The sequence below is a fragment of the Pyrgilauda ruficollis genome, unplaced genomic scaffold (genome assembly GCF_017590135.1).
Source record: "Pyrgilauda ruficollis isolate IOZ18807 unplaced genomic scaffold, ASM1759013v1 scaffold153, whole genome shotgun sequence".
NCBI lineage: Eukaryota > Metazoa > Chordata > Aves > Passeriformes > Passeridae > Pyrgilauda > Pyrgilauda ruficollis.
Window position 1 is genome coordinate 853,159 of NW_024513988.1, and position 109,515 is coordinate 962,673.

Here is a 109,515-nt window from a genome sequence, read left to right on the forward strand (position 1 = left end):
TGTGGTGAGGTTGCTCCATTCCCACTTCCTTGCCGTGAGCCACCTTGAGGACCGGTGTGTGCCAGCTGCTGTGGCTCCTCCTGGAGTGTGGGAAACGGATCTGTAGAGAGCTCTAGGTCAAGAAAAGAGTGTTGTCTACAAACTGGACAATACTCTTTTCTTAACCTAGAGATGGGGCAACTGAGAAGTTGAAAGTTTAAAAACTTTTATTCTATTTTTAGTCTTATGAGAAAGGTGAGACAATACAGATGTTGTAATTCACGCTATCACAATTAGAAGCCAACTATTTTCTAATTACAATACGCTTATAAGTGTTTATATCAGTTTTTTACTACACCATGCTGTATATATCTTAAAACTAATCATCTAAAACTACTCCTCGTATAAGTCTTATTACAATACATCTTTTATAGTTCTGTTTCTCTAAAGTAGCTAGTCTTGTAAAACCATCTTTTGGAACCTTTTTAAACTCCATTTCTCTCTCAACAATATCTGTCCTACTCCATGGCATTTCTAAGTCGGCATTTCTTATCTCAAAGTTTACACACAAATACATACAGTGTAAGCCTTCTATGAAGCCCTGGAAGCTCTCTACCAATGCAGCCCGTGTTCCAGCGGGGGTCAGTGTGCAGCAGCAGCCTGCCCTGCCCGCCGTGCTCCCGCAGACAGTCGGTGTTCCAGCCCGGCGGTGGAAGGATGGCGCTCCCCGACAATGCTCCCTTTGTCACCAGAAGCTTCTGTCCTGGGAGCTTGTTTATTGTTCCAGGCTCTTCAGAAAGGCCAGGGTGGAATCCTTACAGATTTCACTTCACAGTAAGGTTCCAGAGCTGCCCTTCAGGAGTGAGCGGTGCTCTGCAGCAGCCTCTCCGGGCTGGGGCAGGTGCTGTGGTCGCTGTGGCTTCAGCGTGGCCAGATGGAACCACTGAATCCCACAGAACCTATCAATGCAGTGCGACCCCAACGTAGGGAATAACGTGCTCTGACTCCATGATTCAGAAGGCTGAACAATTGCTTTATTAAGCTATACTATATTACACTAATACTATACTAAACTACATACTGAAGAGATGCTATACTAAAGAAAAACCTGAGACTGTCTCCAGACAGTCACCACACACGTGGATCCAATTGGCCAATCAATGCAAACAACCCTCAGCAGAATCCAATTAACAAATCACTCTTGGTAAACAATCTCCATAACACATTCCACATGTGCAAAACAACAGGAGCAGCAAGTAGAGATAAGAATTGTTTTCTCCTTCTCTGAGCTTCTCACTGCCTTTCCCTAGGAGAAGTCCTTGGGAACTTTTGTCTGCTGCTCTCTGTGAGGAGAGCTGTGGCCACACTGCGCCGTCCTCTCTTGTAATTCCTGTGTGGATGGGAAATGGGACTAACAGAGTGAGTTTGTGAGTAACCTGCTGTGCATCCTAAGGGAGAGCGTCTGTCCTCTGCCGCCCGTGGAGCTCAGCCCCAAGCAATGCTCGTGCTCTGAGCTGCACACGGCAGAACCTGTTGGTCGGTACTAAGGGAGATTCCCTGTGCCAGCTCTGGAATCAGCCTTCAGATCTGTCCAGCTTGTCAAACAGCCCTTTGCAATCTGATATTGTGTGAATAGCTGTTCCTGTTCTTCAATTTGAGATTACCAGAGAAGAGTTTTCCCATTTTTATAGGTCCCTTTCATTACTGAAAACCTTTTGCACTGGCCTTTGTATCCTCAGGCACTGAAGTAGAGCAGATTTGATAATGCCATGATAATTGTAGCAATTTCTGTAACAGAAGCTGTTGATTTTCCCTTCCATGAGGATCTCTGTGCGACAGTGAACCATATGCTGAACTTTAATTTTTCTCGACATTTGTCAATGGAATGGAGCAACATTTTAAGGGTTACTCTTTATAATGTACTCCTTTCATCAACTTCACCACTGTAGTGAATACAGGCATTGTTGATTTTTAAGTGGGGGAAAAACAGAAGTGTAACTGTTCTAAATAACTGGAATATTTTTCTGAATTTTTATGGTAATTATTAATTGCTATGCTTTTTCAGAAACAGACAACAATTGGGCTCAACAGATCTTGATGACAATGGCAATAAATTTTACGTACATATACATTTAAACTGTGTTGACATACACTTAATCTTTAAAGCTTTATTGTTATGGGAAGACATTTGAAATCTAAAGAATAAAATTTGGTATATAAGACAGAACCTTCTGATGTGCTTGAGGTGTAAGAGAGGCATTTGAAATGCAGAGTTCTATGTTAACTATTTGAAAAAGTGAGATCTAAATTCATTTGAAAATAAGAAATTGGATGGTATTGTTCTACAAAAATCCCTCTTTATTTCCTAGTCAGTTTTCAATGACAAGTCACTGTCTATTTTGGTGTTTAAAATTTGAATAATAATTGGAACACTGAACAATTCTGGGTTTTAGAACAGCTTATGTCCCAGCTTTGGTGTCCTTCCCGGTTTTTTTTAAGTTATGAAATTAAAACTTTTTCCTGTGGTTTTTTTCAAGAACACATACCATTTCCCAGACACTTAACCAAGCATTGAACTCTTGTAGATAAAACAGCAGCACCCCTATAGAATAGAATAGTACCCCTATAGAATAGAACATTTTCTATTGATATGCCTCTTGTGGTTTTACTTTGTAAGGTCTTAAATCCAATTATATCTCCTTCATTCATGCTCAGAATATCTGAAAATTACAGGTGCTGTCACTTCCCCATCCTGGTTGGCTGCCCAGATTCCAGGTTCATTATGGGAAAAGCTTTTTGCATTTTACATGCAGGTGTGCATCATTGCTCCCTTTGTGAGCTTCAGGTTTCCATTTTGCCTTCTCTCCCTCCATGATCAGACAAGACCTGAACATGGGTCTTTATCCTCTATCATCTTTATCCCTGAGCAAACACTTAATTGACATGAGGAAGTTAATCAAGATATGCCTGAAATTGTGGCTGTTGAATTTAAATACTCTGTTTCTGCTTTACGCTTCTAATTAAACCCTACAGGTCTTACATGAGACTCAGAAATTCTTGAAAACTGAAGTTTTTAAGTTCTTCAAAGCATAATCACTCTCTTGATCCTTTTGTAGCTGGTAGGAGTATATCTAGCTGAGTTGAAAATAAATGAAAATTGATTTTTATTTTGCTGTTCCTTGGTATAAAAGTCCTTTATAACAGTTGAAAAGAATCTGACACAACCATGGACTTTTGTTAGGACTAGGACTTTTGTTAAAAATACATTGGTCTCAAACGATTTTGTGAATAAATTATGTTAATTGTGTCTTTGTAATTGGCATTCTCTTGTGCATCCTGTGTTTGGATTTATGGAGGTTAATTGGGGGAATGTGCTGTGGAAGGGTAAACCAGATACAGGGAGTTGTACTTTTATCCTGAAGTCTTTCCGCCATGGTCTGAGGAATTCCCCAGCCACGACCATCCTGGCTGCAGAGGCTGCACTGTTTCAAGTGACTAAATAAAATTATAAACAAACTATTATACTGTAAATAATTATGTATATATTAATAATTACATAAAAGTGTAACTGTGCTTTAGGAAAGCATTTTATAATAATGTTATTTTAAGAAATAACAAAAGATGGCATTTCTCAGATTCTGTCTGACCAGCCAGTATCTTCTGCCTGCCCCTGTCAAAACTGGGCTGTGGTCACTGGCACAAAACATGAAGGCAAAGGCAGAAATCCAGGGTAGGCTGTTGGTCCCCTGATGATAAAATACAAGAATAAAACCTTACAAACGTCTCAACGAGCAGCCTCAGTGCATTGGCTGTGGCTCTGCTCCCTGCAAGAGGCTTTTTGACACATCATTCTCCAAGGTAAGGTGCAATGTTCTGATTGGTGCACCTCCTACTCCAAAATATTTGTGGGTTTGAATTCTCTCAAGATTAGGTGAACCACAGCAGAATGATTGACTGCATCACTTTATTTCAACAACTGTTCAAAAATAAATAATGTTTAAAAATTAAAATGAATTCAGTATTTATTGATTTGCAGTTATATTTTGGCAATGCATCAAAAATTCTAGCATCAAATTGCTACAAAAGCAGGGAATAATAAAACAGTGCATTGGCTTTGCATTATATATTATTTTATTGGGTTCTTATTGGCACCTGTGAATCAGGACTACTTTTTTTTAAACATCTTCTGTTCTTTCCCCAACAAGTAAATCTCTATTAGTCACTTCCTATTGTTCAGGAAACGAGATGAACTTTTCATTTTTGTAGGCTGGCACTTTGCTGCAGCTTGAATAGGTTTCTTTCTCTGTGCCCAGAGACTTAAGCCTTCCTTATCTGAAAAAAACTTCACAAAAACTTCCATGTTTAGAGCTCCCTTTACCCAATACCGTGCTGCTCAGGCAATGAAACATGGAGAAATGTTTGTCTGCCACAAGTCTGTGGTACCTAGTTGCCTGTAGTAATTTTTCACAGCTTCAAATGCAGTGCATTGTCTATTTATTTATTATTTATTATAATGAACAAACTTGCAGTGCCCTACCTGTAAGTGTGACAAATGAGGGTCAAAGAAGGCCCTGAGCTTCAGTGGATAGCAAACATCCTGCATTTCCACCTGCTAGCACAGAATTTGATGTAGAACAGGCTAAAGTTCAATAATCTCATGACTCAAATTGACTTTTTGAATCACTTGTAACACTGTATTACTTATACTTCTGAGTCTGAGTACCATGGACATCAGTTTGTCTTTGGCTGTTCCTACGGAAATCAAGCCAAAAAAAAAGAATTAAGTTGTTCTAATACACTTCTATTGAGTAAAAGAATATCAAAATACTTGATTCTTGGTAGAAAATTATACTTTATATACAGTAGAAAATTTCAGTTTGTCTTTGGCTGTTCCTATGGAAATCAAGCCAAAAAAAAGAATTATTTTAAGTTGTTCTAATACACTTCTATTGAGTAAAAGAATATCAAAATACTTGATTCTTAGTAGAAAATTATACTTTACATACAGTAGAAAATTATGTTGGATCTCTCAGCAGTTTGCTGCAGGCAGTAGGAAAAAACCACTTATTACTCTGAAAATGAATTTATGTTTTCATTTCATGGCAATGAGAAATGCCAGCTGCTATAATGAACAGCTCATAGAAGACATCACAAGAAAACTTCAACCACATGTGCTCTTCAAGCCGTGTGTCCCACAGGAACAGCCAAGGACAGCGTTCAGGTGTTCAGCCATGGTCATGTGCAAGGCCTGTGCTCAGTTAACCCACAGAAACAAATCTGACCAGTCTGGGCCTTGAAATGACACAGTAAAAAAAGGAGAATTGTTGAAGAGAGACATGAAGCTCCTGGAGTGGGTCCAGCTGAGGGCAGTGAGGATGACTGGGGGACTGGAGAATCTGTTGCAAGGAAAAGCAGAGGCAGCTGGTCCTGTTCAGGCTGGGGAAGAGGACAGAGAGGGGATCTCATCCACGGGTATAAATGTAGCCATGATATTTTATGAAAAATCCTTTGCTAGGATTTTTCTCCTGAGGAGCTGAGGAGCCTCAGGAGAGAAACGTAAACAATAAATGTGTGCTGCTGTGGAATGCACCAGGTGCATCTGTGATCGGTGCATGTTGGTTGTTTCCAATTAATGGCCAATCACAGATGCAGCTGGCTCAGGAGTCAGGAGTCTGTTATTCATTCCGTGCTTGTTCTTTCTAGCCTTCTGATGAATCCTTTTCTCTCTATTCTTTTAGTATAGTTTTAATGTATCATTTTAATATAATATATATCATAATATAATAAACCAGCCTTCTGAAACATGAAGTCAAGATTCTTGTCTCTCCACTCATCCTGGGAGCACCTCACAAAGCATTCACCACATATAAATATCCACAGCCAAGAGCACAGAGCCACGCTCTTCTCAGTGGTTCCAAGCAATGGGACAGGAATGGGCAGAAGCTGATCCACAGCAGGTTCCACCTGAACCCGAGGAAGAGCTTCCACTGTGCTGTGACCACACACTGAACAGCTTGCCCAGAGAGGCTGTGGAGTCTCCCTCACTGAGATATTCCAGACCCATCTGGCCACAATCCTGTGCCATTGCTCTGAGATGGCCCTGCTTGGGCACAGAGGCTGGACCAGGTGTCCACTGTGTGTCCTTCCAGCCGGCCCCTGGGATTTTGGGAAATCCAGCATTTTGTGCTCTGTCACCAGGGACATGTCCTGCTGCCAGGAGCGCAGGTGGTGCTGCCAGTGCTGCAGGAGGTGTCAGGGCTGCTCTCTGTGTGGCAGAGCACAGTTCCCCATGCAGGACCAGTGGTGCTCTCACAGCAGGCCCCTGTCCTGTAGCACCAGTTCTGTGCAGCATTTCCACCCTTCCCACAGCAGCCACTTTCCTATGGATACTGCCAGTCTTATCTGGAGTACTGTGTCCAGTTCTGGGCTCCTCAGTACAATACAGTCGTGGATTTACCAGAGAGGGTCCAGTGGCAGGTCACAAAGACAGTGAGGGGTCTGGAGCGTCTCTGCTAAAAAGGAGAAACTGCAGGCACTGAACTTGTTCAGTCTGGAGAACAGCAGAGGGGATATCATCAATGCACATAAACATCTCAAAGACAGTGCCAAGAGGATGGTGACCTCTTTTCGGTCATGCCCAGGGACCGGGTGAAGAGCACTGGCTTAAACTAAAACACCAGAAGTTCCACCTCGGCATGAGGAAGAGCTCCTTCCCACTGAACGTGGCAGCGCACTGGAGCAGACATCCCAAAGCCACCCGAGCGCGTTCCTGTGCTACCTGCTCCGGGTGGCCTCGGCAGGGGGATCGGACCGGGCGGTCTCCAGAGGTCTCCTCTACCCCTGGCGATCACTCCGGGGAGCGCAGCGGCGCCGGGGCCGTGCCGGGGCGGTCGCGGTCCGTTCTGCCCAGCGCGGGCACCGCCCGGGCCGTGGGCGCGGCTCCGCCCCGCGGGCTCCGAGCGCCGCGGGCGCGCCCGGCGCGGCAGATGCGCGGAGCCGGCGCTCGCCATGGCCACGGTGCGGGAGAAGGCGGCGGCTCTGAGCCTCAGCGCCGTCTGCAGCCCCGCCGCCAAGCCGCCGGGTACGGCCGGGCACCGGCACCGGGGGCCGCGGGGAGCGGGACGGGGGACTGGGAATGGGAGCGGGAGGAGCGGGTTGCCCGCAGCCCGGGATCGGCTGGACGGATGAGACGGTTCTGCCGCTGTGGGATGCGGGTTCCCGCCGGCGGCAGCTGCGCTCGGCGCCTTTCCCGGCTCCGGGAGTTTAAAACTTGGCCGCGCTCCGGCGCCGGGAGCCGCTTCCGCAGGGATCCCGTCCCGGCTGCGCGCCCGCTCCTCCGGCAGCAGCGGCGGCTTCGGGCCGGGCGGCAGCGCCGGGGATCCGCGGGGCCCTGCCCTTCCCTACCTTACCCTGCCCTGCCCGGCCCGGCCCGGTCCGGCCCGGCGGGTGCCAGGGAGGCTCGGGCAGCTCCGGGGCCCCAGCGCGGCTTAGGAGCAGGTGCCTCGCTAGCGCAGCGTAAGCGGTGAAAGGGCGCTCGCTGGGAACTGGCTTTGCCCTTTTTGCTTCCCTACCTTGAGCGCCCTAACTTTGTGAAAACTTGTCTTAATGCTACACTTCATACCGCTTCCCTCAGAAAACATCCGAAGGCTGTGTGTGTGTAAGGAAGCGCTGATAAGGCTGTGAGTAGTAGCTAAAGCATTGCAGGCTATACGTGTTTGTGTTTATTCTAGCGACAGAAGGCAGCGTTGCTGTATGTTTGGTGATGTCGGGTTTGGGGTTCTTTCTTCCCAAAGAGCATAGCTGGCTATTGGAATGTAGGGCAGGAAGTGAATTCTGTGTTCGTTGTGTTTGTTCTGCCTTCCTGAAGGTGTCATCTGGTTCAAGTGCCAGCAGTTGTGTACCTGGTCCGTCTTGTTCTTTTAAAGCTTTGGAAGCTGGAGGTTCTGGGAGATTTCTACCTTGGCTGGTTCCATGCTGTGTATTAAAAAGCTGCTTTGCGTTACTTTCCGTGAATCTTTTCAGAAAGAAAAGATGCTGTCTTTCTGAACTGTTGGTGTGTTCAAATGGTGTTGTGTTCTTTGCTTTCCCTCCCTCTTCCCAGTCTTTACTGCCCCTCTACCTTTCCTTTTCCCCTTGTTCATTTGCCAATTCCTGGGCTTTCTTACAGCTGGGGATCAGCTGAAAACTGATTGGTGATTTGGTGCCCCAAATTGGAATACAGCTCTCTAACTAAAGCCTCTTCAGACTAAACAGAGCAGAGAAAACCACCTCCTGCATCTCTGTGGAAAACGTTCATGGTAATATGTTCCAGAAGGAGTTGCATGTTGTTGTTTTTTTCAAACACTGCATCGCACTGTTAATTCATTTGGTTTGAGGTCTGTCACAATCCCAGCTGGCTTTCTGTAGGATTGCTGCCAACTCCTCCTTCCATATTTTGTCCTCAGCTTTTGATTTCTCTCTTCTTCCTCTGCTTTAACTCTTAGTAGATTATTCATCTGACTTACTGAAAAACATGCTCTAATTCTAGCTTCCCTGATGGCTGCAGCTCTCCCCAGTTGGGTGCCACCTGCTTAAAAACAAACTTCGTGTGTTTTTGAGTCCTTGTGGAGGCTGAGTGTAGCCTCAGGTCAAGCTGTTGGCTGCTGGCATTTTGTTCTAATCAGACTGGTAAATGAGTAATAGTTCAGTGGTTTCACTGGGGGAGGGAAGGCAGACTGGCTCACGGAAGTGGCGTTGGGTGACAGAGCTGAGGTCTCCGCTGGAGCCGTGGTGGCCAAGGGCTGTCTGCGGGGATCAGTGTGGAGTGAGTGGCACCTCCAGAGAATCCATGGATTCTTAGTGGTGTGCTAAGCACGGATGTTAGGTAGCTTGTGTGTATGTACAGTCCTGTAGCAAGCAGGGTCCTGAGGTGTCTCTTCATCCCTGCTTCCCTCTTCCCTGCCTGATGGTGTTAGTGGAGGAACCGGGGTGTTACGAGTGCACGCAGCTGGTCTGTGGTTGTGGGACCTGTGTGCTTAGCAGTGGCTCTGCAAGGGTAACCACTGGGTGACCGAGGGACACACGAAAGGACAAAGGGAGAGGCTGAAAAAACAGGAACTCCTGCTTGCAGAGCTTTAGGCTGGTGTAGCGAGGGGAACCACCAAAGAGAGAGAGGGAGACGGTGGTGCTGAGCAGGCAGACTTGCCGAGGAAGTAACACAGTGTTAATGCCTGAGCAACCCGAGCCAAAGTGGAAGTCTCAAAGATTTTTAAATCCTTAGGAGGCTGATGAAAGCTAGAAGCCAGAAAGGGGGCTGTTCTCTGTGGCTGCAGCATGAATTCAGGCTTTGTCTGTGTTCTCAGGCTTCAGCCTGGCGCAGAAGCCGTTTGGAGCGACCTTCGTCTGGGGCAGCATTATCAGCGCTCTGCAAACGCAAGTGGAAGTGAAGAAGCGCCGCCAGAACCTCAAGAGTTACCACGACTGCTTCATTGGCTCAGATGCAGTGGATGTTGTCTTTTCCCACCTTCTGCAGAACAAGTACTTTGGGGACGTGGATATTCCCCGGGCGAAGGTGGTGCGGGTGTGCCAGGCGCTGATGGATTGCAAAGTGTTTGAGGCTGTCTCAACGAGGGTCTTCGGCAAAGACAAACGCTCCGTGTTTGAGGACAGCAGCAGCAGCCTCTACAGATTCACAAACGCCTCGAACCAGCCAGAGCTTGAGAAAGATTACCAGCAGTCTATCCCACAGAGGTTAGTACGTGGAGGTGAAGAGAAATTTTTTGCAAGAGGAAAATATTTTGTGTCCTGGGGGAGAGAAAAGAAGACTTGTGCATTTACGGGGTAAAAATAGACACTGCGTAGATGTTTGTGAAGATGTGGGTGGAAGACAGGTAGGAAAGAGCAATTTGAAGAGAGTAAACCACACAGCCTACATGGTTGCTTGTTTTCTCTGTCTGTTATCACCTTGCCTTGGGGGAGGGAGGTGAGAGGGTAGAAATTAAGTGCATTTACATGCTGATCTAAATCAATATAACCAGCTGGAATTCAGGTGCATCAAACAGGCTAATGCAACAGGGCAATCTTAGTCACTGCACACCCAGCTCTGGCATAAACCAGTAACCCATGCACCTTCTAAGAAAAAAATGTTTTCCCCTTTCGCCTTCTTTGCTTTGCTACACTTCCAGCTTAGCTCTTTTTTTAGGTGTTTCTTTATGCATGTATGACTTGTCCCCAGCAGCTGTTCTGCTGTTATGCTATTGCACTCCATCCTAGGACCAGAGGGAAGCGCAATGGTGAGGTTTTGTTTCCCTGCCCTTTTAGGAGTGGGCACAGAAAACTCTGGTGCTAACTTACCCCACACAAAGCAGAACGTGCAGATGCCACTTTGCCAAATAACTTTCCTTCAATGGTTTTTGCTCAGTGATCATCTCTTCACCTACTTTGACATATTCTTACAAGAAACCACATGGATGAATTTAATGCAGTAGTTTTAGCAATGTGCACTTTTGAAAATCGTAAATAGTATTGACCCAAAATTCCTTATTTGATTGACATGTTCATGTGAGTAGCAAATGTGAATTTGAGTGCATCAACCCTGATGAAAAAAGTAGAGGAACAGAGGTTAAAAATATTTCCTTTGTCCTGCTTCTCCCCTCTTTCCCACTAGCTCTAGTTCTGTCCTGAAGCATACCAAGACTTTCTTTAAAAAGATAATTCACGAGAAATTAAAACCACTTTAATTATATGTGGTACTTAAAAATATTTCCATCACAAGAGCTGTTACAGTAAGACTTAGAATATATTGAACAAACAGTCATTAAACAGGATTATTCCTGTTTTATTAGTGTAGAATGAAGGTGATTTTCTTCTGGACAGGGCACAGATCCATTGGGTTACATTTCTTCATTTAGTGAAAGGAACAGCTCTATCAATACATGCATATTCATGTCAAAGATAGTGGACATCAAAAAGATTTTACAGTGCCCTAAAACAAAGAAACTGTGGGAATTGAAATCATACAGCTGTGCTTGGAGGAACAGTAATTTTGTGGCTGGAGTGGTTCTGTTACATGCAAATAATTTTTGAAGGTATGATACATTCTGCTGAGTGACTTGGACAGAGGAAGTGTCAGGCAGGGGAGATGAGGAGGATTATGTAAATATCTATACAGGAGAGAATTTTTGATCTTGGCACAGTTACCCACATCTGCATGTTGCATGATATATTTGGTTATCCATATATATGGTTATAGATATATATCTATAAAAACTGTTTTAATCTCAGATATGAGAACAGCACGTTGCTCTACTCTACCCCATTCAAACCAGAAAGCTTGGAGGATCTTTGGGAAAACCTCAGTCTAAAGCCTGCGAGCAGCCCTCAAGTAAACATCTCGGACAGCTTGTCCCGTCGAGGTAAGCCAAGTCATGTCACAGCCACTTGTCTGTGGGAGAAGGAAGGTACATCTGCAGGACTGGGAAGACTTATGTCCCTCAGGCTGGAGAGGGAGGCAAACTGACACTCACCGTATTTTGGTTTGAGCACCAGGTCATGAAAAGGCAAATTATATTTGTTGCAGACTTGCCTTTTGCCTTTTTATTTCATCAGACAGCAGGCATTATCTCTTGATCGAAATAAATCAGCATTGACCTTTGTGGAGAAGAATATCCAATGTAAAGAGCTTGATTTGAGTTAGAAATATTCATAATACTCAGTTACCTGCACTACTTGTGTGCTTGTTTTAGTCAGGGCAAATAGTCTGCTGTTAGCTGGAAGTGAATTGTGTATCTGCACATCCAGCACTCCTTCAGTATTGTGTGAAACTATTCCGGACAATTCAGGGCTTGTCTTTCAGACCAAACGATGATTTAATGTGTTTTTTTCCTTTGGGTAAAAGTGCTAATGCATCCTAGAAACTGGGGTTTCATCATAGGGAAATATTCAAGGGAGCTGTGATAAGGAGAGTGTCACTGTTGCACTTTTTTTTTTCATCCCTTATCTAGAACGAAGATTGTTTGCAAATTAGAGCACAAAGAGTGTAAGGCACTTCAGACTTATCCGAAAAGCAGTTCTCTCACACTTGTAGCTAACTAAACAAATGGGTAATTCTTGCCTTTTTGTGGTGATAAAAGGCACTTCAAGCTGTTAAGAGCTACATGCTTTGCTACTGCAAGTGTCTACTTTGGTAAAATCAATCTGTTAGGTTAGGCCTGATGGGAGGAAGGGGAGTTATCTTCCTTGTGATCAGTTTTTGCACATGCTGAGTCTCCATGTGTGCTTTGTGTATCCACCCTGCCCAGTTATTAATGAAGTGTGGCGAGAACAAACAATTGCTCGCCTGCTGCAGCTGGTCGACCTCCCTCTCCTGGAGTCTCTGCTGGAGCACCAGGAGATCAGACCTCAGCTGCCAGAGCCCAGGAAAGCAGCTGGATATGTCATCACCAGCAACTACCTGGACAGAGAGATCCTCAAGGCTTTCAGTGACTCGCAGTAAGTGATCATTGCTGTCCTCTGCAGCTCTGAAATACTTGCTGCTTTCAGGGGAGTGTAAAGCACAGTTGGTCTTTGGGGGGATGTGGCAAATGTAGCAGTCTCAATCCTGCAGAAAGTCCTGAGGCTGCAAGAGCAGGCATTTTTTTGTCTGTTGGACTTGACTGGAATAACTGGTAAATAACAATTGCTTAGTGAGAACGTCTGCTGAACACTGGGATGGTTTTTGAATGCAATGACAGTAGTTGATGGTATTCAGAGGGGAAATTCTTTGCTGCATTGAGGGAAGAATAGAGGGTTTGTAATCATGAAAGTTTTTCCTGGAGACATTGCTTGTGAGGAACTGGTTTAGTTCCTCCTACTGTATTAAAAGAGCTAAGAATGTTGAGCTTGAAACTGTGCATAGAGTTGAAAACATTCTCAGAAAAACTTGTACCAGTCTGAATCAGATCAAGGTTCATGTTTCTGTTTATCTAGTGATAATTGTGTCCTTATCTAACAGTAGAGGACATGATTGACTTTGGGTTTTACTGCTTGGGACTGTTTACTTGTGGGTTACTAATTTTTCATCTTGATTAAATACATAACAAAGAGGCTTATGACTGTGATCTGCCCGAGTGTGTCAGGTGAAGTGTCTTGTGTGTGTGAATTTCTAGTGGGTTTTAGTGCCCACACACGCAGTTTTCACTGTGATGAAGGAACCAGTCTGCCTGCCCTCTGTGGAAAGCATTGCAGCCAGCTCTGCAGGGCACCCACAATTCAAGGTACAAACCCAAACCCCTCTGTCTTCCAGGACAGACGAGTGGCTCTCGGCAGCAATTGATTGCTTGGAATATCTTCCTGATCATATGGTGGTGGATATTAGCAGGAACCTGCCTGATCAGCCAGACAAAGCAGATTCCTGGAAACTGCTGCTGTTTGAAAACATTGGGAGATACTACAGCCAAAAAAAGGAGCCACTCTTAAGCCATGCATCTGAAATTCTTTTAGGAATTGCAGAACTATTAGGTAAGTCAAATAGAGCTGTGTTCCAATGCTTATGTGAGATATGTACTAAGAAACTGAGTGCTTACCTCAGGAGCCGAAATTAAAAGCTGATTTCTACAAGTGGTGTTTTGGTTTTGTTTGTTTGGGGGTTTTATGTATGATTGTTTTGTGGGTGGTTTTCTCATTTCTAGTCATAAAGACTGTTCTTTGGCATTTTGGTTCTTACTGTATGCAGTTCTGTAATCATTGTTCAGGTCTGTGTAGAATGGCTATGAAATCAGAGTGCTGTAATTTCACGGTACTAGTTGGTATTCATGGAAGTCAGATATCCATGGGAAATGAAATATAAATATAGCCTAATACTAAATATTTAGGCTGTAAGAGCTAAACTGAAAGCTGTGTGGATGCTTGGTACCCCACTGACAACTTTTACTATTTTCTTCTTTACTAATTTCTTAAATTTTGCTTGGACAGCATTTTAGAAAGCTTTTGATGTTTCAGTTCTCATAATTTTATCCCAGATCTCCGTATTTTTCACAAATTCTCTGCCTTGATTATTCTCCGTGTTCCATGTTAGCTGGAATACTTTGCATTTATATCTCATTCTTCCTCTCTACATGATAAAGGATATTAGTACAACCTACTTCATTTAAACAATTCACAACTCTAAAATGGCTATTCTGCATAGTAAGGCAAATTAAAACTTAGCAAAGTTCTACAAAGTAATTTGCAATTAATTTATCAAACTCGCCTATGCATCTAGCACATATTCCTCAGTTTTTGTGAGGTCTTTATTACCACAAGCAGAGGTAATATTTTTTTTAATGGAACCATTTTCCTTTTTCAGTATTTCTCACCCCCTTTAAGATGGCTGAACTGTAATTGAACTTAATTACAAGAGAGCTTTAATGCCAGGCTGAAGGGCTGTGTGTGGGATGTTGCCAGAGGCTCTGCAAGCAGCTCTCCTCAGCCTGGGAGGAGTTTTTGGGAAAATGGATTGCCGTGTTTGGCCTGTTCTGTTTAGAGAGACGGGCATCTCTTCAGTGGCTAATTCAGGTGTTTTGTGGTAGCGTTTATTTAAATGAACATGGCAATGGATCCCTTTCTCTCTCCTCAGTGAATGGGAAGATGGAGCAATCTTTAGAAGCTGTTCAGCTCTATTTGAAGCTCCTAGACAGCCAAGTCAGGGAGGAGTTCAGGAGACTGCTGTACTTCATGGCTGTTGCAGCACATCATTCTGAGCTCAAGCTACAGAAGGAGGTAAATCTGCATTCTCAGTAGTTGTTTTACTCTTCCTGAAATCCAGAGGTCCCAGGTACTGGTCAGAAAAGTTTAAATTTGTGACTACAGGAAAAGCAATGTCTCAGAAGAACAAAGGTGATTCCCTTCTCCTCTTCTGGTGATTATTTCCCTTTGTTCCTTAGAGTGACAACAGGATGGTTGTGAAAAGGACGTTCTCTAAAGCTATTATCAACAATAAAAACCTATCCAGAGGGAAAACTGACCTCCTGATCTTGTTCCTTGTGGACAACCAGAGAGATGTGTTAAAGGTAAGAGCTAGAAAATGCACAGGTTTTGTTTATCTGGTCTGCTCACGGAGAACTGCCTTCTCTAAGCTGCTGTTGCATCTTTGTCCTCTCTTTCTGTTCCAGATCCCAGGGGCACTGCACAAGATGGTCAGCGATAAACTGCTGGCCCTGCAGAAAGGCCAGGATCCCAGCAAGATATCAGGTAACTCTTCCCACTGAGCTTTGTAATCTTGTCATGCCCCCAGATGAGAAATGCAGTGATGCAAAAAAAGTTTGTACCAATGACTGATGTGATCTAAAGGAGGGTGGGTCCCTGGAATCTCGAGGGCAGGTGGAGTGTGGTGATAATCCTCTCCATGTCTCACCTTTCCTTTCAGGTTATACCTTTTGCCAAAAGCTGGATGAGAGAGAGTACCGCTCCAACACAGAGAAGACCACAAAGGATGAGCTGTTATCTCTATTGAAAGCTATTGATGAAGATTCAAAGCTCTCTGACAAAGAGAGAAAGAGGCTGCTAGATCAGTTTCACAGTAGTAATCCAAGCATTTTCATGCAGTATTTTGGAGACAGAGTTACTAATATGTGTAAATATTGATTACTTTGTATACCCCAGCAGTGAAAACACTAATATATTTGTAAATCTTTTATATTCATGTATCTGCCTAATAAAGTTATTTTGTGGAAATGGATACAATTTATGCAATTATTACCAAAGCCAACAGTACCTGAGTTTCACCTTTATTTATAGTTTAGCTTTTCTCATTCTTGATTGCTATAGGACCAAAATAATACTTCCTTTCCCTCCCCAAAAGCCAAGTACTCCCTCTATTCAAGTATCAAAGTCACTGAGATAGAAGACACCATGAATGAAAATTCTCTGCCACCTTTTGCCCCAGCGCTGAATTTTATGCTTTTTTATTTCCTAATTTCCCTTGGATTGTGTGACTATCACATAACATTGACTTTGACTTTGACAGCTGTGTGCTGGGGAGAGCTGAAAAACGTGTTCTGCTTGATACTGCACAGCTTTTCCTCAGGCTTGCCAGCTAACTAACCCGTGTGTGTGACAGATTACTGTGCTGTTTTAAGCTCAAATGGCACCAGATTGAGGAATTGGCTCTCCTGGGCTGGCAAAGTCAGTCTGGATTTTTAAGTCAGTCTGGCTTTGGTTGCCACAGGATGTACTGTTTGTGGCTGGTTATCTTCATCCCTGCAGGGTTTTGCTCTGTCTGTAACTCTTGCTGATGGCATCAGCTGTAATTAGAAAAGTGCTGGAGCGAATGAAGGGCCTTTGGCTTTTCTTGTGGCATTTCTTATTCATGGCTGGTCTACAGTGGAAATACCAAGATTTGCAACTCAGGAACTGCAGTCATATATCTTTATATATATAACATGATCAGACATCTAATTTTGACTCTTGCGGAGTTATCTTTGGAATCATATCACCAAAACTTCATTACAGCTGCTGTTGAAAAAGAAATACCAACCAAATTTTGTTCCATTTAAATTGTTGAGCTCTGTTATTTTATTTAGGAGCAAAAACTAATTTAATTATGACAACAAAGTAGTAATAACTGTTACAGTCACATGTGGTGAGCTGTTCTTAAAAAACACCATCTTGTTGTCAGACTCTCATGTCTCTAATGAGACTAATTAATGCTTCAATGATTACTGGTGTCTGCTGCCAGGGGCCAGAGTCTTTCTCTGAAATGGAGCTGAAGGACTTGGTGTGCAACAGGACAATGTTTTACTGTGTCCTGATGGGGGATGGAAGGCAAAAATGTAAAAAGCTTCTAGTTGATTAGAAAGGCCTTCTAAAAATAATCAGTTCCTGAGAACTAGCAGGGAAGCCTTTATAGTAGTTATAGTTCTTAGTTTTAACTGAAAGGTTTTTATTATGAACGCACTTCTTCAGAAAAATTGGCTTTGCTCGTGCTTTAAAATGTGGGAGTGGAAATCCCAAGTTAGTGGTGGTGTTGGATTGGTTTGCTCTTCAGCAGAAGTATTTTCCCTTTCTACCTCCTGCCTGCTGTAACATCTCGGTTATGAGATTCCTGTCTGGGACAGGAGCTGCTGCCTGCGGGCATGGCCTGCTGCAGAGTGCCAGAGCCCTGCCCTGGGAGCCACCGGGCTGGCCCTGGTGCCAGCTTTGGTCGGGCTGCGGAAAGGCAGCCCGGGCACTCAGAGGTGGGCGCAAGGCACGGTCAGCACGCTCCTTCCTCTTTTTGGGGTGATTTAGGGAATCTGAGTACCTCCGATTCCCCTTTGGAGGAACTGGCGGTCACTCTGTGACCTGTACGAGGTGCCTAAGGACAGCAAGGACGATCCAGGACTGCGTTCCCCGGTTGCTGGGGCGGTTGATCTGTGTGATGGGGCAGACCCCGGCCTATCCATCTCCCCATGGATGTCCGGCCGCGGGCTGCGGGGCGCTCTGCTTGGGCTCGGGGCCCGCTCCTCGCTGCCCAGCGCCGCTGGTGCCCCCGGTGCCGGGACAGCGGCCCCTCAGCCGCTCCGCCGCGGGGCGAGCCCGGGGCCGGCGGGGCCCTCGCTCCGCCCAGTGCCCACTCTGCGTGTGCTCCAGGGCAGCACAGTGAGGTTTATTTAGTGCCCACTCTGTGTGTGCCCCAGGGCAGCACAGTCAGGTTTATTTAGTGCCCACCCTGTGTGTGCTCCAGGGCAGCACAGTCAGGTTTATTTCGTGCCCACCCTGCGTGTGCTCCAGTGAGGTTTGTTTTGTGCAGGTGTTCATCACACGGTTTGAGGACCTGCAATGAAGCTGTGGAGAATGTTTTGTTTAGATTTTAATTTTGTTGCATTTTCCTCTTGCGTTTCTGTTCTCATTAAAAATAAATGCAGGGAAAGTGCCAAGAAGTAGACTTTGCTCTGTTAAGAGTCAGAATTGTTTCTGTGAAAGGAGGGATGACGGTCATGCTTCTGGAAGAGGTATTGTCAAGCTTATTTACCCAGTGGAAAGAGGATATGTTCTAGATGTGTTCTGGCAATAATAGCAGTAATCCATCAGAAAAGAGCAGACCATTGCAAACTAAACAACTAAACCAACAAGTGTGCCTGTTTACATCATCTGCTGAACAGTCATTTGGTAGAATGGCCCAGGAGTTCTAATACCTGTCCTCCATAGCTGAATTTTTCTGAAACAAATGGTAATTAAATGAAACTTGAGCTGGGTTTGAGACTGTAGCTCTTGAGCTGCCATTTTATGGGAGGCAACACTTTAAGGTGTAATCTGTGTGGTAGGAATGGTGGCCTGCTGGGCAAAGCTGGGGCTAGGAATCATCAGACTGATGATCTTGTCCCTGTCATATATCTTCTGTGAGTCCTCAAGCAACTCAAACCTCACTTTCCCTTCTGTAAGTGAGGTTTTTTATATTTCTCTGCTTTTCTCAGGGTAGTGAGGATAAAGTGCAGTGAGAGATTGCAAGGCACTAGGAAGTGTTGTGTGCATTTAAGACAAAAGTGGGGCTTGGTTGAGTCTTCTTTGTGGTTCAGATTTGACTTCAGGAGGATGCTTTGTGGAAGAGAATGGATGGGAAGAACAACCATCTAGTCTGGAATGAGTGTGGAAGTCTTTATGATAATGCTTTTATCCTGGCCAAATTCAACAACAGGTTTCTTCTCTCTCTCTCTTTAACCAGTCCTATTTTATATTTTATATTGCAATGGTTGCTCTGCAACCATTCTTCCATGGTTCTCTGTGAACAGCCCCTTTATTAACAGAGCTCCTCATCCTCCATCCAGAGGTGGAGAGAGTCTAACAGTACCTGTACTGATGCCTGTGTGCCACGGGTGTTGTCCTGTGTTATTCATCCCGAGCTTCTCATGCTGCTTTCTCTTCTAAAATAGAAATGACACAGTGCTGTGGGCAAGTGTTGCGTGCTGTTGTCTCTCATGCATCGAGCAAGATGATGATCCTGAGTCATTGCTGTAGAGCAAAGCTGTTCCTTACATGCCCTGAGCTTTCCAGCTGTCCTGAGGAATCACATTGTGGGATCAATTTAAGCACTGGTGGAGCTGTAGTTATTACAGCTGTTGTAGGAAAATAAATCTCAGAGGTGCATTTTATATTTCTGCAATGTTGCTTGCTTCTGCTGCATGCTCTTCAGTGTGGTTTTTGATGCTGTATTTTCTCTCAGTGGCTGTGAGGTGCCTCTGCAGAGTGTCTCTCTTGCTGGGAACTTGGTTTATTTCAAAATGTGAAGGTGGGGATGGTGGGTCACTAGGGGGAAGAGGAAGTTGTTGTTTTTCCAGGAGCTTTCTTTTATTTTGAAAGCAGACTCTTCCGGACTCCCACTTCACAGAACATCTAAGTTATTTAATTTAGAGACATCATATGCTCTCAAAGAGATTTCTGTGAAATTAAAGCCTGAGCAGCAGCTTCCTGTGTGATAGATTTCAGTGGTGGATGTAGAAATTATATTCTTGATAGGGAAATCTGAGAATGAAATAAGTGAAGATAAGGAACTGAGTGAGACTTGGTTTTCTACTGGTAATTTTGTCAGTGTAACTTTGGGTACCCTGCAGGTGTCTGCAATGTGATATAAATATCCTTTAATATGTAATGTCTAATAAACCAGGATTTTAATTACTATAGCTGTTCTTTACTGTCTTAATTTAAAAACATAAACAACTGTGATATTTTATGAATAAATCAGGATTCTTGAATGCAATGAAAATATGGGAATATAATTTTATATTAATTTCTTTCTAGTTCTTTTGCTGCTTCTTAATGCTTTTGGATGGCTCAGAGGGAAGTTTTTAAGTTGTGAGCAGTTGGGGCAGACCATAGTTCAGGGATATGTTATGTTCAGGAAGATTTATTGCTGTGTAGTAAGGAAATGTTGTCTCATAATATTTTGTAAAACATGTTTGTGACATTGTTCTGAAGGTGTTTTTCATCCTTCTCTTAAAAGCAGTGCTAGGAAAGAAAACAGTATCTTTTTCTCTCATCTGCATCATTATGGCAAGGGAACAGTTTGAGATTTTTGAGAACTGACTAGGACTGCAGATTAAATAAATGGTAGCTGTGTTGAAAGCATCCCGTTTTGTGGAAGATGGGAAGTGAGTCACTGAGTCCAGGTCCCCTGCCATTATGGAGATGACATCATATAACTCCTCATAAGAATTCTTTCATTCTTAATTTTTTTCTTAATCAAGAAGACTCCTGGTGATGTTTACCCCCTCAGCCATGTCAGAAAATACTTATTTATTCCCTTTTTCATATTTTTTCTTTTTGTAAGGAGCCAACTGAAAATGTCTCAGAATCCTGACAATCTAAATTCAAGTGAAGAAAAGTTGAGTGCTTTGGAGGATGATGAGGAGGAGAACTTGGACAACTCAGATCAGTCTGTCCGAAAAAGAATACGACAAAGTGCTCCAGGGTCACACAGAGATGATACACCCAAGTGTAAGCAAAACTGATTTATTAAATACACAAAAAAAAAGGAGTCAATTCTGTAATTGTTGTTGGAGGCAATCCCAGTGTTTTATAGCATTCTGTGCAAGTTTGACTGTCTTGCAATTAAATACAGTGTGACTTTGATGTTATGCCTTGAAACTGTAACACTTTTCTCCCCGTTTTCATTTTATTTTCCTAATTGTACACACAGCGTGTACCATTTCTTAATTGTACACAATGACCATGTTGCTCTGAGCCATGTATATCCTAAATATCCTGGTGTGTTTGTGCTCTTGGAATGGATGAACACCACTCCAGTGTGTTCCAGCTAAACTGACTCTGCTGTTTGCCTCATCAGCTGAACCTTCTGCATTGCTGCAGCCCCTGTTCCCACTGCAGGGCAGAAAAGGCTGTCATCAACAAAGGGATGTCCTGTCAGCCCCCTCACAAGATAGCTGGAAAGTTGTATATTTAATCCTAATACTACTTCCATATAAGCAGGACTGCATATTTTCCCGAAGGCATATTTTTCTTTGCCATTCTGCTTTTAGCATGAAGGTCTGGATGCAGTATGGGAGCCAATATTTCTGGCAAATCTGTAGATAAAACCAAGGGGAAGTTTTCTGCCTCCAGGGATTCAATTCAAAGAAGCAGAAGTGCTCAGGTTTCTATATTTCTGTAGGGAGTAACATTTTGTTTGTTGTATTCTTTTTATTTTCTGGTTGTGTTCAGTGTGGTGTTACTCAGAGGAGATGTTCTGAGGGAGTTTCTGTTCCCATGCCTTGCTGGTTGCCTGCTGGGGAATGGGGTGTTTGTATGGAGAGAGGCTCTGAACACATGGAAAGAAAAAGCATGACACAGTCTAGCACTGCACTGTACCACAAAGAGGTGGTTTGGTCTCAAGCCCTTCCATCATCTAAGGGAGCAGGTATGACAATGAAGGGATGTGGTTTAGGAGCAGTCTTTGGCCAGTGAAAGAGTCTTAGTTATTAGAGCCCCCAGTGCTGGAGTGAAGTCATTTGGCACTCGGACAAGAGCACTGTGAACTTTGCTGTCTGCTGGTTCTGCTCAGAATATCAATCCTTGCTGTGTTCCCAGAGTCACCTGCAAGGTTAAGCTCCAAGCAGAAGGAAATAAGGATTTAGGAGGGCTGCATGAAAAGAGCAAGATATTGATGAAAAATGAGCACGTTGGAACCCAGCTGTATGAACTCAGAAGAGCTTTGCATGGCAGACAAGTGATGGATGCTTACTTTTGAAAAACCTTTTCTGTGTAATTACTTAAGTCCAATCAACATGGATTATCAGATGAGATGGTCATAGTTTGCCTGAAGCATTTCTCAGGGAGCCCAGCCTATGAAGATCCTTGCTTGGTTTCTTTCACTTTTGGATTACTATGTTGCTCCTATGCCTGGCCTGTAGCTGAAGTGTATGAACTACAGAATGGAATGGATCCATCAGGGCACCAGCCCTGTCACTAGCCCAGGGCCCAGTCTGAGGCTGCTGGCCCATCCTGGTCAGTCCCAAATGCCTGCCAGGGGAACAGCTCCTAAGCATTGCTGCTGCCACTGCTGCTGCTGCTGTCCTCTGTTGTTTGGGTGATGGCCTCTGAGGGGAAAAAAAAAGAGTTTGGAGGAGTGCCATTTGCATTGGAAGTAGTGGAGAATAATTAGCTGCTGGTGTGCTGCTGCTTAACAGTGATGGTGATTGTTCCTTGACTGCTTTAATGATGAAATCACTTCCTTGAAAAATGTAAAACTGAAATGGCAATACATGCACAATACTTGTGGAAGTAGTATTGTGAAAAAGCTGCTGTTTGTAATTATTTCTTCCTGCAGTGTGGAGAAAGATGCCAAGATGCTATTAAGCCATCCTAAAGAAGTATTGGTTGGTGTGGGGGGGTTTTGTTTGGAGATGGTTTTTAAAAGAGCTTGATAGAAGCAATTGACATACTGAGCCCAGAATATCAACTGGGATCCACTCACTGGTTTTTTGAAATACCCCAAACCTGTGTCATCCACCACATGGGAAGGGAAGGAGAAAAATCTTCAGCTGATGCTGTCATTTGACCCTTTGTACTGTCAATAAGGTGGAAAAGGGTCCAAAAGACTCTTTCTGCAGGCTTTTGTTGGGAACTGTCTGACAGTGTAATTGATGTTGCAGCCAGTCCCTCTCGGCCCGTGTCCATAGAAGAGCTCATGGAGACAGCAAAGGGAGTCACCAACATGGCACTGGCACATGAAATTGTGGTGAATGGAGACTTCCAGATAAAACCAGCTGAATTGCCAGAACACAGGTAAGCTGGTACCAAATACTAAATAAAATTGTGTTTGTAGAACTGCAGAGCAGCTCTGGGGGTTCAGGTAAAGGCTCTGGCTGGTGCCTCGTCTGGCAGTGCCTGGGCGGAGGTAGGAAAGAATATAAAAAGAAAGTGGTAACTGTGCAATTCTGCTTCCCCAGGTATGTGTGTGTGAACCTCTTAGATTAATTGGAGATGTGTGGTGCAAACCCCAGAGTGCTGTGGTTTCTGTTGTGTCCCCTTGTCCCAGCACTCTGAGGCTGCAGCCTTCCTTCTCAGTACCCCAGGCTGGCTGCAGATGTAGGTAGTGCTTTTAGCAATTTTTAAGCTTTCCTTGCCTGTGGGAGTAAGAGGAAACTGATTATTTTAGCTCTTCCTGTCTGTTTCTTCAGGGATATTCTGGGGAGAGATTCCTGTGTTTTATTAGGTTAGTCCTTGTTCCTTTCAAGTTGGAAGCCTTTCCTTCTCTGTGTGAGTCTGCAGTAATTGTGTGCCCTGCTGAGAGAGAAGGAGAACAGAGGAAGCTTCATCTTCTGTTGCTCTCTCTCACACACAGTGAGGTGTGGCTGACAGCCTCCTGGCCTGATTTGGGGAAGGGGTGCATATTTCATGGAGGGAACTTGGTCCCCATTGGGGCCAGTGGTGAGCTAACACCTGGTGTGAACAGGAACTGTCGCTATTTTGAATTAGGAATTGGTACTGAAGCAGTGGAATGAATTCATTCTTTGTATACAAACTGATCTGGGCCCTCATCTCAGAGTAGGTGCAATACTTTATACAGTGAAACAGAAGATTTTCTGTCAGGAAAGTTACTTAATTTCTCTTAGGTTTACTACTGAATTTTATGTAATAGAATTGATTTTACTTAGTGGGGTCTTTAAGAGGACTTTTGAAGACAAAATATATTTTTTGCCATTTTTGTTTTGGTCCATTTTTCTAGATGTAGAATGTGATAAATACTTTGAAGGCTTTTACTTTGTAGCCACCTTGCTGGTGTGTAACCTTGTATTAGGACATAAACCATTCTAAATCCTGTGTCCAGTTTTTCTTGCTTTTCTGAGAAACTTTAAATGATGGATCTCTGTTAATCATCATATAGTTACTGTTATATTATATTCATATTATTACATGCTGTGCTTCAGAAGCTGCAGGTTGTCTTTGTAAGGTGATGCAGAGACCAGTATCATTCTTTTTAACATGTTTATTCACAGCTTAGAGAAGAAAGTCAGAGATATTGTGCATAAAGCTTTCTGGGATTGTCTGGAAGCTCAGCTGAAGGAAGATCCCCCAACATATGATCATGCAATTAAGTTATTGGGAGAAATTAAAGAGGTAAGATGATGTGATATGAAGGGAAATGATTCAGTTTGAATAGCTGCACTGATATGAATGAGCAAAAGTGTTTGGAGTTTGGCTTTTCATTAAAAAATCCTCTTGTTCTCTTTCATTACTGTATCACTGTGAACATATACAAGCTGTATAATCCTAGAGGAGAAATTTGAATATAAAACCAAATGCAAAACTATGTAAGGTAAGGTGATTAACAGGTGGTTAACAATACCAGTTCCATAATTCCAAGCTTCCTTCATGTTATGGCACTGGTATTAGTTACGGAATCAGTGAGATGCTCCAGCACTGGGCTGGTAAAACCAAGCACAACAGTCTGAAGTGCCAGAGTATTTACCACTTATTAGCTTCAGTATCACACAGTGTGAGGTGAAAAACTTGGAGTTGGTGAATGGTTGGTTAAAAAAAAATTCAGTTATTTACTTGTTTAGATAAGAATTCCTGGTAGTGTTCAAGGCCAGGTTGGATGGGGCATTAAATAAACTGGTTTAGTGGGAGGTGACTCTGCCCCTGGCAGGGGTTTGGAACGAGGTTGACCCAAACCATTCTATGATTCTATAATTCTGTGAGAGGTGGTTCAGTAACTGTTTGGATCCTTGTAGTCTTTGATGTAGAACTAATGCACTTTTAACTTTCCATTTCAGAGTCTTCTGTCTTTCTTGTTGCCTGGTCATACTAGACTGAGAAGCCAGATTACAGAAGTTCTTGACCTGGATTTGATAAAACAGGAGGCAGAGAATGGGGCCCTTGACATTTCTAAGTTGGTCAAATTTGTTATTGGGATGATGGGGACTCTCTGTGCTCCAGCTCGAGATGAAGACATTAAGAAACTGAAAGATATTAATGAAATAGTTCCTCTTTTCAGGTACTGAAATGTATTTATTAGTAATGTTCAGAGTCCCTTAAATAATTTCTCCTAGAAAGAAAAGAGTAATAGGGAAAAGGATACAGCTGTGGGTGTGAAGGGGAGAGATGCTCCAGGAGTCATTAACAAGGGCCATCTCTGATCTGGTGAGCTGGAGTATTTGTCTGGCTCCTGCATGTCACTGAAGGACATTTGCTTAAATGTCAAATGCAAATAAGCTGCAAGGTAGCAGATGAATAGTCAGTTTATATCAGAATTGAATGTCAACAGCAGAAGGTGGAAAAAGCACACAGGGGCTTAGGGGAAAAGCATTACTGCTTTCCAACCCATTTGTCCTTTCCTCCCAGTTTGAGCTTTCTTTACCCCACTCCCTGTGTAATTCCCTGTCAGTTCTAAAGGGAGTGTTTGTTCCACATCTGGGAGCATCCAGGCTTCTGCTTTGCCACCATGTTCTCAGCTCAAGGTCTCAATAGTTGGGAGAAGCTTCATTAACCTTGCTGTTTTCTAATTTGAAAAGCTTCCAGGAGTTCAGGATTGACTTGGCAGAAATATTGCCAGCATGAATTAGGTTGCTTTGAACTTAAGGTGGTTTTTTTGGTGTTTGTTTGTTTGTTCTTTTTTGCCCCTTGGGTCTGATTATTCACTTCCCACTGAGGCTGGCTTTCCAGGCTGCCAACAGCCATGGCATGCAAGCTTGGAAACCCAGGTATCTTTTCATATGCAATACTGCACATCCTGGGAGATAAAATCTATGGAGCTAGTGAAGTTAATTCCATGGAGGCTTTTTTACAGGAGAGCAAGATTTGTTTCCCACTTGGAAGAGGCACATGCATGCATGTACATGCTCGCTCCAGCTTTCTCTGTCTCATGCTCTGAAGTTGTTAAGCTGTTACTGTTTCCCATGCATGTTTTTGCTCTTTCTTTAGACAACCTGTAATAAATCTTGTAAACAGCACCTCTGAAACATCTGCAGCCTTGAATAACTTTTTCTGTTTGTTTGTTTAGAGCAATTTTCTCTGTATTAGACCTAATGAAAATGGATATGGCAAACTTCGCTGTCAGTAGTATTAGGCCAAAATTAATGCAGCAGTCTGCTGAATATGAAAGAAAGAAGTTTCAGGAGTTTCTTGAGAAACAGCCAAGTATGACTTTGTTCCTTTCTTTCTTCCCCCTTGACCTCCCAATAAACTGCGTGTCTTTGCCTGTAGATCATGAAAAGAACTGAGATATTTCTATAAGTTCTAGAATTCTTATGGTGAATGACATTTTGGGGCTTGTGCCTCAAAACTGTGGTTAGAAAAAGTGTGCCAGAACAATAGTTGTGCCCTTGGTACATTCAGTTTAATTTCAGTACAGTGTAGGGCATGGTTACCCAGCATCATCTCACCTCTGATTTCCTGTAGCTGTCTGGTTTTGTTTTAGATGTTCCGCTTGATGCAATAAATGAAATGCATGTCATACCTGATATCATGGGCATTAGTCATAGTAACTAATGGGATTGTTTGGAAATTATTGGTGGAAGAACCTAACTGTGAAAAGGAATTTTCTCAACAAGTGTTTTTTTCCCTGCTCTTCCAGATTCTTTAGACCTTGTCACAAAGTGGTTGCAAGAAGCAGCAGATGATCTTGCAAAGCTGGGACCTGAAATGTTTCCTCCCCACTGTAGTGATGGTGCCACTGGCGGAGCTTCTGCCTTGTGCTTCACTGCTGTACAAAATCAGGCCTATCTGAAGCTTCTGAAGTGGGATCACGTGAACAGGCCTTTTCCAGAAGTAGGTGTTTAACAGAAAAATTGGTTTCTGTGCTTGTTCCACTCCTCTATTCCCAGCACACAGCAGAGGCTGTTTGAATTTGTAGCCTGGCAACACATACAGTACTAAACCATTGGTCTGTGACTGGGAGATGGGGCAGCTCTAACAGGTGCTTGTCTTTCAGCTTTTGTTTTTTGAAACCTGCTTAGCTGGGAGAGAGGAGCCAGTGCTTTTCACTGTGCTCCTGTTGCTGGCCTGCTGTTCCCTGGGCCTTTGCTGCTGCACCCCCGTGTCCCTTCCCAGCCCTGCAGACTGACTCCCTGCTGTGCTGGCTCCTTCCCTCCCTCCTTGCAGACGCTGCTCATGGACCAGACACGCTTCCTGGAGATGCAGCTGGAGCTGGAGCAGCTCCTGGTGGTGGGGACAGTGCTGCTGGTCACGTTCAGTGCAGCAGGCCCAGCTCTCATCGACCTGCCTGGATTCGCTGAGAGAATCAAAACCATCGTCAAGGTGCTGCTGACAGGAATGCATCTCCCGTGAGTACGGCACAGTCCTGCTCTCAGGGGCAGCTGGAGCTCTCTTGTCACCCTGGGAAATGATCAGGTTAAGCCACTTGGATGGGGAATGCAGGAAATGCAGAGGAGGTGATGAGGGCTTTCTATGAGTCCAGTTTTTCTTCAGCTAACTCACACAGAGATGTCTTTTCTTACTCTCTCTTTCATGGTTTGTGCATGCTGCTCTTTCAGAGCACGTTTTTCATGGTGCCAGGCTGGCACAGGAGGGTGCCCCTGCTCAGAGCTTGGGCCAGGCTCCCCAAAAACCTGAGTGTGGCACCTGCAGATTCAGTGATTACACCTACAGGTTTTGCTTTAGTCAGAGCTGTCCTCAGGCAGAAAGTCAGCTCTTACATGTATGGATTGTTCAGGCTTGTAGTCTTGAATGTTCTCCTACTTGCTTGCTTTAGATCTCAGCTTTATTTTTCATGTATATGTAATTATATTAATCTTTATAACTGGCTTTATCTCCATTATGCTTTTCCCACTACATTTGATAAGTAAGGCAACTCTAATTGAACGGTTTATTTTTAATAACTAATTAGTAACTAATACAGTCATGCTGTACCTCATGTTTTGTAGCTCCTTTAACCTGAAGGAATCCCTGGCCACCGTGGGTGAGAAGGTGTGTGCTGAAGTGAACAGCTGCCTTTCCCAGCATGGCTTTACCCCGTTCTCAGCTGAGAGAGAGGCTGTGCTGAAGGGGCAGATCCAGGCAGTGGCCAGCCCAGATAACTCCATCTGCAAGCTCATAGGTAGGTCTGGAGAGTGCTCTGCTCTCCCTGTCTGTGGAACTGGGGCTGGATTGTGTGCAGGGCTCCTCTTTCCTTGTTGTTTCCATGTTGTCTTTCCAACTTGCTGACCACATTCAGGCTTGTTCCATTTCACATGAGGTGATGCTGTTTCTATTTCACCATCTCTTTTGAAAACAAATCAAACCCCTTTTTTTCCAGATTCTCGAATTCAAAAGTTTCTGGAGAATTATCTTGCATCCAGTCACCAGAAATCATTGCCTGCCATTCCTGGAGGATTAGGCCCTATTCAGAGGGAGCTGGAGGAGATTGCTACCAAGTACATTCGTCTAGTCAACTACAACAGAATGGTCTTCAGCCCTTACTATGATGCAGTTCTTGGCAAAATACTGACTAAGGAAGAATCCCAAATTGTAGGGAAGTCAGAAGAATCATAAAACCATCTGTGTGCTACCAATACAGTATTGTCAGCTATTAAATAAAACTTGTACCAATATTTGTCTAGGAAAACAGCTTTCCGTGTAAATACTGGTTCCTTTTAACCCACGAGTGCTGACTGGTGAGGGAAATAGAGGAGATGCCAAAAGGGTTCTGAGGTAAAAGATGAGAGATGTGTTTCTAATACAATTATGCAACCTGGGGAACGGGATATCATGGGAGTTTTGTGGCTGCAGTTTTGAGAGTTTTGAGCTGGTGATAGGTAGGGCAAGTTTAAGAACCAAACTTTGTATTTAAGTGGCTCATTTCAGGGCATTTAACTCTTAATTTACAGTGAACTTAGATTAATTTATCCAGAGCTGATTAGTAATGGTTCTTCCCAGAAGGGGTGATTTGGTTTTTCTAAAAAATCTTACTTTAAAGAATTAATTAAGCTAAAATTCTAAAGAAGAATTTTACCAGACAAAACACCAAGCCAAGCAGCACTTTACTGTAACACTATGGTGAGTATGGTAGGATTACTAGTTTTTTCTGTATTTTACTGCATTTTTAATAGCATTTTTTTGCTGTTTACCTGCAGATGTTACAAAACATAATATATTTTTGTAGCAAATTTTCTGGTTATTGGGTAACTGTCCTCTGCTATGTACAGTACTCCCAGAGGTGGCAATCTTATAGATTGCAGCTGTATTTATATCTTGTAAAGATTTCAGAAAGGGCAGAGCTAAAATGTTTTGATAAAAGTGGCATTTCTTACCTTTTTTTTTTTTTTTTTTGCTAGTAATTTACTCCTTTTTAGGTGCAATACTAATTTTAAAGTAAATTCTCATTTGCAGAAGGTGGATTTAAAGTGTGTGAAACTTTAGGTTGAAAATTTTGAGCTTTTTTAAAAAGTACAACAGGGGATGGTTGCATATTCAATCATGTCTTCAAAAATATCATGTGCAGAGCACTGTGGGCAGTAAGAGTGATTTTAATGTACTGTGAGAGGTGAATGGTTTGATGTTAGTTTGAATATACAGGGAATATTTTAGTAGTTTTTTTTCACTTTCTAAATGTGTTCTTGAAACTTAGAATATTTGTAGGTCTTGAATTTAATAAGCTACATGTTGTATAGAGGGGAAGAGCCCTGTGATTTTTACATTGCAATCTCAGGCTCAGCTGGGAGGTAAGTGAAATTTTCCTCTGGTTGAGCACAACTGTGTATTACAGTAATCAATATTTGATGGTTTTGTGAAAGCAAAGTTTGTAGTTACTCACAGTAAGTGGCCCAAGTATGAGGCTGTCCAAACCAGAACGTGCTGTCTTTAAAAAAAAACAACAAGGGATGTGAAATAAATAAATGAAGGGCCCTTGTATTGCCAACAGGCAGGTTCGTTCAGGAATCAACCAAAAAGAACTTGCAGAAGCACTTGATTATGATCCACTGTTGATGCTTCCCTTTCCAGCTCCCTTTAAATGTCCATGTGGCTAAAGCTGCACCAACTTTGTGTTTGGAGGGGGATGGAAGAAATAAGACCTTTTTTTCTATATTAGCCTATGCATCTTTAAACCAAATATTTTCTCATTCATTACAAAGCCCCTTCCCCAAGGGAGAAACCCAGCAAAACCCTGTGAGAGTTCATCAGCTCAGACAAGAGACTTGGCCAAATGAATGTCTGTCTTGGGAATCCTTCTTTGAGAACGCAAAAATGAGGTCGGTTAGCCAGAAGAAAAGGGTTCTGAGTAGGGTCTGTGTCATTGTTTGGATCAGCAAAGGATTCTACAGGGGTCTTCAAGGCTGCTGCCTCAGCTTGCTGGGCTTTGCTATTAGAGCAGGCTCTGCCTCATCACAGCCTAAAGCTCTGCAGCAGCACCAACCCCCTCAGCCTGTGCTCAGTGAGCAACCAGAGCCATCTCTGCTGGAATTAGCACTAGGACAGAGAACCAAGGCACAGCTGTTTCCAGTTTTCCTAAAAGAGAGCTGCACAAGTTAGAAATTGCTGCTGTTTTATCATTCAGTCCTGCCTGGGAGCTGCCTTTAGAGGCACAGAGTTAGATGAGGAACAGCATGGTGGGACAGGTACCTAGCAAAGCCCTTGAAAGGTGTGTGAGTGATGGCAGGGTGCAGAGCACTGCTTTAGCAGTGGATAAAATCCTGACTGAGGAGATGGCTGCTCCCAGGGCTGGGATTCAGGGCTCAGGGCCCACGAGTGCCTGCTCCTGCCATGGCAGCAGGGACTGTGCTGCCACCAGTGCTTGTACTGCTCACAGGGCCCACACAGGGAATCCCAGCTCTCCTCACAGATGGGTTTGATCCTCAGCCTTCGTGCAGCAGAACGACCCTAGAATGAAGGAACAGAGTGCAGTACTCACCTGTGGCTCCACTCTCACCTCCAGGGCCCACACAGAAGGAACAAATGCTCCTGGCACAGGTGCCGGGGGCCTTTCAACAGGAAAGATCTAAAGGAACTGCAATAAATTCCCCCAAGTGCAAGGTAATGATTCTCCCAGGTTGTTCTTTTTAATGAGAGTGTTTGACAGTTTCTCTGTGTCCTCTCCAAAAGAAACAGGGAGCTGCCATTGAGTGGCAAAGCAAGGAGGACATTCCAGGATGGCTAAAGCCAGCCCCATCTCCATGGGCAGGTGGTGCTTCACCCTTGCCCTGGCTGAGGCAGCTGTGCTGGGGAGGGAATGGTTTTCATTTGCCCCAGGCTCTGGCTGTCCTGTAGTCCAAGGGGTTCTTAGGATCGTATCAGAGTCAATCTTATCACAGCCAATTCCAAGTTAAAAGCTGAAGTAGGCATAGAAACTGCTTGGAAAGCTCACATAGTCTTTCTTTAGCTTGTTTGAAGATAACAAGTGCAACGATGTAGCTGATTATTAACATTTAGCTTTGTACTTTACGTGGAAGAGCAGTGCAGGTATCCAGGACCAGGCTGTGTGAGCCAGGGCTCCTGGACTACCCACACTGAACTGAGTTAGTCTTATGATGCTGTCTTCTTCAAACAGTCCTGGAATTACAAGCCAAAGTGTGCTGTATCCTCTAGAAAATGGAAACGAAGCTCTATTCTAATATGTACGCTCTGATCAATTTCCTGTGATGGTATAATTAGCATTGCTTTTGAAGTGGCTGAGTAATATTTAAGAAGTACCTTGTTGTGTTTGAATAAAACCAGAATGAGGCATGATGTTATGGATATCCTTTTATTTTAAAGGAATGGTCTTTTGTTGTTGTTTTATTTTTAAATTTTCAACTACAAAACAGAGTCCTTACATTCTGCCATAAATAAAAACGAACAATAAGGCAGGACACTACATGAACAAACTGAGAACAATTGTTTTCCAGAAAATGTGACTTAAAAATGCTTCACAAGTATAAGCCATCCAGTTTTTAAAATAAAACTGTTGAAAACCCACAAGAGTTCAAGTGGTAGATGTGTACACCCTCGAGGAACAAAATACAGTTTTGACATTTTGCACTTTTGGTTTTGAAAACCGAGTTTTGTTCAGAGCACATTCTAAGGTTGTTCGGGCTGTTTTCAGATCAAGAACCATATGGGAGAAGAGGCACCACAGTAACAAAACCATGTTCAAGGATTTTTTTTTGTTTGCAGCTGTCCCTTTTAAATGCTTGACTTTTAAGAGACTGATTCAATGCAAGTCTTTGTCTGTCACAGCAGAACTCCAAACTTGTTTCACCGGATTCTCTTTTGCTGTCGTGCTCTGTAAATGTCATGTACAGGGGGAACTACAGATCCTTTCTCCTCATCGTCATCAGAATCCTCATGTGATCTCTTCACAGCCTTGTTGAGAATGGTGTTGTTTTCCACAGGTCCATTGCCTTCCACAGCTATTTCAGGCAGGCCGCCCGTGATTATCCGTACGGCTTCGTCAACAGCTTCAGAGAGAGACACAGAGGCACTGAGGGGGTGAAGCTCAGAGCCTGCCCAGCAACCAGCACCCCAGCAGGGACACCCACAGACACCTCAGGGACACTTCTGCACCGTGAGACACTTCTCCTGCCCTCTCCTACTAATATTAAGCCTCGGCTGTCTGAAAGTCTGAGCTGTGGTGAACAGCAAATTAGAAAGGAAATGCTGCTGCTCCAGCTCGAGCCCTCCCTTTACACAGGAATTGAGGTCATTCGAGAGCTGCAATAAAATAGGAAGGCCTTTTGGGAATGAGGGTAACTAGTTCATGATTCATCAGAGAGGCTGCAGAGCAAATCAGTTTCTGCTTCTCAACAGAGGAAGCCTCAAAAATACCCTGTATAATTTAAATAGATATTTTAGTTTCACTCGAAGAAATTAAATCCTACGTTTCTTTCTGTATGATAATTTTTTTCCTTAAACTAACAAGGAAGGTGAAGAGTAGCATATTATCATCTGCTGTAGGATCTGTGCTGTGTCTCCGTTCAGAACCCTCCTTCCCTTCTTTGCAGGAGCTCAGAAAGCACTGCCTGCAGCTTGTGCCCAGGCACTGCAGCAATGTGCACTCAGAGTTACCCGTCACCATGCTGCAAATCTGTAATTTCATGTTGCAGCTGCAATGCTGCTGGAAATGCTGCCTTTAAAGGGTATTCTCAAAATCTTAATTGCTTTCTTTCAGTTGATACCACCAACATATTAAAGAGCAGCTGGTGATTTGCAGTTTTTTGACTTTTTGTTGCCTCCCTCCAGGTAGAAGTGAAAACATCTCTATGCAGATTCCAGCACAATCTCCTCTGCTCTTAAACACTAATTACAGTCTGTAAATGAGGTCTGGGCTTTAGACAGAAATATCCATATGTAATCCCAAGTCTCATGCAGCACTAGCACAGCCTCTAGAGAGGACAAGTAACTTACTGTCTGGCAGTTTGCATCTTCTGAATATCTCCATGAGCTCATCCACTTGAACAAAGGGACCCTGATTTGTTACCAAAGGAGAAAAAAAAGTTTAGAAGGTTATTTTCAATAGAGTGATACACACTGTGGTTCTGTCATGACAGAATGTCTTCCACAGCTTTCTGAAATGTTCAGAGTTCTTTAAAACAAACCTGAAAACAAATAGGAGGTGGCAGGAGCTTCATGAGAACTACAGCTGCTGGTGGAACAGGAAATACCCCGCCTGGGACAGGATGTAAACCTGGAGCTGTGGGGAGAAAAGCTGGGTGAAGCCCGTGCAAGACAGCTGGGCCAGAGCTGCTTTTGCACTGCGTTGTTATTTGATACAAGTAATTGGTAGCCTGTCCCTTTTGCCTCTACTAATTCCACCTTGCTCACTCAGCCATCTGCTCTGTGATGTGTGTAACAGCTTATTACCATTTACCAGACCCCAAACTCCTTGTACTTATTTCCGTGTGACCTTGGCATTAATTAAAACACATGTGCCTTTAGCAAGCCAGTGAAATGACAGACTAAGAGTTAAGTACAGGTTTAGATGACTGAGGAGTAGGAAAGCCTCTGATTAGGCTGGCTGAACAGCCAGGTTCCTAACTCACCACAGGTGAAACAACCACTTCCCAAAGCCTGACTTACGTGCTAAGTGTCTTGGCTGAAATGGAATCATCTGCTGGGTGTCTGGTTTGGGATATTCAGGTTTCCTGTCTACTTCATCCTTGAGGACAGGTACGATGGAAGGTGCAACCACAGGGTCTGGAATTATTGCTGCTAGTTTGGCACGGGAGACATCCTGTGAAAGCAAATTAGAGAGCGCTGAACTTGGCAGGATCACATTGCTAGCTTCGATTACAGAACAAAACCTCACTCTGCACCAGTCACTTATTCTCACTTTGTCTTCATTATCATCTCAGATGGCCTCTTACAAGACCATCTGGGCAAAACTTGCATGGTTTCATTAAAGATTTTAATCCTACAGCGACCCAGTGGAATGGAAACACTTGTTTCTGTTACTGAACGTGTGTTTGTCATTTTCCAGTGGCTCCTTTTTTAGGTTAAGAGGATTTAGGTGAACAGGTGCAGACCACTAGGCCTTCACAACTATCATTTCTCCCTCATTTCATTCCCTAGATTACTTTAGCTGGAAAAGAAGTAAAGCATAAGGCAGTCAGCAGGCATCCAAAGCATCAGTTCAAACAGGATTATGTTTTGGCATGTTCCAAGCAGCAGGACTGCACCATCTTAGGTACACACTGCCCTGCATGCACTTAGCAAAATGTACTTGTTTGTAAGCTCACATCAAACCTCAAAATAACTTTGCCCCTGCTGCATTCAAAGAAAAGTATTCAGTGGCTCAATGTGAATCTGATTTCCACCTGTCAGGTTATTTTTCAGCTCTGTGATGGTCAACAATTCAGCTGCTTTGTTAACTTTGATGGCATCTGTATTTTTCATACATTATTTTTCTGTGTAAGAAGTAAGTGGAAGTTGAGGCACTGTTTTAGAGGCATGGATTGAGGGCTCTCTTCCTGTCCAGATGGCAATCAGCTGTTTCTGCTTCTCTGGCAGCCTTAAAAAAAGGTAAACCAACATCCTGTTCTGTTCTAATGATTCCTCAAAACGACAGAAATAGTAAAAATGCATGTGGTTAGAAACAAAACAGGAGACCACCAGATACAGGGGTCTGGACTAGACTATGAACTCCACAGCACCAAAGCACTTTAGCCCTAAGAAGCGGCTGAAAAAAGAGGCACCACTGATCCCTGCCAAGAGCTTTCCTCAGCCATTCCCAAGAAACCTTGGGACTGCAGCATGTGGGGTTTGATGCAGTTCCCAGTGAAGTCAGGGGAGCTCTGCCAACTCAGAGCATAAGGACAGTCAGCCATATTTCCTACACATGACCTGATCCTACAAATGTCCCACAGAATTCTGGTTTTTGAAGGAGCTCAGATGTGGAGTGGAGGCCTGTAGAAGTGATGGCATTAACACATTGACCTTTCCATGGGAAGATGGGAGGTAACCAGGAATACCCAAAATTGCAGCTGTTACTGATGGTCCTGGCTCCTTTCTGCCCTTGGCCCCTGGCACTTTGCTGCCCAACGAGACCAGGAGGAGGAGGAGCAGCAGCAGGAAGAGGCCTATTTTACCTGCTTTTCTAGCAAGGGGAAGGATGGTAAGGCAAGTCCTAAATGAGGAATTGCCCAAGATTCCTAGAACTGAAAAGAAAACAGTGAACTGAAGTGTTCATACCCACTCACCTTATAACCAAGGGCCTTCAGCTCGCTGGCAGAGCAAGGGTACAGATCCATGAACTTGTACCTGTCCACCAGCAGAGCTGTTTCTTTGCCTTCATACTCTTCCTTGAAGGCTGTAAACCTCCGTTTTTCCACTTTCAGGATGCTGGCCAGATCCCCAATGTTACTTTCAAAGGCTAAAAACCGTGCCCAGATTTCCCTGGAACAGAACAGGACACTGAGAGTTACTGAAGGAGGAAGGATTACTGAGCACAACCCAGTTAAAAACCCACGAGAGGACAGAGCCAGAGGAGGCCATCTGGGAGTGCATGGCCATTTCTGATATTTACTTCAGGTGCAAAATAGGCATTACCCTCCCAGTGACTTCTGTGTTTCTCTAAGAGCTTTCAGTCTGGTGGACTGCAAAGGAATTTGTTACAGTGAGGAAGGGATTTCTGGTGTCAAGGACTTCAGCATTTGAGGTGAGCTTTTATCAAACACACTGTTCATCCTGTACACACAGCTTCACTCTGATGCTGATATGGGAAGGACTTTTTACCAAGCACTATGATCTAGTTCCTCTGCACAGACCAGCACATTCTAAGTGGCAAGAACACAACAGGCAGTGCTTCAGAATTTTATACAGCCCAAAATATATATAGTTACTGCTGATTTCTCCATGGAAAATCTCATATATAACTTAAGCAATGTCTGACCATATTTCTGGACTTGATTCAACTTTCATTTTAGCTTTGGAGTTCACCTTTGAAGAAGGTTCAGCTTTTAAGCTCTTGTGTTTTGTCACTTAAATTTGGTACAAAAATATTTCTCACAAAAGATCAGAACTGAAGTGCAGAATGAATGTGCACAGCAGTGCCATATTTGATTCCTTAGTTTTGATGCTTTTGTCTATCAGAATAATGGTGAAGTGAACATTCAGACTGCAAGGCTTTGGTGAGCATTTTTTTGAGAAAGAAACTTAAAAAGTAGTAATGAAAATATGGCAGCGAGTGGTTAATCCAAGTCCTTTCTGGTTCTTTCCCTATTTTATTTTTATGGCTGGGAGATGCTCAGCACCCTCCTCAACAAATTCCTGACTCAACTTTCCAGCTCAGACCACTGAGTCCTTTCTGTACAGGAGGATTTTGCACACTATCCTCAACAATCCTGCATCAGTGAGGTTTTAAAGTCAATAAATTAATGAATTTCACAAGAAGTGGGATAGGGACTTTCCCAAATCTATCATAGTTGTTCCTATTTTGGACAGCATGAAGAGGAGAAGGACCATCTGTACCTAATTTCATCCTGCTGTTCATGTTTCTAATTTCTTTGGGATATTTATGGTTGAAAGGGGTTATGTATATTTTCCAGTGCAGTAAAACTGCTTTTGCAGACATACCCAGATTTCTCAGGTGGAAGGCTCCCTGAAGTTAAAACACGCTCAAACAAAACTCTTGTATTGTTGTCCTCTTTAAAAACAGAAAGAAAAAAAAAATCACACTGAGTAAAACATATTAAAGACAAGTTAAAAGATGTCCATTCAAAGAGATGTGTACACTGAACTAGGCATAAAGCTGACTTTCATGGATTTGAATTTCAGTAAGTACAGAGATCTGAGTGCCCACATAAAACTTTCCTGATGTTAAATTTCAATGTGAATTTCTTCTTTGGAAGTCTGTTTTTATTGATAGTGACAAACTGATCCTACTACAGGTTTTTTGATAACAGCACAGCTATTGCTTGGCATCTCTTCAGGATTTCTGGGGAGTTTTATCCTTTTTTAAAATTAACTCAATAGCATACGTTGGTAAATTTAAATTTGGCCTTTCAATTCATTATTTCCCTTTTAAATCAGGGCAATATCAATATGCTTGTATAGTCCTCAGAAGTCCTCCCAAAATTATTAGACGGGGTTCCCAGCAAGCAGTCAGTCTTTGCACATTGCCAGCTGGGGGGTGGAGAGGCTGGTGGGTTTGTTCCTAAAACTGCCAACCCCTGCCCTGTGCACTGCCCACCTCCTACACTTACAGTCCAGAGATCAGTTCTCCTGGGTTCCAGGAGTTCTGCTGGGTTATTAAAATAGAGCAATAAATTAGAAGTTCTAAGATAATTTTTTTCTCTGGCAACTTACAGAAAGCTATTGTTAATATTTATGTAGATCCACAATAACTTAGAGCAAAATTAAATATACTTTGACTTAGATAAAATCTCTCACTTGACAGCTCACAGGAGAAAAAACCTTCAAAATCTTTAAACTCCCAGTGCCTGAAAAACCAAGGAACTGCAGTCTGACAGATGTTGAATGGTGCCTGGTGCTGCAGAATCCACACAGCAGCTTGGGTTTCCTTCTAAGAAGGCCATTCAGCCCCTGCCCCAGGGAATTCCACCGAGAGCCCTTCCACCTCCACCTCCTGCCCAGGTCTCCCCAGCCCGTGTCCTGCTCTTTCCACTGCAGCTCCCCAGCACATTCCAAGCAGGACTGACATGCCCAATACTGATTTTACATGTTGTTCATCTCATCTACTTGGGGAGAATGAGTTTAAATTCATCCTAGTCAGGACCAGCTGATCCCTCACTCCTCTCATGCTGACTGTAAACTCCTTTAGACCTTTTCCCTCAGGATTTAAACTCCTCAGTGTACTTCCCACTGTTCACAGCAGATTCTGTAAAACCCCTGCACTGCCAGTGAGTTACAATCTGGAAAGTTCACTCTCCTCCCTTCAGCAGAATCAAGATTTAATGTCACCAGACTTCGGGAGCTTCGGTTCAGACAAACCAGCAGGTTTTGTGTTCAGATTAACTGCTGAGCTTCATGAAGAATTTAAACACCAAGAACCTGGCCTGGACCTAAACTCACAGAGTAATGCTTCATTAGACCTCTCAAAGCTCAAAGCTTACCATTAAGGTGGGAAAGGTAGTCGATATATGCCAGTACATATTCTGGAATGTCCCCATATTTTTTCAGCCCTAGCTCAAAAATCTTAAAGGCCACAGACTTATCCTGCAAACATTGGGGGGAAAAAAAAAAAAGTTATTAGCTTCAGTGAGCTGTGCACCCTCCTGCCACTTGTTTAGGATCAGGGTGAGCACCTGTGGTTACCTTACTACAATAATACTCCATTAAAGCTGCAGTAACATAGACATGGTGGCGGGTCCGGGCATCCTCTCTGGCTTTCTTAAATATCGTCCTTCCGGATTTAATGCCTTCTGCTCGCCTTGCAAATTTCATGTACTGGATATAAACCTAAGGTGCACATTAATATTTAAATAGCATCAGTGCTAGCAAAGAACACCAGCATATCATTAAGTGTTTTACTACGTCTGAAGTAATCATGACTCACAAAATACAGCAGATGAATCCTAATAGAAACAAGGCTGTCTTGTGCCTCTGAGTTGTTTCACTTTAAATACTGAGGCAAATCTTTTTTTAGATTGTTTTTAAAATAAAAAATGGAATACACCTAAGACCGATTCCATGAAAAGACAGTAATGAATACACAGATTTTTCAAGGAAGGGGAGGTAAGGAGATGAATGTCATTTACATTAGCTGGTGCCTTCAGAGAACTCAAGGCTTGTTGTAAAAATGTTAACTTTCCAATAAAGTTAAGACGTCCATAAAGCCAAGGAACAGCCAAAAGGCCTGATGAAGCATTTTACTATACATGATACAATCCAAGATACAAATCCTCCTGCCTGCAAGTATTTATACCTGATCAAGGAAATAATGAATGTGCTACTTAATTCAGCAGCCAATTTGTGATTTGCATTTCTTTGGGATTCAACTCTCCTTCAGTCTGAATTAGATCACGAATAGCAGCATTCCTCAGCAGGAGGAACTGGTACATGATTTCCCACAAAATGTGCCTTTGGGAAGCATTAGGATGTGTCTCTAAAGAATGGCAAGTGTCAGTAAATGAAAACCTCTCCTCTGACACTGTTGTTTAGTGTTAGGCTTCACACCTTCTTTTGCCTCCTCATGCTTTGTTGTGTCTGTTTATAATAAACTAAATAACCTTTCGAGGGCAGGTTCATTCTGACACCTCTTGTTCAGCGCCACCACAGCTGGCACACAGCTGGACAGTGTTTACTGTGTCACTTCAGCAGAGGTACAGCAACACTGATACCTACATGGTGCATTGCAGATTTACTTGCAAACTACATGGCCACAGGATGCTTGTGAAATATTTTGTATCTTTTATCTTCATTACTTGTTGTAAAAGACAGTGTAAAAGAGACAGAGGAGGAAATGCACCTGTCTTAGTGTATTTCAATGGATTAAAGACTGTCATTCTGCCACCTCAGTACTCCATCCCTGTGACCCAAGGAATCCTATGAGTGCTTCCCCACTCTGTGCATGCACTGGGTGCCAACCCATGAGGATGGCATGAGGTGCCAACCCATGGTGGAGGCACTAAGGAGGATCTTACCAGCGTGGGGTCGATGTCCTCGATGGCCAGGAGCCGGTTGTAGATGCTGTGCACTTTCTCGTACTTCATCCGGCTCTGAGGAAGGCAAACGCACCCTGCTCAGTAAATCCCTTCAGATCCCCTCCCAGAATGTAAAACTCAAGCTGAAGACATAACTAGAATTTTCCTGTTCCCATTTTTCCCTGGCTGAACACTGTGTACGTCAGTCCCTTTACGCAGACACATATTCTGTCTTGTGCAGACATTTTTTACTTCCCCCACTAACTTCCCACTAATGGCTACCTATATGCCTTTCAGGAGTCTCTGAAGTCTTTTTTCTAATGTAGTAATGCTGCAGCAGAACTGCCATTGGAGGTGTTTGGCATACAAAGACTGTATCCTTTACCTCTGTCTAAAAATAATGTGCAGATAGGTAGGAAAACCATCTTCTTAACTCTCCAACCTACACATTTCCAATAGTCCATTCTCTTCCCTGCCAGCTGCAGGGCTCCAGGCTGTATTGTGAGCCTTGAAAAACCAGGACACAGCATACAGGAGGCTGCACTGGAAACCAAGGAAGGATTTTTCTTTTAAAGGCAAAGGCTTTTTTCCCCTCCTCTGTTGTCCTGAAGTTCTTTCTGGAAAGATTCTTTCACAATAAAATAAGTGGGCAAACTGTACCCCACAGAGGACTCCACGGTCCCCATCTGATCAGTGGGAACCAGTCTTTTCTCCTGGTGGAATAAACACCACTGGGGCACTGCTCCTTGTGGAGGCTGCACAGTGAGGTGCTGGCCTGAGGAAAGAGATTTCTCCAGAGAGCTGCAGCAAAGGTGGCTCCCATCTTCTGTCACAGCCATGCCAACATAAACATCAACTCCCCAAGAACCAGACAGGAAAAAGGTGCCCTTTATGCCCATTTTAAAAGTGAAGAAGCTGATGCTCAGGGAAATGGAAATTTGTAAGCATTTCGCCCTTATGGTAGTTTCAGAAATACAGTCAATATTGAAATGGAAAGACAGTGGATTTTCACAGCTCATACTATGGGCTTTTCCTCTCCATTTTGTCAGCTCCATCTCAGAAACACTGAATGAGAATAAGGCTAGAATCAGTAAATTAATTCTACAGAACTCTGTGTACCCAGTATGTTTCAAATAAATGACAGTATTAATGGGAGATGTATTTGGATTTTAATGTCAGTACATCACTATTTTTGCTCACCTCTTCATAATCTGCATATGCAAAATAAAGAAGCATATTCTTCTTTAATAAAGTGCTGATCGCTCTTTCATAAATATTAGCAGCCTCATCACTGAAAAGTTTAGCATTGTTCATGTCCTGTTATAAAATAAGTATAGTAACATAATTGTTCAGCATCTGTGACAACGAAGGAAAATTTATGGAATATCTTCTGTGTGTGACAAGCCCCAGTGAATTTCCATTCAGTGCTCCAACAAAGAGATAATCACCCCTCCAGAACTTAAGGAATCACAAAATCAGGCCCAAAAAATCCCCCAAGCCTAAAACTGGCCAAGATTGACGCAATTTTTCACAATTCTTATCTAAATTGCAGACATTTTTATTTCTTAAAATTTTTAGTTTGAAATTTCTGAACATTTGAAAATTCTGAACATGTCACAACTATTTTTCACACCCCCCTCCTTGATTCTGAGGAAGAACTGACAGTACACCATGTCAGAGCAAGGAAATAAGAGAAAGCCAGTGGCAAGCTGCTTACCCCTTTCTCAGCCAGCAGCTTGCTGGACTGCTCGAGGTACTGAGCTGCTTCATACCAGATGTCTGGGTGATGGCCCAGCACCAGGAGACACTGCTCATAGGCAAACATCACTGTGGGCAAAACACGAGAGAAACGCTCCTTGGGAACGGTACCACCATTGTACAACCCAGGTACGGAATGCAAAATTCATCACATAAATCAGACAACATCAACACTAATTGGCTTTGAATACAATGGTCACTGCTGCAGCTCTTTCATATTGCCAGGAACTTTATGAACCACAATCAGCAGCTAAAACCTGCCTTGTCCACAGAGGAACAAGCCCAGCTCACTCAAAATCAGCCATAAAATCAGGCTGCAATCTATTGTTTCCTGAGCTGCACCGGAGGTTCAGTGGCACACAACTACAGCACTGTGTCCCAAAATCCATTTCTTACTTTCAGCTTGGCTTTAGCAAAATTTAGATTGTTTTTTTATAAAAAAACCACCCACACAATTCAAGAAACTTGATCAACTTCTACTCCAGCACGATCCCTGAACACCAAATCATGTCATGACTTCTGCTGGAGCTGAGAAATACAATTCTCTACATCCTAGAGATATGTAATTACCTCTTTTTGTTATGAGAGTTTGATCTTCTGTTCGTAGAGGGTTGCTCTTCTCCCACTGGATGTACTTCTTCCACATGTCCACCTGCTGAGCCTCCTGGGGGGTGTTTTGTGGGGGCACGGAGGGAGCGTTGCGGTCCAGGCCCTTCATCACTGTCTCATATTCCTGAAACAGAAGCAATGCTTTGAATTAAACACATTGAACACTTCAGGTTATGCTTTCTAAAACGGAAATATTTTAGCATACCAGCCTTATTAGTCTGTACATGCTTTTATTTGATGTAAGAACCAAGTTTAATGCTGGTTTGTGGAATTAAATAGAGCAAAGAAAAGTCAGCAGAAGGTTGTACCTTTGCCACACGTCGTGCATTCATATAATCTCTACTCCTGTCCTCGATCATCTTCTTGGCTAAGTGAATATTGATGCCCTGGAGAAGGGTGAAAAAAGGAATTGGCAATGTGCAGTTTCCCTTTGGACATACTGAATCTTATTTTACACAGGAAAGGGCTTGAAAGGGGATGCAAAAGTGAGCAAGGACAAAGTTATTTTAAGATACCAATCTCAAAATATTTATTTCCACTAATAAATATATAGGCAAGAACTTATATCAGAGGATGAACTCACTACTAAAATTCAAGTGATCTGAAGCACCTCAGCCTATTTTTAATCACTTTCAAAAATACAATGAACTTCACATGCACTGCTGTGGGTGAAAGTGGGAAAAATGTATTTGTGATTTACAATTTTGCTCTTAAATGACGGCCAGTGACAGCTCCCTGAATGAGAGCACGTGAGCAATTTGATTTTCTGGTACAAGGAGTACCAGAGATTGACCTCCAGGCTCAGAGCTCTGCCTTCTCCTCTGTTCCTGAAGTAACTGACGGCTCTTAGAAGAGGTTCCATGCAACACACACCCTGCCTTTGTCAGCTGGGGCTGAGATGTGTCAGCACTGCCTGACACCCTCCAGGACTGCACACACACGTGCAGAGGGCTCTGCTGTGCTGCTGTGCAAGAGCAGCAGGGGCTGGGGGCAGCCAGGCCTGGGCACAGGGTTCTGGCAAGAACAAAACCTTGAAGAACTGCTCTTGGGCAGGAAAAGCAGCCACCCTTTGGTGATGCTGTGTCTGGGTGGATTTCGCTGGTGTGGTTGCCAGGACCGTGCAGAAGTTGTGCACAGCTTTCAGTCCAAGTCCAAAGAGGCACCCGAGCTGGGAAGCAAAGGAAGCTTTGCCCTCACTGCAGAAGCAAAGGCACCATCTGGGATAGCAAACTGGGCCATGTGGCACACAAACCCTGCAATGCCCCAGGTAACCCAGGACCAGGCTGAGGGTACAGCAGGACTCTCCCAGGATGCACTCCCAGCTCATGCTGGCCATGCAGGTTTGTGAGCCAGACTGCCACTCTGTGACCGAGCCACCTCTCCCTAAAAGCTCTACCACTTTTGACCATTTAGTTAATGAAAGACTGGTGACTGACAGCCTGGTATTGTTACCTGGTGGCTACAGCTGAGCTGAAGGAAAGCTTGAATTACAGCAAATGGCCATTAACTTTTCATACTGAGACCTGCATGAAGTCTCTGCTCTGTTGGGCTGCTGACATGGGCAATCGCCTCCCCCTCAAAGAGCCCTTTGGGTGAGGAGCATTTCCCTGTGCCAGGACACCTGTGAGCAGCAGCCCTGTCCCTGAGCCAGTGTAGCCACAACAGGACAGGCAGATCCCTGTGCCCCAGCAGAGCACTGGCCCTCAGCTCCCCCAGCTCAGACAGCCTGAGGGACTGCCTGGAGCTCCAGGTGTCAGTCAGAGCTGCCTCAGCTGGGAACTGGACAGCTCTGAGCCATTGTTTTGGCATTGTTTCCCCATTGTTTTGGCATGTGTAATGAAAGCAGGAGGAACCAGCATTGAGAGCCTTAGCTTGTTGTGTGGGAAGGGAAGGGGTGGTTTATGGGGAAGTTGTGTTGGGGATTTTTCTATACTGGAGAAGGCGTGTCCTGGGCATCCTCCCTGGGGACAGCAGTGGTGTCCCCAAACACCTATGGGGCAATGAGCTGTCATGGTACACACTCATGGCTGGGGATGCCTGGAGTTCTCCCACCCAGAGGTTCTCCCACCAGCTAAGAACCATTAACATGAGAGGGCACCAAGCTCACAACTTGCATAATTAGCAACAAGGGAAGAGGAACTGGCCCTTCTTTGCTGCTCAGGGCACAGGGACCCACAGCAACCATGCCTGAGCACAACCAGCAGGACCAGGGTTGTATGAGCATCCCTGCTGGGCAGTGCTGAGCACAAGGGCATCCACATCAGCTTTGCAGTCACACTGCTGCTGACTGGGGCTACTTGGTCACCAGATGTGTTTAAAATACATCTAAAGGTGCAGCTACAAACTGGCCTGAAAGGCCAGGGAGCTGAGCTGAAGGCAGTGTGGGAGCAGACTCACCTGAAGGGGTTCTGGCATGGCTTCAGGTGGAGGATGGTGAGGAGCACTTTTAAGCACTGAGACCACGTAACTTAATGCTGTGGAGGAAGTCCAAACCATCCCAGCTGAATGCCATTTGACTCTAAGTGAAAGGAGGGGAGTGCCTCCTTAGGGACACAAGTCCTCACTGCCAGCTGAGCTGCTCCAGTGAAGTCTCACTCACTCACCAGCAATTCCACTGGGCCAACTGGGAAATGGGACAGTCAAATGAATTTCATGGAGGGTCTTTGAAAGAAATTTAAAAATCACTCAGGAGTGATTTTTTTGCCACAGGAGTTGGTACATCCTGCACACAAAAAATGTGTTTATACTGCCGGTCATCTCTTTTATACATATGTGTTTAGGGGATATGGCTCGGGCACCATATTTGATTACAGGACAATTACTTCTTTCTGAATGTCACAAAGAATCAGTTATTGGTTACCTCTTCATATTTGTTATAATCTCTCCAGAGCTGCTCTATGTTTATCATGGGGTTGACACAACCACGCTGGTAAACCCTACGGACAGCTGTGATCCTCTGGTTTTCTGCATAAGATCCTACTGCTTCTCTAAACAGTGGGGAGAGAGAGCAAGGTCAGCTATGACAGGTCACAACTGGCAGGAACATCAGCATTGCATTAACTGAGCTTAAAAAAAGGTAATTTTTAGGTACTTACACGCCTTTCAAAAAATTGATGTAATCCACCCAGATCTAGGTGAGAAAAAATATTACAGATAGTGAAACCAATGGTTAGCTGTACTTGTCATAAAGTTAGAAATAAAATGTGTTTTGATTAAGAAAACATACCTGGTATGACATGATTTCCATGCCAATCTTATCCAGAGCAAAATCATATGCCTGAGCCATTTTTTCTCTGAGGAAAAGAACCACAAAGACCATAAAGCAAGTGTCTAGTATTTTTTAAATTCTTTATTTAAGAGTATTCTTTTGTGCAGCAAAGTCTAACCAAACATCAAGGAATGAGAAACATCATTCAACAGCTGAGAGCAAAAATTGGTATTCAGATAGCTTTAAATTCCTTTTTCAGATTCTGTTGGGGTTTTGGTTGTTTGTTTTATTCAAGAATTATTTAAATCCATTGGTGGCAATCCAGCATTTTAACAGTTCCTGGCCCACCCCAAGTCAGTGGAAATCCATGAATATGACATGAAGTTGAGAAGAAACCAACTGCTCTCCACATCTTCTCAGCTGACAGATGCACCAATGGTTTCTTATTTTTTCCCCTCAGAGTTCCCCAAACCTTTTTGTAATTCTCCAGGAACCCCAAAAGGCTGGGACAATTAGGAGTAGCTCCCTTGTGTGGAAACTGCCCAGAATACTTCACACGATTTCTTATTTCCCCCAAAGTATTTCCCCTCAAATTTAAAATGTTTACAGAACTTCCTTGGTTAAGTTTCAGTGAAAGCTGTTTTTTTTTCTCCTCAAATTTTCTCCTAATTTCCTTTACTCAAGCACACTTCCGTACCTTATTGCCTCCTTGACCATGTTAACAGGAGAAACAGAGGAAAGGCAAACTGAATAAACTGACACTTCTAAAACTGTTTCACAACAGTCATGTAAAAATAAATTAAAACCCCTTGCTTATTTTCTCTGTTAATGTATTACTCATTTTGCCAATTATAGTGCAAAGAAATTATGGTGGGCTGGGGAAGAAACAGTTTATAGATGCTGGAAGTCTCTGGTATTTTTTTTGAAACTCAACCCACTGGAATATAAACAAGCAAAATTTAATAACTGAAAGGGGATGAAGAGTGACATATCCCAAAATTCTGACACCTTAAATTTTACGACTTTTTTTATGCTTTCCAAAACTTCCTCCAATTCCTGAACTCTTTACTGCTACTGGTCTCAGCTGGAACCAGTGCTGAATTTTGTGGAGACTATACAGGACACTGAGGGCAAGGACAAAGAGGAAGAAATGTGTTTCAGGTTTTTCAGGTTTCTGGTTCAAGCACCAATCCCATCTGCAGGGAACTGGCATGATTCACCAGCTCCTCCACTGCTCTTATCCCCCCCTGTTAGAGGATCCAGACTAAGGAACCAATTTTACCCAGCAAGCTCAATTAAAGAGACTTGAATGTTTTCTAAATGCAGATTATATATTAACCCCCCAACAGAAAATCCCCAGACAGATTTGTCACCCAGGCTCCTCCCCATCCCCTGGTCAAAAACCAAGAAGAGATCCACCATAAAACTAGAATAATTCAGAGCAACTCTGGGAACTTACTTGTAACTAGGTAGCTTCCCCTTGGTTTCTCGTACATAGGAAAGGTAACATTTCCATAAATCAATGTGTAAAACCTTCATAAGGCAGCGCTGAAATAACTGTTTAATACATCAAGAAGACGTGATCAGGATTCCAGACACAGAAATTAGGTTTCTACTTTTAAAGCTACACAAAATGAATTTAAATAGCCCCTCTAATTACGATTGAGATTTATAAGGAAGAATAAGTTAAACTATTCATTCTTATGCTTAAAGCATCTCCATGCTATGCAAGGGAACTGGAGAGAATTAAGGAGAGAATTCCCCCTGCACATTTCACTGATTAGAGCTTGGCAGCAACAAGTCAACTTTAGTGCTACTTTTTATCTGTGTTTCACATTCAATGACAGCTACAGAGTTTTTTCAATCTGATTTAGCCCAATCACAAGGTACTTGTTCTTGCTATAGAGATATATTACATATATTAATATGACTCACCTTTTCCACCTTGTCATAATTTTTTGCTTTAATCTATAGGGAAGCAGAGAAAAAACAAATCACTTAAGAAACTATTTTAGAATAGTAGGAATATATTCTTCATACAGTACTATAGCGTTCCAGTTTGTACTTTGTCTGCCTAAACTAATTACACCAAAACACCACATAATGTTGTAAAAATATAATTAAAACTACAGAAGTCATGTACTTTGCTGCAAAATTAGCAGTTTTTTTTATTTTTAATTCTTCAATTCCAAAATGTAGGTACCAGGAGGCAAAATTGCTTTCTGGTTTGAACACCCAGACTTAGCCTTTTATTTCAAGGAACCTGATGCATTCAGTGCAGATATAGATTTAGAGCTTCTAGGCCAAGATTTAGTAAAGGGTAAAATACAGTATTTACAGAACTACTAGGCTAATAAATGTATTATACTTGAATATTCATTCCTCAAAGTGCACTTTGCTCCAATCTGCTGATGCTGAATAAGGGAATAATACCCATGGAGAACCTGTTTTTCCACAGCTGCCCCAGCCCCGGTTCCCCCTGGGAGGAGGGAGCAAAGCACACTCACATGCCAGCAGCACTTTCATTCATTCAGACACACACCACAAGGGCAGGGGGTGAAATTCAGACCCCAGCTCAGAGTTTGCCTTTCAGACAGGACAAAGGAAAGCAGGAGACTGATGAGGAGGGCACAGTGGCATCCTGCATGGATTTGTTAGCTCCAGCTGTGGTAGCAGGCTAAGCAATCTCTACAGCCACACCCTGATGACACAAGGAAAATCAACAACACCCTTAAAAGATGCCTTGAAATAGAGCTTTAATGAAGTAAGGACTTGTTATGCTGTCTTGCATTTTTGTAAAGCATCAAAGTCCCCTTTTAAATCTCACTGCTCTTTGTTCACTTAGAGGATTCCCAGCCTTTACTGTGGTGTGAAACACAAGCACCTCTCCATCTCCCCTAGGAGCACGGTGTGAGCAGCAAACAGCACCCTTTGCACCAGGGATTCATGATTTCAGTTTCTATCATTCCCACTCTAGAACACACAGAATTTTTAATAGATGCATCAGGAGACAGGGACTGCAGGAGATCTAAAATAAGTACACCCCGCCTCCTGTTCCCTGAGCGTCTCTACTTCTGCAACAGCCCAGGCCTGAGAGGCTTAAAAGAGCCATCCCCATCTCTCTCACTCCCAAAAAAACATCAGTTAAAAATGAGAGAACTGAAATAATATTGAAAAAAAACTTTATTGGCACACAAGGCAGACTGGACCTTTGTGTCTGGACCATACTTGAACTGGAGCAGTATCCCACCCAGGCTGAAAGAATTCCACACAATCCAGGATGGCAGGAAGGTAAACCTAATTGTGTCTTGCAAAGAGTCCAAAAAAAAAAAATTTCTACTTCTTCCTTCTTCTCCCACTCCCTAAAATCTCCTGCTATCCTTGGCTGAGTGAAAAAGAACAAATGAATCTTGGTTTCTTAGCACACAGGACAGCTGCCTGCACCTTCTTTCCCTTGCACTTAAGTAAAACCTTCAACAAGATAGGCAGGATTAATTATCTTTTTAAACAGAGTGAGACAGGAGATAGTAAGAATTCTTCTGTGAAAATTAAATAATTAATTCATGGCCCTGCCACTGACAAAAGGCATCACCCTCTAGTTATTCAGTAACGGGAGGAAAAATAATTTTTAAGAGCTCAGAAGGAAAAGCTGCAGGCAGAAAGGGCAAAAAATGAGTTTGCCTCCCAGGTGCAGCCAGGAAAACAGTGTCAGCAAGTTTAGTAGCCCCTGGCAGCACTGTCACCAGGCAACATCAAAGGATGGAGCACAAGGAGTATGTATCAATTAGACTGCTTGCACTTCCCAGAACCAAAGACCTTGAAAAGAAAACTACTTTGCTAAGAAAAGAGGTTATAGTCTTTATTTGCATGGGTTATGACTCAAAGCAAAATATCTGCTGTGTGATTATCATATATATCAAAAGCTGCTGACCACTTCTGGACTTCAAGTCAGCGTTCTGTATTTGTTAAATGCACACAAGTGGTTTGGTACCTAAAAATTCAGAAATCTTGGTAGCAGTGGAGTTAGGAGGCTGGCAGGCAGGATTTGTTTAAGAAGAAAAGCAAAGCAATATTGGCCAATGCTTACTGGATCTCTCAATGGAAAAGTGTGGAGGAGGTTTTACAGCGACTCCTGTGAGACATCGAGAAGTTTGATAAGAGGATCCATGTTTACCCCTGAAAGAATTTCCTACCAAGGTCATTGACATAGAAACCAAGAAAGAAAGAAGGATAAAGAAGAGAAACCTGCAACTGCCTATTCCAATAAGCACTTTGTTTGTCTTTCCTGTAAAGGAAGTGTAAAACAAGGAGTTTTGTAAGAATGTGTAAAAAGCATTCATGCCAGAATAAAGACAGGTTTGAAGCCTTCTGAGAATGGAGACTTGCTTTGTATTGTGACTGTCTCAACTATGACAGAAAAGCATCTTTCCTGCAGGAATCTGCCTGCATTTCTTGGCTCACCACTCCCAAGCAAACAGCCCTGCAGCCCTGGCTCAGGGAAAGCCCAGCATCACCCCCAGCAGGGGCAGGTGCTGCCCCCAGGACACGTCACACATTTCTTGGTTTTCCTATGACAGACATTGCAACAGGCACTGATGACATGTGGGAAAGCATTAAAGAACTGACGTTAATACTGTAATTTTGTCCTTTAAAGACAAACATAAAGTCAACTGTAAAGATATTTACAGCAGCTTATGCTCCAGTTTCTAAGGCAGCCAGGATTCCTGTTCTGACTGCTTTAATTCAAGGGGCAGGTCTAATCCTCACAAGCTGACACAAAGGAATGGCTCCACCACAAATCCATCTCCTACTCAATGAGATGAGGGATATCCTCATTCCAAGGTGAAATCCATGTAATGAATGTCTCCCCTCCATCCTTGAAGGCTACACAAAGATTACCCAGTCTGACCAGCTATGCTTGGACATTCCTGTAGCAAAACACACCCGAACCTGCCTTCCTCTGCCTGTGACAAGGAGAAATTCCACTTCCTTTGCTAGAAGAGTAACTTTAGATTTGATGCTCCAAGAAGAAATTTAAGTCACTACTGTATTATCTTTGTGCAAGACGAATTCATAATCTAAGTCAAATTTCTTCCCAGAATACACAATGTAATTCCCTATAACGAGCTTCACAAGCACTGAAGGGCAAAACTTAATCCATAAATTACACAGCACTTCACCCTTTTAAACAGACTTTTACAAGCCACATGAATCATTTATGATTATGCAAGGCAAGTGATTTTGCTAATCTAGAGATGTAATACGTATTTAGTTCTAGTTGTCTGCCAACATGCAACACAAGCCTAAAAAGCATCCATTTTATTTTAACTTCTTCAGCTTTCCATCAAGCTCCTAAGGAAGCACAAGTTAGTAAGGGCCAGCAAGGTTTGATTTATTTCTATATCCCAACTCCATTTTTTTCTAGCAATTGTTGCTTTCCAGGGGAAAAAAAAGATTTTCTCCAGCAGAAAATCTGATGTTCCTTTATTCACTCCCTGCAGCCCTCCCCTTGGTGAGGTAGATCCTCTTGCTCTCTTTACTGCCCCCACTGCCCCTGCACTACTCTCTAAGGTTTTTTAGAGTTTTTCTGGACTTGAAGAGAAACACTCTGTACACCTGAGACTGCAGCAACTGATGAGAGACAAACTGCGAGAGAAAAAAACCACCACAGCTACACAGGTGTTAACTTTTTGAGGATTTTCCTAAAATCTGGTTTTGTTACAAACACTAAAAGGCATGCAACATCCTTAATGTTTGGGGTTTTAAAAAAAAAAATACACAACATCTGTTTCACAGTACAAAATTACAACCAGAGTCTAAATATATATATTTGGAAAAACTGCTTTTGTTTGATAACTGAAGGGAACTCATTGTGAAAACCTAGATCCTTTGACAGTCACACGACTGGGTGTTAGATAAATAAAATAAACATTTTAAAAATAAGACCAGACTACACAAAATTATCACCACTGAATCCATTTGCGTTGACCATTTGCTTTTTTTGTCTTTTACATCTTGATTGTTAGGGTGAAATAATCAACTCCCCACTGTCAAGCACAGTGGGGTGCAGTTTGGGTCTCTAGCAGTACAGAACTGTGGGTGTAAGAAAATACACTCACATTTCTCTGTTTCCAAAGTACAGGCTAGGGACCACAGCAGTTCAAAGTGTTCAGACCACCTCCAAGGAGTGGCATTTGAAAGGATGGAGCTGCTAATTCTCTGTTCTATCTTCAGCACATTCAGCCTTTTGCTGTTTGCTGGGGATCCCAGTCAGTGAGTAATTGTGTGAGCACTTAACGTGACAAACTCCTTTTGCTCCAGCTCAGGGAACAGCAATGGCCTTTGCAAACGGCAACCCAAGCTCTGCCCAGGCCCATGAAATGCAGAAAAAAGGCAGGGTTAACACTGCACCTCCCCATGGTCATTAACCCAAGGAGGCTGGACTATCACTGTCTAAAAATCTGGATGCAAAACTATTTTTTTTATGCATATATTTAATTTGTGTCAGATATTCCAAATCCTTTCTTTAAAAACATTAGCATGTGACTGCAGATGCAATTTTTGCATATATTGTTTTGCTACAATTTGTCCCAGATAAGACTTGAATTATTAGGTATTTCTGCTGTCTTCATTCAGAGTTTTAATATTCCCTGTGAATATACAGCTTTTATCCTGCTATTAGTAAAGCCTGCAAGGAAGAGATAGAGTACACTGACCAAGGGAAAACTCATTTTCTCAAAAGGCAGCAAGATGAGATTCTACATGTTTTCATTTAGAACTGTAATTTTCTACATTCACCTGCTTATACATTTAAATTTCAAAGTCTGCCATAAAAGTTCCTTAAAATTATTCTAAATTAAATGCCTCCAACTACTATTTACAAGGACTATTTCTAGAGCTTCCAGAGCCATAGCATCAAAATTTATAAGTCATGTTGTTTCCACTAGATATATCACATGAAAAACAGGATTCACTCACAGCTGCCAAAAAACCCAGCTGTAATGCAGAGGGGGGAAAATCCCCACTGTCTTGCAATCTGCTTCTGAGGAAACCTAAGAATAGAATATTTCAGTGGGAAGGAATCTACCCTGATCTCCCAATCCAACTTCAGGGCTGACAAGAGGCTCAAGGATGTTCTTAAGGGCTAAATTACACCTAAATGTAATTTACATGTCCAAATGACACTTAAACCCCAGCAGGCTCTGGGCATTGACCACCTCCCTGGGAAACCTGTCCCAGTGTTCCACCAGCTTCCTGATCCCCACCATCCTTGAGGTGTCACACACACTATATTTATAGTTAGGTACACTTTCAATTTGCTCACTGTATATATAATAAAAAACTTTACAGTAACTGAGAATACTGGCTCTGCTAATGAAGCAAAGCTGCAGTTCTGTAAATCCAATTATCAGTTCATATCCTGCACACAAAAATAGCTGAACAGACACTTACTGAACAGATAGTGGGAAAGCTGACTTTTAATAGCAAAATTCTGAGACACATTACCAGTTTCAACAGAAAAATGTGGTCATGTCTACAGGAAAAATGATAATTAGGAAATGAAGGGCAGCAATTTTCATAAGGAGCTAAGTGGCAGCAGGAAATGGGGACGGGGCAGTGGCAGAGACAGAGCCACTTCATGCATGGGCAGTAATAGGCAAGACTGCTCCTCACTCTTTTAACTTCTTGAAAATTCTCATTACAGCTTCATCACCCCAAGCCTTTAATAAATCCTGCAACAGCCTTGAGAAACAATTAACCACAGCATACCAAGTTAGCACAGTCTACCAACATCTCTCCTCTCAGAGGCAACAGCCTGGAGAATCTCTGCCTGAACATCTCCCTCACTGACTAACTGCAAAAATTAGACTGAAGATTTGAAAAGGCCATTTCTGGAACTGCAAACATAAAACTAGATTTATCTGGAGGTTGGGAAAGAAAGGAACCGAGGGGGCCTGAGGGTGGTGAGGGAGCAGCTCAGAGCAGAAGGCTTCAGAAAAGGGTGCAAAAGAAGAACTTGTGAAATGCCCCTCGGCAGACAGAGTAACATTCCCCAGTTAAAGTGTTAAGAGTCATTCTTAATTAGAAAAACTACATAAACAAATAATTACCACTTAAAAAAAAACTGCAAGTGGAAGACGTCTTTTTGTTTAATCTATTAGACTGAAAGACTCAGTACCTTTAGTTTTCAGATGCATCAGGAAAGGAATCAATCCATAGAAATACTTCAACAGAAAATGCTTAGGTATGAGCAAACTGCATTCCAGAAGTGCAGTATTACATGGAATATGGAGAATATGGACAGCCTCTTTGTTACTTATAGCAAACATTGATCTAGAAGTGATGAACGATTAATGCATTGCAGTAAATAAACTTTGCTGCTAATAATATAGTTTGGAATATAAAAGAACTACCTACATCATCTAATTGCTAAATAGCTGCTCTAGTGTAACGGGAAAATGCTTCACTAACAAATATGAGCTCAGAGAGAGAGCTACTAAAATAAGCAATTGTGCTTCAGTTTACACCTTAGTGCAATTTGATTAATTTTCTATTAAATAGAATATTAGAAATAGAAATGGAATTTTGTCTACTTCTATTAAACAGACAAATTTGCAGGAGTAGCATCTGCCCCAACCCCCTTACAAAAAATGCTGGACTATTGGTCCTGCAGGGTGGGCCTTCCTTCATGTTAATATTTTGAAAAGAATGGAAATTTTCAGGCACCACTCTCAAGAGACTAGACAGAGGGTGTACAGAGAAATATTTATTTATAGGCTGCCTTAAAAAAAAACCAACCTGTGGTGACAGAAGTCTTCAGTGATTTTTCTGGTTGGAGAATGATTCTGAATTGCAATCACTGATTTACTCCCTACTTGATTTATTTCACACATCAAATACATATTTTTTGTTTTTAATCTGATTGTAAAAGAGAAGCGATTTCCATTGTGTCTTTTCTCTTTCTTTCTATCTACAGCATCCTACTGTTATCTCTTCTCATTTTGCTTTGGAGTTGTTACTTTCTTTAATGAAAGAACACACTTTCATTAAAAAAACCCCCAAACACATTAAACACCAAACCCATCTGTTATTACTTGCACTGCTGTTCTTCCTGACTGACTGAGCCCCAGTATTGCAAACATCTCTCACAGATTAGCAGTGAAGTGAAGCTGCAAAAACAGCGCTTTTAAGTCATGATAAAAAGCACACTCTGTGCTATTCAAAACAAAAAAGACAGCGTCACTTCTCTTTTACTTTACCACCCTACAGCTCTGACATTTAAAAACTGCCCAGAAATTGGGGGTGAAGAAGAGAACTGCTCCATGTCTAAGTTTTCTTTTCCTGGGAGTCTATTGAACTGGCTGTTCTTGATGAAGCTCCCAGATAGACAGCTCACATCAGCACTGCCAGCTTTTTTTCCTTGCTCTGTTTCTACCCACTCTTTAATATGTTCTCCAACTCAGGAAAACCATTACATTTTTTTATTTAGGCAATCTGCCCATTATGAAATTGAATGTAATATTAGCTGTATGGAGTAATTTACAAATGCTAAGCACCTACTACTTTCTAGCCAGATTCTACTTCATAACCAGATTCTCAATCTCATTTTAATGAAAAGTCAATTTTCAACATGCCCCGTGGCTTGTAATTTCCTCTTCAATTTCACACTCCCTTTAAGCCACAGTGGAAAACACCACCCCACATTCACAGCCCTGCAAACTTGCTTCCTTCCCAACTTAGGCATTTTGGTTTTTCCTGTGTGCTTTAGTTCATTTCTGCTGCTCATCCCTTTCTCAGTCTTTTGTACTTTACAGAAGCAGTGGGATGTTCTAGGATGTGTTTTTGGATAGCTAACATTCCCAGAGCTATTGGGATCCTTTGCAGTTCTCAGGAAGCACGCAAATCAGCAGTGATTCTCCTCCTAGAATGTATTTTTTATCATTTAACTCTCAAATTATAGGACTCAAAAGCACATCTAGCACCCATATATTGCAAGATAATCACTAACATGACAAAATGCAATGAGATAAAGAAATTAAAGATTTGAAGTCTTTGCTGTTGGCCAGATCACTGAAGTTAAAAAGTTTTATTAAGATGGAAGTCTAAAGCCAAGATATTGACCCATCTCATTTGGCTAGAGATCCCTAATTTGTAAAATCAGACAAATGTCACCATTTGTCTACTTCAATTGCTTTTCAAAAGAGAACAGTCCCTCAGAAGGGCCTTGGAATTGAACACAGGCACTCCTCTAATGCTTTTTTCAGCTGATTTAATAAGATAATAGGCACCAGTGCCTGTTATCTGAGGAGCACAGAGCAGTCTGCCAGTGCCACCAGACAGGCTCTACCCCATAATCCAAGCTGGACATTCCTTGCTACACTCAGACCTAAACACAAGGCAGGGATCAGACCACTGCAACAGATTACGTGGAATAAAGGGTATGTGAGGCATCACTACCGAGGGAAAAAAGCCAATTGCTCCTCTCACACGTTTCAAGGCTGTGACCTAAGATGTCATTTATTAAGACTCTTAATTTGAAATCATTGTGTTTTCTCATGTCTATCAGAAATCAGTGTCCATTACAGTAATGTACAGCTATTTAAAAAAAAATCATTCCTGCTTTCATTTTGTTACCCTCAAATTTTTAAAGAAAATGGCAGTTTACTATGTCATTTGAGGTTATAGCTGGGAAAAATGGGTGTTTTAGGGGGCACTGAGTTCCCCGTTAGATTTATAGTTTTATAATTTCTCACTATACTCATCACATGCCTACAATTTTTACACATTCTTTTCAGATGAAAAGGGTTTGCACAAAAGGGCAGAAAATAGTAAATTTGATAAGCATATTTTTTTCCAAACTGTCAATTATAGTGTTTCAGAGAATTTGTTTTAGTAAAATATGGCTATCAAATAATAATAATTTTTATGGAAGAAATCTCTGTTCATTCACCAAGCGTATGTTAAAAGTACACTTGAGCAATTTACAATTTCAAAGAGATCTTACTTCTTCAAGAGATCCTAGAATATAAAATGTTTAAAAAGCTACACATCTGTAAGGCAGCCTCTACAGGGACTTAGCAAAAAGGGCTGATAGCCCAAATGAAGATCTCATAAGACCAGAAAGAACTGCTGCCCTTTTGAGTGGTCAAATTCATTCAGTGGCCATGCATTCATGGCTCACATTTTCTAGCATGGAACTGGTCTCAGAAAGGCTCTCCCCAGTAAAGCCAGCCAAACAAGCAATTCTCCTAAGGAAAAGGAATACAGGCTACTCAAAGAGTAAAAAATAGTACTAGAAGATGTAATTATGTCATACAGCATAATCTTCTTACTCTCATAATATTAGCACAAGACCAGCTTGGCCTGTTAGCAGAGAATAAATTGTTCTTAATATTTTGCCTCTGTTCTTAGAACATAAAGAGCAATTTTCCAATAATTTGTAGCAGAAATGGCCCAGAGAATGGTTCTCAAAACCATTAGACTGATCTTCAGCCCCCAAAAGTGCCTAAGGGCTCTCATGTCTGACCACACAAGCCAGCTGTCTCATCACAGGAAACCATAAATCAGAAATCTCAAAGTTAATAGTCCAGAATAATGCTCAGGCACAAGTAATTCTCTGCAACTGCAGCCCAGCATTGATTTGCAGCTGACAAGATGTTGTTTATTGTACATTGCATTACAAAATAAACCCTAGCAGAGGTAACCCACTAATCCCAAACCAAGCACACTTCAACTGCAGTGCTATGAAATGAATCTTTAAAGGAAGGGATGTGGTTCCTGGCGTGGCCATGGACTTCCTAGGAAATCATTAAGAAACAGGATTACGTCAATCATTTACTAAACCAGGGTAATAATCTGCCTCAGATGATGACTGAGCTGCTTTTGGTTTACAAGAATGAAGTTCAGGGAAGTTATTTTTCTAATATAGGCAGCTGCCCTCATCAGAAATCTTTAATGTCTGTCAGAAATCAAGGGAATTCCCCCATGTCGTCTTTGAAAATGCACATTCTTAATCATAATTACTGGGGAACCTCATCTATAATATTAAATTAATATTGGAAAAGGAAAGAGTCATCACAGAATTAAACACCCAGATTTTTGTCTTTTGGCCATGAAGAGAAAACAGAATTCACTATAAAAACAGCACTCAGTGGTGAAACAGTTTCCTTCAAGATAGGAGTTTTACTGCAGGGTCTCCTCCATATCTAGCTACCACATCTGCACTGATCACCAACAACCCAATGCAAAACCACATGAACAATGCAAATCTTTTTGGTAAAAACTTGATCCAAAAACTTTCCATGGATAGGCTCTGCAAAACTACTATGGATCCTCTTTCCAGAATAGTTGAATTTGAGTGAAATTACTGTCCTAGCTGATGAGACTGCTTGTATTACAAAGCTCTCAAGTTTCTAGAATATGTAAATGCTATACTGCTTTTCCCCTTAAACACTGTAGAGTTTTTTAAGCGGGTTCCTCTTCTCCTTCCCTAAATTTCAGCTTCATGCCCTCAAAGGTTAAAGTTAAGCCTGCTCAACTTCCACTTATGGGAATTTATTCAAAAAACAGGATCAAGACAAAAATATTTGTATAGCTACTTGTAAATCTACAAGTTGATGTTAGTGCTTAGATCACCTAATAAGTGACTTCACACTTGAATAATTGGCTACGTAGAGATGCACTGAAGTTGGAAAATAAAACCACAGATCGCACATTCCCATGCTTACGTGACACTGCCACTGAAAGGTGAGAGGGAATCTCTCACTGAAAGGTGAGAGGGCTCGACACAAGTAATTTAATTTTACAGGGCATCTCAAAATGACTGACACTTTATGTGAGATTCCTGTTTGCTTGTGGGCTTTTTCTATACACTCTGTGCTATCAGAATTACAGGATTAAAACCCATTTAAGTCAGCTGCACTTCTAAGACAAAAGACTTGCAAAGACAATTCATTATGTTGCTCCTATCTGAAATTCACTGGTGTTGGGTTAGCAGAGAGAAGAGCTGCTCTGATGTCAGATTTCAGTATCACAGTGGAGCTAACATTCATTTCCCATGCAGCCTAGGTAGGTGCATTTGCAGCTTATTTCACCTCTTAGGAGGAAGATGAAATGCAGAAGCCCATCATAAAAGCAGTACAGAACCTTACAGCCCTTGTGGCCTAAACAAGAGATGGGACACCACTGACCTCCCAGTTTCCTTCCACCTATCCCCCTCTCAGTATACTGAGAACAAATACCAGGAGTTAGGGTCACATATTTAAGCTAAAGATTCTGATTTGGGAGTAATGAACAGAAACTGGCACAGGTAAACCCCTAGCCTTGCCAAAGGTCAGCCTTGACCCACATGCTAGAAAGAACACCTGCTTACTGACCAGAAATGTGCTACTTTTAGACACCTTTTGTGCAAAACAAATAAATACTGCTGGCAGTTCTGCCCCCTCTGCTAGAGAACACTCACAACAATTACAGCTTCTTTGCAGTAAAGCCTTGTTTGGTACTAATAATCTCATTTCTTTGTTGCTTTTCACAGGGAAAAGTGTATTTTCTTCTGCAGCCCACCACCACCACCATGTGCTGGCCATGCAGAATGAGACACATCCTAGGGAACTGCTGTTTTGAGACAGCAGAACATCTGTTCAGTTTGAAACTTCTCTCCCCTACCCCTCTAACCAAGCATTTTGGGGCTTTTCTGCTATAATTGATCATGCAGAAGCCCATGGTAAAGTGTCCTAAAACTTTCTGCACAAAGGAGCCTCTTCAGGAGATAGACAGCAGGCAATTATTTGATTCAGGACTTGACTTTGACTCCTGGGTTAGGTGCATTGTTATGTAAATACAGAACACATTCAGACAGCACTTGCATTACAGAATGCTGCAAATGCCTGCAAAGAGAAAATTAAAGCATGGTGTTAAAAATGATATGTAGGCTCCCAGCTAATTTAATTTGCATAGAAGCACATGAGGGATCTCAGAAATCTAAGATAGCTCCTTTTTCTTCTATTTTGCTGCCTTAAGCTAGGATGCCAAGAGCAGGTTTGATATAAAAACACCAAGCACATGTCAATACCAAATCAGTCTGTAAAAGGGACACGTAACTAACACAGCAGCTTAACTGGAAGAAAATATTTTGCTAAGTACAAAACAGAGACCTGCTACAAAACATAATGTAAGCCCTCTAAATGGAGAATGTGCAGCTCCCAGCAAGGCAGCCAAGGTTCCCAAGAAAAGATTGGATCTCCCCAGGTCCAAGCTTGAGGCCAGCTTTGGAAGAGAAAGGGTTTGGCAATGGTGCTTGGCTTGGTTTGGGCACGCATCATCATGGTGATGTAGCAGCCTTAAAAACTCCACTCTGAAGGCTCAGCAGCACAGTGAAGCATCACCACAAAACCTCTGTGACAGAATGAGTCAGGCAGCACCTGAGAACTGACTTCCAGTACTGACTGCAGCAAAATCTCTGCTCACAGGTGAAAATCAGCACTTTCCAGACAGTTACAGCAACTCTGCCAGCCTGGGAGGCAAACACAGCTACCACCACAGGGTTCAAGCAGCTGCAGCAACTCAGCAGGTGCTCAACATTTCCGTGTGTCAGAGGCACAGAGGTACACTCCAAGAGCAGTGAAAAATGTTTGACTGTGAAGCTTCTGCAGCAATGACAGACTGCTAGAAGTCTAAGGACACCTCCTCAGTGCAGGGTCTTCATCTGACTCAGACAAAAGACCAACCAGAATTATCCAACTTCGTTATTTGAAAACACCAGTGCTTTTCTCACTGGCAAATTAAAAAACCCACAGCTGACCTTACTGATGACTTTTCTAGGGGTAAACCCAAACTTTGGGATTACCAGTAAAATGACAAATAAATATGTCATCTCTAACTTCATGCCTTTTTTCTTTTGTAAATACCTGATAATGCAACAGTAATTTTTTTAACAGCTAAGACTACTAGCATGAAACTTACCTTCATTTGCTTAGTGCCAGAAAAAATGTTCCTAAATTCAAGTATATCAGCTAATTTTAAAGTTCCACAGTATTTCCCTTTTAATACCCATCCTGTACACACACAAAAAGCATGTGCTTTTGTGTATTCATCTGAAATTGAATTCCCCCTCCCCCCGCAAAAAAAAAGTGAGGCCTGAATTAAATTTAGTCCCATCTTATATGGGAGAACTTAAATTTTTATCCTGTAACAATAAAACATAGAGTCTGTTTCCTGCTCAGGCTTACAAGCACTGATATTTTATCAAGAGCAAATACTGTGGAATATTCTGAGGTGCTTGCCCATCCTGCTCAAGGACTTCTGTGCAGAATTTCAGTTGAGCTGCATTTATTGGTAACATTTCCCTGGGGAATGGTAACTGGTGGACAACAATCATGGGCAAGTAAGGTACCAGAGCAGCAATTTCTTTCCTAGGGGGTGGAGTAGGGATGGGAACCCTGCTCTGCATTTAGCTTGCACTCACTGCACTTCTTGGATGACTTGGACCAACAAAGCATGCATTTGGGACTGTTTTGAGAGTGCATTTTTACAAAAAATCCTTAAATAGCTAGTAGGGTTTTCCAGGGCATCTATGTGTGCTTTTAAACACACATTTTTATCCCTGTCTATTTAGAAGCAGGCCATTTGAACTTTATGTTCTTTATTATAAATGAACTTTCCCGTAGTCACTTGTTATCCAACTACTGGCCATCATCACATGGAGTAAGAATATCTAGCACAATCCTGCAATTAGGCAGAACTTAAAATTCCCAAAGCCAGTCAGTCAGGACCAGAATGATAAAATTCCCCCAGTGAAATGAAACCTGCTACACTAAGGCTCTCAGTGTAGGGCCTGCTGGTCTGATCTGGTATGAAGGAAATGTTGCTTCATGTAGAAACCTGGCTGCACTGTCAGGCTGTGCAGGGACACTTCCAAAGCACACTGCTGGGAATTAAAGTTATTAATTACTGCAGCACCACAGAAAATCTTGGGAAGGGGTCAACTGACAAAGCTGGTGGAAGGAAAACTGCAAGCTAAGCTTCCAAAAGCAAATGTGTTACAAAAGCAATTTTTTGTGAACTTATTCACTGTCACTCATCTTCAGCTTGCATTTACTGTATATAAGAAATGCTTAACACCTTTAAGTAGCTGCAAGCCTATATATGAAATTACCATTCTTCTAGCCCCTGCTGCATTAACATCAATAGCAAGGCTGCTTGTACCTCAAGCTCCTGCAGGCTGTAATGAAATCTTCTAAGTCTGTGATACAATATGAAAGAGTAACCTAGAGAGACTAACTAAACCATGTTTCAGGGTAAGTTTAAAAGAAATTAATTCAGAACTGTTCCTACAATATATTGCTTATTACAGGCTGTTAAATGTGCTTGCACACTTTAAAAATGCGATACCATTAGTAACCAGCAGCTATTCAACTGCATAAGCATAATTTAGAGATAGCAAGAGTACCAGATTTCTTCTGCAGTAATCAGAATGTTAAAAAGTCTGTCAGGGAATTATTTGAGATTTATTTTTTAGATCAAATCAGCAGTTGCATTTCATTACTAGGGAATCTCCCCCCCCAGTCCCCTTGCTGTCCCATCTGAAATGGTCAGTACAGTTGTGGCACTGAAAGAACATGTCTGAGCTGTGCAGTGACAGCTTCTTGCCAAGGCCTCCTGGCACCTCCTCTCCATCTGAAAGATGAACTGCAGCACACATTGCAAGATACTGCACCCAGCAATACCTGAGAGTTCACAATTCTTACAAAGAACATACTCCTGCACCTGCCCTAAAAACACACAAAGACAGTACTGTGATGGGTGGGTGGGAATGGAGAAAAGGCAGGCCAATACTGGGTTCAAGACAACAAAAATAAAGAGGAAATCCAGCTCTACTCCTTTACACACAGCACCAAGGCCATGTTTTTGCACTCAGAGAGAAGCTGCAAAGAATAAAATCCTTTTCACTGAAATTCTACATATATTCTACATACATTATTTTTCTAAGTACCTACACTTTTAGGTAGCCTGAGTAAATTACCTGTAGACAATTTGCACCTACTTCTATTCCTACTCTGTGATTTAAAAAGAACATTATGCTGTGTGACCTTATTATCTAAACATATATACACACATGAACACAGATGCATATACATAGTCTGAGAGATTCCTCAGGAATCCACAGGCACAGAACCTATACTAAGTCTTCATTTAACCATAAAAAATAAAATAATAAAAATCCTAAATTAAGAGAACCTTAAAAAACATAGTTTGATGTTTAAATGCAGCTCCACTGAATACAATGAAGTTAGCTGACATGCTAACTTCATATGTGTTTTATCTGCAGGACAGTATATATACAACTACACACCTGCCACCCCGTTTTTGCAAATCTGAATTTCAAACTGAGAGTTCATTTTAATTTTGTCTAAACAGTAAAAACTGTGTTTGAAAACCCATGCTTCAAAGGTGAGCAACAGCTAAAGGAAGTTGACTTTGTTGCAGTCTGGACATAGAAAATACTATAAATTGAACAACTAGGCATTATTTTAGTCCAAATGCAAGACCTGAGATGTATTTTAAGCCAGGTATTCATTCTCACAAAAACCAATACAGAAGTATCAGATTGTTTATAGCAAGAATGTACAGTCATCTCTTGTTCTAGGTTCACACACTTGTTATTTCTGACTCTACTTCAAGCACTAATGGAAACCATGAAGAAATGGACTGAGTATCCTGTCCTCATTAGACTCTCTAAGTTTCATCCAGAGATATTACAGGAATTAAAGGAGGTAAGATACTTGACCCTCCATCACAATATTCAACTTTTCAAATTAGCTGATTTAGAGGAACAGTTTGAATTGAGGGTTAAAACTGTGTAATTTAAACATATGTACAAGCTGTTTTGCTGAAACTCAGAGCCAGGGTGAAAGCAGGAATAAAATTAGCACACATCCTCAGCATACTTTCCTTCTGGAGTACGTCAGAGATGTCACAGCTCTGAGAGCCTTGAGCCCAGCAATCTACAAGAGCACTGGGTACAGCACCTGCCAACAGATCAGCACTGTGCTCACTGGAACTGGTGCAAGGTAAGATTAATGCACAGCCCCTGTCACAGGGCTTGTCCAATCTGCTTTTAAGGGAACAGAGACAGCCCAGCTGTTTACACTTCAGATTAACAGTGAGGTTTTGTCTCCAGATGCAACAGGACTCCACCCTAGAGAAGTTACTACTGAAAATTGTGCACAAATTCAATTAAAAAAGAACACCTTTCTTCTTATCTGCCTATCCTCAAAATGTAACACTTACAATGCTCCAATGGACCCTGGAAATGCTCCCATGCTTTTGTATTAGGAATATTTGTCATTACCAAACCAGTTAAACCCCACTACAGATCAAATTCAAATTACTTAGCTTATTAGAAATAATTGAATAATAATAATAATAATTCTATTAGAAATAACAGAATATTTTCTAATTAGAAATTAATTAATTACAAATTAAGATATCCTCATGTAGTAGTTAACTACATGTACATAATGTGCACACAGCAAATGCTATCTGTGCAGTTATACAGTTACAGACCAATGCATATTCCTTCTTGTCACTTTTGAATTGCTTTATGTAAGAAACAAAAAAAATGTCATAGGATGTTAGGTACACAACGTGTCATTGCAGAAATCCAAAACTGTCACTGGATATGGAGCACCCATCATTCTGAAGCCACTGGTGAGAAAAATCAAGAATAAAATGAGGAGGAAGCCCAACACACTCTTGTAAATGAAGACAACTAGTACTAACAAACACAGGAATGCCATGGGGAAGGGCTTGCTCCCACAGACCTTCCAGCTAAGAAAAGTCACTGGATTTCATCCCAGCCATGACTCAAAGCCTTCCCACAGTCTGTAAAGACATTCTGCAGCAAACAGCCACACATTATTTTATGTAGTAGCATTAGCAGAGACGGTTTAACAGGAAGTGTTCTCTCAACCATCACGTTTCCCAAAATCTGAACAAAGATCAGGAACTCAACCAGCTGGCAGCTGGAAGAGATATAGAAAAGAAACAAAGATTACAATTACAGCCTCCCTCTCCCAAGCAGATGGAGAACCAATCCATAGCAAATACAGTATACACAAGAAACATGTTAACTTCTGGTTCTTCCAGGTTCAGACATAGGAAGCCCAAGTTTGTGCCTGACCTGACACACAGATTCCCCCCTCAAAATAACAAAGAATCAACAAATGACTTCAATGGAAGAAAGCACACAGTAAGTTTTCACTGTCCTTCTTACATTTGGAAGGGACATTTCAGAAATGTTGTGAACAAGAGCACATAGCTAACATGGCTAACTTCTGTCACCCCACATGGAAAGAATACAACAGAACAGGAAGTAGTTTGTGTTTATTTATGTGTAAATAGCAACACATTATAGAAGAGGGTTCAGAGTAATCTCTTCATTAGGCATCGCTTCCACTTCAAAAATGTCCTAAAACCTCCCCATAGTATTTTTAATGATCAAATACTGCAAACAGAATTATGAAGAAACCCACTAGTGTTGTACTGCATGCATCTTCTCAAACTACAAATGTCAGTATGTGGGCAATTTTCTGATATTACACAGCTTATAGGATCAGGGGAACTATGCAAGATGTAGACACATCTGTATTGACACTTTAGCAGAAGAGACAGGAAAAAGGTGCATTCACTTTCTAGTGCAAGTCTACAATAATCACACAGACAGAACAACATTTATTAACAGGAATGGAACAAGTCCACACACGAATAAGAAAAGATCATAAATAATATAGCTGTAAAAAAGATTGAAAATCTCAGACTGAGGCAGTCAAGACTGTGGAGTATGGGTATTTGTACAGAGCACCTGTACAGCAGTTTCTCAAAGCTTACCATGAGAAATGTGGCTGGCTACTGGGGTGGGCATGGATTATCATGGGGATGCTTTCCATTAAGAAATTCACTAAGATCAGCTGGTGATACACACAATATGTTCAGTTGAAAGTACCACTAAACAGAATCTCAGGCAAGAAGTCTATTCTACTTTGACTTCTGATCACTCCAACTTCATCCTGACAGAAGTCAGTTCCCATTTTTCCCCAAGCAGAATAATTTTGGTGAAATGCACAACATTCTCCTTTCTGAATTCATAACCAGACTAAAGTAAAACAGGGGAAGAAAATACTTTGAAGAAACACAGACATTTTAAACAAAAACAGTAATTTTTCTAAATGGTTTTATTTACATTTTTCATACACAAGTACGTTAAATGATACATTCTGACTAGTATCCACACCAGTGTGAATTACATTAATTAAAGATACTGATGTATTGCATAAGATGAAATGCAAAACAATCAACCCTAAGCTGTGGTCCAACCCCCTGAATGTGAGATGCTTCACACAGCATCTGTTTGTTACAAAGACATTTAAACTTCAAAATGTCCATATGAAATAGAAGTTATCTAAACAAATGTATCTGGTTGCATTTCTTTAGGACAAGCAATAACACAGGAGTCTTGCAAAATTCTCAAGACAAAAAATACATATTAACAGCCAAACCTTTTACATGTATGTTACCAGCTTTGTATTTATTGTTTCTAGACTTGGGGCTACTTGTCACAACTGTCTTCTGGATATGATTTTTATGTCTTTAATTATGGCAACCTTTTAACCCCTATTAACAATGTTCAAAGTGACCAGGATATAATGCTGTACCACTCAATAAAAAAGGTAAAAAGGTGTGGTGTGAACTGGCCTGAAGCATTCAGGACAATTACAGAGGAAACCTTCCATTCAGAGTACATGGAACTAAAAATTCCTTAGATCATTTAAAAAAATGCTGAAAATATGTGAATACAGTTTGATGAATGTGCTCAAGAGGATTTTCAACCTGGTGATTTCTCAAAGGAAACTAGCAGAGAAAAAAAAAGGCAACTTCAAAAGCTTGCTTCAGAGCTACTGAAGCATTTATGACACTGGTAAAATAAGTGTTCTTCCATGAGCATGAAAAGCATTATCAGGTCTTTCTGTATCTAAAAGATGGTTCAATCAGTCAAAGTGACAAAGGAAACAGTAACAGACAGCTGGGCCTATGGGATCACAGGGTATTAAACTGGATTTATTTTCACATTTCTGTAGCACCTTTTAGGCAGGTGCCAAAAGCACTTTAATCACTAAAGCAGCCTCACAACAACCCTGTGAGGTAGGTAGGTATCTGTTTCATAATGGCAAACAGGTTAAATAACTTACCCAAGGAGACACAGCACAGCAGCAGAGCAGGCTAGAGTCCAGACTGTGTGATCTATGAATTTAATATTATGGCACACGTGGGGCTGGGACTTAAGACACTCCTTTATACAACTGTGAAAGAGGCACTGCCACATCAATCGAGTCAAGTTTTCTGAGAGGAGGTTTTTATGAGAAAGGTATCAGAAGAAAAGTGTACTTTAAGTAACTAGAGAAAGTAAGAGTTTGGGAAGAATAGCACGACTGTTTCACTTCCTAAATGTTAACAGATGCAGAATAGCAAGTTCACTATTTTACTTGCTTAAATATTTAGCAAATCCAAAACTCTACTTAGATGTTCAGAGTATGACCCAAAACCAGCTGTGAACTAGGAGTTGTTTCATCCATTTATATTATTTCTAAGTCCTGTAGTTCTTCTTTGAAGGTCAGAAGAAATAAGAACCAGTGCAAGAATCCAAACTTTTCATCAATTTCAACTTTAATAGTGTAATTCCTGTTAACAGACTGTCAAAGCATGCTCTTCCTAACTAATCTCCATGTTCTACTGACTACCTAACCAGTCACAATGCAGAGAGCAGAGCATATAAATCAGTGCTTGGCACACAAAATGCTAATTTTGTTACTTTAGCATGCTCTGTGTATCAGTTGTGGTGAGCTGGATGATACACTGAGTGCTGGCTGAGCACTGCTCTCAGCTATATTCCACTAGGGAACACAGTCATACACAAAAAGCAGAACAGTCAGTGAGCTGAACAAACACAGCCATAAAGCCAAGAGGTAATCACAGCAGCAAGGCCTGACTTTCAAGTTATACATTACAAATGAAACTGGCATATGCAGTTTTTGTTCAGATAGTTTATCAACAATTTCTACTGAACACTGGAAGTGACTAAAGAGAACACATTTGTTAAGTCAGGCAAAGGGAAATTTAAAAACTTTTAACAACTTGGAGAGCACAGCTGTTAAAGGGCTAACTTCTTTTTCGTAAGGCTCTTTTCATAACCCTCACCCTGGCTCATCTTCCAATACACCAGAACTAGGTAATGTTTTTCAGCTCTGATTTGTGTCTTTCAGAGGGCAAAAGTCTCTAGTGAAAGACAACCTGCCAGAACAGAACCCCCACTTCCCCCCCTCTTTCTGGGATGAAAGAGAAAACATTTTCACGTTGAAGAATAAAATACTTGTTTTGACATCAGAGGAAATGCAGGTAACAGATGACTGAAGATTTTGCAAGTTGCAGATTTCATTAATGAGGCAGCAAAAGTAAATTGAAAACAGTGCAGGAGATCTACCACAGTTTTTTTGTACTTTTCATGGCTAGAAAGTTATATACTTCTGAACAGCCCAAGAAAAGCTTTCTAGCAGGAGGAGGCTACTAAAATTGCCAAGGAAAAAAAACTTTTGGAAAATACTTTCCTTATACTCCTTGTACATCTTAAGGCTGCAGTAAAAAGAAGCCTGAACAGAATTCCTCTACTCAGCCTTCAAAAATTAATTGAAGTCTTAATTTAACCACTTGATTCTTAATTTAACCACTTGAGTCTTAATTTAATCACTTGATAAAGCATTTTGATTTGAATTCACCCAGATGGACTGTACAAATAATATGCAACTGAAAACAACACTGACTACAGTGCCCAGTTGTGTGAGCATATTTTTTTAGAGAGGAATTTGGAAATAAGTTATTTCAACTTATAGCTATGTATGCTTAAAAAAACCAGAGAACAGTAGAGTGCTTTGCTCGTAAACTGGCCACTATCAGTTGTAATATGTTAATTTTCAACTTTCCTGGTTACAATAAGTCATAACTGGGATTTTAAAAGTTAGGCTGTTAAGATAAAAAATAAGTTTCTGAAAATCACCTCCTTACATTTTTTTCCAATATAACCCTATTCAGGTGTAACCTCTACCAGGAATCTACAGCTCCTATTTTTCCATTGTTTTGAATAACAGAACTATATATTCCATTTCTCTACTATTTGAAGTGTATACATAAGCAGACACACAAGAACTAGTGATGGTTATGACAATTCTTTCCCTCTCAGATTTACCTCACGGTCCCTGGTACCTGTAACTGCTGAGGTGCTGATCTGCCCTCCCTCAAGGAACAGGTAAAAAATTCTGCCCATGACTGTTACAAGCTTGCACTGTTAAGGTTTCTAAATACTCTTAGATTATAAATTAGGGGAGGAGATGTCTGTCAGTTCATCTCTGAATGTGATTTAAAGCAGGGAGCTTTACACTGACAACAGGAATTTCTGCTGAAGGATGTACAGTATAGTACTGGCTTTCAGAGATGGCCTTACTCAACCCTTAAATTTGAGGCATGGGAAAGGTAAAGGTTTTAAAAAAACACAGGAATCAGGAAATTTAATGCAAATATGAAATTAGATTCAATTCTGAAAACTAGAACCTGTAGCAAACATTTCAGGTTACAAGAGGCTAATGGGATTTGGCTGCAGGGTCCAAAAAGCAAAAATATGTATTTGTATGTTAGTCCATTTGCAATCTCCCAAACATGAATAACCATCAGCATTCTAACTACTGCTACAAACAAGACAGTGAAAACTCTCTGTATTTAATTTGGTAGCATTCAATTTAGATGGCACTATTTTGCACTGTAGCATCTTACTATAAACTGCAATATAAAAATTTCTGCTTGATTCCCATGATTCCAATTTTCCTTATCTTCAAAATTTACTGCCAGACATTTCTGGATAAGTAATTTAATGTAAAATAAAATATGATAACTATGCAATGAAATTTCACACCAAATGGAAGAAAAAGAGAGCTCATTTCTCATCTATAGAACACAGGCCCCCACCCCAGAAGTTTAGCATATAGAAAACCTGTCTCAAGGAAAATGTGCAGGCAGAAGATGCCCACAGAAACCATGTGTATTAGTATTAAATACCAGCTACAGAAAGGAATCAAACCAAAATGAACACCACCACCCCCTCCCCCATGATTATACAGGGAATTTCATGGCATGTCATTAGAGACAGTTTAACTGACCAATGCACTTAGTGGTAAGTCTTACCCAGTTATGGAAACAATCACAATTTGCTGGGATTTTTAAAAGCTAATGAGTTGGGCTAATGCATTTTCATTCCACAAATTAGCTTCCATCCCCACACCCTCCCTGCAAACACTGTTCACAGAAACATTCAATTCCCTAAGAAAGCAAAAAAAAAAAAAAAAAATAAAAGAACCAAATATTCAGAGAAAGTCACTCAAATTAGTTTGTATGTGTAAATAAAAAAAAAAATCCTCTAAGTAAATGACACGGGAGGCAATAAATTGACACGACAAGCAAATAAAAGGCTAAAGCACTCCAATACCATTGAAACAGTTTTAATGTTGTTGCAATTCCATAATGCAACAATCATCAACTCATGAAAGACCCAATACTTTAGAATTCATTTTAATCATTCCTTTGTACCTATTTTACAAAATAAAGGCAAGGCATATTTAAAATCCCCTTTCCCCTAGATATTATGTGCCTATCTTATTCATGCTTATAAAAATATAAACTTAAAATCCTAAGAAATGTTATGTAAGAAAAAATGTAAAAATATTAACCTCTGCTTCAATGTACAGTTTCCAGAATCTGCCAGAACTGGGGAACTGGGCAACAAGGCGTTCATAGGTCTTCCGTGCTTTGTCTATAGGCTGATTCTAAAAATTGAAAATCAAAACAGCATTTACAATATTATGATTTATGTAAATGAATATGCTGATTTTACTCCAGAACGAAATAGTGTGAGTGGACCATAGATAAGGAAATGTAATCCTATATCACTAAACCTGTGCCTCTCGAATGAGAATGCTCCAAGCGTCAAGGTCATATGGATTTTCTTCTAGTTTCTTTTCAGCTTTCTTCACTTTTTCTGGGACATATTCAGCAGTCTAGAAAAATTAAAAAGAAGACATAAGAGATCACAAGCAGCGTTTGAAAAGTTCTGTCCCACCTACACAGTCAAGCTAAACATAACATTTCAACAGTGTAACATTCCACAGCTCAGCTTTTAAAATGGAGTTTCTAAACTGGAAAACAAGTTGTCTCAGGAAGATAATGCACACTCAGCACAAGTTCTGCATGTTATGGACATCAACCAAGATGTTAGACTAAACCAATTCAGTGTCTCCAAAACATGAAAACAAATTTGAGTTTGCTGGAATATTTACTGCACTAAGAATTTTAAACATTTTTACCGACCTGGAACTTCAAGATGCAAAAAGTAAATTCAGCCCAGTAATGCTATTACAGAGTTCAGGCAAACAAATCCAGTTTATCCAGGAGTCATTCTGGACTTGGAGAACAGCAGGTATTTGGTATCACAGGTTTAACAAGAAAACCAGGAGAGTATGGTTTAGCAGAAACAGATACACACTATCCAGACACAATTTCTTTGTTCACTTGCTGATCTCTCAATCCTACAGATGCCTTCCGGTAGCTTTGGCACTAAAACCACCTTGTTTTTTTTTAAACACTCAGACATTCCTACTGAAATTTAAAAGCTTTTTTTGAGGCTAAAAGCTTTACCAAATGGAATGCAAACTTGTTAACATAGTTACTTTCAAATTCTTTTGGAAATAACTTGCTTTATGATTTTCAGGGTTTCTTTTTCTAGATCTAACATTGTTAATACAAAGTAGAATAAAAAATTACAGTGTGAAGATCACACACAGACACCCTTAAAATACATGCTTGTTACAACCCTAAATGAACTGAAGTTTAGGTATTAAGCCTGAAATATTGTTCTGACCAGTACTCCAAACCACTTATTCACTGACTTTGAAAACTGTGCTCAATTTTAGGCAGGTAACAGCAACACAAAAACCACACCAACTAAATTCTTGCCTTTGTGAGATGTAACAATAGTAACCCTTAAATCACCACTATAAGACCTTGCTGGTGAAATTTTACAATTTCACTTCATAATTACGGTTAGAATATTCATCCCTAATGTATAGTGCAGTGTGACTGTAAAAAAAAAATTCTAAAATTTGCAGAAAAATCTAAAAAAAACCACAAACTCTGTCACTTGCCAAAAGATTATCTCCAGGAATTTGTTTTCATTCTTAATATTGGGTCTAGGTCCCAGAATCCCAGCATGGGGCAGGCTGGAAGGGTTTAGAGTGGTCACCTGGTCCAAGCTCCCTGCCCCAGCAGGTCAATGCATCCTTCTGAAGATGAAAAAGACACAGCACAGAGAGAACCAACACTCCTCTCTCCCAAAGGTGCCACCACTCTTTAGAATGAGAAGCAGAAGGTAACTACACTAGTTCTGAATATTTTTCAGCATTACCAGTTTTTGTGTCAAACCTACTAGCAGGATATAATTCAAAGCATATCCCTTTAAATATATTATTTAATAAAACTACTCATAAAATGGGAAAAGGATCAAAAATATTGCAGAATTGTTAAATGGACATGTAGTGGCAAATATGTAATAAAGGGAAAAGAAAAAAAAATCAGTAGTCTGGGCTTTATAGGTATTTAAAGACCATTACTCCTTTTGATTCACTTTTCAAGCAATTCAAAACACTAATTAATGCAAAGCAGTGTAGCTTGGAAGGCAAATGTCAAGTTCCACATTAAACTATTATAAAATTAATTTGGTTTAAAAATCAAAGTAGCTCAAAGCTATCAGCTCTAAAGTAGTAAGTTTATAAATTGCCATATGAATAGTTTTACATCTTTAAGCCCATCAAAATTTTGGTTCTGTAATAGTTCAACTGATACAGGCTTAAGATGTAAAACAGAATAAAATGAACTATTGGTTTTATTTATTCCCAAATGACATGCATAAACATTACTCAGCTTCCAGAAACAGCAGTGAAGCTGAAATTTCTGAAGTTTAAAACTATTTCTGTAAGCTACCCCCAACAGGTGGCCCAAAGTTGAAGCGCTGCTTGTTCAATAAAGCACTAATTCAAATACATCAACATCAGTGGGAAGCACAGCTTCTGACTACAACCAACCCAGAGAAATTTACTTGTCTCAAATAAATTATTCTGGATACATTTAGACAGAAGGGCCTGGCACATGTACCATTAATGTCTGCTACAACAAAATGGACCCTACCCTACTAAAGCACAAGGTCCTGCCCTGTAAGTACTGAGTTTTAAACAAGGTAAAGTAATATGGGCTACTGAAGCACCTTTCAACTATTACAGTAGTAGTTAAGTTGTATTTCTTCAAATCTTTCCAGGTGACACAAAAATAAGCATTTCACTGCAGTGGCAGCTGAGTTTAGACTACCAGGAATTCGCTTCACCTGTGCAGATACAGGGTCATAAATTCAAACTCAGAAAGGCAGAAACAGCTCAGGAAAAAACAGATGGGGATAAGATGCACAACCACAATGATCCTAAATTTTGTGTATTTGACACATGAATCAAACCGTGCAAGAAGCACAATTATTTTACTGGAAAATGAAAAGGACTTATTTTCTAAGTTGGCAAATAATTGTTCAGCAGCAGCAGATAAAAGTTCTCCATTCAGTCATACAACACAAATTACAGGCACCCTACAGATGACCAGTTTTAAACTAGACTGCCTGGACTGGCTTGTGACCTTAGGTCACACAGAAGAAAACACTCAACTTCTCAGAGCCAGTGAGAACTCCCTCTCCTGTCCCTCTCCACCTCCAGCACTGACCAAAGCCATCCACATCTCAGGGACACACTGCACTGCAGGCAAATCCATGTCCTGGTTCTAGCTGAGCACAAATAAGGCCTCATTGCATCTTCACAAATAATCACTCCTAATATCCTGGAGGAATCAACACTTAGGATTTTCTGGGCCATTTTGCCAGAACTGGGTGTGTGAACAAACAGCCATTGTGAGGACTAACATCTAACACAGCAAAATGGAACCACGAGCTTGACTTTTAACCTAACTCAACCACAGCCAGGAAGACGTGATCCTACATTTGAGAACTTCACGTTAACTGCGATTTGTGCTTACTGCTGCTGCTATCACAGTTCAAGGGCACACAGCTTCTGATTATGTATTTCTCATTGCAGTGCTTGCACAACAGCCAGTATCCAAAACTGTGACCATATAATTCTTGGGTGTTCACTGCTATTATCCTGCCCCTAGATAAACATTTCCAGGTAATCTCATCCTGTAGCAAGCCACTTCAGGAAGTTAAATCAGCAGAAAAATAATCCTGTTGGAAAAGGGATTAACTTTCTAATGGTTCAACCCCCTGGTTTCAGGATCAGATCCAACAAAAAGGATGCAAAACCCTTCAGGACTCTAGCAGCCCCAACGTAGACCAGCTTAAATACCATCAAACTAAACCTAATCAGATACTGGCTTTTAACTTTTCTTCACTACCTGAAAAAAACATTGCACACACACTGTGAAAACACTTTTCTCCTCTGCTTTTATTAACTATGTACAGCAGATCTCTACATCATCAGGATCCTATCCCATGAACAACTGTTTGAAGGTCATGGAATTATTTTAGCACTGAGGGTTTTCTACAGATTATTACCACCTAGTCCAGTTCACAACTACCCTTTTATTATTTATACACTGACAAATAGCAATAGAATTGAAGTTTCACAGATACCAGAAGTATAAAAAGATCTTTCCAAAATCTCAAGAAACCGAAACCAAAATTTTCTAGGAAGGGATCTATCAGCTCCTTCCTGCAAAATACATAAACTGAACAAAATCCAATTCTGAATTCATAAAGAATGTCTGAGGGAACAAAACCAGAGGAAATAAAAGTTCACTTTTAGTATTTGCTTATTTATCACCTCCAAAGGAATATTCTTGGTTTATACCATATTCCTAAAATCAACAGCTTCCTCAGGCCTCTTGAATGAATCTTCATGATGCCAAAGTGTCTAAGAAAATACCTAAATACCTTTGAATTATTTGCAAGGCTAAATAGATCCAATTGATTAAGGTATCCTCCTGTTTCCACAGAAGGATTCTCTGCAGTGGAAAGGAAATGTGTTTACAACTCCCGTTACATCCATGAAGGGGCCAGCTCAAGATGCTTTAAAAACTACCACCAATTATGAAATAAGAACTTCTACAAACCAAAGAAGATTTTTCTTGCAGGCCTGTGTGGGTTTAACATCACAGGAGAAGCTGCTCTACACAAAAAGGCAGGAATTTTAATGGCTACTTCAGTCAAATTGCTTTGATATCCAAAAGGAGGTTTCTGGCCATTAAGACAGAAGCCAGTTTGGTGGTTTTGGCTGGGTATTGCACACTTTAGCACAGCCGGGCCTGTAACACACCCAGAGAATGAAATTTCAAATATATTAACATGCAACTTAACAGGCATTGTTAGTTGTCCAGTTTGCTAGATTTACAGGCTGGTTTAGTCTAAGGTTTTTCTCCCTTAAAAGCTTATTTAAAGCTGCATGTGCAGAAAACAACAAGTTTTAAAACACTTTCCTCAGTAACACATCCCTTCACTGGGGGAACTGTAGTTTCAGCTTATCAAAACTTGCACTTTCTTAAATGTTCTTAATGCCTTGACTTCTTCTATTCAACACTAAGCCACTTCCAACTGTGAACAGCCTTGGAAAAACTGTGTCCTTTAAGACTGGAGCAGACATAGCCCAGCATCGTAGGTTGAGAAGGAAGTGAGTTTTTTTGGGAGGTTGTGGTCAAACCAATCAGTGCTGGGATTTGAATCTTGGCACCTGGTTTGGCCACTGAAGGTATGGACCGCCTCTGAGAACACAGGGGGTTAAAAGCAAGGACTCCCAGGAGAACTCTCTTGGTCCCGGTCAGTGAAGGAGGTCCGAGCTCCCCTGCCCAGCTGCGCTGGCTGGCGGAGGGAAGCCGTGCTGCCGGGTGAGGTAGGCCGGAGCCTTGGGCAGAGGAGGGGGGGAAGGCCTGGCAAGATGGAAGGGTGGAGGAGCCCTGAGAGGCATCGGGCCCCCTCCTACCCCCCGGGAGATAGAGACAGCCAGTGCCTGTGCTGCCTTGGAATGTGATATCGGGCAGCATGGGAAGTGGGGGATGCGGCACCGGGAACTGGCCTCCATGGAAGTTCTGGGCAGACAGAGGCAAAGATTTTAACCCTTTTCTAGAACAGTGGATACCTTACAAATACTGATCCTCCTGAATCTGAATGAGGAAAGAGAGAGATGAAACAGGAGAGAAATGGACAAGCGTGAGGGAAGTTGGTGCAAGTGAGGGATGTCCAAAGAGTTGAGAAGAATCCTAGGTTAGGAGATGATGGAATGGCCTTGAGCTGGACTCTTTCTTGTACGGCCATGGACAGACCCATGTTTTTCCTGTGACACACAGACTGCATTTAGGGGGAAGCAATGCCTTGAAGCCAGAGAAAGTGTGGTAAAGCAGTGGTGGGCTGAGAAGGGTGTGGGATGCCTCTGTCTTCAGTGGAGAGGAAGATCTCTGTTCACGAGGCCCCTCGGCCCCAGGGGGTAAATTTGGGGGGCACTGGTGTCCCGAGGCTGAGAGACTGCTGCTTTTGGAACTGGGCAAAGCATCCTTAAACAGGGAATCCTAAAGGCAGTCCTGGTCCATGTGCAGTGGTGAGAGCACTGGACATGGAGGGAAGAAGTCACGAGGGCAGATGTTCTCCGGGCAGTGCCACGAGTGACATGGAAACACAAGAGGTTCCAGTTGTGTTTCTGGGGGAAGCCTGTGGTGCAAGGGGGGACTCCTCTCTCCCTGATGGACTGAGGGGTGGTGATGGAGTGAAAGTTGATTACTTGAGAGATGGTGACGGGGTGGAACTCTAAGATGTTATTTCATGTTGTGAAGGAAATGGGGGGGAGGAGAAGGAATGGATTTGGAGGGTTTTCATTCTGAGTTCTGTGTCTGTTCCTTTTTAGATATTGTAGTTAATAAAGTTTGTTTCCTTTATTCCTAAGTTGGAGCCTGCTTTGCTCTGCTCCTGATCACATCTCACAGCAGCCACTAGGGAGAGTATATTTTCATGGGGGCACTGGCATTATGCCAGCCTCAGACCATGACACCCAATATATTCATCTTGACCAAAAAAAGGTACTTTTTAAAGTACTGCCCCATCCCTACATAATCTGGGCTCAAAACTCCAGATAAATTGAAAGTTTTAGATTAGGAATGATTATCTTTCTTTCCTCACAGGACTATTTCCCAAATGTTGGACTGACACATTTTTCACTGGAACTTCTTACTATACCTGGAACTTACTGACTCTGGAAATACACCTGAATTATAATTTATTTACAACTGTGTAAAAATTGTCATTAAATCGCTGCATTACAAACTCAGGAGCCTTCCTTCACCAATACTTGTACTTATTCTGTCTACTTTTAAAGAGGTTTCTCTAAAATGGGTCCTCCTGTGATGTTAAACCCACACAATCCTGCAAGAAAAGTTTTCTTTCAGCATTGCATTCAGTGACGTCTATTTTTAAAATATTACACTGAAGTTAACTACAACATTTACTATTGTCTTTAGCATGCAGAAACTTTCATGATGTACCACATCAAACAGACATAAGACAAAGGGAGGAAGGAACCAAAAGGGACAAAAGCACCTCAAGAAACCAGAACAAACTGGTTTTGAGGTATTTTCTACAGTCACAGAGACAATACAAACATCTCTTTTTCCACAGCTTAGTCTCAGATCAGATCCATATTCATGTAACATAAAAAATGCATCTCAGACTGGGGGATGTATCTTAGAACCACTAACTGGAGTGTGAAATGCATGTTCTAACCTTGAAAGATTGGAAGGCACTAATGCAGGGGCAAAGCAAATGTTATGTGAAGCTGAAGTGGGGGAAAAAAGTGGGGAATTTAGGTTTTGTTACCAAGCACATGAAACAAGCACCATGACTGAAATGAAACTAGATGTGTACATAAAAATGTCAAGACATCCATAGGTGCAAGCATGGGTTCTTTGTAACCCTGACTATCAGGCTGGGAAGAGCCTGTCATGGAATTTTCTGGCAAACAGTGGCAGATGCAGCAGCCTTTCAGTCTACAAAAGTGCATTTCTATGATACAGACAGGGCTGAGTGTTGGTATTCCATAAACTGACCCTGGAAATTCTGGTTTGTTAAACATCATGGAGGCCTCGCCAGGAGTCTGGCAGGGGCCTGACAGATTTTAAGTCCTCAAATGATTCACCTGGTTCTTGGATTAATTTGGGCACAGCACAGTTAACACAGAGCAAGAATTTAAAATATACTCCAAGAGTTGTGGCTGCATTGTATTTCCTTGTCCTCCTGCTCCGTCTGCTCTACAGTAACATAATGAGGAGACAACCAACATAACACAGATGAGGCTCCTGGTCCACACAGTAAAGCAGCCCAAAAACTCCTAGAGCTAAGCTTGGCCTAAAGGTGGTAAAGCCACGTTTCAACTGCACTGTATCTGGTACAATAAAGCCTCCTAAAGCCCACCTATGTCTTAAACCTTACATTCCCTTTTCCCTCCCTCTTCCTACAATCAGCATTCCACCCTGCTGTTCCTTCCTACAGCACCACAGCTCTGTACTTGCTGCAGACAGCATGACAATTTATTATTCACCTGGCTGCTTTCTGGCAGTCCCTTCCAATGCTGGGATCTGGGAATCAACATGCAGAACTCCCTGCCTGAGAGTGGGCCAAAGCTAAGAGCTCTGCCTTGTCAAAGGCACTCTCACATTTTTGCATCTAATGCACAGCACAGATGCAAATTAACTGTGTGGTGCCCGTTTCACACTGATCCCGGCACAGCACCCAAACCTCAGAGCTGGGAGCAGCAGATGAAACCTCAAACAGGGAAGGCAGCTGCAATCCCACTCTGCCCAGCCTCAGCTTCTACAGCAAGGCATGTTCAGAACCCTCAGAATCCCATGCACGCTGAGCTTGAGGCCTTGCAGCCAGCACTAGGCTGGTCTAGAGCAGCTGCAGTGTGGGTGCCCCAACCACCAGGCTCTGCTGCTCCTCCATCCAGGGACACTGGATTTGGATCCCTCAAGCCATGTCAGGCTCCCTGCAGGGACTGGGTGGCAGCCTCTATGCTGAAAACTCCACGGAAGTGTTGCAAAAGCCACTGGGATCTGGATACAGCCTGTGGCAACAGTCAGAGTCAGACACACAAGTCTGCCAGCTGAGAAAAAAGCTGTTATTGAAAGTGAAGGAAACTGACGGATGGCAGGTAATCGACCACAACAAAATGAGACTTGTAGGAAATCAGAATCCAGAAGCCTTCATCAGGAGGATGGAGCAGTATAAATAAAAAGATAAAAATTAACCCAACCTGTAAGAGCTGGTTTTTTAATCTGAAGTGCACCCAACATGAACACAGAAATAATAATGGGCAAAAAAACGAACCTTAGTATGGCCCAAAGGCCAAGTCACAGGTTGGACTACATGCTTTACACAGGCTGCAAATAACAATTTACAGGTTTGGGAAAGCTAAACCCCTCTGAGATATGGCATAGCAGTATTACACCTGCCACTTTTATGCAGTATACAGACAGGAACTCAACCTTTTGCTTATCAAAGTCTCCCCTGCAAACGAAAATAAAGCCTGAAGTCAGCAGGGTTGAAGTTAAATAGTAACACTTTACAAGCTACAGAAACACACATGCCCTTTTAACAAACAGCTTAATTAAGGAATGAAACATCAATGTGTTCTTGAAAACACTCTGGAGTGGGGAGATGAAATCTGGAACATGCCACACAGCAGCATTAATGACATTTTGCTGTGGCATATTCTTACTTCTCTGCAGCCATCCATCTCGTAATGAAGGGAACCATTCTGAAGAATGCTCAAACACACTCCAAGTACACTGATCAACTCGGAGAACACAGGGAATTTTGGGACATTATCCTAAGGAGGCAGAACCTGACTATTTTACACTCTGAGCACCACATTTCCTATACCACCCTCTCCACCGAAACAGTGATCTTATAAAACTTACCCACCACCCTTTAGGGGCACAGGCCCAGGCATACAGAAATTCACCTGTTTTGTAAGAAACTAACATGCTACAAACAAAAAGGCACTTCAAGAAGCACTAAGGCATCAGCTTGATTTTAAATATTTCTAAAGGCTACACTGGCCACTAAGACACATGACTGTTGGCAATAACTCTTCCCTCAATCAGGAATTTTCATCCTCACCCCTCCAATTACCACCGATTTTAAACAGAATCCCAATACTAAAAAAAGCCATTTTGGAGGAACTCTGCCAGTAAGTTGGAATCATTCACAGTAATACCAGATTAAAGAAGGTGACACACAACACTATGGTGGTACCTCCCTAAAAATTAAGAGATTAGGGCAAATACAGACCTTAGTCTAATTTACAAAAACAAAAAACAAAAAACCCAAAACAAACCCCGAGAACAAACAAGCCAAACTCCGCTGAAACTGTAGTTATCTCACAGAAACCCAGAAGCATTAGGTTTGGAAGGGACCTCTGGAGATCCCCTAGTCCAACCCTCTTGCCCAGGCAAGGTCACCTGCTGGAGTAGGTTACACAGGAATGCGTGCAGGTGGGTTTTGGATGCGTCCAGAGAGGGAAACTCCGCGCCCTCCCGGGGCAGCCGTTCCAGTGCTCTGCCACCCTCAGCATAGAAGAAGTTCTTCCTCATGCTGAGGTGGCACTTCTTGGGCTTTAGTTTCGTTCCCTACTAAACGGAACGAACGCTGTACCACAAAGAAGACCCTTCATCAAATAAAGGAGTACTTGTGGTTTCTAGTTTAAGGATTAAGCGTATTTTAGTAATGCTTTACTCTGGAGGCAGACGGTGTCGTTAGAGAGGCCTTCTCCACCAAATGCCTGAGCTCAGCCAACGCTCGCTTTACATAACACGGCAAACTGGCCCTGTAAACAGCCTGTGCGGGCTGCAATTTTCTCCCCGAGTGCGCTGCGTTCAGCGACCGAGGGATACCGTGGCCGGGGCGCCCATTGTCCAGCTGGCCCGAGCCGGGAAGGCGAGGGCTGGGAGCCGGAGCTCCCAGCGCGTCACCGCCAGGCCCGGCCCGGCTCCCCGCCTGCCCGCGGGGCACACGGAGCTCCTTCCGACGGACGGCAGGGCAGGGAGCCCCGGCCGGGCTCAGGGCCCCGCGCCGCTCGGCCCCGCCGCCCGCCCGCCCTCGCCGAGCCCACACCGCACCGCTCCCTCAGGGCGCGGCCTGCGCTCACCCGGCCCCCGCTCACCTGATCGCCGGCGGTTCCCTCTCCGGACATGGCGCGTTCAAACCGGGCCGGGGCGCGGGGCCCCGAGCAGGTTAAAGCTCCTTAAAAAAGCTCGTCCGGCCGCAGCCGCCGCGCCCGGAGAGCGGCAGCGAGAGAGCGGCAAAATGGCGGCGGCACCTCCGGCCCGGGGGCGGGGGAGCGGGGCTGGCGGGAGGAAGTGCGTCATCGCGGCGCGCGGGGGCGGCCGGAAAAGGCGGGGCGGCGCGCTGAGGGCGGGAGGCCGCGCTGAAGAGGCGCTTCCTCTTCCCGCTCCTCTTCCTCTCGTTTTTCCTGCCATTTCCCTGTCCCTTCCTACCCTTTCCCCAGAGCCGCTCCCGCCCCACATGGGCAGGATGGAGCCGCGATGCCCGGCCCGGTCCTGAGGGCGGCCCCGGGAGTTGCTGTAGGCGCTCATGGCGCCCGCCCGAGGGACGGAGGGAGCTGGGGGAGTTCGCTGGCTTTCGGCGGCGCTTTGCCTTGGCTGAGGCAGCGCCAGCGCAGAGCCGTCCCTTCCGCCTCACAAGAGCTCTCGCTAATCGAGGCACAGGAGGCAGCTCCCCCTAAAGCTACTTAATTTTGTTTACAAAGTACCCGCCAGCCAGAGAAAAGAGGCTTGAATTGGTCACTGCAGGGAAACTCTGCTATATGGAAAAAAAAAAAAAATAAAATAAATCTGTGAGGATTTTTTCACCTGGCACATACCAAGGTGTTTTAACTGCCTTCACAGCAACAGTGTAAGTGTTCTTAAATTTGTGTAATAGAGAAATACATTAAGTTACTTGGTGATAGCACTGGGATTTCCTTTCTGCCTCATCTTCCAGAAGTCGCTGTCTTAAACCACAGAAGTGTGTGGCAATGGGACATAAGGAAAACATAATATGCAGCCTTCTGAAGCTTCACCTGGGAAAAGGAAAGGAGCAGAGAGTGGCGAGCTACTTGACTAACTGTGCAGTAACATTGCTCAGAACTTTGATTCTTCAGAAGTGAAATACAAACGTGTCTTGGCTGATAAGCTGTCCTGGCCTTGGAGAACAGGGGCTTTGTGATATGAGCCTAAAGTGTTGAAAATAGTTGAGAAATAAATACAATTCCGATTCAAAAGCCCTGCAATTGTCCAAGTCGTCCTTGTAATGTTTTTCCACTTCCTACACAGGAACTAATTCCTTCAAAGTAATTGCTTGAAGCAATGCTGGTGAAACCTCTAATTAGACAATATTTGTGTTATTCCGGGGCTGCAGAGTGTCAGCTGCCTCCCTGGCCTGGCTGAATTTCTCTTTTTCTGGTTCTTCAGGTTTCCATTTTGTTGGGAATGTCAGGGCTCCCAGCCTGAGGTAACTGGGGCGGCGAGGACGCTGTTACAGGCCTGGCTGCTGGGAAGGGCTGCTCCTCGGTTTTGGGGTGGTTTGTGGTATCAAAGCAGGAGGGTGCTGCTAATGCCTGCTGTGCTGTGCTGATTCATGCTCAGCTCAGTCACGGATGTGGAACTTGATGAATTTAACAAGGAAACTGTGTGGGCTGTACTGCTCTGGGAGGGAATGGGGCAGAAATCAAAGATCTGAGGCTGCTCAGATCAGTCAGTTAAAGACTACTGTACCTACAGGTCAGTGGGACTTGGAACTGGAACAAAATGAGAACCTAAACAGGTGTTGAACCTTAAAGGCTTCCAGGCCAGGATCTTGGTGAATTGTAAGCAAAACAAATTTGAAAGGAAGCTGCTCTCAGGGACTTGGGGCAGTGGTTGTCAAACAGACCTGACATACCTGGCTCCCAAGGCGTTTTAGCAGTTCATTTTTAATGCTAGCTATGAAATCACAGGTTTTGTGCAACTAAAACCACTACAAACATTGCTTGCGACCTTATTCTCAGAAGGATTCCATCACAGATGTAATTATGTTAATTGTGTCTGCTCAGTGCTGGGGAGAGTTGAAGCCCTCAGATTTGAGCTGTGCTATTAATTTCTGTGTCAGGGCTGAATCTCACCAGAGTGCAGAGGATGCTGAAGGTGGTCACCAGTGTCACTTGGAGGCTGTGGGCTGTCTGAGATGGATTTCAGACGCAGGGTGAAGGTGAGAACCTCAGAACTGAGAGACCCCGTCCTGCTCTTGGCCAGGGCCGTGGCAGGGCCTGGCGTTTGCTCAGCTGAGACTTCTGCAGTGCCTGGGTGTCGCTGTGACATTTTATGAAAATCCTTTGCTAGGATTTTTCTCCTCGCTGAGAAGCCTCAGAAAAGAAACGCAAACAATAACTATCTGATGGCTGTGGAATGTGGTCTGGACGTTGTTCACCAACAGGTGCATCTTGGATTGGTCCATGTGAGTTGTTTCTACTTAATGACCAATCAAAGATGCAGCTGTGTCAGACTCTCGGAGAGTCACGAGATTTTGTTATCATTCCATTCCTTTCCAGCTCTCTGATGGATGCCTTCTTTCTGTTCTTTTTAGTATAGTTTTAGTATAGCATTTTAATATCATATAATATCATAATATAATAAACCAGCCTTCTGAAACACGGAGGCAAGATTATCATCTCTTCACTCGTCCTGGCACCCTCGAACACCACCGTACCTGGGTGCCCTAGAGAATCCATAATCACCCCTTTGGTATTTCTAAGTTGGCAACACCGTGGGGATCCTGTGAACTAAAGAGGAGAAAGCAGCCTAAATGTACATTCTCATAGCTCATAATTAAGAATGAAACTCATCCTTCTGCCAGACTGGTGTTGCTCCCCATTTGAGCTCCAGTGAGCTGTGTCTCACTCATCAGGTGCATCAATGTCACACTTGAGGGAGGAGGCAGAACACAAACAGGCTTTGCTGGGTTTGTTTTCTGGGCTCTGCACTGGTGCTGCTGGGGTTTGTAGTCAAGAGGGAAGGAAGCATTTGAGTGGTGAGGAGGAGAAGGCAGCAAAAGGATTGAAAAGAGTTTAGAAATTTAGTGTATAAGCAGAAAACAAAGCTGAATGGACCAGTGAACAGCTAGGGTGATCAGTAAAAAATAATTACAGCACATTACATAGTTGCAGTAATGTATTTTAATAGTGTAATAAGATGTTAAAATTTGGGGTTGAATTTCAGCCTCCTCAACATCAATTCATTTGCTTGAATTGCCTATCACTTAATGCTATTTATTACAGTATTGCCTCATTTGTTTTTTGTAAGCAGCTTTTTCAGTTTTTTAAGAAAAGTATAAATAATCATCATGTCAACTAAGTCCTGTTCTGTTTTCAATGCAGAATTCTTTCCCAGTGCAAGTGGTTGTTGCCTTTCTATAGCACTTCCTGCTGCTGTGGATCATTATTAGTATTCATCAATGTTTATTTATATTGCCTTGTGGATTCTTTGGAAAATTTACCATAATGAAATGAAATCTGAAGCTGGATTTGTGTGCATATCTCTCTCTGGTCAAAGTTGTATTTTAAGGATGAAACCCTAAGCAGTGAACATAGTGGAGTAAATTGTTTAAGTCAACAACTGGGTGTCCTCAGGGGCAGGGTTGCACTGCTTTTTTCCCTTGAGATTTGTGGTCAGATCTTTATGGATGTACCTTTATAGTGTGCATACAGTGGGTCTAACGTGTCCCAAATGCTTCGGGTTGTCTGGGAGCAGATCAGCTCCCCAGGATGGGCACAGTCAGCCCCCACATGTCCAGGCTGCAACCGTGTCCAAGGCTCTGAAAATCAGAAAGAGAGCCCGATACCCACCAGCTCTGCCCGGGCCAAATTTCTAGGCAGGAAAAGAGTAGAAATCTAGAAAACTTCAAATTACACAACAAAGTTAAAAAAACCAACACACAAAACACCCTGAACCAAAACAAAAAAAAAAAAAAAAACAAAACAAACACCCCCCAAGCCAATAACAACACCAACAAAAGAAAACCAACAGAAAAATGCTATTCTGGATGAAAGTGGAGTCCAAATGAAGCCTTGCAGCTGGAGGGAGAAAGATGAGGTAATGTATACAAATAGCAGCGCAGTTCACTGATTGCAACGTTCTCAAATTTTTGAGTGTTTGTAAATTAAGTATTTCTAACATGCTCCTAACGACGGCTAGCACGTCCACGCGTGTTCTTGTGGCTTGTCGCTGTCGGGCGGTGCCACTCGGTGTCGCGGGTGCCGGCTGTGGCTCACCCGGGAGGTGGCAGGCAAACACCGCCGCGGCTCGGCTGCCAGCGGAGCGAGGGGACGAGCTGCACGTACCTGGCCGCTGCCCTGCAGGGAAAATGCACCAACTCAGAGGGTTTTATCTCTGGATTACAGGGTTTTTTTCCTGCCTCATTGCTGTTGGACATCACGAGTGTCTTTCTGTGAATCCTGCTGTTGAGTCACAGCTTGCAAAGATGAATTATTTTTAAAGTAATTTACCTTATTTGAGGAAAAAGTCACGCACGTTTTGGGTGTAAGGGTTTTAACAGTTAATAAGAAGGGGAGAAAGTAGGAGCATATGGAAGGAAAATAGTCATCAAGGGATGATGGGAAATCAAAGAGGGAACTTGCCAGTAGGCAGCATAGAGATCCTCAACAAATAATAAAAGGGAGAACAAAATAAGGTGGGGCAGAACATACTTACTTGTAATTGGTTTTATGCTTTTGCATACCAGTATTTAGCCTCAGGTGTTTTCTAGTGTATGCTTGCTTACTCTGGTTGCAAATACACAGACAAAGCCCTGTAAAAAACATTGTGGTGATTGCAGTTATTTCTCACTTAAAGCCAGTGACACAAAATTTAGTGTTCATTATGATTAGTGGATATAGTACTGTAGTGCTTCCAAAAAATTGCTTGTGATTAACAATAAATAATTGACTATCTAAGCATAATGTTTCTTGCATTCAAATGCCTTCTACTTAGCTGAATAATCCAATCATCATAAGATGATGTGTAAGAGTGAGTTTATAAGACATTACATGCTGTTCATTTTCATAATGTACTGGAGAACATGCACACAGAACATCACAGGTTTCCACCTCAGGGTGTTTTGGGCAGAGCTCTTGTTTTCTTAAACACAAGTTGTCCACAGCTAGGAAGCTCACCCTGCCCACATAAATCCTACCTGTGCAAGCACTGTGTTTGTGCAGCCTGGAGAAACAGGAAAGGTGGAACTGGCCACCCGGTCCACCTGTAATGGGGGCGGGGAGGTTGCTATGCGACTTTAGTATTTGATGTTTTGCTTGAAAGCTCAGCTCCAGGAAACAAGGGTTTACATAAGAATCAATCTTTCTTTCTTCTAAGTTTGTTTCCTTCTATTATGAAACAAAGCTTGTTTGTGTGATTCAAGTACATCGCAAGCTCTCAGAAACATAGAAGCAATGTGAAAGAAACCAAAGTTTGGGATTGTTTCAATCTCCTTATTTTAGGCAAACTTGATAATCCCAGGAGTGCTAATATAATGGAATAGTAACCACCTGCTCCTCCTGCATTCATGGTGCACAGCTTGATCCACAAGATACCCCTTGCTTCAGTTCTCCTTCAAAACCCATGGTGACTGTGCTGTGTGTCCCACCTTAAGCTACATTTCTGTCTCTAATGAGGCCATTGTTGTTCTCAAAGCTAATTTTTAAGAAATTACTGATGTTCCTGACCTCTGTGTGAATCTCCTGCACTGCTGATGTCACCTCTTCCAGACCAGCACGTGAAATCCCATCCCCCTGTGAGTTTACCCCTGTGTGAATTTACCTTGACAGATTGCATGCACTTTGAATTAAGGACTGTGTTTTCATATTTATCTCTAAAGCATCTGGGTGCCATGGTGATCATACCAGACAAGCAGACAGATACACTTGTGCTCAATGGTAACTGCAGTGCTGGGGTCCTTTCCTCTAGGAAGCTGGGATTCATGCTAACAGAGCTGTCTTCTGTAGTTAAACCAGTGATTCCAAGTTTTCTTGGTGTGCCATTTTTTAGTAAATTAATAAGAACACAAAGCTAAGGAGGTGCTTTTATGTTCTCTTTATTAGCTGAGCTTATACTGCATTTGAACCTGTAATACCACCACCTCAGCCCAATCACATGCTATAGTAGAATTTGCTTTGTTGTTGTATTTCTGAAATAGTATAACACTGCACTTTGAAATCTCATTTAAGAGAAATGCCTCAGCCTAAATATGAGAAAAAGCACCCTTCAGGTCAACAGTCTGAAAAGTATTGCCTCTTCCAGGCAGCTCTAATTATGTATTGATTGTACTAAAATCTTGCATTACAGTTCATTTCATGTTACATGCATGCATTTGTTATTTTTTCCTTATGTTGTTTTGACACTTTTAAAATAATAATACATGGGTGAGTGTTTACTCTGGAAAAGCCATTTCATTTTATTAGCATACAGAGGGCAATGAGGCAGAAAAGGGAATGTAATGCTTACATATTAGTTAGTACTTGTTCCAAGTATCATCTTTCCAAAGACTGGGGACAATTCCTGGGGAAATGACTCAAAATGCAATGATCCTGCAGTGATTTAACACAAAAAATGAGGTGCCTTGCATTTTTATTATATTTGTTTGCTCCTTGACCAGAAATGATGTATCTTTGTTTCTCATCATTCAGGCTTTCTGTTGTCACTCTTGTTGCAGTCGTTTGTCTTGGTTTTGTTCCTTGGAGCAAAGAACTAGAGCTGCTGTATATCAGTAGTATACATCCATTATATGAAAAACAGATTTTCAATGTAAATTTGGTTGAAAATGAATGAATCCCACAATTTTCTTTCTTTTTTTTTTTTTTTTTCCTTTTCCCTTTTCCCCCTCGTAATTCACTAGAAACCATGAGCACAGGAGGATGTGTACATCCCAGCACAGTCTGGAAGTGCCATCTACTCAGACATGACAGTGGGTTTGGGAATACTGTCAACACTAATTACCTTGTAAATCCGGGTGCCCATCGCAAGAACTGCAGCTTTCCCAGTTACAAACATATTGCCGGGAGATTTGGAGCAATTAAGCAGCAATTGTTCTCACAGAATGGGAGCAACAAGGCTCTGGGCTGCAGTTTGGATGCTGAAAGGACCAGGGCACTTTATCCCAACGCCCATGCAGCATGGAGAGCTCTGGAGCTGCTGTGGCTCCGGCTCCAGATGTGCTCCAGATGTGCGCAGCAGGTCTCGAACTAGGAGAACAGTCTCAGTTTCTAACTTTGCTACTATTAAGAAATTCTTTTCAGGAGCCTCCTTTAGTTCGTGATCCCCGAGATGAATAAAGAAGTTATTCCTTAATTTCTTCAGGGTGCAGTCAGGAAATAACCGTGTGCTGCGGTCCCGTGTGAGCAGGAATTCTTGGAATACAGAGTCGGGCTGCTGTTTGGGTGTGTGCTGGTGGCAGCAGCGTGGAAAGCAGCACCAGTGGTGTGGTGTTACTGAGGGATGTCCGAGTGTGATGAAAAACAGGGGCAAGTTACTCCTTGGTTCAGATAAAGAAGACAATGTTAAGGCCGTGTGATAAGTGAGCTGATGACTGTGGGCATGTGATAGACTGGAAGATGGCACCTTTATAACCATTCAATAGTTATACATAAAAACAATTCAACAATTACAAAAAAAATTATGACCAAACTCAAAATTAAAAAAAAAAAAATTAAATAATCTGTTTAGTTAAGTAAACCTTTCACCATTATAGAAAAACTTTAAAAAATAAACCATAATTATAATAATATTTATACCTCATCTACTTCAATTTACTCCTTGGTTCAGATAAAGAAGACAATGTTAAGGCCGTGTGATAAGTGAGCTGATGACTGTGGGCATAAACGGGAGGATGGTACTTTTACAACCATTCAATATTTATACATAAAAACATTCAACAATTGCAAAAAGAAAAAAAAAAAGACCAAACTCAAAATTAAAAAAAAAAATCATAATTAAATAATCTGTTTAGTTAACAAAACATTTCACCATTATAGAAAAACTTTAAAAAACCCCCCATAATTATAAGAATATTTATACCTCCTCTGCTTCAAGTTTGGGTCAGATAACGAAGACAATGTTAAGGCAGTATGATGAGTGAGCTGGTGACTGTGCCTGTGTGATAGACTGGAGGATGGCACTGCCATAGCACCTTGTGAGTTATTTGCTCATCAAAGGACATAATTGTGTTTAGAAAAGGAAAGCCAGCAGGCTGGGCTGGTTGTGTGCAGTACTTACAGGACTGAGTGCATTGTGCGTGTTATCTAGCTCCATGTGCTTTTCTCCGCCCCTATCTCTGTCCTCTCACTGCCTTTTGTTTCAGCCTCTGCTGTGTGACTCATCTTCATAATACGCATTTGCTACAATTATCTGCTGGGTTTCGTAATGAATCCCACTCCTTCCTTTTGCCGCTCTTCTTTCCAGGCTTGCTTTGAGAATTCAAGCTTATAAATTTGTTTTTTGGTTTTTTTTTTTTTTTTTTTGTTCTGGAGGTACCAGTTACCAGCGTTAAAGAACCACGCCTAAACTATGTGCTAAATCATGACATAGCTTTTATTTTCAGACCAAATTCAAGTCTGTAAGGAAAAGCTCTGTATGCAGAGCTTTGTATGGTGTATGCACCAGAAATGGGAGCACATTGTGAGGAATGTTAATACCAAGCAATAATGAAGAAAAATGCCACTGTTTAAAATACAGTGGTAAATGACCCTTACAACTATGATACATTTCAAACTCTTATCTGCTCACATTTTCAAAGGCTTCAGAAGAATGCTGTGGATTAAAAACTGTAAATGATTGCTTTATCCCTCTCTTTTGTACTTAAAAGCAGGAGCAGCTGTCACCAGCACTGACACAGAACCACTGCTATCTGAAAGAATTAACTGCTTAGATTAAATACATTTAAAGTGTCTCTGCAGCTTTTTAAAACGCCTGTGTCTATGTGCATATATTAAATTGAGTCAACAGTTTCTCTTTCCCAGCTGAATTTAATTTGTTCTGAGTTTTGCCTTTAACTCCTCTTAAAAAGGAGGGCACCCAGTACACGATGGTAACAGCACAGACAAAGGTGTACAAAGATTTATAAATAAACCCCAGACATAAGGTGTCTGTGTTGAAAGGCAATTTCAGTCCTTCATCTGGAAGTTCTGATTTTTTTTCTAAATCAATTTAAAATATTTCGTATTATTAAAATACATTTTAGCTAAGAATGGCCTTAGGAGCTATTTTTTTTTTTGTGCTCTTGCATTGTATACTTAAGGCGTTGCTTATACATTTTTCTCATATCTTGTGTGCTTGACATAGGGTTCTAGAACATGAACTGAACTGTTACCAAAAGTGGGCCAAAAACTACATTTAGGGTGATGGAGTGTGTGTCTGAGAGCCATCTGACAGAGCTTTCTGGTAGTATTGCCATCTATTTCAGTAAAACATCCCAGTGACACAGAACAGCAAATGACTGAGAAATTCAATATAAGAAAGGGGAATGAAAAACAAGCAACTATCTTGAGAGAAACTAATTTATCTTGTATTTTTGTGAATTCAGAAAAAATATTATTCCTAATAGTTATCTGAATATATAAGATTCAATTCAATTTTTTTTTTTTTTGTATTTTAGAAATATTTTGAATAAATACAGTTTCCCTTTGTAAGCTGAGAATAAAAGGGTAAGTGAATACTTCAGGCACTTGTAAAATGACAAAATTCAGATAAACCTTTGTGTTAGTATTTTGTGGTCAGGTTTGAAACAATATTTAGAATGCAGTATCAAAATGTGTAAGAATTAAACCTGCCATAGACTAAAACAGATACCCAGAGCTTGAGTGGGATAGAGTAAGAGAAGTGTAGTAGCCCTTTGCTTTCTCTTCAGCCAATTTGTAAATAAAAAATTGTAAGATACAGAGCTAAAATCTTCAGTGTGCCAAAGCCTGTATAATTTATCTGCTTCAAATCCTAGGCACCCTTGAATCAGGCACTGAAATTTACTGTCAAGTTCATCTCCAAGGAGTAATGAATGCTTAATATTGGAGTGCAATATAGTGCAAAAGTACTATGAAAATAATAAAAAAAAAAAACAGACTGGCTTCACCATTACTAAAGGAAGAACAAGTCCAAACATGCCATCTGAAGAGTTTGTACTTCCCGCATGGCTATCTTGGATCTGTATTTCTTCTCTTTAGATTGTCCTTGTCTTTGGATTAAATTCTGATCCTAGAGAAGGTAGTTGTAAAGCTCACAAAGACCTTATTAGCTTACTCTAAAGAATCATCACTTGCTGGAATTTGCAAAGCTTCAGCTCAAAATGAGGTTACAGCATGTTTGAGGTGGCCATCTCTTTTCCAAGTGCAATGCTGTTTTCTGCACACCAGCTGTGTCACATCCTGTAGACTGTTGCATTTGTCCCCTAATTGCAAGAATAATGTCTTGTCCCTAGCAATTATTATAAAAATGTGAAGAGGTGCTGTAGTTCCAGAGCAAATAGTTTCCTTGACACCTATTGACCCTTCAAATCCTTTTAGGAACTGGCTATCTTTGGAAAAAAAAAATTACAAAATCCTTATTGAATTTGCTCTCTGGCCTCTGTCTTTCTTCTCTGCCTGTTTCCTGGCCAGAAAAGCAAAAAGGTATTAAAAAAAAAGGCATTAAAAAGAGGGGAGTTCAGTCCAGACTGGTCTGGCAGCCCTAGGCTGTTTGAGTAGGGAAAAGTAAACAGCTTTTATAAGAAAGATTGCAATTGCAAAGAGTAAAAAGGTAAACCCAGAAGAAGACATATTGTTTATTTGCTCACCTCTTCAACTTTCCACATACCAGCTTTTGAGAATCCTGTCACATCCAGCTCTGCCATTCATAAAGTATCTGTCCTGCTTTTTTCATTGCTGTTTCTGCTACCAATGGTGTGCTGGCAGCTCATCAGCTCTCCTTTACTATAGGCTAGCTCCCCTACAAAGGCAGCATGTGAAATCCAGAAAGGGTTTGGGTACTGTAAAACATCACTAACCTGGCGGGTACTGAGCTGGAATGTTTTCCTGACAGGATCCAGAATGTTCCCTATTCCATCTCAAGGCTAACACTGTTCTGTTGGATTTTTTCCCCGTTTCATTTAATTTTTTGTTTCTTTTTTCTTACAGAATATTTGATTTAATAAATTGCATTCAGACAGAGTTAAAAAAAAAAAAAAGAGGTAGAAGACATTTAAGAAAAGACTGCAAACCCAAAATTTTGGTCATTTCTCTGGAATAATTTGTGCCACTAACTGTGTCACATCACTCTGCACAGCCCATGGTTTTTTACATGTGTCATGGGTGACACAGTCTGCTTCATATTCTCTTTGGAAATGGGAAGGTAAGGAGTAACCAGGCTCCTCCCAGGCACTGCTGAAGTAGCTTTAGGACTGCAGAGTACGTGCCATGGTACTCATGAAGTTGTGCCCTGGTTTCCTCCAGTGTCCCAGTGTAGGAGTTGTTACTGAGGCAACACAGGGACTACTGTGCAACTCCTGTGAAAACAAGTCACTGGGGCGTGTCAGGCATCTACACGTACATACACAGGGCTCTGCAGTAACATTTGCCTTCTTTGTTTTTTTCAAGTTAAGCAACTAAGAAAAGCAAATGAGGATGGAAATAGTAATTTAAACAGAATACTTGGAGGATATTTCAATATCTCGATTTTATGTTACTTTTCTGTGTTCAGCTTCGGGTAGGAGAGAACAGAAGTGCGGCTTGTTAGCTGACCTCAATCTTCATGAGACAGATGGGTGGGTGGCTTCACCAAATGGCAGTTGTCTTCTCTGACGAGTCTGATACTGAAGGCTGAGCAGAATCACTCCAGGTTGGACTGGGAAGAGTAATTTCTCCATTTGCTAAGGAGAACTTTCTCAGTGGGGCATTTTGTCCATCGTGGCTGCACGAAGGTGCGGAGTGGCCCAGTGAATGATGTGACTGTGTTGTTCTAAACAAGCCTGGCTGTGGTGGTCGGAGTGCTGTGCTGCAGTCACAGCTTTTCTATTTGCTGGAAATAGAAGGGGAGCAGGAACCTGTCTACTTAGCCCCAGATGGAAGAACAGAACCTAGAGCCAGGCAGCAGACACAGTTCTCTCACATGAAGTCACAAGTTGCATATAGTCATTTGCCTAACCTTTTTGGCCTTTTGTGTCTGTAGAGCAGATGTTGATGCACCTGAAAATAGCAAGTCTGAAAACTTATTTATTCATCCTTGTTTCCTATTTGAAAGCTCGTGCGTATATTTATATAGGTATGTATAAAAATATGTATACAAATATGTGTGATGGGAGCCTTTCATGGTAATCCCTGACCCACTCATTTGCATCATGCATAGCTGGCTCCCAGGGATCTGCTCCCTTCTCCAGAGCCCATCCATCATGGAAACATCCATGCTGCTTTTGCTGCTAGGGCGAGCACAGACTGTTACTGCAATTACAAGGCACTGACAGGCTTCCTGCATATGCTATCCCTTGAAACAAAACCCCTGTTTATTCCCATCCTCCCCCAAAGCAGAATGTGTGTAGATACTGTTCTGTGGTGGCCCTTTGAAAGTCCTCTTGAAAAATCTTTGTCCAAGTATAAAAGGCAGGCAAGCCTTGCAAGTAGTTGCCTAATACAGGTGTACCTCCAGATGGGTTTTCTGCTCAAATCCTGCATTCTAGGGCATCTTTTTTTGTAATAGTTAAATGTCCTGATAAGGGGAATCTCAGACAGGAAGTGAGAGATCTTCATGTAGTGGTGCTTGTTGGGTTAGCTGATTTCAAAATTGCTTGTTTTGGCAAGCTGCTCCATGTTGCCTAACTCCTGTTCCACAGGTGCCACAAACAGATCCCAGAAATGAAAGGTTCCTTTGAAATGCACCCAGGGTTTTGTTGGGAGGATTTAGAGGAGTTTTGGAGTAGCTCAGTTTGTGGTGATGAAGTATAAGGGCATCTCTGAATTTAAGGCTGGCTTGACAGACCTGGGAGGAAGGATGTTTTAGTGGGTGCTTTGAGTGGTGTAAATACCTGTTGAGAAAGGCCCATCCCAGGCTAATTTTCCTCCTGCTGCTGGGTTTCCTTGCCAGTCTAGTCAGGCAATTCAGTTCAGACTGTAGCCAGGTGATAAGATGGCATATAAGCACTGTGATTGCAAAATCATGATTAAATTTTTTTTTTTAAAAACGGGGTGAAGTGCTTTAAAGTGGAGAAATCACTCTAAAGACTGAACTACTGATGGTCTTAAGACTAATTAGGCTGAAAATTACTTTGTATGCTTAAAATACTGAGACCAGAAGAGTGTCAGGATACTGACACGTGTTGGCAGCATCCATGTGTTTGGAAAGGTTATGCAGAAATGAAATGTACTCTACTCAGGGGAAAAGGAGTACAAATTAGGGCCTTATCTTAGTGGGGTGTCCAAGACAAGTCTCTGCATCTCCTGAATTTTTCTGCATGGGTTGCCACATCCATTGATCTCTATGCACAGGTTTTATTGTACCAGCATGGAGGTACTGGGGAAACATTAGCTCTCAAAAGCAAGTTTTAAAATAATTGCTTCAGAGCAGTTTTGAAAGATGTTTTTTCTTTTATTCAACCATGAAATGGAAGTGTCCTGCTGATGGCTCCAGCATATTTTTTAATTGAATAATTAGCACGGATAATAGGCATTCAACAGCGTTTTTGTTGATAATCACTGGATTTACTAATCTCCCAGAAGGTGGGATGATTCAGAATCTTTTAATGCTCCAAAATAGAAGATAATTAAACCCTACACACACAACTTGAAATAGAAATGAGTACAAGTGGTGAAGAGAAATTAGAAAATGAGCTTGAGGGAAAAGGATGGTGGTGGTGGGGATGAGAGTCCTAACTACTAAGAATATTCAGGATAGTTATGAATTGACACATTTAGTACTTGGAGTTTTCCTTGCTGTGCCACACTTTGCTCTCACCAAGGCTGGGTACGGTGGGGCTCAGCGGGGACTCAGTGGTCACACATGTTCACAGGAGTGGGTGTTTGTCTTGGTTTGAACAGACAGGTGTCTGCTAAGAAAGGCAGGAGCCTCCCTTGAAATGGAAAATGTAAACCCCCTCCCTCTGAATTGTTATAATTTTGAAATTAAGGGGCTCTCAGGCAAAGATACTGGAATAGGAATAACAGTTCTTTACTAGGAAAACTAAAAAGAAATAGAAATGCAACAGTACACAAAGAAGCAAACCACTGGCAAGCTTTGCTGTGTACAGTTTAGGTTAAGCTTTGGTGTGCCCAGTTTAGGTTAAGTTTGGCGTGACACGTTTCCTTGCACTAACACCACTGTGTTTGTAGCCCACTGCTCTGTTCCGTGTATCACTTACCACGTATCACTTACAGTCACTTGACAACAGAAGGGCTGCTGTGTGCTCTTGAATTAATTCTCACAGGAATGAAGAATTGACACAAAGTAGACCACTTTTTCTCTCCCAAGTGCAAGAGGTATTAATTTGACATTAACTTTTCCTCCTCTGGAAGAGGTGGAAAAAACCCTGCAGTCACAAACCTGCTGTTTACTTGACTAGATGGAGACAGTCACGCCGAGGTGACTGGGCATGGGATGGAACCCAAATGGAATGAGGGGTTACTAATCTTATTTCCAGTGTCCACAAAACAAGGCTATTAATTAACCTGTTTAATAAGTACTGTTTTTACAGAGGCACAGTGGATACTTGAGACTTCACTATTCACTTTAAAGAACGAGTGATCAGGTTCGTATTGGCACAAGCAGGGCAGGGCTGGATTTCTCTCCAGTGTGCTTCTGTGCCAGATTCTGCCTATTAAAATACATGAGTGTGTGTTTGAAACATCATTTTACAGCTTTGAAAAAAAGATACCGTTCAAAGGCAAACGTTTTTTGCTAATTTGGACACTCCCTTTGGTTTGTGGCAAACAGATGTCACAAAATCGGGGATCTCTAGAGTGGCCTGGCCTGCTCCATTCAAAAATTTCTGCTCCAGAAATTTTTACAGTCCAAAAGACTGACACAAGGGTGGAAGAGAGCAAAGAGCCCAGCAGTGGGCAGGGCATTCCAGCGTAACCTTAAATTGCTCTGACTCTTGCCAGGCTGTGATGCCTTCCCAGTGAAGACTCAAGACAGACAATTGTTGCTCAAGGAGCAGTGAAAACTGAAGGCTCCTCCTGCCACTAACCATTTCCACATTAGATAAGACAATGGATTTCATGGAGTAACCCTGATACAATAGGAGGATATTTACATTATTGTGCAGTGTGGCAGAGCAGCCTGCGTAGGAGCTGTTTTGGTCACAAACCCACATCACTGTACCAGGATAATTTGGCAGCCTCTCTGAGTCAGTAATGCTGTGCACTGGCAGAACTTGGAGGGAAAATTAGGCTGTGCCTTCGGAATCCTGCTTGCCTCTAGCAACTAGCATTGTTTTCTGTCATGTACCAGGACTCTGCTGCATCATTCAGATGAACAGCAAAATAAAGCAGATTTGGAGCGTTGCTTTCGATGAGAGGGCAGACTCTGCCTGGATTTTGTGCATCAGGCGGTGTAAGAGCTACCAAGAGCATCGTGAACCCTTCACACAGCAAGTGAGCAAGAAAAAAATGTATTCACTTCTCCAGCTAGGTATGTCCACCTGGGGACAAATGTTGCCAGGAAGGGAATGGCCAAGAGGACCAAGATGGTTTCATTCCCCATTAAATAAATCTCTACAAGACAGAGAAAGGAGGAGCTGCAGTGCCTTCTCTCCAAGTGGCAGGTCTTAGGAGTCTCTCCTCATTTCAGTGTAGCTGGTTTGGTTTTGGTTTAGGTTTTTCTTAAAAATCCTGCTGTTCTTGAAAAATAAGTTCAGTTAATATAGTTTTTCTTGAGCAACTGCTTTAGAAAACAAAAACAAAGTAGTGAGCTTTAAAAAAACACACAGACTGGAATTTAAACTAACCCAGTATTTATTATTATTTTGAGGTCTTTAAGATGTCTGACTCTGGTTTATATTTTTATGTGCACTTTCACACACATTATTGTACTGTCTCTGGGATTGCAGGTCTTTGTAGAAGCACTACTTTTGCCCCAAAACTCCATGGGGTAGTATAGTATTTTACCACTGCAGTGCCAAGGGGCTTTGGGTTGCCATTTTCTTGAGTATAATAGTCATTAAATACTTAAGAAAGGTCTGATAATGCAAACTTGATCCCAGAAGATTATGTGCTGAATTATTCACATAACTAAACAGGCAGTGATTATTCACATAACTAAAAATTGTTCACATAAAAACCTTTTTACAATAATAAAATCATATAGCCTAAATATTGTAAGTTATTTGATATAGAGGGAGTTCTGAAATAAAACTGGGCTTTATGAATAGAATACAGTTATAATCACTACTGAGCCTTCCTACAATGTCATTTGTAAATTTCCACCCTCCTGTCTTTTCCTTCTTTCAAAAGCCAAAATCCTGGAATAGATGATTTAGAAATGGAATTTTAAATTTCAGGCTTGTATAAACGAAGTGGTAGAGCCATTTCAGAAGCTTTGAATTCACTTTGGGTTGTTCTGTGCTCCAAAATTTCATTCATTTGGTGCTTTGAAGTACAACTGGGATCAGAGAATACATTGTCAATGTTAATAAAATCAAGAGACCTCAACATTATCCATCCAGTTTTGAATTAGAGGAGGGGTGGTGCCTGTATTACTTCACGTAATCAAAATAATAGTTGTTGATTAGTAATTAAAATTTCCATTCCATACATGCAAAACAATGGCAATTTCAAGGATTTCCAAGATGCTTCTAATATACTTAGGGGGTATTGTTTGTCCATGTGCTGGTAGAATTTTTGGGAATTCAAATCTGTGCTGGTGTACCAGAGTTCACCTTTTGTTGTAATCACAAGACATTTTTTATGGATGACAATCTTAGCATTTTTTTTAGCTAGGTATTACTGTTTTGAGCAGCTTGGGATTTAAGAAAACATTTTGTTTAATTGTACATTGAATGTGTTCTCGTTTTCAGAAGGCTGTTTCTTGCATGGCTTATTATAGTCCTGATTGATTGAATGACATTGAATTGTCATCTGCTGTCTGAGCTGGCCTTCCTATTCCAATGGCTCCCCACTTAAGCGTCCAGAAATTTGGAGTGAAGATGGCATTAAAAGGCAATGCTGTCCTCTCATTTGCATGTGCCAAACACGCTGCTTAATTGCTTGGGAGACAAAACTCTCAGTGTGCATCCCAAGAGCGAGTGCAAGGGAGGGAAAGGAAGTTGTGCCTTGGATTGTGCCATCTTCCAGCTCCATTGGCAAAGTGAAGGAAGGAAGGTGGTGGGGATTTTCCTCTTCCCTTGTCCTGTGATTGGAGAAAAATTTAGATTAACCTTTAAATTTCTCTGGGAGGTAGGGTGCTAAGCAGCATTTCCCTGTGGTTTGTTAGAGAGTCCATGATTTGAAGGAGGAAGGTGGTGGGGACCCTCCCTGTTACCATTGCTGGAAACTTTGCAGTGATGCTGCTTATTTTTTACTCAGACATTTTATTTTTTTCCCCTAATGAATTATTGCTTTGGTCAATATGCATTATTTCATGCTACTAGCAAATGTTGGTAAAAATATTTAGCATATAAGAATGATAAATAGCTTATGTACATCAGGTACAACTTAAATTGCCTGGATTATCCAAGGAAAAGAGTGAGTAAAAGTGGTGATATGGCATTGGAGACCTGGCTTGCTGATAACTAAGTATCTCCTTCCATTTCAAATATTAAAATTCAGGCTAAGAAAACCAGTATTAAATGTTTCCTTTTGTTTAGTTGCCCTGGTTCGTTTTGTGTTATTCTGTAAGTTATATATAAAGAAAAATCTATTTTAAAAGCATTTTGAGAAGACTTTGTCTTCCATCTGGCATGAAGAGCATTTCTGGAGGGGAGGGGAACGAAAACAGAGCACAGTCTGAGGTAAATTTGATAGTAGAAGATGGGATAAAACAAGAGGCACTTAGACTAATTTAATTAATGCCATGGTGGATTTAAGAATATGCTGTTCTCTACAAGCATAAACATAGATCAGTAGCTGAATTAAGGAAGCAGTATTAGACTGCACCTGTTGGGTTTCAAACTGAATTCAGACCTTGTTTCAGTATTGCAGTTGGGACTGGCAGTTGCTGAAGGGATTAAATTATTTAAAGCCTTCAGCTGGCTAGTGTAGGCTAGCAGTAGCTTATAAAACACTTAATCTATTTTTTTAATCTCTTCATATGTTTGCTTTACTTAGACAGTAAAACTATGCATGACACACACCTGCCACATTCTGAAGCGTCTTTGTCAGACATTTGACATTTATCAATTAGAGCAGCCTCGAAACTGTGACCATTTGGGTTTCACTGACAATACTCTTCTTGTTAGCCTGCACATTTTCTTCAGGGAACTCAAACCCAAACATGAAGTATGCAGACACAAAGTCCTTTTTTCACAATTTATTCTAAAAAAAGATGTCCCCTTCTAAAGGCAAATGCTGCTCTCCGAACAACTAATGCTTACTGTTACCTTTTGGGTTGTCATTTAAAAAAAACAAACAAACAGTTTGGAGCTCTGGGACTGTTTTTGCAGTGCATTAGTTAACTGCTTACAGGATAGTACAGTAAAGCAGTTCAAAAATAGGTGATACTGTTTAGCTTGTTATGTGATATGTCTCTTGTTTCTAGAAAGCCAAGAGTAAGTAATGAATAGCAACAATATGGATTGGACAGAAAAGCCATGTGGATAGCTGTGCAACACAGGATTAATTAGGCAAATCCTCTTAGGTTTGATAAGCCATTGCTTAGATCTACAGTTTATTTTGTCATTGGTTGCTCCTATTAATGTCTTCTTTCTGTCAGAGTTTATTATTCTGATTTCAGTTTTGCATCATACCTTTTTGTGTGTCAAAGTGAAATGCCACTTCCAACCTTGTAAGTACAACTTACAACCTCCCAAATAATAAGCAGAGAAATGCCTGGAGTCAATTCAAATCAATGCTGGCATCCTCTTAAGAGTCTTTTAAATAATGAACTTTTTATATGGATGAATTCTGTTCAGCAACTGGTGTATGACATCTTTTTAATTTGGCCTTCAGTGTTAAGTTACAGGACAAGCAGGCATATGTGTCTGTTAATGAGGATGAGCAAATGTTAATTCATGGAGATGAGATGGTTTCTGCAGTATGCTCTTCATAAAAAAGCATACGTTTTTGATATTTCTGGGCAACCTTTAATTTTTTTCTTCTTTATGACATTGCAAAACCATAATTTTATTTCTGTAAAAGAGGTTTTCCTAGTACCATTAGAACAGAATGACTTCGCTGCTTGATCTCCGCTAGGTTGGGTTGGTTTTTTTTTGATAATGTGTAGAATATACTTGAAAAATATGAAGTACATGCGTTGAAGTCCTTTCACTAATTAGTGTTCACACTCTGCCTCAACCTTTTTTTTTAAACTAGAGAATGTGCCATTTTTCAGAAATAAGAAAAGAAAAAACAGAGGAGAAATAAAAATCCTTACTGGAAATAAAAAGTCTTAACCCCTTGCCCGAGAGGCAGAGACTAACAAGCAGACACCTCAGGACTGCAGCAGGATGGTTCAGCCAGCTGGGTGGGGGGGAAATATGCAAAAAGACATGGGAAGAATTGGGCATTTCAGTGGATGGTAATCAGAGTTTCATCAGCACTGGGATTTCATTTTGTTAGACCATGCTTTGTACGTGTCAGGGCTCGTGGCTGCTGTGTGCATGGAGCACAAAATGTGGGAGAACACTGTTTCCAGCACTCCTTGTTAGTCAGAATTTTGTTGCAAGTCTTTGTTCAGCAGTCACTTGAATATTGGGGTTTTTTTTTTCTGTAAGAGGGTATTGCATCTGAAATTCTGTTTCACCTTGAATGACCTGGGAAACTTTTCATGTATGATTCATCTGATGTGATCTGCGAATTGGGTTAACCTCTGTCATGTCCCCAGAACAAACCAAAATAAATCTGAATTACAGTAGAAATTTAATTGTGAGAATACAATAGCCTTTAATAGAAAACCAATTGAGTATCTCAGCTGCTTGTAAAGGAAAGAGGACAAACCAGGAAAAGACAAACCAGTACGCTGGCTGAAAGGGAAAAGTGGGGAATGCACACGACTGAGTGGTACCTTTGGGTTGGTGTCTGAAAGATGAGAATTGCTCCAGTTTGCTGCTGTCTGACAAGCCCCTCGAGGCCATTCCAGAGGGGATGGGACACAGTGTGTGCCCTGGCACACGTCTGGTGGCACAGACACAAAACCCTGTCCCCAGAGCCAGCCGGAATTACGGCACGCGGGGAGAAAGGGAAGGGTCTGAACCTCTGTGTGTGAAAGAGAGGGCTCTGGAAATGGAAAAATAATCATACAGCCCTTAATACATGATAAAAAATTACTGAATGCAGTGAAATTTAATAATATTTCATTTATATAATGTTTATAATGTTTAATACTATATCATTCGAAGAAAACTGGAACCTTGTTGATATTGCAGCTGATTTTGTACTTTCTTGCAGACCGCTACGATTTCCCTCAGCTGGAAAGTGAATTTCCTGGAAAGCTTTGTGATGGCAAGAAGAATAATCTGATTTTAGCACCGTTTCTCTTTGATTCTTTGTCTGGTTTTCAGTCCTGCCCCTGTCCCTGGGACCATCAGGGGCATGAAGTGACACCACAGCTGCTGTGGACACATCCACGGGTGGCTTAGCTCTGCATCAGGGAGAGGAAATTCTGCAGGGATGTCCCAGTGGCCTCAGGAGACAAATTCATCTCAAGAGCTTTAAAAATAAGGGAGTGATGATCAGTGGAAAAGGAAACAGCTTAGAAACTTTAAAAAAAAATTATTTTTATTTTTTTTAAACCAAGCCACACAATTTGCAATAATCCCGTATTCCCAATGCCAGGATGGGATTATATTTGTAAGGTTTTCTTAAAAACCAAAATATTCAGTGAGTGTTAATATCTGGATTAAGTTCAGCAGTTTTGCAGTGTTAACCATTCTTCTCTTGGAAATACTGATTAAACCTGGATCTCTATTAAGAAAGACTGCTTTGACTCAATTGGAAGAATTCATGGAAGTGTAATGATTTTGTAGATATCTGCTACGAATAATGTCAACATGTTGCAATGTAATCAAACTGTTGAATTTAAATTATGGTTTTCTTCCAATGTACTTCAGCTCAGTTCCTTCTGTGGGCTGTCTCGGTGTGTCTGAGGTAGAAGAACCTTTCTACATTTGTCAAGGCAAACATTTTAGGGGATGTGTTCTCCCTTATTTTACATACTCATTAGCACCAATTAAGCAAGAGCAGTATACAGAGAAGGATTATGGAGAGACAAAATTATTTTAAGGTGTCTGGGCAAAACAACCCCCGTGGATTTCTCATTCTGATTTGTGGAAGTGAATTATTTTTAGGCAGCATTAGTGATATTCCCTGCAAAAGGTTACTTTTAATGGTATAATATATGCTCTCTGGCTCAGACAGAAAAATTTTCTGAGCTAATATTGATTTAGGATTAGAGTGAAAAATAGATCTCACTTTCTCATGTTAAACTAGTTCCAAATTAAGACTTAAATTAAAAGGTTAGAAAGAGGTCTCAAAAATAAATCACTTTGGAGGCCCCACAACTCCATTATTGTTTGTCTAATAAACATCAAGCTTTAAAAATTATACTCTGAATAGAAACTAAATGAAAATTATGATTCAGAAAGGAGCTTTGCCAAAGATGTTTTAATGAGGAAGTTTGATTCACAGTGACTCAGTGAGTGTAATAAGGTACAAAAGGCAATGTAAAGTTGTTGTAAATAACATAAAAAGGTATTAGAAATGACAGAACTGAGTCTGCTGGAGCAGAAGTCATTTTGGAGGCTACTGTGGGAAATAAGAGATACACTCACTGAAATGAAAGGGGGAAAGGATAAATGCCCACGTTGTTGCCATCAAGACACTCCACCACTGATCAGAAATAAAGCCAGGAGATGCACTTTGTGCTTGGGTATAAAGCTTAACTTAAGGGACATGAGTTAACCAGCTCATTTTTAAGTGACTCATTTTTTGACTTAGTGCAAAAGCTACAGACAGTGATTAAATTAGTTTTAAGTGCCTTACACTAAGAAGTACACTGTTAAAGAACTAGATAACTAGGCAACTTCCTGTTGTGTTTTTAATTAAAGGTAATATTTTGTGCTTGGTGATGAAACACAAGGAAGTTAATTACTGAATTGAACTAGAGCTTTCAGTATTGTCCGCTGAGGGGAATGCTATTCTGCCTTAAAAGCCTGATATAAGCAGCTAAAGCAATCTTTCACACATGTAACAGATACAACTATTTAATAAAAAATGAATGAGAAGCTACTCATACCCTGCTGTGAAATAGTTATTAGTTTCTGCTATAATAAATGAATTTGCTTCTCCTGAAGAAATGCATTTAAATGGTAAAGAACAGTTGATGTCTGATCGTTACATTTCACGTGTTAAACCAAAAATGTTTATACTGCTTTTAAGTTCAGGAGTCAAATAGCTGTCATCATGGAAGGCTCTAAAAAGCTGATTTCCATGTCTTTATGATGGAATGTAAAGAGGAGTGGAACCACACTAACACTCCAGGTTTGTTTGGGGGATTTTTAATACTTTTCTCATTCAATTATCTCCAAGGGCTCGCTTTTGAGGGGGGCTGAATACGTGTCTAAACAATACTGAAGAAATTGAAAATATCTGAGTAAAATCTTGATGCCACCCGTGCCACTGATGTACTTTTTGAAGACTTCAGTGGGACTTGCATCATATTTATTGGGCTTTACACGATACACACATTTTTGTTTTTCAGGAGAGAAAAAGTGTTGGCAGTCCTGCAGTAATGAATAAAAACTGGCACTGGCAACATTTCTTCCTTCAGGAAATAAGGACTCCTGAGGCAGGTGGGCAGCTGGTGCACTGATATGATGCTCCCTACAGTGCTGGCCAAGGTTGTCTCTTCTTTCCTTGTGCACTCCTCTTTTTCTCTCTGAATCCATCTGTTGTCTCATGTCTGATACTTGGATAGCAAGCTCTGGAAGATTTTATTTGGAAGCCATATTTATATTTATATTTATATTTATATTTATATTTATATTTATTTTATATTTTATATTTATATTTATATTTATTTTATATTTTTTATATTTAAATATATTTTATATTTGTTATATTATGGACTCCTGACCCAGGAAATTCTGGTCCATAATGGAGGCTACTTTGTTAATACTGCTGCCTCTATATCTATTAAAATTAATACCAATATTCTGGGTATTTTCCCTAAATGTTCATTAGTAGTCTAACATAAATTGTGAGATTTTGGTCGATTTTGATGGAGTAGTTACAACACATGAAGGATCAGGAGATATTTCAATGAAAATGGAACTTCTACTATTATTCCAGCATTGATCTTGTACATAAGAAAATAAACAAAATACTCAGTGTGCAAATTTTCTTCTTGAGTATTCAGTAATTTCTTCTTGGGTGTCTCCCCACCACTTCCACCTTCTGGGATGCTCCTTCCCAAGACCTGTGCATGTCCTTTCCCTGTTCTGTGATCTCTGCTTAAGCAGAAGTGATAAACAAGTGACTAAAAAGAGATATAAAACTGGCTGCATGTGTGTACACAAAGTAGTGCTCAAAAATAAACACCTTCAAACACAACCAGTGTTTTAAAATAACTGATGTGGCTTCTCCTCTGCACACAAGCTGCTTGAAAAGCCCATCCCTGTTGATTAAAGAGCTTTTTCCTGCTCTTTGTCATGCCTTAATTTTGAGGTGTTTCAGCCTGTGCCCTAACACTTGCCCTTTTAGCCACTGCCTTCAGCTGCTTCTTGGTATTTTTGTGAAATATTTTTGTGAAATATTTTTGGGTGACAGGTGATACATTTCCTCACAGGATGCACTTTTTTCGCATTTTGAGGATTATGCAGAATAAGAACTACTGATTTCAGTCTCCCACATGTATGTAATTAAATAATAAATTAAATTGATTAATAAAGCATGTTTTAAATGAAAATAGCTTTACTCTCAGATTTGTATTTTTTATTTCTAAATTATTGTATTACGTGCCTATGGAAAAATAGTGAATTCTATACAGATGCTTTTTGTCATTGAGGTAGAAAAAAGGATAAAATAATTTGGAGATATTAAATTGTTTTATCAGGAATAGCTGTAAAAATTTCCTTTGTAAGATATGGCACAAGAGATATGAATGGAAGTCCTTCAATCCCTGACAAATTTACTATTTATGTAACATGTACCACTTCATTATCTTGTTCTGAGATATGCAGTTTGTATTTAAAAAATAAAAATAAACCTGAAAACGATCTGGAAGTTCAGTGCTTATATTAGAAATGTGGAAAATGTGTTTTTAAAGTCACAAGTCGCATTGACAAAAATAATTTATTTATAAGGATCTCCAGTTTTCTTGAGACCTCCAGCTGAAGTAGCATCTGAGCCTGGAGCCGTGGACCTTTCCTTGTGCCTCTGTGTCCTGGTGGCAATTCATCCATTCCTCGTGCTCCCCTCCAAGGGAAAATCCAGCAGAATCATCGGGGTGCTGCTGCTGCCAGACTCTGAGAATCTGTGCATGTACACGATTTTGAGTTAAATCTCACCATGATCTCCCAGGTTCTTTCCTTGTGCCTCTGTGTCCTGGTGGCAATTCATCCATTCCTCGTGCTCCCCTCCAAGGGAAAATCCAGCAGAATCATCGGGGGGCTGCTGCCAGACTCCGAGGGTGCATGAGAATCCTTGCATGTACATAATTTTGAGTGAAATCTCACCCTGATCTCCAGGCTCAGTCCTCCCGGGGTACTGGCAGTGCTTTGTGCTCTGCAGTTCCTGTCCTTTCATTTCCTCACCTGTTGTATCTCACTGCTGTTCATTTGGGTGCTGAGCATGACGTGGTGTTTATGACCATGTTTTTATTTAAGACGATGTTTTTAATTATGACCATGTATTTTATTTTATTATTTATCCCATTCTTTTCAACATCAGATCATAAATGTGTATGGCTGCACTCCCTGTTTCAGTAGCAGAGAGTGGTAATTATATCAAAATATGAGAAAGCCATAAAACCCCTCTGATATCCTCTCTACCTTCACACAAAATCCATGGGGAGACGATATTTTTGGTGAATTTTACACTAAAACATTTTAAAATTAAATTTGTTTCATCAGAAGTGTCTGTGAGTCAGAAAACAGCAGGAGCTTTACGTCTGACTAGCAAAGAGGTGTTGAAAAGTAAATTAAAATATTTCTAAATATAAAAATTAAATAGAAAAGAAATATAAAATAAAAAATATAAATACTAAAAATGCACATACAGATAAAACATAAATAACACAAATAATATAAAAATAATACAACTAAATAGAAAATTGTACATGCATATTATGTATATATGATATATATATTTATATAGATATATAAAATATCTATATTTATATAGATATAGAAAATATAACATATAATATATAAATATATAGAATAAATATATAATATATTTATAATATAGAAATAGATAATAGATAAATGCATCATACATAAATATAAATATAAATATAAATCTACAGGTCAAAGCACGAGCACCAAATGCACATGCAGTTGGCTCAGAAGTGTTACCTGATCTTGCCCTGCATTGTCTGGGGAGAGGTTGCTCCGAGGTGACAGGGCTTTGTGGCCGTAGTGACAGCCTGCTGCCATTGTCCCTGCCATGTGACACTTTCTGCCGATTGTCTCATTACCAGCAGGGGACACGGTGTGTTTCACTGGGTCAAAACAATTCATTAAACTGCTCTCGAGCATCACCTTTTCCTTTGGAAGGGGTTTGGGCTCTTACTGGCTTGGAACAGGAGAATAAAAAATAAGCAGAAGTTTTGAAGTTTTGTAAGAATTCTATTGGAATGTTTGCACCTCTGAATAAATACATTTATAGGGAAATATGTTCTTTACTAAAGAAGGAAATGATTTTTTCTTTAGAATGGTTTGATCTGTTTTCATAACTCATGTAGTTAATGTGCCTTTTCTGTTGTTCATTCTAGTAGGAGGGTCCCTAATGTGGTAATTTACACCTTTAGAAGATATTTTAAACTGTTCTTCCGTTAAGGATGTCTCATGGGGGAGGGCAGAAATAAGGCTATCTGCTTTCAAAAGGTAGGAAAACCCATGGAGAAGTTGCTGAGGTATTACACTGTTAAGGGAGGGTGTACATGAACATTTGCGAGCCACGTGCTCATGGACTGGGGTAAAACTGCTTCTCAGGAGGGATTTGTGCCCCAGACAGATTAGTGACAGGGCCTCACACCAGTGCCACAAAAGGGGGCTTTTGTGCACTTTGGGTTTTGTTTTTAGCTGCTGACAGCAAAGCCCTGGCTCAGCCCTCAAGTGCTTTCACAGCGAGGTTGGAGAGAGCCAGGTAACGAGGTCGTCTTCCATTTAATTCTAAAACAGGCTTGGCTGTGATTCAGTGCCAGAGTTAGAGCAGGCTCCACTCCTGTGCAGCTGGTGGGGGAGGCTGGCACGTTCTGCATGAAGATAAAACTTGGAAAACATCAGCCTGGACCAGCAGCCAGCTAATCAGGCTATTTACTTTGGAATATGCTGCAAAAGCACAGCCCCAGAAACCTTTACTGCTGTCAGTACTTTCCCTGCAGTCAGTGGACATTACTGCTAATAAGCACAGACTCAGTGGAGTAATGCAGGATTATGTTCGAATTCTGTCATCCCACTGCCTGCCTGTGTTCAGTGACGTTTATTTGAAGGAATGATGCATTTTGGAAAGTGAGGTCAGCTGGAACATGTGTTGTGCTCTTCATCTGTCTGCAGCCCTTGATCTTGCAACGTGTCAGTCACTGAAGACAGAAGTCATTACTCACCTGTAAAAATGAAATTCTTGTAGTATTAGGGGATGGTACCCTATGGATATTCTTAAATGTAGGGTGCTTACTGATGCTTATTTCAAAACAACAGGAAAATATGGCAATATTTGCTATTAAAGATTTTTTTTTAAAATTAGCACAATATCATTGGAATTTTAATTTTAAATATGCTTTTTATTTAAAAAGGTAATTTTTCTCCTCCACAGAAAAAATGTTCCAGTGTTTTTTTAACTTTTATGTAAAATAAACGTTTTTCCAATGTTTGGCTATCATTAAATTGGGAGTGGATTATCTCATTTTTGTTGATTGCCTTGAATATTATCATTCTCAGTATATCAGATTTTCTCTATTTTATGTTGTAATAGTCAGATACTGTAAAATATATTTGTCCTTGCCAAACACCTCGAAACACTGTATTTTTGCACACATTTAACATTTGTTAACCCTAACAGACACTTTCAGCTCTTTTCCTGCTAAGAGAGATTGAGCATAAAAATGTAATTACTAAATACAGTTATGTGAAAGGCACTCAGGCACCACCAAGGCTATTGACTACATGAAAATAGTAAAGAAAATGCAAGAAAATTTACAGTGTCAGACTAGAAATGCACATTATTGTGACCATTTCCTGAAGAGAAACCCTTTCCTTGTGGACCTCCTAAGGTACTTGACTGAGGAATGATCTACTTCTATGGCTCTAACAAAGAGGAAAACCAGACTGAAAATGAAAATACAGCCTGAAAAATACAACACCATGATAACTTAGCATTTACATGATCCAGTAAAGATATTCCAACCACCCCAAAATTTTGCATTTCTTTAACTCTTTGTTGAAGAAAACATGTTAATATCAGCAAGATCTTAGCATATTTTGACACACAGCAAAGAAGCATCTGTCAAATCTACATCTATTGATGCAATGTGAACACAAGCAGAAAAATAAATATCACACAGTGGCCCAGAGCAAAATCATCTGTGACAATTAGCAGGGTGCCATATTTTTAAATTATAGATGTCCCAGTTAGCTGTTTTAACAACTATGGCACTGAAAAGGACAAGAAGGTTGAAAAGAAACAATTAGAAAAACAAAGAGAAAAGTTCTGTAAAACCTAAATTGAACAAATAGGTATTTATGTAATTTCAAGATAAATTCATTCTATTTTTATACTTTATGTTTTTCTCCCTTTGCCTTCTGCATAAACATCACTCTTCTATTAAAGCTGGACTCTATGATCTTGGAGGTGTTGTCCAATCTTAATGATGCTACAGTGTAGTTATTCTGCCTTTCTCTGATGTGAAAAGTTAGGGGATTAGTGTTTTAGTTTGGATGAGGAGTGCATTTCATCTCAAGTCAGCCACCTTTTATGCACATGCTAACCAAAAAGATTTTAGATGCCTTCGAGAGCTAGTTGCAGGGAAAAAGTTGTGAAGGAAGGCATGTTGCGGCAGTTTTGTGTTCTCGTTGGGATGCCCTTTGCAGCTGCAGTGTGCCTGGAGCCCTGGGCTTTGCGGTTTTCCCTGGATGGATAAAATGTGAGAGAATAGTGATAATGGTAATCTCATCCCTAAGTAGTTACACCTGTGCTAATTATCAAGAATTAGTAACGGGCCTGCCCTTAATAGAAAACAGCTGGATACAATTAGGAGGGGTATTGTAAAAGACCAGGTTGGATGGCTCAGAAGATTGGATGGAGCTTGTTGGCTGTGCTGTGAGGAAGAAGGAATCAATGCTGCAAGGAGCTGCCTGTGAGAAATCACGAAGAAGGTACAAAACATTAGAAATAAAATGGAAACAGTTTTCGAAACCCTAGCCCGAGGCAAGAAATCAGCCTAGGGCTAGGG

General features: G+C 41.5%; 3 protein-coding genes across 6 annotated transcripts; 2 read left to right on the forward strand and 1 right to left on the reverse strand.

Moving 5' to 3' along the window:
• The first annotated feature begins 6,946 nt into the window (after nucleotides 1-6,946).
• Nucleotides 6,947-15,652, forward strand: DEPDC7 (DEP domain containing 7). Its single transcript, XM_041461739.1, has 9 exons — nucleotides 6,947-7,060; nucleotides 9,321-9,708; nucleotides 11,242-11,372; nucleotides 12,258-12,447; nucleotides 13,241-13,455; nucleotides 14,552-14,694; nucleotides 14,859-14,984; nucleotides 15,087-15,165; nucleotides 15,341-15,652. Exons 1-9 carry the CDS (start codon nucleotides 6,988-6,990, stop codon nucleotides 15,556-15,558), a joined length of 1,563 nt encoding a protein of 520 aa, XP_041317673.1. The 5' UTR covers nucleotides 6,947-6,987; the 3' UTR covers nucleotides 15,559-15,652.
• Nucleotides 15,653-19,014: 3,362 nt separating this feature from the next.
• Nucleotides 19,015-31,551, forward strand: TCP11L1 (t-complex 11 like 1). Its single transcript, XM_041461763.1, has 10 exons — nucleotides 19,015-19,033; nucleotides 20,219-20,385; nucleotides 22,539-22,671; nucleotides 23,886-24,006; nucleotides 24,666-24,886; nucleotides 25,892-26,028; nucleotides 26,465-26,658; nucleotides 26,992-27,173; nucleotides 27,774-27,946; nucleotides 28,145-31,551. Exons 2-10 carry the CDS (start codon nucleotides 20,232-20,234, stop codon nucleotides 28,378-28,380), a joined length of 1,551 nt encoding a protein of 516 aa, XP_041317697.1. The 5' UTR covers nucleotides 19,015-19,033; nucleotides 20,219-20,231; the 3' UTR covers nucleotides 28,381-31,551.
• CSTF3 (cleavage stimulation factor subunit 3) lies at nucleotides 31,552-81,074 on the reverse strand. Of its 4 annotated transcripts, none has more exons than XM_041461760.1 (21): nucleotides 80,877-81,074; nucleotides 70,527-70,628; nucleotides 70,302-70,397; nucleotides 47,413-47,445; nucleotides 46,937-47,034; nucleotides 45,496-45,562; nucleotides 45,365-45,399; nucleotides 45,130-45,256; nucleotides 42,578-42,655; nucleotides 42,231-42,393; nucleotides 41,620-41,729; nucleotides 41,103-41,219; nucleotides 39,903-39,977; nucleotides 38,575-38,718; nucleotides 38,373-38,475; nucleotides 36,874-36,943; nucleotides 35,499-35,694; nucleotides 33,880-34,033; nucleotides 33,399-33,493; nucleotides 33,208-33,268; nucleotides 31,552-32,261 (listed from the first exon to the last, which is right to left on the reverse strand). In XM_041461760.1, the coding sequence occupies exons 1-21, from the start codon at nucleotides 80,904-80,906 to the stop codon at nucleotides 32,059-32,061; spliced, it is 2,157 nt and encodes a 718-aa protein (XP_041317694.1). In that variant the 5' UTR covers nucleotides 80,907-81,074; the 3' UTR covers nucleotides 31,552-32,058. The 4 variants fall into 4 exon arrangements, with proteins under 4 accessions (XP_041317694.1, XP_041317692.1, XP_041317695.1 ...); XM_041461758.1 differs by lacking the exon at nucleotides 80,877-81,074 and adding an exon at nucleotides 80,176-80,836; XM_041461761.1 differs by lacking the exons at nucleotides 41,103-41,219; nucleotides 80,877-81,074 and adding an exon at nucleotides 80,176-80,837.
• Between the last annotated feature and the right edge of the window lie 28,441 nt (nucleotides 81,075-109,515).

Excerpts from the sequence above, each read along its gene's own strand:
- CSTF3 (XM_041461758.1), bottom strand. The coding sequence starts at position 80,307 with ATGAGGAAGAACTTCTTCTATGCTGAGGGTGGCAGAGCACTGGAACGG. Across the intron at positions 70,398-70,526 it reads TTCTCATTCGAGAGGCACAG|AATCAGCCTATAGACAAAGC; the intron begins GTTTAGTGATAT and ends TTCAATTTTTAG. Across the intron at positions 39,978-41,102 it reads CATATGCAGATTATGAAGAG|AGCCGGATGAAGTACGAGAA; the intron begins GTGAGCAAAAAT and ends TGCCTTCCTCAG.
- TCP11L1 (XM_041461763.1), top strand. The coding sequence starts at position 20,232 with ATGTCTCAGAATCCTGACAATCTAAATTCAAGTGAAGAAAAGTTGAGT. Across the intron at positions 24,007-24,665 it reads TATTGGGAGAAATTAAAGAG|AGTCTTCTGTCTTTCTTGTT; the intron begins GTAAGATGATGT and ends TTTCCATTTCAG. Across the intron at positions 26,029-26,464 it reads GTTTCTTGAGAAACAGCCAA|ATTCTTTAGACCTTGTCACA; the intron begins GTATGACTTTGT and ends CTGCTCTTCCAG.
- DEPDC7 (XM_041461739.1), top strand. The coding sequence starts at position 6,988 with ATGGCCACGGTGCGGGAGAAGGCGGCGGCTCTGAGCCTCAGCGCCGTC. Across the intron at positions 11,373-12,257 it reads GGACAGCTTGTCCCGTCGAG|TTATTAATGAAGTGTGGCGA; the intron begins GTAAGCCAAGTC and ends CACCCTGCCCAG. Across the intron at positions 12,448-13,240 it reads AAGGCTTTCAGTGACTCGCA|GACAGACGAGTGGCTCTCGG; the intron begins GTAAGTGATCAT and ends TCTGTCTTCCAG.